At 49.9% G+C, this 141,842-nt stretch overlaps 6 protein-coding genes across 15 annotated transcripts in view; 4 read left to right on the top strand and 2 right to left on the bottom strand.

The window, feature by feature from the left end:
- The window catches only part of dnaaf5 (dynein axonemal assembly factor 5), a 29,536-nt gene extending 25,789 nt beyond the window's left edge, over window positions 1–3,747 (top strand). The window contains exons 11-13 of the mRNA XM_086175719.1: window positions 333–489; window positions 574–765; window positions 3,317–3,747. Of these exons, the coding sequence (XP_086031845.1) occupies window positions 333–489; window positions 574–765; window positions 3,317–3,453 (486 nt within the window). The 3' untranslated portion in view covers window positions 3,454–3,747. The remainder of the gene's footprint in view (window positions 1–332; window positions 490–573; window positions 766–3,316) is intronic.
- Window positions 3,748–11,633: 7,886 nt separating this feature from the next.
- LOC147217094 (MAPK regulated corepressor interacting protein 2-like) lies at window positions 11,634–15,401 on the top strand. The gene is made up of 5 exons (XM_086175663.1): window positions 11,634–11,982; window positions 12,057–12,126; window positions 13,133–13,272; window positions 14,516–14,641; window positions 15,030–15,401. Exons 1-5 carry the CDS (start codon window positions 11,931–11,933, stop codon window positions 15,098–15,100), a joined length of 459 nt encoding a protein of 152 aa, XP_086031789.1. The 5' UTR covers window positions 11,634–11,930; the 3' UTR covers window positions 15,101–15,401.
- Window positions 15,402–33,919: 18,518 nt separating this feature from the next.
- Window positions 33,920–60,399, top strand: LOC147217093 (sterile alpha motif domain-containing protein 9-like). 8 transcript variants are annotated; one of them, XR_015108991.1, is made up of 3 exons: window positions 33,920–34,238; window positions 47,581–48,037; window positions 57,989–60,399. XR_015108991.1 is itself a non-coding variant. In XM_086176348.1 (2 exons), the coding sequence occupies exons 1-2, from the start codon at window positions 36,047–36,049 to the stop codon at window positions 58,474–58,476; spliced, it is 759 nt and encodes a 252-aa protein (XP_086032474.1). In that variant the 5' UTR covers window positions 35,986–36,046; the 3' UTR covers window positions 58,477–60,399. The 8 variants fall into 8 exon arrangements, 1 of the variants encoding a protein (XP_086032474.1); XR_015108990.1 differs by lacking the exons at window positions 33,920–34,238; window positions 47,581–48,037 and adding an exon at window positions 35,986–36,317 and having other exon boundaries at window positions 57,989–59,233; window positions 59,544–60,399; XR_015108989.1 differs by lacking the exons at window positions 33,920–34,238; window positions 47,581–48,037 and adding an exon at window positions 35,986–36,317 and having other exon boundaries at window positions 57,989–59,233; window positions 59,509–60,399.
- Window positions 60,400–64,924: 4,525 nt separating this feature from the next.
- Window positions 64,925–70,424, top strand: bri3 (brain protein I3). The gene is made up of 3 exons (XM_086175605.1): window positions 64,925–65,319; window positions 66,718–66,826; window positions 69,021–70,424. The coding sequence occupies exons 1-3, from the start codon at window positions 65,175–65,177 to the stop codon at window positions 69,151–69,153; spliced, it is 387 nt and encodes a 128-aa protein (XP_086031731.1). The 5' UTR covers window positions 64,925–65,174; the 3' UTR covers window positions 69,154–70,424.
- On the bottom strand, window positions 70,424–95,356 carry baiap2l1b (BAR/IMD domain containing adaptor protein 2 like 1b). Of its 2 annotated transcripts, none has more exons than XM_086175602.1 (14): window positions 95,170–95,356; window positions 92,227–92,302; window positions 91,910–91,996; window positions 83,928–83,989; window positions 81,816–81,887; window positions 80,733–80,867; window positions 78,318–78,470; window positions 78,007–78,162; window positions 77,419–77,557; window positions 77,131–77,350; window positions 74,395–74,457; window positions 73,383–73,596; window positions 71,263–71,309; window positions 70,424–71,184 (listed from the first exon to the last, which is right to left on the bottom strand). In XM_086175602.1, the coding sequence occupies exons 1-14, from the start codon at window positions 95,218–95,220 to the stop codon at window positions 71,112–71,114; spliced, it is 1,548 nt and encodes a 515-aa protein (XP_086031728.1). In that variant the 5' UTR covers window positions 95,221–95,356; the 3' UTR covers window positions 70,424–71,111. The 2 variants fall into 2 exon arrangements, with proteins under 2 accessions (XP_086031728.1, XP_086031730.1); XM_086175604.1 differs by having other exon boundaries at window positions 77,131–77,347.
- Window positions 95,357–108,716: 13,360 nt separating this feature from the next.
- On the bottom strand, window positions 108,717–118,627 carry nptx2a (neuronal pentraxin 2a). 2 transcript variants are annotated; one of them, XM_086176278.1, is made up of 5 exons: window positions 117,977–118,627; window positions 116,645–116,888; window positions 113,642–113,886; window positions 111,412–111,591; window positions 108,717–111,099 (listed from the first exon to the last, which is right to left on the bottom strand). In XM_086176278.1, exons 1-5 carry the CDS (start codon window positions 118,424–118,426, stop codon window positions 110,872–110,874), a joined length of 1,347 nt encoding a protein of 448 aa, XP_086032404.1. In that variant the 5' UTR covers window positions 118,427–118,627; the 3' UTR covers window positions 108,717–110,871. The 2 variants fall into 2 exon arrangements, with proteins under 2 accessions (XP_086032404.1, XP_086032403.1); XM_086176277.1 differs by having other exon boundaries at window positions 116,645–116,891; window positions 117,977–118,625.
- Between the last annotated feature and the right edge of the window lie 23,215 nt (window positions 118,628–141,842).

The following is a 141,842-nucleotide window of genomic DNA, read 5'->3' as shown; positions in this document are numbered from 1 at the left end:
GTCCGCGGGCCGGCGGCGGAACAGTTAGCGCAGCTTTGTTTCCTCTCCCTGTGAAAACAGTTTGCAGCTCCGGTTACGTTTGGCTCCCTCCGGTTGACGCTGACGTAATGCCGGATCGCCTCGCCGTCAAACTTTCCTCCTCTTCCTCCCCCCCACGCATGAGTTCTTTTTTTTTTTCCTTCGATGTTTTGTCTTTCGCTTTACAATTCCAAAGACAGAGGTTTTATCCATTTCTACAAAAAGGCGTGGGCTGCGTCCTCCATCGGCCTTTTCAGATTTAAAAGACCGTAACAAGCCCGTCGTCTCGCTGAACACGTACCTTCCGGTCGCAGCTGCTGAACATGGAGGAGAAGCTGAGCCCCCAGGTTCTGTCCGCCCTGGAGGAGGACTCCAAGATGTGCAGACTGTTGGCCTGTCGCTGTCTGTCCGCCATGTTGAGACTCGTCGGGCCTCTTCTGCAGCCCGACGCCCTCAACAAGCTCTACCCCGGTGAGGAAAAACGCACTTTCGAAGGTGTCGACGATTAACCGCGATTCGAGTAAAAAGACTCTCCTTCCGCCGGTTTGTCGACAGAGCTGCTGAAGCGTCTGGACGACAGCAGCGAGGAGGTGCGCGGCGTAGCCCTGCGGGCTCTGGGCTTCTGGTTGTCTTCCCTGAAGGACGGCTACGAGCCGGAGCTCTTCGCCCCCCACCTGCGCCTCCTCTTCCAGCAGCTCCTCCTGTACCTGGACGACCCCGACGGCTCGGTGCAGGACCAGGTGTTAGGTGAGAGGTGGCGACGCGAGGCCAGATCTGCGACACACAACCCTTTTGAATTTTAAAATGAATTAACACGGCATGTAACATTACATATTTTTTAGATATTTTTATACTGTGCATCCAAATGCACTGCGGATATCAAAGTAGGAATCTCACTGTACTGGGTAACACATTTCTACACTGTACATGTGACAATAATTGAATGTATAAACAAATGTGTTGCAATGAACGACTGCAGAGAAAACAAAATTTCTGCGTGCAACAAAATATTTTGAACTTTGAAAAAAATAATAAAAAATTGGGTTGAAGGATACTTTTAAGTAAAATATTATGCAAAATATCAAGTAAATATGAAGTAAAATATTTTGAAATTTGAAAAAAAAATTGGGTTGAAGGTTATTTTCAAGTTTTAAAGTTTTAAGTAAAATATTATGTAAAATATTAAGTAAGTATTAAGTAAAATATTTTGAACTTCAAAAAAAAAAAATTGGGGTTGAAGGTTACTTTGAAGTAAAATAGTATGTGAAGTATTAAGTAAATATGAAGCAAAATATTTTGAACTTCGAAAAAAAAAAATTGGGTTGAAGGTTATTTTTAAGTAAAATATTATGTAAGATATTAAGTAAATATCAAGTAAAATATTTTGAACTTCGAAAAAAAAAAATTGGGTTGAAGGTTACTTTTAAGAAAAATAATGTCTATTTGAGTCCTAATGTATTCATGAAGAAGCAGAACTTAGCAGAACATAGATCCCCATGATCTTCAAATTTAAAATAAAATTTTAAAAATGAATAAAGTAAAATAAAATACCCTGAGCAAGTTAAAGTTCTCACCGACAATATTTTACTTCCCATCAAAATGAATGCATCGACGCCGTCGGTTCAACAAATCCAAAACTACACGTGAACTCAATCAATGAATGAGACTGTGTGTAAGAATCAAACCTGGGATTCCCAGATGTGTTGCAAAGCGTGCACATCTAATGTTGCTCACAGTGTTGTCTGTTTGCCCAGACACATGAAAAATTAGAGGGAACATTGCTTCCTGCGTGTTTTTGTTTCCACATGCACGCTTCGTGATCCGGGTCGCTTTATCTGCGTTTGTATTTCCCCTTTGGGGCGGCGGCGGCGGCGGCGGCGGTGGCGGCGGGTCGCTCCTTTTTCTGCTGGTGTCCTCCCTGCATGTCGGCGCCGCGGCAGCTCCAACCTGCGTGTAAGACGAGGCGACGGCCTCCATCTGACAGCACCCTCAGCAGACGCTCGCGCCCGGATTTCTTTGAAGCCGCCGTCCCGCCCTTTTTGTTTCTGTCTTCTCCTTTTTTAATAGCCCGGCAGCTCCTTCGATTTCAAACGCAAACCCGCGTCGTGTCTTGATGTCTGTAACGTGTCCCGACAGCGTGACGGACGCCGCTGCCGCCCCGTCGCTCCTCCGGTTCCTCGGTTATCCCGGCAACACGCACACACACACACACACACACACACACTCGGCCTTGGCATGGGTGCAGCTCACTTCTGAGAAGCCATCATTGTTCTCATTAACGTCAAAGGCCCGTTCTGGCCCCTCTCATCTCGGCGGTTTACGCAAAAAGAAAAAGAAAATCCCCCTCCGCCTCCGGACCAGAACAAAGGGCGGTGTCGGGTGATGCGCTCGCGTGAAGTCGACGCTTCCGTGTGGCATAAAGTCGACGAATATGCGCGTGGCGGCGGGGGAGTGGAAGCTGGTGGTGGATTTCAGGAAACGAAGGACCCACCTGAATCCCGTCACCATCAGGGGTACAGGAGTGGACATTGTGGACACCTACAAATACCTGGGTGTCCACTTGGACAATAAACTGGACTGGACCTTGAACACCAACGCCATCTTCAAGAAGGGTCAGAGCCGCCTGTTCTTCCTCAGGAGGCTCAGATCTTTCAACGTCTGCAGGACCATGCTGCAGATGTTTTACCACTCAGTGGTGTCCAGCGCCATCTTCTACGCTGTTGTGTGCTGGGCAGCAGGATCAAGACAGCTGACACCAACAGACTCAACATCTCATCAGGAGAGCTGGATCCGTCCTGGGAGTGGAGCTGGAGTCTGTTGTGTAGGTTTCAGAGAGGAGGATGATGAGGAAGCTCCTCAGCATCATGGACAACATCCATCACCCCCTGCATGGACACTGACGTCCTGTCAGAGCTCTTTCAGTCGTAGACTGATACCACCGAGGAGCTCCACTGAACGCCACAGGAGGTCTTTCCTACCTGAGGCTATCAGATTTTTAATCTTCTCCCTTCAGCCGCGGGGAATCTTCAAATCTTTGTACTTAAGACCTTAAAACACTTGATAGCCTTAACCTTGACAATTTATATTTTATTGTATTTCTTATTCTCCCTCCTTCCTGCTATTATCTATGATTGTCATGTTTTTGCTTGAACAACAATTTCCCTCGGGATAAATAAAGTTGTTCTCATCATCTCTCCCGACTGCTGGACAAAAAAGCAGGACTTTAAGTGAAGCGTGTTTCAAAAGAGTCGTTTTTCTGGACGAGACGGCGCTGACGAGTCCCGCTTTGTGTTTGCAGAGATCCTGAAGGACGCCGGCTCCGTCCACCCGGAGCTCCTGCAGAAGGAGGCGGAGGCGGCGAGGGATAAACAGCGGAGCCCCGAGCGCTGCGACCTCCTGCTGCAGCACATCGGCTCGATCCCGCCGCCTCGGTAAAAACAGCAAGGCGAGGGCGATGCACTTTTTTTGATACCTTAAAAATGATCGCAAATCGATTTTAACATGAAGTGAGAAAGTGGGATTATAATGAGGCCTTTATGTCAGAATACGAAGTCTATTTTTTTCCTTTTATTTACCTTCATGAACCTGCTGTCTTTTTCTTAATGAGACCTTGATTAAATTTTATAGTTTGCAGGTTTGCAGCACACCGTGTCTTCTTTATCCCTTTGTTTTAGCCTTTACCTTGTATTGCTTTGTTATTTATGAAAATAAATGGCTTTTTGGACCCGCCTGGTTTAGAAATGATATATATCACATTCTTTATGATACATATTTGTCTGATCCTTCTGTAATTTGTGTGAAATAGCAACATAGCTTTAAACTGCAGCCCGTCGACGTCTAAAGCTGGCAGCGCGACGGGAACGTTTGCGACGTTTGCGGCGAGGAGATCCGTGTGACCGACGCGAACGTCTGCAGGAGCGTCGTGACGGCGAGTTTCCGAAAAGCGGAGTCCTCGACGGGAAACAAGATGACATTAACAGTCTGGACGGAGAAGGTCAGACCAGAACTCCGAGGAGCTCCCAATGCAAACGCCAGATGCTTCTTCTTCAGCCAAAGAGGACCAGAGGACAGCAGCTGTGGGATCTGTGCGCCCTCCAGAGGACGACGCGTGACGCACAACACCCACAAGCGACGAGGAGCTTTGGAATCCATCAGGTTTTGCACGGCGGGCATGAAATCCAGCAGAGAACCAGGGCGACTGGTGCACATCTCTGCAGCGTTGAGGGTGAGAGCGGTGGACTAGATGTCACCTGGAGCTTCACCTGTTCGGGGTGAGGGGCATCTGATCACCTGGATCACAGAGACGTGTGTGTGTGTGTGTGTGTGTGTGTGTGTGTGTGCATTCAGAATCAGGAGCATTGCTTCAGATGAAGGTGCTGAGTCACTGTTTACTACCTTTAACTATAAAGTGCTGTTTGTTTTTTTTAAATATATAATTTCCTGCTTTTTTAAAACTCAAAAATTTACTTTACAGTGAAATCAACCCTTTTAAAATTGGAAATAAATGTAAAGGATCATTAAGTTTTCATTATAAACAGACAATGGCGCCCTCTAGTGGTCGCCAAGGTGAACGACCCCGGGCAGAATTGCACCGTCATGGAATCCCTGCAGCAGCTCCTGAAGAGGAGAAGATACAAAATACTTCTTCTCGTTTTGGCTGCTCCCTTCCCAGCCAATCTTCTGCCTCAATCTTCTATCCCTCTGTCCATAAACCTCCTCTCTGGTCTTCCTCTAATCCTCCTCCAACCTCAGCATCCTTCTACCCAGGTGTTCACCATCCCTCCTCCGTCCAAACCATCTCAGATTTTATCTCCAGAACATCTGACGTGTCTCTCTGATGGACTCATTCCAGATCCTTGTCACTTCAGAGGAACCTCCACATCTTCATCGCTGATCCTCCAGCTCCAAACCGTGGATGCTCTCTCCTCTGTCTTCTCCGCTCACGCTCAAAAACCTTTGAGTTCAGTAGATTTGCTTATGATTGTAAATAATTGCGAATAAATATTTATTTTTTTAAAACAAAAACTGAAAATGTGTCAAGGCAGCAGAGTGTTAGAGCTTCTGCCTCTCAGCCAGAAGGTCGCAGGTTGGATTCCCACCGGAGGTCTTTCTGTGTGGAGCCTCCATGTTCTCCTGGTGTCTGCCTGGGGTTCCTCTGGGTTCCTCCCACCGTCCAGGAACATGCAGGAGGTTTCATTGGAGACCCCGCATTGTCCAGATGTGTCAATGAGAGGATGATCTCGACCTACTTCCGCGTTTCACTGGTTCAAGTAGGTCCAGGAACATCAGCTGATCTCTGATGGACCCTCACCTTCTCGATGAACCTTTGTCCCAACATCCATGACGTCGGTCTCCCGCTTGGTGGGCAGAGGTTCACCAGAGAAGGTCCAGACTCTGCAGGAGGTGGCGGAGGAGTCCACCAAGCAGCGGCTGAACGTCCTCTTCAGTGTCGAAAAGGTAAATAATAAACCCGTTTGTTTTCCTCTGCAGCAGACAGGCGACATCAGTGCAGGATCCCACCAACGAGAAGTGTTAGAGTTTTCTCTCTATTTCTATAACTATGTTATTTCGACTACTCACATGAAGTTAGCCAGACATGCTAGAGCACAAAAGACCTTTGTCCTCTAACAAGAATTGGGCCCTCCAAGATTCCAATGGTCGTAAACATCTTTAGATAAAAACCTACCCCCCGTAAATGTAAATCTAAACAAGGATAAACACTTCTGGACAGAAACCTGCCCACACCTGTATATCATCCTGGACAACTTAACATATGCATGAACTATACTATCCAATGAATGTTGATATGTAAATAAGACACTTTCACACAATAAAAAGCCGAGCAAGGAGGAACTCGGTGGGATTCTCTGGATCTTGGCTCCAAAGAGCGCGCTGAGTCTCCCCCTCTGCAGAGCACAAAAGAATAGTCGCTTGTCTGTGTTATTTCTTATGATAACCTCAGTCTCCTCTTTACAGGTTTTAACTCAGACCAGCATGAATTAGAATTACTCTCCAACAAGAAGATTCCAGTATTTTACAACTCCAACAGCGTCTGCTCCTTCAAACCCAAAACCATCCATCGGGTAGCGTAAAAAATAAACACATCCACATCCACAGTCGTGTTGGAAAAGGAAGGGTCCAGCTCCGAACTGTTCCCACGGAATTGTCCAAAATATCTTGCCATGCTGAAGCTTTCAGAGATCCTTTCACTGGAACTAAGTAGCAAAAAGCGCAGCTCCTGAAAACCATAATCCCCCCTCTGCCAAACTTCACACTTGGCACAATGCAGTCAGACAAGTAGCGTTGTCTTGGCGACCGCCAAACCCGGACTCGTCCATCAGATGGCCGGATGGAGAACATTGGTCACTCCAGAGAAGGTTTCTCCACCTGCTTTCCACCACTGCATCCCACACTTTGCATGGCAAGGCTCGGATGCGGCCGCTCGGCCGTGGAAACCCATTCCATGAAGCTCTCGTCGCACTCTTCTGCGGCTAATCTGAAGAAGTTTGGAGGTCTGTAGCCTCTGACTCTGCAGAAAGTTGCCGACCTCTTGTCGCTGTGCGCCTCAGCATCCGTTGATCCCGCTCCCTCAGTTTACATGAGTTGCTGTCGTTCCCAAACACTTCCGTGTTCTTCTAATCCAGCCGAACGTTGACTGTGGAATATTTGGGAGCGACTGGATTTGTCCAACCGGTGGCCTCCTATCACAGGTCCACGCTGGATACTTTTGGCCTTATAGTGTTTATATAAATATGTACAGTATGTCTATATGTGACTGCAGACGCCTGCAGCAGGTGGTAAAGACTGCAGAGGATCACCAGAACCGCACTGTCTTCTCTGCAGAGCATCTACCACGGGAGAGCTTTCCTATCCTCCGGCCAGAGGTACAGGAGTGTGAAATGTAGAAGGACATGACTGAAGAACTCGTTCTAACAGTGCCATCGCAGTCCTAAACAGCTGACATTCATTCATTTTCTGCCCTTTACATGCAGCACTGCACATGCAACTACTGCCATTTAAACTACATTCATCCTCGCACTTGCACTTTGTGAGTTGCACTCAAAGCTGCGCTCAGTGTTTTACTTGCACTGCCAACACTGATCATATTTATCATATATTATTTTGGCTGGCGGGCCACATTTCCTGTTTAATTTTTATGCACATGCCATCAAGGTGTCATGTAAATTGAACAAAATGAAATTTCAATTTAAATATTTGAATTGTTTAAATGTTTTAATTTGATTTTAATTTTAAAATCATTAATAATCCTATAAATGTACTGATGTTATATTATATGTAATCGTCCATACCAAATTAAACAAAAGGAAAAAATAAGGAGTTTCTAAATTCAATATTGATTGAAAATACTCATTAAAATATTCAAAGAAAGTAGTTATGCGGGCCGGATGTGGCCTGCAGGCTGTAAAATGCAATCATAATAATATTAATAATGAGAATCAGGTGTTCCGAAAGAAAAAATTGTGAAAGAATGGGTCGCTCTCAGGAGCTCAGTGAATTCCAGTAATGTTCAGTTAGTAGAGGCAGGGGGAGGCCGGGCCTCACCAGTCATCATGGAAAAAATGTAAAATGAAAAAAGAAATTAAATGGTTATATTTATTCAGTGATTTCTAAAGTAATTTTCCAATTAACTACACCATTTGTAGTTTTTTTTTTTTTTTTTCAAAATCGCTGAAAAAAAATTCACATTTACTGTTCAAATATGAAGAAGAGACGTGCGGTGACACAGTAACCAGCTGAGCAGACTATGGACTTCACAATGATTCTGCTAACTGTGCTAGCATGCTATGCACTGACACCGTATTGCTGTCTCTGTGGATGTCACTATAAATAAAAACACTTTAAATATATAAACTAAATTTCCATAGTTTAGCTGATGTGTATAATGTTTTTCGTCAACAACTGTAACGTGTTTCTCGTAATCATAAAACGACTGCAAAGACACATTAAGTGAGGCACGCTGTGACGGTGCCTCACGGTAGGGGGCGCCGCTGATCCCAAGGATCCTTCTTACTAGTCGGCTACGGAATAATAGAATTAGCAATAGCAAGCTACAGTAAACAGTTCGCAAGTCACAAACGGTGAGGGATGAATGTAAATCTCCTGGGCAGCTCCTCAACTTTTTGGCCCAGAGGGATCTCATTCAAACTGTTCCCGAGACGACAAAGTTGCTCCGGCCGGTGGTCACCGTTCCGGCTACGACAGCATCGGCGGAGCGCTCGTTCTCGGCACCGAAAAGACTCTAAGCATACAGTGGGAACAGATCGAGGACAACTGTCTTCACTGGCAGTGATTTCCATTGAGACACAGAGACTTTTAAAACTGAAGAAAGATAAGGAAGACTTCTACAAGCAACTTATTGATGCTTTTCCTCAAAAGGAGCGGCACATGGACTTCATTTGTAAGTAAAGGTGAGAGATAATAACGTTTTTTTCTTTTTAAATGTGCTTTTTTTTTCTTTGGAACAGTTTGTATATGTAAATAAAAATGCTGGTATGACATTTAAAAAAAAAACACCAGTAGTACTACTACATTTGTCGATCCACCCCTCAATAACTGTTTTATGTTGATAAAAAACATCTCATTATGCAGAAATGCAGTATAAAGAGCCGTTACATCGCAGAAATGATCGCGATCCAGCACTTTCATTGCATCCTCAAAATGAAAGTTCCCACTTGCCCAAAAATGTCTCAGTCTACCAGTCTTTTTACACATTTTTCTTCACCTTTTCAACATGGACCACTGTTTCCCTGCACACTTGCTCACTCAGCTGTAGATCCACTCTGATTTCCCCAAAACCGTTGCTTTTAAGTATCCAGCAGAACTCTAGTGTGTTGTTGCTGCCTCGGTCGGGCAACTCAATTGACAAACCCAGAATGGCTCCAAACACCATGTCGATCAGTGGAAATCTGCAACCACAACCAATTTTTTGTCTTCCTTCAGCCATCATGGGTTGGCTGAAGGTTGGCTATTATATCAACACAACTATATTTGTGTTCTACAGATGCAGCTTGCTAGCTCTGGCTAGTACACTCTCTGACTATCCAATCAAAAGGTGTTTGACACACTGAGGTTACCGTACCCTTCTAGAAGGCCTTGGTGTTAAAACTCAACATCTCATTGGTTTCACAGACAAAATATAATTAAAATCAGTGTGTGAGTCAGATACTTTTTAGGCCAGCAGAGAAGGCCTTGCAGGCCCCAACGGCCCGCCTCTGATTTTTGACCCTTTAAAGCCCCAACTGCATTAGCTATCAACAACACGTGCACGCTTTCTTCTCGTCCCTCCCCTTGCCACGGCAAAACTAGAACCCGGTTGAAGCTCGAGCCCTTGACAAGAAAGGCTCGCAATCGCTCACTGATAAAACGTTTCTCCTAATGTTACCTCCGAGCTCAAAGTCCAGGCGCTGACTTTCATCTGGTCCAAAAGTTTGATTTGACAAACAAAAATCCCGTGAACATTAACATGTTCAAATACAGGTGACGGCGGCGCCACCGCCACCTCAGGGGAACTCTGTCAGCTCCACTGCCTGCGTGGAGGAGACTCCGGAGGGGTTATGAGGCCAGAGTTAGATTAATTGTATCAATAAAGGTCTGGCGGGGCACCACAACTGACTTAAATCCAACCCCAGGAGGAGTCCAGATGTCTGTCTTTAACTTGTAGCATCACTCGTTGAAGTCTGGCTGCATTGTAAACACGATTGTGTGCGCGTAAGTATAATTACGTGGTACTTACCTCAGGTGTGTGTACTGTAAACACACGAACCAGCGGAGGGCAGATTCACCCGTGGAAGTGTGTTTCATTGAGGACGGACTGAAAGTTGACCCACAGGCGTGATTTCTCATTTCGCTTTTTTACATTTCAGATATGGTTTTATCTTGTGGACAGATTCTGAGAAACGCCGACCGCCAGGCCGACGGTTTGTGCATTCCTTACGTCTGTAATGTTTAATAAATGGGTGTGTTAATTATTAAATGAATGTTTCCCCTACGGGTTTTATGGATGTTTTTCTTTGATCAGTGCAACCACCTGTGTAGTTAAAGGAGGAACGTGTTCAACCGGTAGAAATGTCTTGTATCGTGAGCCAAAACAGATTTTCCAACTTCATTTGAACCCTTTGGTTGCCAACGTCTCCGCAGGCTGGAAAAATAAAAGTGTAAGGAAAACTGCTGAAACTTCCCCTCTTGTTCAAACTCAGAGGGAAATGTCGATGTGATTTCTTTGAAAGTTGATTGTGACAGAAATACCTCGTTACCCTTTAAGAAAAAAAATCTAACTGACCAGTTTTGAATGCATCATGATTTTTACTGTATCGGGGGTGATGCTACTGCACTTTTTATTGAGGGGAAGTGAAGATATTTTTCAGTTAAAGCGATAAATGTTATTATTTTTATTATCATTTCCGCTTTCATCTTTTTTGAATTGTTATTTAAATTTTATGTCAAGAAAACATTTCTGGAATTACAGTCATTCAATAAAATGTCTTATTTATTTTTAATGCTTTTTTTAATTATCATTATTACTATTATTCTATGTTGTCCGCTAGGTGCGCTAACCCACGGCAAAATACTTGTACGAAAAAACGACTTGGTGAATAAAGAATTTCTGTTCACATTCACCAACGAAAATGGATTAACAGCAAACTAAACTTGTCTTTCGATCGGAAACGTATCAATACAACATCATTATAAATGGATTTCAAAACCCCGAAGGCGATAAAAACAAACTTTTATTTAGGAAAAAATGGTCTCATATTCGTGTATATGTGTATACGTAGATAGACAGTATTTTAGTTCATACGGCTTTTTGATTGTTATGTATATATATTGTGTATATATGTGTATATATATATATATATATATATATGTATATATGTATATACAGGCACAACAATTTCCTTCGGGATGAATAAAGTTGTTCTCATCTCATCTCATATATATATATATATATATATAATAATAAGAATAAGAATAAGAATAAGGATAAGAACAACTTTATTTATCCCAAAGGAAATTGTTGTGCCAGAGTTTCAAGTAAAACATAATAATAATAAATAATAGTAGGAAATTGTATAAACAGTAAAAAAAAAGGGGGGGGGGAGAATAAGAAATACAGATAAAACTATAAAGTGTCAAAGTCAAGGCTATAAAGTGTTCTAAGGTCTTAAGTGCAAGGATTTATATATAGTGTATATATTGTGTATTTATATTGTGTTACCCCTGGCTAAAACAGATTTGTTGATTTGAAAAAAAAAAAAAGAATTTCTGATTCTGATAAAAACTACAATGTTGACTAGTTCCGCTTCCCGAAAGCAAACTGTATCACGTGACAGGGGAATCCCTGTTTTGGGCGGAAGTGACGGCAAACCCCGGAAGTAAGGAGGTCGGAATGAAACGGTTCTGCGTTCTGTTTTTAAAAACGTTTAGCATGGAGGCCACGTGGGCTGGTGGAGTGAGTGGGGGTCGACCTGCGTGGAACTGCCACGGACACGGTCGCTTTAAGGCGTGGAGGGAGGCGGGAAGGAGGAGGGGAAGAAGGCGGAGCCGCGCTCACACGGCGTGCGTCCAATGTCTTATGAATGACAGCCGCTGCTCCCGGTTGCGTGACATTGTGGAGCCGTCGACGCCGCCTCCGTGACCGTGGACGTCCACGGACGGGATTTACAGGGAGAGAGTGAGCTGCGTCCATGCTACAGCCCTGTGATCCTCGGGTAGCAGCTTGCCGGACACGTCACGTCAGGAGCGTGGATCTGCGTGGGCTTTCATAGCGCCACCATGCCGGCGTGCGTCTAAAAGGACCCGGCGTGGGGACGACGTGTTCTCCGGAAGTGCCTTCTTTCCCGTCCCCCCCCCATCTCCGATTTGCCACTCGTGAACGTTTCCACGCGGCTGCGATGTACACGATCACCCGAGGCCCCAGCAAACTGGTCACGCAGCGACGCACAGGTGAGTCCGAACATCCGGGGAACCCGCGACCCCCACCTGCCCGTGGAATAAGTGCCTCTCCTCCCCCCACGCAGGACCCACGCAGCAGCTCGAAAGCAAAATAAACGACTTCAAGCACAAGCAGACTTCTTGGAACATGCCCGAGTAAGTGCGTGTGTCTGTGGGGGGTGAGGAGTGTAAGGTGGGGTGATTTATAACACACCTCCACAACTCTTGCTTTGTGTGTGTGTGTGTGTGTGTGTGTGTGTGTGTGTGTGTGTGTGTGTGTGTGTGTGTGTATACACTAACTACTTTTGTCCATGGCCTCCAACTGTGTAAGGGTGTGTATGTTTAGTAACTACTTGTGTCCACACCTTCCAAACCTGTAAGGCTCTGTGTGTGTGTGTGTGTGTGTGTGTGTGTGTGTGTGTGTGTGTGTGTGTGTGTGTGTGTTTGTTTGTGAGTGTGTGTTTGTTTATATGTAGTAACTACTTGTTGTGTCCATAACCTCCAACAGTGTAAGTGTGTGTTTAGTAACTAAATGTGTCCATGCCCTCCAAACCTGTGTGCGTGTGTGTGTGTGTGTGTGTGTGTGAAGTAACTACTTGTTGTGTCCGTGCCCTCCAACTGTGAAAGTGTGTGTGTGTTTAGTAACTTCATGTGTCCATGCCCTCCTAACCAGTAATACTGTGTGTGTGTGTCTGTGTGTGTGTGTGTGTGTGTTTGTGTGTGTGTGTGTGTGTGTTACAACTACTTGTGTCCATGCCCTCCAACGGTGTGTGTGTGTGTGTGTGTGTGTGTGTGTGTAGTTAAGTATGTAGGTAGTAAGAGTGTGTTTGTGTGTTTAGTAGCTTCTTGTGTGCATGCCCTCCAAACCTGTTTGTGTGTGTGTGTGTGTCCGTGTTTGTAGTTATGTATGTATGTATGTAGTAAGAGTGTGTTTGTGTGTTTAGTAACTACACGTGTGTATGCCCTCCAAACCTGTGTGTGCGTGTGTGTGTGTGTGTGTGTGTGTGTGTTTGACCTTGTGGGAAGACACGGCCCTTCATTTCAGCTGCTGCCATCTCTAAGGTCTCCGCCTGGCTGAAGGCTGAAAAGGCCCCGGGGTGATTTTTCTAGTTTTTTCTCCTCTGTCCTCCTCTGTCCTCCTCTGTCCTCCTCTGTCCTCCAGCCTGCCGGCGCCCAAGATCGTCTTCAACCGGCTGAACGGCAGGAAACTCCCTCCTCCGGTGGTGCCGCCTCACAGCCAAGCACAGCAGGCGGAGAGATTCACGCCGGCGCACCAGGACAATGTCAAGTTTGTGTTTGGAGGTGAGGATCCACCAGTCGATGATGAGACTCTGATGTGAGCGTATGCTCTCACACACACATACACACACACACACGCACAACTTGCCCGTCGCCATATTTGTTTTTTTTTTTTTTTTTGAATGACATTGTTTCACAATCTTAGACCTCCCCCACCCCGGACCCCGAACCCTGGGCCCCACCCTCACAGCTGCTCAGCCACTGATAGGCAGGGCACCAGTTGTTTGGTGCTTTGAAATGACCAACAAAAGGCTCTGACAGGGTGATTGCGTGTGCGTGTGCGTGCGTGTGTGTGTGTGTGTGTGTGTGTGTGTGTGTGTGTGTGTGTGTGTGTGTGTGTGTGTGTGTGTGTGTGTGTGTGTGTGTGTGTGTGTGTGTGTGTGTCGAACAGGCCTTGAAGCCCCTGTGTTTCCTTTTGAATCTTGCTTTTATTGGCCCCCGCTGTTTGTGGAGGCTCGGCCATCGCAGGTCATAAACAACTTCAGTAACCTTGTTGTTCAGCGGGCAAGGACACACACACACACACACACACTTACACGCTCGCTGCCGACTGACTTTGTGAAGGCACACTTGGTAGGCTGCGGACAGCCATAACAGTCGCCCATAGTTGTCACATGCAGTGTGTTTTGTCGAGTCCACATGGGCGAAAAGTTTTTCTGTCTGGAGCGGCATGACTCTGCAGAAGTTTTGCCACACACACACACACACACACACACACTCAGACACACCACTGGACTTTGACACGGGAGCGCTAATTCAGCTAATTCAGGCAGTGTTGAAGCTCTGCAGGTTTGAGGAGGTGCAACTCACAGCCGTGTGTGTGTGTGTGTGTGTGTGTGTGTGTGTGTGTGTGTGTGTGTGTGTGTGTGTGTGTGTGTGTGTGTGTGTGTGTGTGTGTGTGTGTGTGTGTGTGTGTGTGTGTGTGTGTGTGTGTGTGTGTGTGTGTGTGTGTGTGTGTGTGTGTGATTTATTCAACTTTTTCTTTGGATCCCCAACTCATTTCTCAAAAAGCATGTGTTGTGAAGTCCGTGATGTTTCCTTTAGTAGCTGGAAAGTATCCCGTGTTCTAGTCAACACAGGAAGTGATATTTCCAGCAGTAGTCGGAGACATTCGTCCACTCTATAGCGTTTCACGAGCCTTTGACTAAAATAATGGATTCCTGGAATCCAAGTTAATGAGTTAATTTAATCAAATGGTGGTCGTGGAGGGTTTGAGAGGGACAAACTGACTGCTTGTTGTTCTCAGCCTGGCAGGAGGTGGTGCAGCAGCAGCAGGAACAGCAGAAGCAGGAGCAGAAGCAGGAGCAGGACCAAGGCGCCGATCGGCGAACCATCCACTACAGAGACAGCACCCCTGGCCCTCCTATGGAGGGTGAGTTCAGCTCCTCTTCCTTGCCGCTAACTGCCCGGGAATATCAGGAACATCCAACGTCAGAGATGTTTGAGAAGGCATCAGACCTGGTTTTACACCAGCTGGTGTCAAATTGGAAGGCAGCTTTTGTTTTGAGCCTTTGAAACAGGAAATTCTTGAAAAGCGGCGTTCGCATAGCGCATCTGTCACTGTAACAGAATGTAACGTAATCCTCAGACCGAAGCCACCAAAACAGATGACTTGTTTTTTTATGATGTTATCATGCAGAACTGAACCACTGCTCACCTTCTCAACAGGCTCATATTCATTAATTGACGATTTCCCAGCATATTGAATGATGATTGTAGCAAGTTCCGTGTTTTATTTTCTTCCCGTCTTCTCCTCTCAGCCTTCGTTCCCATCGACCTGGACGAGTGGTGGGCCCAGCGCTTCCTGGCCAACATTGACAAGCTCTCCTGACGTCCTTGGGTCCTGTGGAGGCCTGAGCCAGGACGTCTGCGCTGCCGAGACGACCCCTTCCCGACCCTCTGGGAGCGGCGGGAGTGCGTTAAGGCCTTTCGGGGCCTCGCCGTGGTCGATGGGACGCTCCAAACCACAGCTCGCCGTTTTACTTGAACTCCAGCCTTTTACCTCCAAACGTTCCCGTGCTGAGCCTTCACGCGCCGGTTGACGTTGCACCAGGCGACCGCGCTCACTGGAACGTCGGAGCTGAGATTTCTCCCATGTAGCTTTTGAAATGCAGTAAAAGATGTATTTTCAAGCCTTTGTTTTGTCAGCTGTGTTAATCGTCAGGAGCCAGCCGGCCGCAACGTTCACCGCCATGACATTAAGAGCAAGGGAGGTCGACTGAGTATTTACGTGAACAACAGCCGGTGCACAAATGCAACAAACATCGATAGCAACTGCTCCTCAAAGTTGGAGGATGACAATCAAGTGCAGACCCATGGATCTACCATGATCTTATTGTTGCCATAGTAACTGCTGAGTAAATTCCACCAAGTACGAATGCTAAAACACACACAATTCCGTTAAGGTCCAACAGAACAGCTATCCAAAGCAGCGCATTGTGATTGGAAGGTAGTCCTCACTTAAGTCCCATTAACATGCTAAATGTACAAATATAAACACATACATGAGTATATACACATGCAAGCATGTATATATACATACTTATTTATACATATATGTATACTTATTCATACATATATACATACATATAAAGATTATATATGTATAAATAAACATATATATGTACCAAAATATAAATAGGTACATATTTGTACATGTCTGTATATATATACATATATGTATGTAAGTTAATTGCAAATACAAACATAAACAAACATAAGTATATATATAAATATATACACACATTTAGATATGTAATGTATTTGAAAAATATACATATATGTGTGTATATACATATAAATATGTATGTATACATATTTATATGTGTATACATATAGACATATATACCAATATTTTTACACCTATATATACATATTCATATCTGTTTATATATATATATACACACACACACACACACAAAACATACATATGTACGTATATGTGTATATATGTATAAATATATTTATACATTCACATATATGTATGTATATGTATAAATATATTTATACATTCACATACATGTATGTATATGTTTATGTGTGTGTATATATATATATATGTGTGTGTGTGTGTCTGTAAATAGAAGTAAGTATATGATTTTATATGTGTATAAGGTAGATTCAACATGGGATCGTCTGAAGGTGAAAGCCGATGACAAAAGCACAAAAAAAAACAATATATATATATATATATATATATATATATATATATATACACACACATATACGTATAAATACACAAACAAATACATACATCTAAACACAAATATATATATATATATATATATATATATATACATATATAAATACATGAACATTGATACATTTATATGTAAATATATGAAAATATATACAAATACATAAATATAAACATAAACTTATAAACAAAATACACATATACTGTATTTAAAAACATACACACATATAAACATATGTAAATGTATGTATGTATATAAAAATATACATATATATTTGGATAATATACATATATTCACAGACATATATATGTATACATGCATATATATACGCATATATATTTATATATATATTTATATATTTAAATAGATATAAATAAGGATATATGTATACACATATAAGTATACATATATATGTGTGTATGTTTATATGTGTGAATATGTATATGTATGTGTTTATATGTATATATATATAAACCTATATTTATATGGATTTGTATAAATATTTACATGTAAGTATGTATAACTATTTGTTTATGTATGTAAACAGACATTTATATACATATACAAACACATATATATAATAAATACATACATACATACATATACATATTTAAAGAAATACACTTGATACCTTTCTTACTTTGGTCCCAGCTCTCTGCAGGCCATTCACTAGGTCCTCCCATGTGGTTCAGGGAGTTTTGCTCACCGTTCTTGTGAGCATTTGACCAAATACTTATTTTACAGAGGAATTTACCAATTAATTCATTCAAAATCCTATGAAGTAATTTCCTGGTTTCTGCTTGGACCCGTCTCTTCACCTCTTTTCCGCACTCTCCGTCGCTCTGGACTGTTGACCCTAAGTACCTGAAATCCTCCAGCTTCTTGATCTCCACTCCCTGTAGCCTCACCGTTCCACCCGAGTTCCTCTCGTTCACACACATATATTCTGTCTTGCTGCGACTAACTTTCATTCCTCTCCTTTCCAGAGCATACCTCCACCTCTCTAGATTTTCCTCTACCTGTTGTCTGCTCTCACTACAGATCACAATGTCATCCGCAAACATCATGGTCCATGGGGATTCCTGTCTAACCTCATCTGTCAGCCTATCCATCACCATTGCGAACAAGAAGGGGCTCAGAGCTGATCCCCGATGGAGTCCCACCTCCACCTTGAACTTCTCGGTTACCCCTACAGCACACCGTACCAGTGTCTCACAGCGAGCATACATGTCCTGCACCAGTCTAACATACTTCTCTGCCACTCCAGACTTCCTCATACAATACCAGAGCTCCTCTCTTGGCACCCTGTCATATGCTTTTTCTAGGTCTACGAAAACACAATGCAGCTCCCTCTGGCCTTCTCTGTACTTTTCTATTAGCATTCTCAACGCAAATACTGCATCTGTAGTACTCTTCCTCGGCATGAAGCCATACTGCTGTTCACAAATGCTGACTTCTGCTCTCAGTCTCGTTTCCACTACTCTTTCCCATAACTTCATTGTATGGCTCATCAACTTTATCCCTCTGTAGTTGCCACAATTCTGCACATCCCCTTTATTCTTAAAAATAGGCACCATCACACTTTGTCTCCATTCTTCAGGCATCTTCTCACTCTCTAAGATCCTGTTGAATAATCTAGTCAGAAAATCTACCGCTGCCTCTCCTAGACACTTCCACACCTCCACAGGTATATCATCAGGACCAACTGCTTTTCCACTCTTCATCCTCTTCAATGCCTTCCTCACTTCACTTTTACTAATTTTTGCAACTTTGTGGTCTACAATAGTCCCCTCTTCTACCCTTGCCTCTCTTTCATTTTCCACATTCATCAGTTCTCCAAAGTACTCTTTCCATCTTCCCATCACTCTTCTAGCATCTGTCAATACATTTCCCTCTCTGTCCTTTATCACCCGGACCTGTTGTACATCCTTTCCATCTTTATCTCTCTGTTTCGCCAACCTGTATAGATCATTCTCACCCTCCTTACTATCCAACCGAGCATACGAGTCATCATAAGCCCTTTGTTTTGCCTTTGCTACCTCTATCTTTACCTTTCGCCGCACCTCCCTGAACTCCTGTCTGTTCTCTTCAGTCCTCTCAGTATCCCACTTCTTCTTCGCTAACCGCTTTCTCTGTATACACCCCTGCACTTCCTCATTCCACCACCAAGTCTCCTTATCTACTTTCCTTCCAGATGACACACCAAGTACTCTTCTACCTGTCTCCCTGATAACACTAGCTGTACTTGTCCAATCATCTGGAAGCTCACCCTGACCACCCAGACCCTTTCTCTGCTCCTAAGCAGAATGTTAGAGTGCATCATTGCTAACATCTCATTCTACATGTTATCCCCTCTCATCTCGCTTATGATTTACTATATTCTCAAATATATCGGCTGTGTTTTTCCTTGCTTTCCTTTCTACACCCAAGGAGTAGTTTATCTAATTCCTTAGTGATCCCCAGAGGGCAAATCCTTTGGTCACAGCAGCGCAACAATGACAGTATCAATAAATATAAATAAAAGAGACAATTAAAAGATAGCAAAAGACAAATAAGTTGACGACAGAGTGAACAACAAGGATAAAAATAGACAACAGAATAACATAAGATAAACTTTATTGATCCCCATAGGGGGAATTCCTTTGTTACAGCAATGTAAAAGTTATGTCAAAAAAAGGAAATACAGTGGAGACAAATCCGGAGAAAGCCATCGCGTTACTCGAGGAAGCGTTCGAGCGTTTCAACAGAGACGCCTTCATCGCACAGCAACTTGCTCGCCTTTATTATTCCTACGAAAAGTTTGAAGAGGCCGAACGTCGGGCGCGGACAGCTGTCCAAAAGCTGCCCCACAAGTCGTACCTACTAGACACAAAGGGACGAGTGTACAAAAAATGGTTTGAAGCCAAATGCAAAGCCATCGACCAAATACCGAAGACGGTCACATCACTCTGAACTGCTTGTCGCCCCAGAAAGGAGCGCCTTCTCTTAACAACCTACAGGCACTCTGTCGCCAGTTCCCCGGCGACAAAAGGAAATGCTTCCCGAGCATGCTGTTCTTGCTCGCCTTCTTGTTTTGGCCAGATGATCAAGACACAGCCCAGGACAAAGAAAACAAGTATGAAGTTGTGCAATCGGCTGTCGAACACATGGGGAAAACCTACTGGGACAAGATGAAAGACATTCCCCCACGAAAGAGAAGGATTTATACCCATTTTCTTCTGGGCACTGGACAGGGTTTGAGTAAGTTTGTGCACAAGAGGAAGTTTGAAAGCATCACAAAGGATTTCTCCGTCTCTTAGAAACGTTTGGTATTTTTACTTTACTTTGATCACATTAGAAATCGTCAATATGGGTTAGAGATGTCGGGCTGTTCTTAAACTATGTGATAAGAATAAGAATAAGAATAAGAACAACTTTATTAATCCCGAAAGAAATTGCAGTGCCAGAGTTACAGAAAATATAACAGTAATAAATAATAAAAGAAAGGCAGAATTAGAAATAAAAATAAACTATAAACTATAAAGTGTTTCAGTGAAACTATAAAGTGTCTTAGTAAGCAGTGATAAAACTATAAGTGTCTTAGTAACAAGTGAGGTAAGGAGTGCACAATAGTACGATAGAAGGGAACATTATAGTGTAGCTGTTATGAGATGAGATGAAATATTGCACAGTGTAGCTGTTATGAGATGAAATATTGCACAGTTTCTGAATATTGCACAGAAATGAGATATTGCACATTTTTGTTTGTTTTTAAGTTAAAGATAGGTTGTTATGGTTGCCGGCGGCTGAATGGAGAGGAATTAAAAAGTCTGATCGCCTCGGGGAGGAAAGACCTCCTGTGGCGTTCAGTGGAGCTCCTCGGTGGTATCAGTCTACGGCTGAAAGAGCTCTGACAGGACGTCAGTGTGGCATGCAGGGGGTGATGGATATTGTCCATGATGCTGAGGAGCTTCTTCAGCATCCTCCTCTCTGACACCTGCACCACAGACTCCAGCTCCACGCCCAGGACAGATCCAGCTCTCCTGATGAGCTTGTTGAGTCTGTTCGCATCAGCTGTCTTGAGCCTGCTGCCTCAGCACACAACAGCGTAGAAGATGACGCCGGACACCACCGAGTGGTAGAACATCTGCAGCATGGTCCTGCAGACGTTGAAAGATCTGAGCCTCCTGAGGAAGAACAGGCGGCTCTGACCCTTCTTGAAGCTGGCGTTGGTGTTAATAGTCCAGTCCAGTTTATTGTCCAAGTGGACACCCAGGTACTTGTAACTGTCCACAATGTCCACCTCTGTACCCCTGATGGTGACTGGGGTCGGATGGGTCCTCTGTTTCCTGAAATCCACCACCAGCTCCTTTGTCTTTGTGACATTGAGCTGGAGGTGGTTCAGTCCACACCACTCCACAAACCTGTCCACCACGCTCCTGTACTCCTCCTCCTGGCCTCTGTTGATGCAGCCCACGATGGCAGAGTCATCTGAGAATTTCTGCAGGTGGCAGGACTGCGAGGAGAACCTGAAGTCTGAGGTGTAGAGCGTGAACAGGAAGGGAGACAGGACCGTCCCCTGTGGCGCCCCCGTGCTGCTCACAATGGTGTCCGACGGGATGTTCCCCAGCCTCACGTACTGCGGCCGGCCTGTGAGGTAGTTGTTGATCCAGGCCGCGAGTGGAGCATCCACCTGCATGTCCAGAAGCTTCCTGTTCAGCAGGGCAGGTCGAATGGTGTTAAAAGCACTGGAGAAGTCAAAGAACATGACTCTCACAGTGCTTCCTGCCTCCTCCAGGTGTGTGTGGATTCTGTGCAGCAGATAGATGATGGCGTCTTCCACTCCTATCCGGGGCTGGTATGCGAACCGCAGGGGGTCCAGCGAAGGTCCGACGACTGTGCGAAGGTGCCTCAGGACGAGCCTCTCCAGCGACTTCATGACGTGTGATGTCAGGGCCACCGGTCTGTAGTCGCTGTGTGTGCTGGGATGCTTCACCTCGGGCACTGGAACCAGGCATGAGGTTTTCCACCGGTCGGGGACAACCATCTGGGTCAGGCTCAGGTTGAAGAGATGTGAGAAGATCCCACACAGCTGAGAGGCACGTCCTTTCAGCACTCTGGGGCTAAGGCCGTCAGGGCCGGCGGCTTTCCTGGGCCGGAGGCGGCTGAACTCTCTTCTCACCTCCTCAGCGGTGAAGGCGACAGGAGGGGGTGGAGAGAGTCCTATCGGGGGGCAGGAGGGCTGAGGTGTTAACGAGACGTCGTCCAGGGAAGCAGAAGAGGTGCGTGGGGGAGGGGGAAAGCTCCTCAAAGTGAGGGGTGAGGGCACAGGGGAAGGAAAGTCCTGAGAGGAGCGGGGGGGAGGGTGGGCAGAGGCACCTTCATCAAATCTGTTAAAAAACAGGTTTAGTTTGTTTGCCTCATGCAGGTCTCCTTCCATCACGATGGTGATGGTATTCACCATCGTGATGGTATTGGAATTAGCAGGAACTCCACCCGATACTTATGAATACATTATGGTTTTGTTGTTTAACGCCGATGCCTCGTCCAGTTTTCGCCGAAGGAAAACCAAGCGCGCGCCAGTTCCACAACCTATGAAAGAACCTGCTAAGATGTTACTATTCTGTATACAGTCAGTTAACTGTAAGAATAAAGGTGTGTGAGAAAGAATGTATCATTTGATAAACAAAAAAAAGTGGCAAGAGGATTTACAATATGTATTTAGCTCAATGGATCGAAGGGAATTTTTAAAGTTTTAAAGATTTTTTCTATATAATTCAAAATCGTTTTTAAAGAAGGAAAAAATGGGGGAGCGTTTTTGCATTCTGTTTCTGTGTATAATGATTGGATCATTTGAACTGTTTCTTTCAGCAAAGGAGAAAAAGGTAACCGTTTTCATCAGTTTTGTACAATCTAAATGACTCATCTCTTATTCTTATTGGTCCCAGTGCTTTGGGACTGCAGTCCTTCTCCACGCCTGTGAACAAGTGGTTTTATTGAGTGATTTTATTTTCTATTTATTTATTTATTGATTGATTGATTTATTAATTTGTATTGAGCGGGTGTTGACGATACAGACTACTTTGACCCCCCTCCACACACGCACAAATATCAAACTATTACATTTAAAGACAAATGGCATGACAAATATTATTCATTGAACAACTTCAATTAGCAAAATAATCCACTTCTGGACAGAAAATGAACAAACTCTTTTCTCAAAATGTGTTTTACAGAGAATTTATTACCTGGACGATATAACATTTGGTTTACTTTTAGGAAATGAAAGAGACTTAATGTCAATGTTATTTTAGGTTTGGCCAAGTTCTTCATGCCTGTTAAATGTCACTGATGGACGATTAAATTTAGTCATGTTTGTTTGATTGTTTCTATGTTTTGGTTGTTTATGCTTCAATTCAATCAACGGTTATAAAAAACGTCACTTCTGGTCATGTGACAGGGATGGAATAGTTTGATTTTATTCTCGGGGGTCGGGGTTGGCACAAAACCCTGGATTTAGTTATTCGAAAAGGTTCGAAAGTGACACATGTGCCTTTATTTCACATTTGTGAATTAGATACTTTATTCGAGAAATCGATACTCTCATGAGTAGCGTTTAAGTGTCGATACTTCCATCACAACAGGGGAGCGAACTGGAAACTCGAGCCGCCGGAAAGCAGGTGCTAGCGAATCGCTAGTCGGAGCTATTGCTACTTATTAAGTAGCAAAACTTAAGTAGTACTACAAGATTTGAGTAGTACTTAAGTTATCGTCACAACCCGAGAGGAGCCGAACGGTGAGTATGAAAGAAAGTGAGCCGTCTCCCCATCACTCTCCCCTGGAATAGCCAACGAAACGGTTTCGGTCCGGGGGGGAGAAAATGTGACGCAGATATAAATTTCACCCGAAACGTACTGACGGCTAACTTCCGAAGCTAGCAATGCGACCGCCACCTAGCCAAGCTATATGTGGCACCCAGGACTATTTTGATAATTGGATTGGTATTGTTGGATGTGGAGACAACCCCCGACATTTTTGTTTAGTGTGTATATTGTTTTGATTTCAGATGGCGCTCACCCACACTATGAAGGAAATGTTTGAATTGACGCTGTTGTAGTTCTTACTTTGACCGGGGGTGGCGGTAGTGACACGACAGCGGATGATTGAGCAGTCGATCGCTACTCTTGACTAAAACGTATTGACTTGTGTATTCCAGGTGGGTTGAGCGTCCAGGCAGTTGTATATGTAGCATCAGTGTGGGAGTTTATGGGTTTAAGGAGACGTTTTGGGTGTCGGAACCAATTTTGTTGTGTGTTTTACGTTACTAGAGTAATCGCTAACCGGCGCTAGCTAAAGCTACCGTTAGCTCCAGTTGACGTTGACTGCTCAAGCCTCGCGCTCAAACAGCGGTTGGCGGCGTCAGGCTTCCAGCAGTCGATCGCTACTCTGACTAAAACCTATTGACTTGTGTATTCCAGGTGGGTTGAGCGTCCAGGTAGTTGTATATGTAGCATCAGTGTGGGAGTTTAAGGAGACGTTTTGGGTGTTGGAACCAATTTTGTCGTTTGTTTGACGTTACTCGAGTCATCGCTAACCGGCGCTAGCAAAAGCTACCGTTAGCTCCAGTTGACTTTGACTGCTCAAGCCTCGCGCTCAAACGGCGGTTGACGGCGCAGCAGTCGATGCTACTTTGACTAAAACCCATTGACTTGTGTATTCCAGGAATAAATCCCATGTGACACACTATTTCCTGCCTCCCGTTGTAACATATAGCCGCTACCCTCCTCATCCTCATCCTGTGTACACTGCACACCTGCCGCCATGAGACCGGGCTGCTCCGGCAGGCACCCGGCGCCCTCGATAACACCTCCGCCCGGCTTGTTGGAAGTTTGCCTCCAAGACGGAACGAGTCGGCGGACCGCCAGGGGATCCGCGGGGAAGGGGGAGACGTGTCCGACAGATGCGCCCCGTTCGCGGAGAGCCGCTTCGACTCAGCCGGGGGGGAGTGTGAGGACAGGGGCTGCTGCTACGCTCCTTTCCCCGCCTCCGCTGGACCTCCTTGGTGCTTCTACCCGCAGCGGTACCCCGATTACACCATGGGGCCCCTCACTCCCTCCCCCCGGGGCCACACGGCAACCCTGAGCCGCTCCACAGCGTCCTTCCTCCCCGGGGACGTTTCGCTCCTCGCCCTGGCGGTCAGAGAGGAAACCGCAGGCCGCCTCCGCCTCACCGTGAGTGCATCATTGCTAACATCTCATTCTACACGTTATCCCCTCTCATCTCGCTTATTATTTCTTACATTCTCTAACACATTGGCTGTGCTTTTCCTTGCTTTGCTTTTCTACACCCAAAAAGTAGTTTATCTAATCCTTAGTGATCCCCAGAGGGCAAATCCTTTAGTCACAGCAGCGCAGCAATGACAGTATCAATAAATATAAATATAAGAGACAATTAAAAGATAGCAAAAGACAAATAAGTCGACGACAGAGTGAACAACAACAAGAATAAAAATAGACAACAGAATAAAATAAGATAAACTTTATTGATCCCCATAGGGGAAATTCCTTTGTTACAGCAATGTAAAAGTTATGTCAAAAAAAGGAAATAAATATGAACAGAAATAGAAAGCCAGAAGACAGGAGATGGCAAGACAAAAGAAAAAAATCCACGAATAAATAGAGAGCAGATGAAGAAACCAATTAAAAAAAAAGACGGCAAGGGTGAGAATAGAAAACCAAAACCCACAAGGATGAGAACAGAAACAGAGTGACAATGACAAGGACAAAAATAAACCAGATGTGAGTGGAGTGACACCAACAAGGATAAAAAAACAAATCTCCACAACATCTAACCTTTGCTGTCCCTCCGATGGACTCGTTCCTGATTTTTCTTTATTTGTTATACTTTATTAATCCCTTGCGGGAAATTGGTATTTAATCCATCGTGGATGAACCCCGAGCAGTTGGCATGCAGTCTAGTAGCGCCGGAGGAGACGGGTACCGATCACCATCGTGGGTGAAGAGGAGGAGATAGTGGACTCCTACAAGTCCCTTGGAGCCCACATTAAGAATAAACTGGACTGGTCACTAGGGGTGTAAATCAGAGCCATCATGACGATTCGATCCGATTCGATTTCTCAAGGCAACGATTCGATCGATTCGATTTTTTTTTCGATACTTAAAAATGCCCCACGATTCGATTCGATACGATTTTTTTAAACTATGATACGATTTTTTAATACGATTTTTTTTTAACTATTTCAAATTTTGAATAAATCAACGGAAGCTGTAATATCATATATTTTATTTCAGAAAGATATATTGAAGAGCCTTTCTTTAGCCTTACATGAAGAAGAACTTAACAATATCAGTGCAATGGCCACAAAAGTGCAAACAAAATAAATATAAAAAATAAAACATTGGCCTATGCTTCCTTTACTATAGAATATAAATAAAATACTCCACAGTCAGTGCAATGAGCCAGAACGTGCACTAGCAGTAAAAAGGAGGCCAATACTTCCTTCAATATAAAATAAAAATGCATAGGTTTCTTAGATATGCTCAAGGGGTGTAACAAAAAAAATACTGCTCCACCTAGAACTATTGTACACCTCATTCAACAAAAAACGCACATGTCGTTACTGAAGGGCCTTTCTTTAGCCTTACATGGAAAAGTATGTCACAAAATCCCTTTTCGAACTGCTCGGTAACTTTTGTGGGAAAAATGTACTCAGCTGGGCAGGGCGCTGTGCTTTTTCTGAACATTCGCCTTCAACAACACCATGCCGTCTTTTCAGGTGAGCCGACAAATAAGAAGTGTTGCCACGGTAGCTAACTTCAATTCGACATTCTTTACATATCGCCACATCCTTTACCAATTCTTTCTCGTTTTTGCGCAAGCCGAAATACTTCCACACGAACGATTTTAAACCTACAGGAGTGTGTAAGTCCGCGTCCTTCTCAGCCATATCAATGTCCGCCTCCCAAATGTTTAAATGCGAGTGCTATGCCAAAGAGGGTGTGTCTGCTGAAAGACTGTGCTGAAAGAGGGTAAGGGAAGCGAAGTAGGTGGAGACAAAGTAGGTTACCGCCACCCGCAGCACGGAGTGAGAATTACGCCTCAGAGCAGACGAAAAATAGACAGGGAAAATGCATACATGGATCGATACTCTTGCGGACGTGTCGATGCATCGGATCGTCAGCTGTCGGATCGATATATTGATTTTTTTTACACCGCTAGTCAGAGCAGGATGTTCTTCCTGACGTAGTTTGGTGCCTGTAGCTCCTCAAGTCCTTCTACCAGTCCACGGTAGCCGGCGCACTCTTCTTAGGTATAGTGTGCTGGTGGGGCGCTGCCAGGACCGCTGAGGTCAGCAGGATCAACAAGATAGTGAGGAAAACCCGCTATATATTTTTCACCCCTACTGTTCCTTTATGTCGTCCATTATTATCCCTGACGTTGTTATTGTTGCTGCTGTCTGTTTGTTCGTGGATGTCTCGGTATCTTCTGTATTCTGTCTCTCTCTTTATATTCATATTTATTTTGCTTTTTTTATTTTTAGACATTATAAGTGTTACACTGCTGTGACAAAGGAATTTCCCCAATTGGGATCAATGAAGTTTCTCATAATTTTCTGCATCCCGACCGGTCCGGTTCATTTGTCATCGTCCCAACAGTCCCAGGCCCTACTCTCAGTGCCAGACTCTTGCCTTCCCTCTTCCCTCTCTGCTTCCGAACACGCCTTCCTCATCTCCTTCTTCGACCCTCAGTAGCCCGATTTCCTCTGGTCCCCTGTAGGTTATAGGCACCAACGGCCATCGTTGTTTACCCGGGCCTCGACCGATCCTGTATGAGTCTAAGATTGGATTGGCAAATATAGTTTGGGCACAGGTTGTACCATGGATGGTACAATACCAGGATCATCTCAAAAAGCTTGTGCCCTTCCCGTCTTGGCTGCTGCCAGGTTAGCATTCTATGTAGTGTCACTGCCGCTTTGGTGACCACACTGCAGGATTCCCCTCCTGGAAGGAGTGACGAGGACAGAAAGTCTCGTTTTCGTTGAAAAATGGTAATAATACACTTGTACTCTCCCTTTCCAGGTGATTTCAGGGCACGGCCCCTAAAAACATGGACTGAATCTCAAGTAAGGGATTGGCTGAAGTCTATTGACGTAAAGGACTGTTATATAAACAAACTCAGTGAGGAAGAAGTTGATGGAAATATCCTATTGTCTCTGGATGAGGAGTTTCTGACATCCAAGTTTGGTATAAAGCCCGCACCCGCCCATTACATTATTCAGAAGAGAGATGAGCTCATAGGATGCAGTGAAAAGTGGGAAGGGGCTAAAACCCTGAGTGACAGTAAAGCTCAGTCCCAGAAGAAATCCAAAAAAAAGAGCTCCGCCTCCAGTCCGCCGACGTCGAGTGAACATCCGGATGTCGCAGAGAAGACTCACACAGCTCCAGTAGTTCGTGCCGTTCGATCCAAGGAGGATTGCAAACCGCGACCGTTTGACAAAGACGCCATCGACTTCATCTCTGTGAAGCACAGGGTTCTGGAGCCTGAATCGGGCGCTTTCAATCCGATATTCCCGTGCCGAGAATACAAGTCGTTCGCCACGGCCGTGACCTTGGATCGCCAGAGGCTCCAGGCCAAGTTTGATCTGCAAACAGATCTTGCCCAAAGGGACATTCCAGGTCATTTTCCTTCTCACGTCGCCGGCCGAGAAACCACTGCTGCACACGTTCGATGTATTTTTCACCAACAAGGAGGGCCACGAGGACATCGTCTGCATCTGTGAATCGGAAAACGACTTCTCCAGGTTCCTAAGCTTTGCCGAGTGGACGTGCACGAAGGAAACCATCGACAACTCCAGTGTTGTCGGGTTGAAAATGAGTCACGTCGATGCCACCGTGCAGTAAATCCAAACCATGAAAGGACTTGCTAAGAAGCAGCGGCCCGTGTTTGTGAAAGGAACGCGTCTTCTGGAGAAACGGGAAGAGGAGCAAATGTCTTCTCTGGAGATTCTCTCAACCAACCATAGCAATGAGACAAACGAAGACTTCATTGCCGAGGAAAAGGACAACATTGAACGCCAGTTCTACCGCAGGGGGAGAGTGTCATGGCTGAATTTCGGGCTTGCTGAGACAAAATATGTCGGTGAGGTCATTGAAAGGGATGCATACAATGAAGTTATCGCTGTTCTCAAGAGTGCCAAAGCTGATCCAAGTCCAGTAAACGTTGTAAACATCTACCATCACCCAGGAAGCGGCGGAAGCACCGTGGCAAGACAAGTGCTGTGGAACAAAAGGAGTGAACTGCGGTGCGCTGTCGCGAACCCTTCGTACCAAGCCACCGTTGTTGCACAGCATGCTGTCCAGCTGAGGGAATATCAAGAACAAAACGCAGAAACGTGTCTCCCCGTGCTTCTCCTCCTTGAGGACGTAGACCACGAGTATCTGGACATTCTCAAGAATGAACTAGAGGTGGCCAGTAACGTCAAAAAAATCCAAAGTGGAACATTGGGTTTCATTTTACTGACCTGCAGGCGATCCCACGACCCGGAGAAAAGGTGCAGAGAATCCCCGAACTTTGCCGCGAAAAAAGAGCGACTGCAGGAGCAGTATGAGCCACAGTTCATCCTGACCTTTGTTTTGATGAGTGTGGAATTCTCCGAGGACTACGTTCACAACTTTGTGGCACACTTGCTCCAAGGCATCGACCGCCAGTCCGTCACCACGCGGCTCATCCTCTACGTGGCACTGCTGAACACGTATGTGCAAAACTCCTTCATATCTCAGTCGCACTGCGAAGCTTTGCTGGCTCTAAAGATTCGCTTTGAAAGGTTTCGCCCGCACACGTTTGAAAATTCACTCGGCGATCAGGGGAAACTGGTCTTCATGCATCTTAAAGACGACAAGACCCACATTGAATCCATCAGAATCATCCATCCGGTCTTCGCAAAGGAAATTCTCAAACAGCTTCTGGAGAACCAGCAGACCCAGAGTGAGTTAGCCATGAAACTGCTCCGTGAGAGGGTGCTGTTTGAGCACAGATTTGGACGGGATGATTACCTCACCTTTTTGAGAGCGCTTTTCATCCGGCGATACAGAATAAGCAAAGGGGATGAATACGACAGCCTTTTCTCCCCTCTCATTGACCACGTGCGTGAAAAGGAGACAAATCCGGAGAAAGCCATCGCGTTACTCCAGGAAGCGTTCGAGCGTTTCAACAGAGACCCCCTCATCGCACATGAACTTGCTCGCCTTTATTATTCCTACGAAAAGTTGGAAGAGGCCGAACGTCGGGCGCAGACAGCTGTCCAAAAGCTGCCCAACAACTCGTACCTACTAGACACAAAGGGGCGAGTGTACAAAAAATGGTTTGAGGCCAAATGCAAAGCCATCGACCAAATACCGAAGACGGTCACATCACTCTGAACTGCTTGTCGCCCCAGAAAGGAGCGCCTTCTCTTAACAACCTACAGGCACTCTGTCGCCAGTTCCCCGGCGACAAAAGGAAATGCTTCCCGAGCATGCTGTTCTTGCTCACCTTATTGTTTTGGCCAGATGATCAAGACACAGCCCAGGACAAAGAAAACAAGTATGAAGTTGTGCAATCGGCTGTCGAACACATGGGGAAAACCTACTGGGACAAGATGAAAGACATTCCCCCACGAAAGAGAAGGATCTATACCCATTTTCTTCTGGGCACTGGAGGAGGTTTGAGTAAGTTTGTGCACAAGAGGAAGTTTGAAAGCATCACAAAGGATTTCTCCGTCTCTCAGAAACGCTTGGTACTGTATTTTCCAGACTATAAGTCGTGTTTTTTTCCATAGTTTGGTGGGGGGTGCGACTTATACTCTGGAGCGACTTATGTGTGAAATTTTTAACACATTATTACCGGTACCGGTAAATAATTTCACATGTTATTTTCACATTGAACCACAAGAGGGTGCTATAGGCCTGTGACAATAATTTCAACATTAATGAAGAACTTAACAAAAACGGCACCGAAAAGGAAATCGTATTCTGCTGCTTACAAGCTGCAAGTAGTAAAATATTCAGCCGAAAACAGTAATCGAGCTGCAGAGAGAAAGTTTGGAGTTAGCGAGAAGCTTGTGAGAGACGAGCGAAAAGCGGCGGTAACTCTAACTGAAATGAAGACAACAAAAAAAGCCAATCGCGGGCTAAAAGCTAGGTGGCCACAGCTAGAGGAACGAATGCGCCGTGCAACTTTGGTGGAAGTTATGGAATGGATGGAAAAAGCATGGGCTTCGGTGACGACCGAAACCGTTCTGGCAGGATTCAGAAAGGCTGGAATAGTTGGAACTGGAAGTGACGATGAGTCTGACGGAAGTGACGTAGAAGAGGAAGCGCTGCATCTTGGAGTTGATGAGAAGTGACACCGAGGATGAAGATTTCGTGGGATTTTAGTTAACGGGTATTTGGAGTGACACGGATGGTTTTGGTAAACTTCTTATCATGTTATTTATGCTATAGTTATCGGAATAACTGTTAGTATGTTATTACCAGGCACTTTCTCAGTTGTGTCATGTAATGTAAGCATATCGTTCAGCCTGTTGTTGCCTCTTCTATTTTTAAATTGTTCGTCATTAAAATTTTAAATGACATGTCTGTTCTTGTTGTATTTTATTAAATAATCCCCCCCCCCCCAAAAAAAAATGCGACTTATACTCCAGTGCGACTTATGTATGTTTTTTTTTCGTTCTTTATTATGCATTTTTTGGCTGGTGCGACGTATAATCCGGAGCGATGTACAGTCCTAAAAATACGGCATTTTTACTTTACTTTGATCACATTACAAATCGTCAATATGGGTAAGAGATGTCGGGCTGTTCTTAAACTATGTGATGGTATTGGAATTAGCAGGAAATACACCCGATACTTATGAATACATTATGGTTTTTGTTTTTTAACGCCGATGCCTCGTCCAGTTTTCGCTGAAGGAAAACCAAGCGCGCGCCAGTTCCACAACCTATGAAAGAACCTGCTAAGATGTCACTAGTTTGGAATAACTGAACAACAGAACTGAAATAATGCGCAATGAAAACTAAACATAGGAATGCCAATACCCAATCAACAGCCTATCTTTGTAATTTCTCCACCGTGGGACGATTGCAGGAATATTCTTTCAGTGTAACTTAAAGACAAATCAGTGCCCGTGTAAACGAATTAAATACCGCTTTTTAAAACGAATCAAATATGTGAACCACAAGTTATCAAATACCTGAAAAGCTTTCGCCTTTTTAATGTTTATGATGTTTGGTGAATGGAAATACACTCTCCCTTGTGTGTGTGTCTTTAATAAATGGGATTAAATATAATATATAATTTCCCTATTTTTTATTTAATTCCCCACATCTGTCAGTGGAATTTCCCCCCTGCAGGACTAATAAAGGAATCCCTTATGTCATCTAATTTTACATAAATCACACCGACCCTCGTCTGTCACATTATTATCATGCATACATTATAGTTAATTTTGTCAGTTTTTTATAAACATATAAACTAAACTTCGTAATGTTGTCGGACCTTCGCTGGACCCCCTGCAGTTCGCTTACCAGCCCCGGATCGGTGTGGAAGACGCCACATCATCTTCCTGCTGCACAGAGTCTACACCCACCTTGAGGAGGCAGGAAGCATTGTGAGAGTCATGTTCTTTGACTTCTCCAGTGCTTTCAACACCATTCGACCTGCCCTGCTGAACAGGAAGCTCCTGGACATGCAGGTGGATGCTCCACTCGCGACCTGGATCAACAACTACCTCACAGGTCGGCCGCAGTACGTGAGGCTGGGAAACATCACGTCGGACACCATGGTGAGCAGCACGAGGGCGCCGCAGGGGACGGTCCTGTCTCCCTTCCTGTTCACGCTCTACACCTCAGACTTCAGGTTCTCCTCGCAGTCCTGCCACCTGCAGAAATTCTCAGATGACTCTGCCATCGTGGGCTGCATCAACGGAGGCCAGGAGGAGGAGTACAGGAGCGTGGTGGACAGGTTTGTGGAGTGGTGTGGACTGAACCACCTCCAGCTCAATGTGTCCAAGACAAAGGAGCTGGTGGTGGATTTCAGGAAACAAAGGACCCACCTGAATCCGGTCACCATCAGGGGTACTGATGTGGACATTGTTGACACCTATAAATACCTGGGTGTCCACTTGGACAATAAACTGGACTGGACCTTGAACACCAACGGCATCATCAAGAAGGATCAGAGCCGTCTGTTCTTCCTCAGGAGGCTCGGATCTTTCAACGTCTGCAGGACCATGCTGCAGATGTTCTACCACTCGGTGGTGTCCAGCGCCATCTTCTTCGCTGTTGTGTGCTGGGGCAGCAGGCTCAAGACAGCTGACGCCAACAGACTCAACAAGCTCATCAGGAGAGCTGGATCCGATCTGGGAGTGGAGCTGGAGTCTGTTGTGCAGGTTTCAGAGAGGAGGATGATGAGGAAGCTCCACAGCATCATGGACAACATCCATCACCCCCTGCATGCCACGTTGATGTCCTGTCGGAGCTCTTTCAGTCGTAGACTGATACCACCAAGTACCTCCACTGAACGCCACAGGAGGTCTTTCCTACCTGAGGCTATCAGACTTTTTAATTCCTCTTCCCTCAGCCGCAGGGAATCTTCAATCTTTGTAGTTACTGCTAACAGTTAGACAATTCATATTTTATTATATTTCTTATTCTTCCTCCTTTCTACCATTATCTATTTACTGTTATGTTTTTGTACTTGAAACTCTGGCACAACAATTTCCTTTGGGATTAATAAAGTTGTTCTCATCTCATCTCTCATCTCAAAATAATCCACTTCTGGACAGAAAATGAACCAACTGTTTTCTCAAAATGTGTTTTTGCGGAGAATTTATTACCTGGACATCAAAACAAAAATTATATTTTAAATAAATTTGATCAGGAATCGAATGCCAACTGAGAACTGTGTATCTCACTCTACCTATACCCCCTAAGGCAAAAGAGCCACACTTGACACACACACACACACACACACACACACACACACACACACACACACACACACACACACACACACACACACACACACACACACACACACACACACACACACACACACACTTATGAATAACATCTACCCATCCAAAGAATTATTGAGGTAGGTAATATCTGCACATTTTGTTACAGTTTGGGGGCTAAAACTCAAAAATTGATTCAAAAAAAAGCTCCATCATCACCAGCTTCTCTCTCAAGAGACGATATAACATTTGGTTTACTTTTAGGAAATGAAAGAGACTTAATGTCAATGTTATTTTAGGTTTGGCTGAGTTCTTCATGCCTGTTAAATGTCACTGATGGACGATTAAATTTAGCCATGTTTGTTTGATTGTTTCTATGTTTTGGTTGTTTATGCTTCAATTAAATCAACGGTTAAAAAAAACGTCACTTCTGGTCATGTGACAGGGATGGAATAGTTCGATTTTATTCTCGGGGGTCGGGGTTGGCACAAAACCCTGGATTTAGTTATTCGAAAAGGTTCGAAAGTGAGACATGTGCCTTTATTTCACATTTGTGAATTAGATACTTTATTCGAGAAATCGATACTCTCATGAGTAGCGTTTAAGTGTCGATACTTCCATCACAACAGAGGAGCGAACTGGAAACTCGAGCCGCCGGAAAGCAGGTGCTAGCGAATCGCTAGTCGGAGCTATTGCTACTTATAAGTAGCAAAACTTAAGTAGTACTACAAGATTTGAGTAGTACTTAAGTTATCGTCACAACCCGAGAGGAGCCGAACGGTGAGTATGGAAGAAAGTGAGCCGTCTCCCCATCACTCTCCCCTGGAATCGCCAACGAAGCGGTTTCGGTCCGCGGGGGAAAAAATGTGACGCAGATATAAATTTCACCCGAAACGCACTGACGGCTAACTTCCGAAGCTAGCAATGCGACCGCCACCGAGCCAAGCTATATGTGGCACCCAGGACTATTTTGATAATTGGATTGGTATTGTTGGATGTGGAGACAACCCCCGACATTTTTGTTTAGTGTGTATATTGTTTTGATTTCAGATGGCGCTCACCCACACTATGAAGGAAATGTTTGAATTGACGCTGTTGTAGTTCTTACTTTGACCGGGGGTGGCGGTAGTGACACGACAGCGGATGGTTGAGCAGTCGATCGCTACTCTTGACTAAAACGTATTGACTTGTGTATTCCAGGTGGGTTGAGCGTCCAGGTAGTTGTATATGTAGAATCAGTGTGAGAGTTTATGGGTTTAATGAGACGTGTTGGGTGTCGGAACCGATTTTGTTGTGTGTTTTACGTTACTGAGTAATCGCTAACCGGCGCTAGCTGAAGCTACCGTTAGCTCCAGTTGACGTTGACTGCTCAAGCCTCGCGCTCAAACAGCGGTTGACGGCGTCAGGCGTCCAGCAGTCGATCGCTACTCTGACTAAAACGTATTGACTTGTGTATTCCAAATGGGTTGAGCGTCCAGGTAATTGTATATGCAGCATCAGTGTGGGAGTTTATGGGTTTAAGGAGACGTTTTGGGTGCTGGAACCAATTTTGTTGTGTGTTTTACGTTACTAGAGTAATGGCTAACTATATCCTCTTTTGTAAGTCGCTTTGGATAAAAGCGTCTGCCAGATGCAATGTAATATGTAGCATCAGTGTGGGAGTTTATGGGTTTAAGGAGACGCTTTGGGTGTTGGAACCAATTTTGTCGTGTGTTTGACGTTACTAGAGTCATCGCTAACCGGCGCTAGCTAAAGCTACCGTTAGCTCTAGTCGACGTTGACTGCTCAAGCCTCGCGCTCTAACAGCGGTTGACGGCGTCAGGCTTCCAGCAGTCGATCGCTACTCTGACCAAATCGTATTGACTTGTGTATTCCAGGTGGGTTGAGCGTCCAGGTAGTTGTATATGTAGCATCAGTGTGGGAGTTTATGGGTTTAAGGAGACGTTTTGGGTGTTGGAACCAATTTAGTTGTGTGTTTTACGTTACTAGAGTAATCGCTAACCGGCGCTAGCTAAAGCTACCGTTAGCTCCAGTTGACGTTGACTGCTCAAGCCTCGCGCTCAAACAGCGGTTGACGGCGTCAGGCTTCCAGCAGTCGATCGCTACTCTGACCAAAACGTATTGACTTGTGTATTCCAGGTGGGTTGAGCGTCCAGGTAGTTGTATATGTAGCATCAGTGTGGGAGTTTAAGGAGACGTTTTGGGTGTTGGAACCAATTTTGTCGTTTGTTTGACGTTACTCGAGTCATCGCTAACCGGCGCTAGCAAAAGCTACCATTAGTTCTAGTCGACGTTGACTGCTCAAGCCTCGCGCTCAAACGGCGGTTGACGGCGTCAGGCTTCCAGCAGTCGATCGCTACTCTGACTAAAACCCATTGACTTGTGTATTCCAGGAATAAATCACATGTGACACACTATTTCCTGCCTCCCGTTGTAACATATAGCCGCTATGAGACCGGGCTGCTCCGGCAGGCACCCGGCGCCCTCGATAACACCTCCGCCCGGCTTGTTGGAAGTTTGCCTCCAAGACGGAACGAGTCGGCGAACCGCCAGGGGATCCGCGGGGAAGGGGGAGACGTGTCCGACAGATGCGCCCCGTCCGCGGAGAGCCGCTTCGACTCAGCCGGGGGGAGTGTGAGGACAGGGGCTGCTGCTACGCTCCTTTCCCCGCCTCCGCTGGACCTCCTTGGTGCTTCTACCCGCAGCGGTACCGCGGTTACACCATGGGGCCCCCCCACTCCCTCCCCCTGGGGCCACACGGCAACCCTGAGCCGCTCCACAGCGTCCTTCCTCCCCGGGGACGTTTCGCTCCTCGCCCTGGCGGTCAGAGAGGACACCGCAGGCCGCCTCCGCATCACCGTGAGTGAAGCCGTCAGCCGGACTCCCAGAGGCGAGCACATCATTGCCAACATCTCATTCTACACGTTATCCCCTCTCTTCTCGCTTATTATTTCATACATTCTCTAACACATTGGCCGTGTTTTTCCTTGCTTTGCTTTTCTACACCCAAGGAGTGGTTTATCTAATTCCTTAGTGATCCCCAGAGGGCAAATCCTTTGGTCACAGCGGAGCAACAATGACAGTATCAATAAATAATAAATAAAAGAGACAATTAAAAGATAGCAAAAGACAAATAAGTCGACGACATAGTGAACAAGGATAAGAATAGACAACAGAATAACATAAGATAAACTTTATTGATCCCCATAGGGGAAATTCCTTTGTTACAGCAATGTAAAAGTTATGTCAAGAAAAGGAAATAAATATGAATAGAAATAGAAAGCCAGAAGACAGGAGATAGCTAGACAAAAAAAAAAATATCCACGAATAAATAGACAGCAGATGAAGAAACCAATAAAAAAAAAAAAAGACGGCAAGGGTGACAATAGAAAACCAAAAACCACAGCAAGGATGAGAACAGAAACAGAGTGACAATGACAAGGACAAAAATAGACCAGATGTGAGTGGAGTAACACCAACAAGGATAAAAAAACAAATCTCCAGAAAATCTAATGTTTGCTGTCCCTCCAATGGACTCGTTCCTGATTTTTCTTTATTTGTTATACTTTATTAATCCCTTGCGGGAAATTCGTATTTAATCCATTGTGGATGAACCCCGAGCAGTTGGCATGCAGTCTAGTAACACCGGAGGAGACGGGTACCGATTACCATCGCGGGTGAAGAGGTGGAGATAGTGGACTCCTACAAGTCCCTTGGAGGCTGTATGTGGCCCGCCATGAGAAATGAGTTTGACACCCCTGCTTTATGTCGTCCATTATTATCCCTGACGTTGTTATTGTTGCTGCTGTCTGTTTGTTCGTGGATGTCTCGGTATCTTCTGTATTCTGTCTCTCTATTTATATTCATATTTATTTTGCTTTTTTTATTTTTAGACGTTATAACTGATACACTGCTGTGACAAAAGAATTTCCCCAATTGGGATCAATGAAGCTTATCATAATTTTCTGCATCCCGACCGGTCCGGTTCATTTGCAGGTCAGATCCCGACGAGGACGGCTCGAGGCCCACGGGTGTGTGAGAACATAGATTGTGACTTTGAGCGTGAAAAAAGGCCTCGTCGACCTGAAGCTCGCTGCAAAGGTGAACAGCCAACAGCCAATACAGCTATTTCAGATTTTTTTTTGCATAATAATCCACGCCTTGTGTTTCGTTCCAATAGTAGAGAGACCCGATCACTGGACGAAGGAGGGAAGAGGTGGACCAACCCGCCGGACGGCACAGAATCACGTGGAATTCCAAATAAACTAATGCCACAAAGGATCTGTCCGTGTCAGTGGTCACCAACAGATTGAACACAGGTGAATGTCACATTGATTCATCTAGTTTGGATTGCAGTAGTTTTCGGTTACAGCAATGTAACAGTTATGTCAAAAAAAGGAAATAAATATGAATAGAAATAGAATGGTAGTCGACCGATCCTGTATGAGTCTAAGATTGGATTAGCACGTATAGTTTTGGCACAGGTTGTACCATGGATGGTACAATACCAGGATCGGCTCAAAAAGCTTGTGCCCTTACCGTCTAAGCTACTGCCAGGTTAGCATTCTATGTAGTGTCACTGCCACTTTGGTGACCACACCGCAGGATTCACCTGAAAGGTGTGACGAGGACGGGAAGTCTTGTTGTTGTTGAAAAATGGTAATAATACACTTGTACTCTCCCTTTCCAGGTGATTTCAGGGCACAGCACATGTGCCAGAACCTCCAGCTGCATGGCCGGAGAAGGTGTGCAGTAGTGCATCTCGTACTCTTTGGATTTTTTTGCCAACCAAGACAGCGGATGGCTAATCTTCTTTTCTGGACTTTCAGGGGCCTCCTCCTCGTCAAAACTGCTGTCTGTCTGGAAGTAACTCAGGTCCTCTGAAATCCAATCCAAAGAATCTTGTATTGTCTTGTGGAGTTTTTTCAGTCGGCTGTGAAACGGCTCCCAGGCGTCCTTCAGCTCATCGGGAAAGTATTCTGTCAGCAGGTACTTCATACATTCTGAGTGGCTGTCGGACCGTATTTTAAAGACTTGCAGTGACGTGATCAGTCGAAGCAAGCTGCATCTGACCTCGACTTCGGCAAAATATCCTGAACTGTTGATATTATCTATTTCCTCCTCAGCTGCTTTCTCACATGCTTGAAAGCACTCCAGAGCGGCCAGAGCCGTCTCCACAGCCTCTGCTGTGTTTTTGAGATGAGATGAGATGAGATGAGTTGAGATGAGAACAACTTTATTAATCCCAAAGGAAATTGTTGTGCCAGAGTTTCAAGTAAAAACATAACAGTAATAGATAATAGTGGAAAGGAGGAAGAATAAGAAATATATGAAATGTAAATTGTCTTAGCTGTTAGCAGTAACTACAAAGATTGAAGATTCCCTGTGGCTGAGGGAAGAGGAATTAAAAAGTCAGCCTCAGGTAGGAAAGACCTCCTAACCCTGGCGTTCAGTGGAGCTCTTTGGTGGTATCAGTCTACGACTGAAAGAGCTCCGACAGGACATCAACGTGGCATGCAGGGGGTGATGGATATTGTCCATGATTCTGAGGAGCTTCCTCATCATCTTCCTCTCTGAAACCTGCACAACAGACTCCAGCTCCACTCCCAGGACGGATCCAGCTCTCCTGATGAGCTTGTTGAGTCTGTTGGTGTCAGCTGTCTTGAGCCTGCTGCCCCAGCACACAACAGCGAAGAAGATGGCGCTGGACACCAGCGAGTGGTAGAACATCTGCAGCATGGTCCTGCAGAAAAGACCTGAGCCTCCTGAGGAAGAACAGACTGCTCTGACCCTTCGTGATTATAGCATTAGTGTTAAAAGTCCAGTCCAGTTTATTGTCCAAGTGGACACCCAGGTATTTATAGGTGTCCACAATGTCCACATCAGTACCCCTGATGGTGACCAGATTGTAATTCAGATTATGTGCTTGACAGTTCAACAGCCTAGCAATGCACCGAGATGAAAAGAAACAAAGCCGAGCCGTTTCGTCAGAGTAAGCAATTATCCTGCGTGCCCAAGATCAGCCCCAAGTGTTAGCTGCTTGGGCTTTGTCCTGGGCTTCCCCATTTGCATTGGCTTTAGCTCTGTTTACCCTTCGCATTGCTCCGCGTGCTCCTTCAAATGCTTCATCGAGTTTGTCAAATTGAACGGAGCTCTGCTCCAGCGAAAGACTTTTACTGCAAGCACTGCGAATGGCTTCGGAACTGTCCTGTTCTGCTGTTCAGTTATTCCAAACTAGTGACATCTTAGCAGGTTCTTTCATAGGTTGTGGAACTGGCGCGCGCTTGGTTTTCCTTCGGCGAAAACTGGACGAGGCATCGTCGTTAAAAAACAAAACAACAATGTATTCATAAGTATCGGGTGTATTTCCTGCTAATTCCGATACCATCACATACTTTTAAGAATAGCCCGACATCTCTTACCCATATTGACGATTTGTAATTTGATCACAGTAAACCAGCGTCACTGTAAGTCCCATCTAGATATCTCCTGTACATGCCCGTGTACCGTGGTTCTACGTGTTTTAAATGCATGCAGCCTTGTCTCGGTGTGGACGACTGTGGTTCTCCAAACTACTTGAGCACGCTGATGTCGTAGGCAACGGGTCCTCGAAAAGTAAAGCCCAGGTAGACGGTGATGTTTTCATTACTATGGGGCACTGAGGGCAAATGAAGAGGCAGTATGCGGAAATTGTCTTTCTTAGGGCCCTGGAGGTACACCACTCCGTCTTCTGTCCGACCGGACACACGTTTCAGCATCCGGCCAATCTCGGGCTTCTTCCAGGCCTCTCCGCTGAGAAATACCAGTCGTTTCTGAGAGACGGGGAAATCCTTTGTGATGCTTTCAAACTTCTTCTTGTGCACAAACTTACTCAAACCCTGTCCAGTGCCCAGAAAAAAATGAGTATAGATCCTTCTCCTTCGTGGGGGAATGTCTTTCATCTTGTCCCAGTAGGTTTTCCCCATGTGTTCGACAGCCGATTGCACAACTTCATACTTGTTTTCTTTGTCCTGGGCTGTGTCTTGATCATCTGGCCAAAACAATAAGGTGAGCAAGAACAGCATGCTCGGGAAGCATTTCCTTTTGTCGCCGAGGAACTGGCGACAGAGTGCCTGTAGGTTGTTAAGAGAAGGCGCTCCTTTCTGGGGCGACAAGCAGTTGAGAGTGATGTGGCTCATGATGTAATTCACAATATCTCTTTGGACCATGTTCGCCTTCAGGGGATTCTCTGGATTCCGAGAGATTATGTCCCTTAGTTGATCCGGAGGTCCCTCCGGTCGGTTAGTTTGGAGAGGATGGACGTGACGTTCCCCAATCCCATCTTGTAAATCATCATACGTTTTTGAAAAGGAGTTAAGTTTGTTGAAATTGTGGGTACATTTTGTTGCTGCATGGCCGGAGAAGGTGTGCAGTGGTACCTCCCGTACTCGTCCGATTTTTTTTTTTTGTCAACCAAGACAGCGGATGGCTAATCTTCTCTTCTGGACTTTCAGGGGCCTCCTCCTCGTCAAAACTGCTGTCTGTCTGGAAGTAACTCAGGTCCTCTGAAATCCACTCCAAAGCATCTTGGATTGTTTTGTGGAGTTTTTTCAGTCGGCCGTGAAACGGCTCCCAGGCGTCCTTCAGCTCATCGGGAAAGTAGTCTGTCAGCAGGTACTTCATACATTCTGAATGGCCGTCGGACCGTATTTTAAAGACTTGCAGTGACGTGATCAGTCGAAGCAAGCTGCATCCGACCTCGACTTCGGCAAAATATCCCGAGCTGTTGATATTATCCATGTCCTCCTCAGCTGCTTTCTCACATGCTTGAAAGCACTCCAGAGCGGCCAGAGCCGTCTCCACAGCCTCTGCTGTGTTTTGGACCGTCTTCGGTATGTGGTCGATGGCTTTGCATTTGGCTTCAAACCATTTTTTGTACACTCGCCCCTTTGTGTCTAGTAGGAACTAGTTGTGGGGCAGCTTTTGGACAGCTGTCTGCGCCCAACGTTCGGCCTCTTCCAACTTTTCGTAGGAATAATAAAGGTGAGCAAGTTGCTGTGCGATGAAGGCGTCTCTGTTGAAACGCTCGAACGCTTCCTGGAGTAACGCGATGGCTTTCTCCGGATTTGTCTCCTTTTCACGCACGTGGTCAATGAGAGGGGAGAAAAGGCGGTCGCATTCGTCCCCTTTGGACGGGATGATTACCTCGCCTTTTTGAGAGCGCTTTACATCTGGCGATACAGTGCTCAAACAGCACCCTCTCACGGAGCAGTTTCATGCTAACTCACTCTGGGTCTGCTGGTTCTCCAGAAGCTGTTTGAGAATTTCCTTGGCGACGACCGGATGGATGATTCTGATGGATTCAATGTGCGTCTTGTCTTTAAGATGCATGAAGACCAGTTTGACCTGATCCCCTTTTGCCCCTTTGTGTCTAGTAGGTACGAGTTGTTGGGCAGCTTTTGGACAGTTGTCTGCGCCCAACGCTCGGCCTCTTCAAACTTTTTGTAGGAATAATAAAGGCGAGTAAGTTCATGTGCGATGAAGGCGTCTGTTGAAACGCTCGAACGCTTCCTCGAGTAATGCGATGGCTTTCTCTGGGCTTTTCTCCTTTTCACGCACGTGGTCAATGAGAGGGGAGAAAAGGCTGTCTTATTTGTCCCCTTTGCTTATTCTGCATTGCCGGATGAAAAGCGCTCTCAAAAAGGCGAGGTAATCATCCCGTCCAAATCTGTGCTCAAACAGCACCCTCTCATGGAGCAGTTTCATGCTAAATCACTCTGGGTCTGCTGGTTCTCCAGAAGCTGTTTGAGAATTGTCTTTGCGACGACCGGATGGATGATTCTGATGGATTCAATGCGTGTCTTGTCATCTTTAAGATGCATGAAGACCAGTTTCCCCTGATCGCCGAGTGAATTTTCAAACGTGTGCTGGCGAAACCTTTCCAAGGGAATCTTTAGAGCCAGCAAAGCTTCGCAGTGCGACTGAGATATGAAGGAGTTTTGCACATACGTGTTCAGCAGTGCCACGTAGAGGATGAGCCGCGTGGTGACGGACTGGTGGTCAATGCCTTGGAGCAAGTGTGCCACAAAGTTGTGAACGTAGTCCTCGGAGAATTCCACACTCATCAAAACAAAGGTCAGGATGAACTGTGGCTCATACTGCTCCTGCAGTCGCTCTTTTTTCGCGGCAAAGTTCGGGGATTCTCTGCACCTTTTCTCTGCACCTTTTCTCCGGGTCGTGGGATCGCCTGCAGATCAGCAAAATGAAACCCAATGTTCCACTTTGGATTTTTTTGACATTACTGGCCACCTGTAGTTCATTCTTGAGAATGTCCAGATACTCGTGGTCTACGTCCTCAAGGAGGAGAAGCACGGGGAGACACGTTTCTGCGTTTTGTTCTTGATATTCCCTCAGCTGGACAGCATGCTGCGCAACAACGGTGGCTTGGTACGAAGGGTTCGCGACAGCGCGCCGCAGTTCGCTCCTTTTGTTCCACAGTACTTGTCTTGCCACGGTGCTTTCGCCGCTTCCTGGGTGATGGTAGATGTTTACAATGTTTACTGGACTTGGATCAGCTTTGGCACTCTCGAGTACAGTGATAACTTCATCGTATGCATCCCTTTCAATGACCTCACCGACATATTTTTTGTCAGCAAGCCAGAAATTCAGCCATGCCACTCTCCCCCCGCGGTAGAACTGGCGGTCAATGTTCTCCTTTTCCCCGGCAATGAAGTCTTCGTTTGTCTCATTGCTATGGTTGGTTGAGAGAATCTCCAGGGAAAACATTTGCTCCTCTTCCCGTTTCTCCAGAAGACACATTCCTTTCACAAACACGGGCAGCTACTTCTTTACAAGTCCTTTCATGGTTTGGATTTGCTGCACGGTGGCATCGACGTGACTCATTTTCAACCCGACAACACTGGAGTTGTCGATGGTTTCCTTCGTGGACGTCCACACGGCAAAGCTTTGGAACCTGGAGAAGTCGTTTTCCGATTCACAAATGCAGACGATGTCCTCGTGGCCCTCCTTGTTGGTGAAAAATACATTGAATGTGTGCAGCAGTGGTTTCTCGACCGGCGACGTGAAAAGGAAAATGACCTGGAATGTCCCTTTGGGCAAGATCTGTTTGCAGATCAAACTTGGCCTGGAGCCTCTGGCGATCCAAGGTCAAGGCCGTGGCGAACAACTTGTATTCTCGGCACGGGAATATCAGATTGAAAGCGCCGGATTCAGGCTCCAGAACCCTGTGCTTCACAGAGATGAAGTCGATGGCGTCTTTGTCAAACGGTCGCGGTTTGCAATCCTCCTTTGATCGAACGGCACGAACTACTGGAGCTGTGTGAGTCTTCTCTGCGACATCCGGATGTTCACTCAACGTCGGCGGACTGGAGGCGGAGGTCTTTTTTGGATTTCTTCTGGGACTGAGCTTTACTGTCACTCAGGGTTTTAGCCTCTTCCCGCTTTTCACTGCATCCTATGAGCTCATCTCTCTTCTGAATAATGTAATGGGCGGGTGCGGGCTTTATACCAAACTTGGATGTCAGAAGCTCCTCATCCAGAGACAAAAGGATATTTCCATCAACTTCTTCCTCACTGAGTTTGTTTATATAACAGTCCTCTACCTCAATAGACTTCAGCCAATCCCTTACTTGAGATCCAGTCCATGTTTTTAGGGGCGGTGCCCAGAAATCACCTGGAAAGGGAGAGTACAAGTGTATTATTACCATTTTTCAACGACAACGAGACTTCCTGTTCTCGTCACACCTTCCAGGAGGGGAATCCTGCAGTGTGGTCACCAAAGCGGCAGTGACACTACATAGAATGCTAACCTGGCAGCAGCCAAGACGGTAAGGGCACAAGCTTTTTGAGACGATCCTGGTATTGTACCATCCATGGTACGTTTGAAGTAAAAGTCTTTCACTGGAGCAGAGCTCCGCTCAATTTGATAAACTCGATGAAGCATTTGAAAGACCATGCAGAGCAACACGAAGGGTAAACCGAGCCAAAGCCAAAGCCAATGGGGAAGCGGCTAAACCCAAGCAGCTAACACTTGGGGCTGATCTTGGGCACGCAGACAAATTGCTTACTCCGGAGAAACGGCTGGGCTTCGTTTCTTTTCACCTCGCTGCACTGCTGAGCTGTTGGACTGTCAAGCACATAATCTGAATTAATAACTTTAATGTAGGGCTACTTGAATTGTGCTCGCTGAACTTTGAGCCACCACGCAGAATCGGATCGGTTCTGACAGAAATCAGGATCAGGACATCTTCAGAAAGGATTTCTTTATTTACTTTTATCTAAGTTGTCAGTACTCAGTGCTAGCTTACACTTGTTCCTCTGTATTCTGCGGTTGAAATAATGCGCAATGAAAACTAAACATAGGAATGCCAGTAGCCAATCAACAGCCTATCTTTGTAATTTCTCCACCGTGGGGCGATGAAAGGAATATTCTATCAGTGTAACTTAAAGACAAATCAGTGCCCGTGTAAACAAATACTGCTTATTAAAACAAATCAAATATGTGAACCGCAAGTTATCAAATACCTGCAAAGCTTTCGCCTTTTTAATGTTTATGATGTTTGGTGATTGGAAATACACTCGTCCTTGTGTGTATGTCAACTTTAATAAATGGGATTAAATATAATACATCATTTCCCTATTTTTATTTAATTCCCCACATCTCTCAGTAGATTCCCGCCTGCAGGACTAATAAAGGAATCCCATATGTCATCTAATTTTAGTCTAATTTAGTCTAATTTAGTCTAATATGTCATCTAATTTCATCAAGTTAACCTTGTCAGTTTTGTATAAATTGTTTTTTATAAACATAAACAAACCAACATAGATAAATTCAATGTACATCAATGGCATTTAACAGGCATGACGAAACATAAAAGACACTTCTTTTGTATTCAGTCAGTTAACTGTAAGAGTAAAAGTGTGAGAAAGAATGTATCATTTGAGAAACAAAAAAAGTGGCAAGAGGATTTACAATATGTATTTAGCTCAATGGATTGAAGGGAATTTTTAAAGTTTTAAATTTTTTTGATATAATTCAGAATCGTTTTCAAAGAAGGTAAAAATGGGGGGACGTTTTTGCATTCTGTTTTTGCGTATAATGATTGGATCATTTGTAATGTTTCTTTCAGCAAAGGAGAAAAAGGTAACCATTTTCATCAGTTTTGTACAATCTAAATGACTCATCTCTTATTCTTATTGGTCCCAGTGCTTTGGGACTGCGGTCCTTTTCTGTGCCTGTGAACAAGTGGTTTTATTGCCAGATTTTATTTTTGATTTGTTTTAATTTACATTGAGCGGTTGTTGACGGTACCGACTACTTTGACCCCCCCCCACACACACACAAATATCAAACTATTGCAGTTGAAGACAAATGACATGACAAATATTGTTCATTGAACAACTTCAATTAGTAAAATAATCCACTTCTGGACAGAAAATGAGGCAACTCTTAAATAAAAATGTGTTTTACAGAAAATGTATTACCTGGATGTCAAAACAAAAATTATATTTTAAATAAATTTGATCAGGAATCGATCGCCAACTGAGAACTGTGTATCTCACTCTACCTATACCCCCTAAGGCGAAAGAGCCACACTTGATATCACATTTGGTTTACTTTTAGGAAATGAAAGAGACTTAATGTCAATGTTATTTTAGGTTTGGCCAAGTTCTTCATGCCTGTTAAATGTCACTGATGGACGATTAAATTTAGCCATGTTTGTTTGATTGTTTCTATGTTTTGGTTGTTTATGCTTCAATTAAATCAACGGTTAAAAAACGTCGCTTCTAGTCATGTGACAGGGATGGAATAGTTCGATTTTATTCTCGGGGGTCGGGGTTGGCACAAAACCCTGGACTTAGTTATTAGAAAAGGTTCGAAAGTGACACATGTGCTTTTATTTCACATTTGTGAATTAGATACTTTATTCGAGAAATCGATACTCTCGTGAGTAGCGTTTAAGTATCGATACTTCCATCACAACAGAGGAGCGAACTGGAAACTCGAGCCGCCGGAAAGCAGGTGCTAGCGAATAGCAAGTCTGAGCTATTGCTACTTATTAAGTAGCAATATTTAAGTAGTAACCCACGACTTGAGTAGTACTTAAGTTATCGTCACAACCCGAGAGGAGCCGAACGGTGAGTATTGAAGAAAGTGAGCCGTCTCCGTATCACTCTCCCCTGGAATAGCCAACGAAGCGGTTTCGGTCCGCGGGGGAGAAAATGTGACGCAGATATAAATTTCACCCGAAACGCACTGACGGCTAACTTCCGAAGCTAGCAATGCGACCGCCACCTAGCCAAGCTATATGTGGCACCCAGGACTATTTTGATAATTGGATTGGTATTGTTGGATGTGGAGACAACCCCCGACATTTTTGTTTTGTGTGTATATTGTTTTGATTTCAGAAGGCACTCACCCACACTACGCAGGAAATGTTCGAATTGACGCTGTTGTAGTTCTTACTTTGACCGGGGGTGGCGGTAGTGACACAAAGCGGGTGGTTGAGCAGTCGATCGCTACTCTGACTAAAACGTATTGACTTGTGTATTCCAGGTGGGTTGAGCGTCCAGGTAGTTGTATATGTAGCATCAGTGTGGGAGTTTATGGGTTTAAGGAGACGTTTTGGGTGTCGGAACCAATTTTGTTGTGTGCTTTACGTTACTAGAGTAATCGCTAACCGGCGCTAGCTGAAGCTACCGTTAGCTCCAGTTGACGTTGACTGCTCAAGCCTCGCGCTCAAACAGCGGTTGGCGGCGTCAGGCTTCCAGCAGTCGATCGCTACTCTGACTAAAACCTATTGACTTGTGTATTCCAGGTGGGTTGAGCGTCCAGGTAGTTGTATATGTAGCATCAGTGTGGGAGTTTAAGGAGACGTTTTGGGTGTTGGAACCAATTTTGTCGTTTGTTTGACGTTACTCGAGTCATCGCTAACCGGCGCTAGCAAAAGCTACCGTTAGCTCCAGTTGACTTTGACTGCTCAAGCCTCGCGCTCAAACGGCGGTTGACGGCGTCAGGCTTCCAGCAGTCGATCGCTACTCTGACTAAAACCCATTGACTTGTGTATTCCAGGAATAAATCACATGTGACACACTATTTCCTGCCTCCCGTTGTAACATATAGCCGCTACCCTCCTCATCCTCATCCTGTCTACACTGCACACCTGCCGCCATGAGACCGGGCTGCTCCGGCAGGCACCCGGCGCCCTCGATAACACCTCCGCCCGGCTTGTTGGAAGTTTGCCTCCAAGACGGAACGAGTCGGCGAACCGCCAGGGGATCCGCGGGGAAGGGGGAGACGTGTCCGACAGATGCGCCCCGTCCGCGGAGAGCCGCTTCGACTCAGCCGGGGGGAGTGTGAGGACAGGGGCTGCTGCTACGCTCCTCTCCCCGCCTCCGCTGGACCTCCTTGGTGCTTCTACCCGCAGCGGTACCCCGATTACACCATGGGGCCCCCCACTCCCTCCCCCCGGGGCCACACGGCAACCCTGAGCCGCTCCACAGCGTCCTTCCTCCCCGGGGACGTTTCGCTCCTCGCCCTGGCGGTCAGAGAGGAAACCGCAGGCCTCCTCCGCCTCACCGTGAGTTCATCATTGCTAACATCTCATTCTACACGTTATCCCCTCTCATCTCGCTTATTATTTCTTACATTCTCTAACACATTGGCTGTGCTTTTCCTTGCTTTGCTTTTCTACACCCAAAGAGTAGTTTATCTAATTCCTTAGTGATCCCCAGAGGGCAAATCCTTTAGTCACAGCAGCGCAACAATGACAGTATCAATAAATATAAATAAAAGAGACAATTAAAAGATAGCAAAAGACAAATAAGTCGATGACAGAGTGAACAACAACAAGGATAAGAATAGACAACAGAATAACATAAGATAAACTTTATTGATCCCCATAGGGGGAAATTCCTTTGTTACAGCAATGTAACAGTTATGTCAAAAAAAGGAAATACATATGAACAGAAATAGAAAGCCAGAAGACAGGAGATAGCAAGACAAAAAAAAAATCCATGAATAAATAGACAGCAGATCTCCTTCTCCTTCAGCTGCTTGATCACTCCTCGGACCCGCGTTCTCTTCCTCTGTATTTCCGGAGAGTAATCCTGGTCAAAGTAAATCACTCCTTTTTGGAACTTCACTCGTTTTTGGGCCCATGCTTGTCGCAGTGCTGCTTCCTTTATTGTATAATGCAGAAACCTCACGATAATGGAGCGCGGAGGCGCTGAACTCGCAGGCTTTAGCCCCAGTGATCTGTGTGCCCTCTCGATTTTTACATTTAGCTCGGGCGGGAGTTGTAGCGCCGTCGCAATGAAGTTCCTCACAAAACCAATCAAGTCACCTTTCTCACTTTCCTCGGGGACTTGATAAATTCTCAGATTGTTGCGGCGCATCCGGTTCTGTAGATCGTCGCACATGTTCGTCAGGGCCGCCTCCCGTTTCAACAGGTGCCTCAGCATCCTCTCATGGCGCCGGTTTGTGTCCTCCACCTGGCCAACCCTGGTCTCCGCTTCCTCGGTTCTCCGCTCTAGCTTCTCCATCCTTTCAATCAAGTCCGAGACCGACACCTCCAGTCTAATTAATTGTTCCTTGGTTTCTGCAAATGCTTGCTTATTTTCTTTCCTCAACTCTTTCAACTCGCGAAGAATGTTCTCCATTTTCTGTTCATCCGTTTTTTCCGCTCACCTGGTTTGGGGAAGACGGTGGCCGATTTTTTCCCTTCGCTTCTTCTTGCTGTTTTTGCTGTTTTGCTGCGTTCCGTGTGTCTCTGGCCGTGCTCATCCTAATCTGCAATGCTTCAGACTCACTGTTCCACCATTAAACTGTCAAGTATTTTTTCATAAACTGCCGAATACTACCAATTTTCGGGAGAGCTCAACTCCGTGCGTATGTCTCAGTACATTGCGTCACCGGAAGTCCGTCGGACCGTATTTTAAAGACTTGCAGTGAGTGAGAGAGGATATGAAGGTAGCTGGTGTGAGAGAGGAAGATACAGAGAATAGGGTTAGATGGAGAAAGTTGACTCGCTGTGGCGACCCCTAACGGGAAAAGCCGAAAGAAGAAGAAGAAGAAGAAGCAGTGACGTGATCAGTCGAAGCAAGCTGCATCCGACCTCGACTTTAGCAAAGTATCCTTAGTTGCTGATATTATCTCCATCCTCCTGGGCTGCTTTCTCACATGCTTGAAAGCACTCCAGAGCATCCAGAGCCGTCTCCACAGCCTCCGCTGTGTTTTGGACCGTCTTCGGTATTCAGACAGCTGTCTCCGCCCAACGTTTGGCCTCTTCCAACTTTTTGTCAGAATAACAAAGGTGAGCAAGTTGCTGTGCGATGAAGGCGTCTCTGTTGAAACGCTCGAACGCTTCCTGGAGTAACGCGATGGCTTTCTCTGGGCTTTTCTCCTTTTCACGCACGTGGTCAATGAGAGGGGAGAAAAGGCTGTCGTATTTGTCCCCTTTGCTTATTCTGTATCGCTGTGTGAAAAGCGCTCTCAAAAAGGCGAGGTGATCATTCCGTCCAAGTATGTGCTCAAACAGCACCCTCTCAGAGAGCAGTTTCATGGCTAACTCACTCTGGGTCTGTCGGTTCTCCAGAAGCTGTTTGAGAATTTCCTTTGCGACGACCGGATGGATGATTCTGATGGATTCAATGTGTTCCTTTTCATTTTTAAGATGCTTGAAGATGAGTTTGCCCTGATCGCCGAGTGAATTTTCAAACGTGTGCTGGCGAAACCTTTCCAAGGGAATCTTTAGAGCCAGCAAAGCTTCGCAGTGCGACTGAGAAATGAAGGAGTTTTGCACATACGTGTTCAGCAGTGCCACGTAGAGGATGAGCCGCGTGGTGACGGACTGGTGGTCGATGCCTTGGAGCAAGTGTGCCACAAAGTTGTGAACGTAGTTCTCGGAGAATTCCTGACTCATCAAAACAAAGGTCAGGATGAACTGTGGCTCATACTGCTCCTGCAGTCGCTCTTTTTTCGCGGCAAAGTTCCGTTTCTCAGCAGGGGAGAGCTTGTGGGTGACCGACACATTCTGCAACGGTGATTCTCTGCACCTTTTCTCCGGGTCGTGGGATCGCCTGCAGGTCAGCAAAATGAAACACAATGTTCCTCGTTGGATTTTTTTGACATTACTGTCCACCTCTAGTTCATTCTTTAGAATGTCCAGATACTCTTGGTCTTTGTCTTCAACAAGGAGAAGCACGGGGAGACACGTTTCCACGTCTTGTTCTTGATATTCCCTCAGCTGGACAGCATGCTGCGCAACAGCGGTGGCTTGGTACGAAGGGTTCGCGACAGCGCACCGCAGTTCGCTCCTTTTGTTCCACAGCACTTGCCTTGCCACGGTGCTTCCGCCGCTTCCTGGGTGATGGTAGATGTTTACAATGTTTACTGGACTTGCATCACCCTTGGCACTCTTGAGAACAGCGATAACTTCATTGTATGCATCCCTTTCAATGACCTCACCGACATATTTTTTGTCAGCAAGCCAGAAATTCAGCCATGACACTCTCCCCCCGGGGTAGAACTGGCGGTCAATGTTCTCCTGTTCCTTGGCAATGAAGTCTTCGTTTGTCTCATTGCAGTGGTTGGTTGCCAGAATCTCCAGGGAAAACATTTGCTCCTCTTCCTGTTTCTCCAGAAGACAAGTTCCTTTCACAAACACGGGCAGCTGCTTCTTAGCAAGTCCTTTCATGGTTTGGATTTGCTGCACGGTGGCATCGACGTGACTCATTTTCATCCCGACAACACTGGAGTTGTCGATGGTTTCCTTAGTGCACAACCCCTCGGCAAAGCCTTGGAACCTGGAGAAGTCGTTTTCCGATTCACAGATGCAGACTATGTCCTCGTGGCCCTCCATGTTGGTGAAAAATACATCGAACGTGTGCAGCAGTGGTTTCTGGAACGGCGACATGAAAAGGAAAATGACCTGGAATGTCCCTTTGGGCAAGATCTGTTTGCAGATCAAACCTACAGAATCCCTCAGGAGAGTCATTTTGGTTCGAATCCAAGTCCTTTCATCGCACGGCTTTTCATGTCCTTTGTAATCAGACCGGCCGTTGCAGAAGATCCAGCTGGTTTGGTCGAACAGGTGCAGCTTGCTTGTGAATTCTTTCACCGTCATGTCGCTGGGCTTCCCATAACTCTGCAAAAAGTGCAAGCTTACAGCATGGTGCTCGAGGAATTTACCGCAAAGGCCCGACACCTTGGACTCGGGATCGAAGTCAAAGACACAGAATACTTTCATGTTCAGCAGCCAGTCGATGTGGGAAAGGTCCTGGGCTCGGAATCTGTTGGTGACGAGTATGAACCACTTGTCATCTTCGATGAATTTCTTTCCGCTCGTCAAGAGGACCTTGAGCTTCCTGCCGAGGTCGGGGCGGATGCCCAGGCTACGGACGTATTGATTCCTCTCTGCTTCTTCTCTTTTGGCGTCCCGGTCTTTCACTCCCAGGTAAAACTCGTTGAGGTCTTTGTCGCTCACCGGCTCTGTTTTTGAGCCGGTCCTCCTGTAAATGACTTCCTTCTCGAATTCTACCTTGTTGCTGGTCTCGCTGAAGTAGGGCAAGCGCACCTGATACACCTTGCCTTTCACGACACTGATTGAAGGAACGACGTCCACCTCGACGACGTACCTCTTTTCTGCGCCGTCTCGAGCCATCACCTCGATGAAGCGCGGAGGACGCACGCACTGTTGTACGTGGTCACTGTCCGAGGAGAAGCTCTCGGCAACGAGAGCACCAAAGGCATCCATGTACACATCCCTCTCGATGACAGGGATACCAATTATTTCCCTGTGCACGTATCCTTTATCCTCCTTGCTGTCTATCACACCAAAGTGTATGGTGCCATTGGATCTGATATTCATGCAGCCCGTTGAAAATTTGAAAACCTCCCAGGCAAACTTGGCCCGGAGCCTCTGGCGATCCAAGGTGGCGGCCATGTATTCTCGGCACGGGATTATCAGATTGAAAGGGCCGGATTCAGGCTTTAGAACCCTGTGCTTCACAGAGATGAAGTCGATGGCGTCTTTGTCAAACGGTCGCAGTTTGCAATCCTCCTTGGATCGAACGGCACGAACTACTGGAGCTGTGTGAGTCTTCTCTGCGACATCCGGATGTTCACTCAACGTCGGCGGACTGGAGGCAGAGCTCTTTTTTTTGGATTTCTTCTGGGACTGAGCTTTACTGTCACTCAGGGTTTTAGCCCCTTCCCGCTTTTCACTGCATCCTATGAGCTCATCTCTCTTCTGAATAATGTAATGGGCGGGTGCGGGCTTTATACCAAACTTGGATGTCAGAAGCTCCTCATCCAGAGACAAAAGGATATTTCCATCAACTTCTTTCTCACTGAGTTTGTTTATATAACAGTCCTTTACCTCAATAGACTTCAGCCAATCCCTTACTTGAGATTCAGTCCATGTTTTTAGGGGTTTTGCCCTGAAATCACCTGGAAAGGGAGAGTACAAGTGTATTATTAGCATCTTTCAACGACAACAAGACTTCCTGTCCTCGTCACACCTTTCAAAACAAACAGTGATATTTGAGAAGTGAAATGAAGTTTATGGGATTTACAGAAAGTGAGCAATAATTATTTAAACAAAAGTAGGCAGGTGCATAAATTTGGGCACCCCAACAGAAAAATGACATCAATATCTAGTAGATCCTCCTTTTGCAAAGTAACAGCCTCTAAACGCTTCCTATAGCTTCCAATAACTCAATTTTAGTTTCATCAGTCCACAGCACCTTATTCCAAAATGAAGCTGGCTTGTCCAAATGTGCTTCAGCATACCTCAAGCGACTGTGGCGCGTGCGCAGAAAAGGCTTCTGCCGCATTACTCTCCCACACAGCATGTCCTTGTGCAAAGTGCGCTGAATAGTTGAAGGATGCACAGTGACACCGTCTGCAGCAAGATCATGTTGTAGGTCTTTGGAGCTGGTCTGTGGGTTGAGTTTGACCATTCTCACCATCCTTCGCCTCTGCTTATCTGAGATTTGTCTTGTCCTGCCACGCCGGGCCTTAGCTAGAACTGTGCCCGTGGTATTCCATTTCCTCACTATGTTTCTCACAGTGGAAACTGGCGGCTGAAATCTCTGAGCGAGCTTTTTGGATCCTTCCCCTAAACCATGCTGTCGAACAATCTTTGTTTTCAGGTCATTTGACAGTTGTTTTGAGGCTCCCATGTTGCCACTCTTCAGAGAAGATGCAAAGAGGAGAACGACTTGCAACTGGCCACCTTAAATACCCTTTCTCATGACTGGCTTCACCCTTGTATGTAGGTCAAGGGTCAATGAGCTTACCAAACAAATTTTGTGTTCCAATAATTAGTGCTTTAGTAAGGTGTGCCGTATGGTCGTGAAAATACGGTAATAAGAAATAGCTGTTGTTGGCCACAGCCACGCCAATTCCAGGTAAAAAAAAAAAAATAGAATTCCTTGCACCCCAAAACACACCCGCAAAATTCCCAGCAACCCCCAAATCACACAGAAAACAAACAAGCATCAACATAAACCCCAACATTCATGATTCGCTACAGTACATTCACATTAGAGATCCAAAGCAGATGGTCACTCACCCATCTCTGCTGTCACAGGAAGCGCCTTCCCTCTGCAAAACACACACCGCTGAATTTCAGCGCAGAACCAACTTGACTTCCAACCGTCCCCGGCCGTCTGTACAGCTCCGGTGAGTTCGTGCAGGCCAGAAGTGACGTCCGTACAATAACGGTCAGTGGGACGTTAGAATGGGTGGTTGCTTTAATGGCAGATCATATTCCAGAGTCAGGAGTAAGAAGAAGTAGTGAAGAAGCGGTTGGATGATACAGCTTATATAGTATACGTAGCATTGACATGAAGTCAACATCAAGGCATCAACATGAAGGCATCAACATGAAGGCATCAACATGAAGTCATCAACATGAAGTCATCAACATGAAGGCATCAACATGAAGGCATCAACATTAAGGCATCAACATTAAGGCAATAACATATTCCGACGGAATAACAATAAGAATTACTTTATTTATCCCGAAGGAAATTGTAATGCCAGAGTTTCAAGTAAAACATATCACTAATAATAATAACAGTAGGAAAACGAAAATTTGGGCAGAGAAGATGACAGGGTGGCGTGGTTGAAATCCCCAGAGATGGCAATGAAGGCACTGGGGTGCTGAGTCTGAGAACTTGCGACTGTTGAGCTGATGACGTCATTAGCCCGCGGTGCAACGGCAGACGGTGGGATGTAAACCGTTATGATGATGATCTTCTTCTTCTTTCGGCTTTTCCCTTCAGGTGTCGCCACAGCGAGTCAACCTTCTCCATCTAACCCTATTCTCTGGATCCTCCTCTCTCACACCATCTCCCTTCATATCCTCTCTCACGACGTCCATAAATCTTCTCTTTGGTCTTCCTCCAGACCTCTTGCCTGACAGCTCCAATTCCAGCATCCGTCTACCAATATATTCTCTATCCCTTCTCTGTCCATGACCCAACCATCTCAGTCTGGCTTCTCTGACCTTCTCTCCAAAACATTGAACATGTGCCATCCCTCTGATAGACTCATTCCTGATCCTCTCCATCCTGGTCACTCCCAAAGAGAACCTCAACATCTTCATCTCTGCAACCTCTAGTTCTGCCTGCTGTCTTTTGGTCATTGTAACAGTTTCTAGTCCATACATCATCGCTGGTCTCACCACTGTCTTGTACACCTTTCCTTTTATTCTGGCTGAAAGTCTTCTATCACATACTACCCCTGACACTTTTCTCCACCTGTTCCAACCTGCTTGGACCCGTCTCTTCACCTCTTTTCAGCACTCTCTGTTGACCCCAAGTACCTGAAATCCTCCAGCTTCTTGATCTCCACTCCCTGTAGCCTCACCGTTCCACCTGAGTTTCCCTCATTCACACACATATATTCTGTCTTGCTGCGACTAACTTTCATTCCTCTCCTTTCCAGAGCATACCTCCACCTCTCTAGATGTTCCTCAACCTGTTGTCTGCTCTCACTACAGATCACAACGTCATCCGCAAACATCATGGTCCATGGGGATTCCTTTCTAACCTCATCTGTCAGCCTGTCCATCACCATTGCGAACAAGTGGGGCTCAGAGCTGATCCCTGATGGATTCCCACCTCCACCTTGAACTTCTCTGTTACCCCTGCAGCACACCGTACCAGTGTCTCACAGCAAGCACACATGTCCTGCACCAGTCTAACATACTTCTCTGCCACTCCAGACTTCCTCATACAATACCAGAGCTCCTCTCTTGGCACCCTGTCATATGCCTTTTCTAGGTCTACAAAAACACAATGCAGCTCCCTCTGGCCTTCTCTGTACTTTTCTATTAGCATTCTCAACGCAAATACTGCATCTGTAGTACTCTTCCTAGGCATGAAGCCATACTGCTGTTCACAGATGCTGACTTCTGCTCTCAGTCTAGTTTCCACTACTCTTTCCCATAACTTCATTGTATGGCTCATCAACTTTATCCCTCTGTAGTTGCCACAATTCTGCACATCCCCTTAGTTCTTAAAAATAGGCACCATCACACTTTGTCTCCATTCTTCAGGCATCTTCTCACTCTCTAAGATCCTGTTGAATAATCTAGTCAGAAAATCTACCGCTGCCTCTCCTAGACACTTCCACACCTCCACAGGTACATCATCAGGACCAACTGCTTTTCCACTCTTCATCCTCTTCAATGCCTTCCTCACTTCACTTTTACTAATTTTTGCTACTTTGTGGTCTACGATAATCACCTCTTCTACCCTTGCCTCTTTCATTTTCCACATTCATCAGTTCTCCAAAGTACTCTTTCCATCTTCCCATCACTCTTCTAGCATCTGTCAATACATTTCCCTCTCTGTCCTTTATCACCCGGACCTGTTGTACATCCTTTCCATCTTTATCTCTCTGTTTCGCCAACCTGTATAGATCATTCTCACCCTCCTTACTATCCAACCGAGCATACAAGTCATCATAAGCCCTTTGTTTTGCTTTTGCTACCTCTATCTTTACCTTTCGCCGCACCTCCCTGAACTCCTGTCTGTTCTCTTCAGTCCTCTCAGTATCCCACTTCTTTTTCGCTAACCGCTTTCTCTGTATACACTCCTGCACTTCCTCATTCCACCACCAAGTCTCCTTATCTACTTTCCTTCCAGATGACACACCAAGTACTCTTCTACCTGTCTCCCTGATAACACTAGCTGTTGTTGTCCAATCATCTGGAAGCTCACCCTGACCACCCAGACCCTTTCTCAATTCCTCCCTGAAAACCATGCAACACTCCTCCCTTTTCAGCTTCCACCATTTTGTCCTCTGCTCTGCCTTTGTCCTCTTCATCTTCCTTATCACCAGAGTCATCCTACAAACCACCATCCTATGCTGTCTGGCTACACTCTCACCTACAACTACTTTGCAGTCACTGATCTCTTCCAGGTTACCCCGTTTATACAAGATGTAGTCTACCTGCGTGCTCCTACCGCCGCTCTTATAAGTTACCCAATGTTCCTGTTTTTTCTGGAAAAAGGTGTTCACTACAGCCATTTCCATCCTTTTTGCAAAATCTACCACCATCTGTCCCTCTGCATTCCTATCCTGGATACCAAATCTGCTCATCACTTCTTCATCCCCTCTATTGCCTTCACCGACATGTCCATTGAAGTCTGCACCAATGACCACTCTCTCATTTCTGGGAATATTCTGCATCACTTCATCTAACTCATTCCAGAACTTCTCCTTCTCTTCAGATTCACATCCCACCTGCGGGGCATAGCCACTAACAACATTGAGCATCACACCTTCGATTTCCAATTTCAGACTCATAAGTCTATCTGACATTCTTTTCACCTCTAGGACGTTCCTAACAAACTCCTCCTTCAAGATAACTCCTACTCCATTTCTCTTCTTGTCAGTACCATAATAGTACAACTTAAAGCCTGCTCCTAAGCTTCTAGCCTTACTACCTTTCCACCTGGTCTCCTGGACACACAGTATATCCACCTTCCTTCTCTGTATCATGTCGACCAACTCTCTACCTTTTCCTGTCATAGTCCCAACATTCAAAGTCCCTCCTCTCAGTCCCAGACTCTTTCCTTTCCTCCTCTCTCTCTGCTTCCGGACACGCACTCCTCCTCTTCTTCTTGTTCTTGTTCTTCGACCCACAGTAGCCCAATTTCCATTAGTACCCTGTAGGTCATCAGTACCAATGGCGGTCGTTGTTAACCCGGTCCGCGACCCATCCGGTATGGTATAGTTTTGGTTGTCTCGCATATTTGGTTTTGGCAAAAGTTTTACGCCGGATGCCCTTCCTGACGCAACCCTCTGCATTTATCCGGGCTTGGGACCGGCACAGGGAGACACTGCTCCGTGCCCCCCCAAGGCAGGCTTGGAGAGACACGGGCCAGTGCCGCCCTGAGGCTGCATTCACTTCTCAAATATCACTATGTTTGTTTTGAAAGGTGTGACGAGGACAGGAAGTCTTGTTGTCGTTGACAAATGGTAATAATACACTTGTACTCTCCGTTTCCAGGTGATTTCAGGGTTCTGGAGCCTGAATCCGGCGCTTTCAATCTGATAATCCCGTGCCGAGAATACAAGTCGTTCGCCACGGCCATGACCTGGAATCACCAGAGGCTCCAGGCCAAGTTTGCCTGGGAGGTTTTCAAATTTGCGACGGGCTGCATGAATATCAGATCCAATGGCACCATACACTTTGGTGTGATGGACAGCAAGGAGGATAAAGGATACGTGCACGGGGAAATAATTGGTATCCCTGTCATCGAGAGGGACGTGTACATGGATGCTTTGGATGCTCTCGTTGCCTGGAGCTTCTCCTCGGACAGTGACCACGTACAACAGTGCGTGCGTCCTCCGCGCTTCATCAAGGTGATGGATCGAGACGGCGCAGAAAAGAGGTACGTCGTCGAGGTGGACGTCGTTCCTTCAATCAGTATCGTGAAAGGCAAGGTGTATCGGGTGCGCTTGCCCTACTTCAGCGAGACCAGCAACAAGGTATAATTCGAGAAGGAAGTCATTTACAGGAGGACCGGCTCAAAAACAGAGCCGGTGAGCGACAAAGACCTCAACGAGTTTTACCTGGGAGTGAAAGACCGGGACGCCAAAAGAGAAGAAGCAGAGAGGAATCAATACGTCCGTAGCCTGGGCATCCGCCCCGACCTCGGCAGGAAGCTCAAGGTCCTCTTGACGAGCGGAAAGAAATTCATTGAAGATGACAAGTGGTTCACACAGCGATACAGAATAAGCAAAGGGGACGAATACGACGGCCTTTTCTCCCCTCTCATTGACCACGTGCGTGAAAAGGAGAAACGCCCGGAGAAAGCCATCGCGTTACTCCAGGAAGCGTTCGAGCGTTTCAACAGAGAGCCCCTCATCGCACAGCAACTTGCTCACCTTCATTTATGAAAAGTTTGAAGAGGCCGAACGTTGGGCGGAGACAGTTGTCTGAATACCGAAGACGGTCCAAAACACAGCGGAGGCTGTGGAGACGGCTCTGGACGCTCTGGAGTGCTTTCAAGCATGTGAGAAAGCAGCCCAGGAGGATGTGGATAATATCAACAACTAAGGATACTTTGCCAAAGTCGAGGTCGGATGCAGCTTGCTTCGACTGATCACGTCACTGCAAGTCTTTAAAATACGATCCGACGGCCACTCAGAATGTATGAAGTACCTGCTGACAGCGTCCTTCCTCCCCGGGGACGTTTCGCTCCTCGCCCTGGCGGTCAGAGAGGAAACCGCAGGCCGCCTCCGCCTCACCGTGAGTGAAGCCGTCAGCCGGACTCCCAGAGGCGAGCACATCATTTCCAACATCTACTTCTACACGTTATCCCCTCTCTTCTCGCTTATTATTTACTACATTCTCTAACACATTGGCTGTGTTTTTTCTTGCTTTGCTTCTCTACACCCAAGGAGTTGTTTATCTAAGAAAAGTTATTCCTCAGTGATCCACAGAGGGCAAATCCTTTGGTCACAGCAGTGCAACAATGACAGTATCAATAAATACTGTCATTGTATTTATTGATTTAATGACAGCTCCTGCCCGTCGAACTGGCTTTTCGTCCCTCCAGCCTTGAGATCGGAGGTGCTACAATGGGCCCACTCCTGCAAGCTCTCCTGCCACCCTGGTGTGCTACGGACACGGCATGCCCTCCTTCAACGTTTCTGGTGACCCACCTTGCAGGAGGATGTCCAAGAATTCATCAAGGCCTGTCCTACTTGCAGTCAACACAAAACCTCCCGCCTGCCGCTGTTAGAATATTCCGTTAAAGTACCTTGTGTTTGCATACATTCATTGTATTTACTTATTTTGATTGTAGTCCTTATGTGACGTGGGGACGCTCACGTCAAGAGAGGGACTTGCAAAATCTCCTACGTCAAATTATAGAATCTCCAACCTCACATCATTATTTCACTATCAATTGCAAAGACTCTTAAAATGTAACTGCGAGACCCCATCATGTAAGGTGAAGGAATGCGCTACCCTGCTGTTCAAATGACACCCCCCGAGGATAATTGACTGGAGCCAGGGGTCGGAGGAAGTCATTATCAGAACTTCTTCCGAACCATGACTTCGATCAAAGCACGGTTTTACACAACCCAGGTGCTCATATTCCAAGAGAGCGTAAACCAGGGGTCGGAGGAAGTTTATCAAAACTTCCTCCGACCAACAGCTTTGATCAAAGCGCAGTTTACGAGGCCCGAGAGAGCGTAAAACTGGGGGGGTCGGGATTGTCAGGACTCCCTCCGACCCTTTTGGCCAAATGTATAAAATGAACCTGATCCTTTGGATCGGGGCCAGAACTTCTTCATCTACACATTCGACTGGACGCGTCTCAGCGGGTGTCTAGAGGAGCCGAACGATCCTCGTGGGGTGACATCCATTCTGGCCCGGGATATCTCATAAGTGTATTTTCCTGACTTTGAATAAACCATTCTTGCTAGTTCCTGGCCGTTGTCACGTTTTTCCCTGAATGATAATCTGAACACACCGGGACAACAAAGTCCGGTCCCGTGGCAGGAGCCACAGAAACGGACACCGCCTGCTTGGCTACTTCAACCTGTTCCTGTTCCTCGCCGCCCATGGTCTCCCATATCCTTAGACTTTGTCACTGGTCTTCCCGCCTCTGACGGCCACTCAGTCACCCTGACGATCGTGGACCGCTTTAGTAAGATGGCCCACTTTGTGCCTCTGCCCAAGCTCCCTACCACAAAAGAGACTGCTCAGTTGGTCCTGCTCCATGTTTTCCGCCTGCACGGCCTCCCTGTTGATGTCATATCGGACCGCGGGCCCCAGTTATCTTCTGTGTTCTGCTGGGTGCCACCGCCAGTCTGTCCTCTGGATTCCACCCCCAGACCAATGGACAAACTGAGTGCATGAATCAAGAACTGGAAACAGCCCTGCGGTGCATGGCCTCCCAAAACCCCTCCTCCTGGTCGTCAAACTAGTGTGGGTTGAGTATGCTCATAACTCCCTTGTCTGCTCTGCCACTGGCCTCTCTCCATTCCAGTGCGCACACGGCCATCAACCCCCACTGTTCCCCGCCCAAGAGAAGGAGATTTCCTGCCCATCTGTCCAAACCTTCATCCGTCGCTGCCGCAGCACATGGCTCCAAGCTCGCTCCACCCTCCTTCGTTCTGCGGGTCGCTATGCTGCCACTGCCAACCGCCGCCGTACTGCTGCACCTACCTACCGAGCTGGTCAGTAAGTGTGGCTCTCCACCCGAGACTTACCCCTCCGAGTGGAGTCCAACAAGATGGCACCCAAGTTCATCGGGCATTTCGCCATCCAGGAGGTCCATCAATCCAGTGGCTGTCCGGTTGGAGCTCCCGCGTTCCATGAGAGTTCACCCTACCTTCCATGTGTCCAAGCCGGTCCACAACAGTCCCTTGGTTCCTTCGGCACCACCACCTCCCCCTCCACAAATGGTCGATGGTGGGCCAGTGTATAGAGTGCGTCCTCTGATTCGCTCCCGTCGGCGGGGTAGAGGTCTCCAGTACCTTGTGGACTGGGAGGGGTACGGTCCTGGTTTCCTACTCGCCATATTTTGGACCCCAGTCTCGTGACCGAATTTCATCGGCGACACCCCGACCAGCCGGCCAATGGGTCCTGCTCGTCGGGGACCCCGCATCTTGCCCCCGCCTGTCCAGGATGATGAGGCCCATTCCGCGGGATGTCGGACGTCGGGGAAATTAGTCCTATGTCATCTTCACCGCGGGACAGGTAAACCAGGGACCTGACAGTCTGACGTCGTGTTGCATTTTGGAGCATCGTAAAGTCCGATGAGACAGGCTTTACAATTGTCACAGCAGCATTTCTGGGTAGCAAAGTGTGCAAATAGTGGCGCTGGAAGAATATGCAGCTACAGATATTGATACAAAATAAAGCAAGACTATGTACAATATATACATTAGAACACAGAAACATAACAATATAAAATGCTTAGTACAAGGAATGGTTATAAACATAAGTGAAGAGTGGCTCGTAAAAACGAAAGAAATGAGAAGGTTTGAATGTACCCCAATTTACGGGCTATTTTGCGCGCCTGAATATAAGCCGTAGCGGCTAAAAACAACTTAATAAATCTATGTGTACGTATATAGGTCGCACTTGTCTATAAGCCGCAGGTGTCCACGTTGTAACATGAGATATTTACACATTCATGCAGAGGAACAAGTACAACGTTCTGGAATGGCCATCTCAGTCCCCAGACCAGAGTATTATTGAAAATCTGTGGTGTGATTTAAAGCGGGCTGTCCATGCTCGGAAACCATCAAACCTGACTGAACTGGAGATGTTTTGTAATGGTCCAAAATACCTTCAACCAGAATCCAGACCCTCATTGGAAGCTATATGAAGCGTTTAGAGGCTGTTATTTTTGCAAAAGGAGGATCTACTAAATATTGATGTAATTTTTCTGTTGGGATGCCCAAATTTATGCACCAGCCTACTTTTGTTTAAATAATTATTGCTCACTTTCTGTAAATCCTATAAACTTCATTTCACTTCTCAAATATCACTATGTTTGTCTGCTATATGATATATTAAACTGAAATTGCTGAGACGAACAACCAATGACTTATAAAGGAAAATCTTGAAAATGATCGGGGGTGCCCAAACTTTTTCATACCACTGTATACCCCCTAAGGCAAAAGAGTCACACTTGACACACACACGCACTTATGAATAACATCTACCCATCCAAAGAATTATTGAGGTAGATAGTATCTGCACATTTTGTGAAGATGATATTGAAACCACAGACCATCTGTTGTGCTCATGTGAAAAAGTACAGTTTGGGGGCTAAAACTCAAAAATTGATTCAAGAAAAATCTCCATCATCACCAACTTCTCTCTCAAGAGACGCTATAACATTTGGTTTACTTTTAGGAAATGAAAGAGACTTAATGTCAATGTTATTTTAGGTTTGGCTGAGTTCTTCGTGCCTGTTAAATGTCACTGATGGACGATTAAATTTAGCCACACATTCAGTATCCTACGACATACTGTGAGGCAGTAAAGTAATCATATCATGTCTGGCTCAACATTCACTCATTCATTCGTTCACTCAGTATCTTTTCCTGTCCTATCTGTGGGGGGGGGTTCGGGGTTCACCCCGGACCTGTCCGTCACCGGGACACACATGGAGGCATCCAGGCTTTCGGGGTCTCCAGTGAAGCTCCTCTGGACCCCGGGAGCCGCCGAGCCTCTGCTGGACCAGAAACCCTCCGTGGGTCTGAGACGCCGCAGCAGCGTCACGCAGGCGTGGGAAGTGTCCCGTTGTGGAATTCAACCCCTCCGTGAAAAACAGGCGGATTAAAAGGATTGAAGTGATGGTTTTTAAGGGGGGGGCGTCTCTGCACACCGTCACCACTAGGTGGCGCTAGAGTTCCATCTACGAGGACACTCACACTCAGTACTGGATTTGTGAACTCTTAGGGGTTCATCGGCGGGTGTGATGACATCACACACCGTGCCCCCCCCTTCCCGCTCCCCCTTTGTGACATCACCGGAAACCCACGCAGACACGGGACAGCATTGAGAACTGGAAGCCACCCGTGGAAATCCAACCCGGGAGCTTCTGGCCCTTGTTGTCTTTAGTTTTAGTTTGTTAGGTTTTCCACGGAGTGAAGGCAGCTCATCACATGTTACTAACTACATGATATTAAGATTGTAGTTTGTGAGGACTTTATTCCTTAAACACCAACAAGAGATAACTTGTTGATAACTTGAACTTCGGGATGTGAATATGTCCCCAACCCCAAGTCCTGTGGGGTGAAAGATAAGATAAGATAAGATAAGATAAGACAAGATAAGATAAGATAAGATAAGATAAGATAAGATAAGATAAGATAAACTTTAGTGATCCCCGTAGGGGATATTCCTTGGTCACAGCAGTGTAACAGTTATAATGTCCAAAAAAGGAAATAAATATGAATATTGTGGTGAGTCACAAATGTTAGGGTTTATGTTGATGCTTGTTTTCGGTGTGATTTTGAGGTTGTGGGTGTTCTTTGGGGTGCAATAAATTGTTTTTTGTTTTTTTTTTTTGTTTTTTTACCTGGAATTGAGTCATTAGACGTTTTATCATCACCCAAAACGCCCCATTGATTGTAAAACGTCTGTTTAATAAGCAACAGCTGTAGTTGGCCACAACCACACCACACTAGACCTCATACAACTATCTGTTCCAGCTCAATTCCAGGTAACAAACCCCAGAATTCCTTGAACCCCAAACCACATCCACAAAACTCCCGGCAACTGCAAAATCACACAGAAAACAACATATCAATCAACAATCAATCAACAATCAACATAAACCGCAGCATTCGTGACTCGCTACACTACAAATACAGATGTATATGAAAGGCAGAAGACAGCGAGACTCAAAAATCTACAAATAAATAGACAGCAGACAACAACGACAACCATGGAGAAGCTCTAGGAACACTCAGTGTCCACCACCATTTTGCCCCCAGATGACCAAAGTAACAATATCACAACAATATCACAACAATAGCACTTTCAACTTGCAAAAGACATATTTTATTGCCTGTTTATAGATTGCATAATTATTTTATTGCCTATCTGTATATTTTATATATATTGTCTATTTTATACAGCTTTATATTTGTATTGTCCAGGACTACAGATGGAAATGAGCTGTGAGCTATAATCTGGTACAAACATCTCTGCCTCTGTGCTTCATGTATTTGTACACTGTCCCAATAAACTTCTAAACAAACAAAAAAACTATATATGTATATCTACATTAAAAGACACGTTTATTATTCATTGTAGCATAAATACAAATGGATTCGATCAACTGTTAAAATTGCGTGTAACGCCTCAGCTGACGTCACCGGGCGGCAGTGCGCGTGTCCCTTTAAGAAGCCCTTCCGCGCTCGGAGGCGATCACGTGACTCCTCCCCCTCCGCCCCCGTGACACCCGGACCGACGGACCGACGGACACTTCCAGCCGCGTCCCGACCCGCCGCCGCCGCCGAGCCGCCGCCGACCGCCGGACCCCCGGCCATGGAACTCAGCTAAGCGCCGCTGAGTCCCGCGGACGGAGCCGGTTGATGGAGGAGCGCAGTGAACTTTGGGCTCGTCTTTGTTCCGCCGACGTCACGCCGCTTTCCGGCCAGCGAAGGAGCCGCAGCCCGCCGCCCCCGCGACCCCCCGCCGCTGCCCGGCCGAGATGGTGGACAGCAAGCCGCTCATCCAGGAGCGGCCCCCCGCCTACAACGCCGTCCCCGGGGCGTACGAGTACGGCCCGCAGCCGCACGGCTACGGGGCCATCCCGCCGGCCGCCCCGCCGCCCTACCCCTACCCCGACGGCCCAGGCGAGTATCCCCGGCCGACCCGCGAACCGCGGCCACGGAAGCGGAAGACCCGGGGGCCCTCCCGCGGTACGCCGGGGCCCTTCCCCGCGGGGCTCCGGGGCCCTTCCCCGCGGGGCTCCGGGGGCCTTCCCGCGGGGCTCCGGGACCCTCGGCGGGGCTCCGGGACCCTCGGCGGGGCTCCGGGGCGCTCAGAGGCGGCGACGGGAAACGGCGAGATCGCGGCCGCGCAGGCGCACTGGCGCCGCTGACACCCAGCGTACAAGACGGAGTTCATACGTGTAACGTTTTGAAAATACACACTTTACATCATGTCTGGTCTAAGACTGTGTAACGTTATTCCACTCAAAGTTCCCCTCCGTGGGACGGTTAAAATCACCTTCTATTCATTTTATTACATTCTTAAAAAAAACATGAAAATGACACTATAGAATAGTTGTTTACAGAAGGAGCCACGTTGCTTTGAAAATGACATAAAACTGTTCTACTTTATGTCCTTTTTGTCTGTTGCTGTTTTAGCTGAATGTTGTTTGTATCCATTGATCTCTCTTTATAAAGTAACTTGTGCTTTAAGAAAAGGGATTCATTTTAAATGTGACATTAGTACAATAAAAACGCATAATATCACTCAATGACATTGTAAAGCCGATACATTGAAGAGAAACCCGTTCCAAAATGACATTCATAAAATAGGCACAGGTAATATTACAAAATACTCTTTTGTGGAGGCCAGATAAGCAGTGAACTTTCCTGTGGAGTCTGAATACATGTATGATGCGGGTTTAACAAAGGTTTATTTGTGATTCATACTGGGGATGTTTTCAGAACGCGTTGGGGAAGTACCATGCTTTCAAGATGAAGCTGATTTGCCGGGGTGTGGGCATACTTTCTGCAGCGATGCTACAAAAAGAGAGGGAAGATAGCGGTGAGCGCCGTTTCCCGCACAAGGACACACACCGGCGTGTGCCAAGGCGAATGTGCGCGATGGTACGAGGCCGCGGTCGAAGGCCGCCTCAGACGGTCGCGGGATTTCGCTCAAAGGTAGTTTGGCTCTGTGCGTGGGAGAGTCTGACCTGCGCGTCCACCAAAGTTTATTCCACGAATTCCACCAATGAGTTCAGCATGTCGTGCAAATAATGAGCTTTCTGTCAGTGTCTGCTACGGTATACGTTTCTGAAAGTTTTAAAAGTGACTCTGAAAAGGAAAACAGTCAGCGCCATGATTGCCTCCTTCATTGTAATTACTTTTGGTGTGCAGCGCTGAGCAGATAGAAAGGATTGTGACGGTCACATGGTCGCGCCGCAGACTTCCTCCTCCCTGAGGTGATCCATCGGTTCCGTTTTATGGCTCCCTGCGTGTTGTTGTTTATGACATTACTGACATATTTCTTCTGCCCTGCAGGGTACCCTCCGGCCCAGATGGGTCCCGCCATATCTCAGCAGCCCTACACCGGGACCTACACCATCATCCAGCCGTCTGTAGTGGTGGTGGGCGGCTGTCCCGCCTGCAGGTGAGGCCCAAACACCCCTCTTAGCCTGCCAGACTGTAAAACTGAAGCGCCTCCTTCTGCTCGTGACCACCGACACCTGCACGAAAGGGGACGTTTAGTCTCCCACTTTGAGCGGCTTTGCACGTTTGCACGTGGGCTGCGCAGGCCAGGCTATCTGTTGGTCGCAGGTGACCTCCAAGGTCGCCAGATGGCGGTCTGGTTCTCTGGCTGATCATTGGACCGGCACCGGTGTCAACATCTTTGTCAGATGAAAAGGTCACTACAACCCTCAGAAGGGGAATTTTAACTGAAAGTGCGCTGCTGTATTTCCTGTGTTTGGCTCCGAGCTGCAGGTACCTCCAGCTTCTGCAGAGCTCCGCTGTCAGGAAGCAGGGGCTCCTGTTCCTTCCGGGGCCGAAAGCAGCCTCGAGCTCCCGCGCGTGTTTTCTTTTTCTGAAAGCCAGGCATATGTGCTTTAGCTGACAGCTAGCGAGTGGGCCCGTGGTGGAGCCGAGCGTCCCGTGTTCTCTGGGACTCAGCGGCTGCCCAAGCAGAGAAACAGTAAGACCGCTGTCTCACTGAACCTCTGCGGTCTGCGCTTGGTGAACGATTCGATCCAAACGTCCCCGGCGTTCCCGAGTCAACGCTGTCAGCAAACGCGGGTTTCCTGTCGGCCGCGGAAAGAAGACGGTCATTGGTTTCACTGCATTAGTCAACATCCTGTTAGTCAGATGCTGTCGGGCATGTGACGGCTCTCCGGGGAGGCCGGGGTGACCGGGAGGCAGCGTTCCAGGAGGCGCAGGGGGGTTGGGATATCCAGCGCGCTGCACCGATGAAAATGTCTGTTGAGCTAGTTTAGCTGTGATGTTGTCATTGTCGTTACACACAAAAAAATATACAAATCCGTAAATATACACGATACGTATTTAACACGGCCGGATCTTAACAAAGAATAAGAAGCCCCGGTGATCCACTGAACCAAAGTCCTGTCCTCTCTGCCGCATCGGGATCACAGGGCTCAGGTCAAACTGCAGCAGAAATATCTGTGAAATAAATCTCTCCTTATCGTTCAGGAGAGAAATGTTAAATTTAGCCTCGATCAGTCAGTCAGGCTTGGATGAGAATGTGTTGCACCGATGCGGCTGATGAGCCTCTCTGACGTGAAGGGCTTTGAGAAGCGAGCGTTACCATGGTCCCGGCTCGGCTGAGAGGATGCTATTATGATTATGATTATTGTTATTGTTATTATCATGGCAAAGCATACCAGCAGGGACTGTCCACCCAGCCCACCGTCTGCTTCGCTGTTTCTGGCCTCAGCTCAGTTCCTCCGCCTCCTGAAAGCCGTCCCGTCCCTTCCACATCCAAAGGGGTCGTCGCCAAAGGCGGCCCCAGATTCTTGTGACTCTGAACAAACAGTTTGTGCAAACATCGGGTAGAAAGTGCACGAGCGCAGAGGGTTATGTCAAACACGCTTTGCGCAGAGTGGCCTCGGACCACGGTTAGCAGGTGCTAACAAGACTGTCCGACAACCGCCGGCATTTGGATAAACATGCCAACGACTTGCCAGTACGGTACTCCGTGACCTTACCGGGATCGATAATGTATAACGGAAGCCAATCGATGAAAGCGAAGGCGGTAAAAGGCCGTGGACGGTCGGCGGCTCTGCGGCGCCATTTCAGTCTCCCGCTGAACTCCGGGCCCATTAATTCTCCCGCGGGGCCTCCGGCTGATTTGCAGGCCACGCTGGTCTTTACGGCTCAGTCATGGGACCACAGTCGGGACTTTGTTTACCGTGACGGCGGATTAAAGCCTCTCTGAGGCGCGGCCTTGATGACTCTACCTCAAAAACAAATTGCTTAACGCTCTGATGGTTATTTTTAATCATCACATATTTCTAACAAAAAAGCCCACGAGGCTCTCCCGGGTCGCCAAAGCTGATCCCAGAAAGCAGAGAACTTGTTCGGTCAAAGGGGTAAAGGCACGTCCAGGGTGGGACAGCGTTGGTCGGACGCCTGAGAAGAACGGCTTTCCGTCAAACCGACTTTGTCTCGGACCCTTTGAGCTGAAAAGTCATGTTCAGATGTGAGAGGAACGTCAGTTCTTCTTCTTGCTCCATCAAATCCATGCACACATTTAAGTTGGATTTCTATATATTCTCACCAGCTTCTCTGTCGGCCTGTGTGTGTGTGTGTGTGTGTGTGTGTGTGTCTTGCAGGGTGGGTGTCCTGGAGGATGACTTCACCTGCCTGGGGATCCTGTGTGCCATCTTCTTCTTCCCCCTGGGGATCCTCTTCTGCTTTGCGCTGCGACAGAGGCGCTGCCCCAACTGTGGCGCCACCTTTGGCTAGAGTGACCAAAAACTGCAGCTCATGCACGTACACGCATGCACACACACACGCACACACACACACACACACACACACACACACACACACACACACACACACACACACACACATTTGTAATCCAGCAATTTTGTCCTTTTCCTTTGTTTCTCTTCTTAATATTGCACATTGCTGTCACCATTATGTCCTGTACAACTGGTGAGCAAGATATTACCATTAGGTGAGTTTTAATTAGAGGTGTGTATGTATATTTGCCTACATATATATATATACACGTACATACATACGTGTGTATTTTGTCATGTTAGTTGAGGATGTACTCTGGCCAACGTGTCCAGCTGTCGTCAGTGCCTTCACTTCATGCTGTGAGGTCGTGGGGTTCTCGTCTGGGGCGCCCCGGGATCCGAGCGGAAGCCGGACGCTTTTATTTTCACGCTGAAGGCTTCACCTTTTTCTCTTTTGGTTTTTGTTTTGTTTCGCTGGAGCGCCTCCTCTTCCCCGGATTGACGAGCCAACCGGGGGAATCACGCACGTCTCTGATATGGTAGAATCTATTCACGGGACTGTTTTTTTTTTCCTTTTTGTTTTTTTTTTTTTCCCCGCGCAGAATAACAAGAACTATGTGAAAGCGCGCAGAGACATTTGGATATGAACGGTCCCCTCTGGGACGGTGGACTCCTTCACGACAAAGAGACAGTGATGTTTTTGTCTCTTTTTGTTGATACTATTCCGGGGGCCATATTTGCACTGACCGTTAGCGGACGCGACGGCGTGCTTCTCGGGGGCCGAAGGCAGACCTCAGGTAGAGACAATCTGAAACGCCCTCCACCTAAATCACTGTCACATCGGACGCCGCCTCCGGCAGAAGGTCTCATAATCACGGATTCCTTCAGCGTGCAGGTCAAGGAGGTGTGTGTGTGTGTGTGTGTGTGTGTGGGGTTGGGGGTGGGACCTCCCGGTGCGCGCCATCTCTGGATTTCCATCTTTGTATGACAAGTCACCAAGCCTGACAATCAACTGAATGTCTGCATGTCTTTGTCTTCCATCACAGCGCAGTGTGAGCGTTCTGTAGCAGAGGGACGAACACTTTAGGAACATTTGCTTCAGAAAACACTAGGCACGCTGGAATGATCGAGGTTCATACTTTTATATGGGTTCCTGGTATTAAAAATGAATGCTACCGAAGGCGATCTCCTCTGATGCTTCCTCCGCATGTGATCCAAAGAGACTCTCAGGAGCACCCGCTGCAGGAGAGCCATTCACAACAAACTGCAAACTGAATCACCTTTTATTTTTCCCTTTACAGCAGATTCTACCAACGGTGCGACGTGCGCTGACGAAGGAAGGCGGACGGTTTAGCAGCTGCTGTGTGTGTGTGTGTGTGTGTGTGTGTGTGTGTGTGTGTGAGTGTGAGTGTGTGTGAGAAGATGAGCCGATTGTCGTCTTCTCATCGGGTGCTTCCGCAGCTGTGGACGCGACATTAAGGCAAAGGTCTCCGGTCCTCATCCGTTCAGTTCAACAATGGCAAAACTATTGACGGCTTCCCGGGCGTCTTCCAAAGGTGATTTCCTTACATTCGATAGCGGGCGGTGGAAAGACGGTTTTCGACGGGACCTCCGGGTGAAATGCAAAGCGTCCAAAGGTCCGATCTTCTCCTGTCTCGCTGCCTCTGCGGCCCAATGAGCACTCAGGAGTAGAAATATATCACGTTATTGGGTCTGAACATTCGTTTATTGGTCTATTCCCAAGCGCGGGTGAGATCGCGGCGGCTTGGAAACGTCACCTCTGACGGGCGTGCGATCGTAGAAAATAGATTTGAAATATATCCGCATCTACTCTGGAAATAAAATGGTCCAAAAATACTTGGGCGTGAGGGTTCGCAGCAGAGGAGGGGGTTCTCCGGGCCTCCGGACGGGGAGAAGCGGCGGGTCCCGGCCCGACGCCGCGGGGGGTCGTCGGGGTCAGATGGCCGGCGCGGAGCGGTCGTTGGTGACGGTGGGACGGAGGCGCACCGTGGAGAAGGGGTTCCCTCCGCTGCGGGACAGCAGACAGGAAGTGAGCGTCAGAGGAAGGGAAGCGGGGCGTCTGGGCGGCGGCTTCGGGGAAACTTACGCCAGATACGCCGGCGTGGGTCTGCCGACGCCGTTGGACCGGACGGCCTGCGGAGGAAACACAGGTTCACTCGCGCGTCAGAGTCACGCGGCGAGCGGTCGCACGAGCCCAAACCCGATCTGCTCCATTCCTGCCGAGCCGGACGAAGCGCCGAGGCCTTCGCCGGAAGAGCGCCGGGAGCTCGTCAAACCCGGCAGGCACGTGTCAGGACGCTGCAGGCAGAGCCCCTGGAAACAGGATCTTCTGGAAATACGAGTCTCCTTCATACACAACCGACACAACCGACAACGGTTCCTCAGAACGAAGAGGCCATGCGCTTTGAAAAGGTGGGCGGAGGAGGTGGAATGTGTCTTCACACACACACACACACACACACACACACACACACACACCAGGTGACGCTCCTTATCAGACATTCATCTCCACATCACGTCTTTTGTCGACCTGCAGGATGGAAAACAGAAAGCCTGGGGAATGTCTCTCCTCCCGTCTGGGAATCAGAACCGAGGACGGCAGAGGATCTGAACTCCTCTGTTCCACAGCTCCATCCAGCGTCCTGCTCACATTCCACCCAGAACTACAACTCTGCCGTGATGAAGAGCAAAGGCTGTCTGAAGACTTTTGTTTCGGAGGCACGCCGAGGTGATGGAGACGCTGCCCTGCAGACTCTGCAGTCTCTGCAGACCTTGCAGACCTTGCAGTCTCTGCAGACCTTGCAGACTCTGCAGTCTCTGCAGACTCTGCAGTCTCTGCAGACCTTGCAGACTCTGCAGTCTCTGCAGACTCTGAGCAACAGGTGCTTCTGAAGCCTCTCAACCCGCAGTACTCTGTGTGTCCACAAGATGGCGGGCTTGGCTAAAAATATAATCCACGCGTGTTTGGCCGTGGCAGGAAAGCTGAGAGGTTCCAGAGGAGGCCCTGATTACAGATGGGCCGCGGGTGAGACACGCACATATTAACTCTCTGCCATGGAGTGGCTGTTCACGTCGAGAGTGTGTTCATCTTCATCGCTGACTTCTTCTATATCTATTCATGCATGGATGTCTTGCTGTCCTCTGTCTGTCTATTTCTATCTATTTTCCTTTTTCATTTTTGACATTATAACTGTTATACTGTGGTGACAAATGAAGTTCCACTATGGAGATGGACAAAGTTCATCTTATCTTCTCTCCTCCTTGACCAACGTTCAACCTGCAGGCCAGACATGGCCTGGTCCTCCTGGTCCTCCTGGTCCTCTGGGGTTGGACTCACTCGTCCTCCTCTCTTAGCCACATTTGTTTGTTTTGCTCAAAGTCCACCAAACCAGTGAGGGTGCATTCCTGGGTAACCCCACACACACACACACACACACACTCACTCTCTCATACACACACACACACCCCGTCCACATCCAAGGGGCCGAGAGGAGAAACCTTTGCTGGAATGGATTCCAGTCATTCCTCCGTCTGCGAGGCCGCAGAGCGTTGGTTGGTGACGGTGGGACTGAGACTCTGAGACTCTGAGACTCTGTGACTCTGTGACTCTGTGACTGTGGACGCCTGAATCTCAGCGGCAGGAAGGCTCATCTGTGATCGGCCTCTGACCAAAGTCAAAATAAACTTTGACCAAATATTAAAAATACTGTGCCAGGTTGCAGCCGCACTGCTGCGCCGCTCCACGCACAACTCTTCCCACCAGCAAGGCTATTTCAGGCTGTGTGTGTGTGTGTGTGTGTGTGTGTGTGTGTGAGATAGAGATAGTTGATGCAGCGACTTGAGAGTTGAATGGAAGGAAAATATCTCTGCAGGTGAGATGAGTGTCTGCAGGAGAGGAGAAGAAAGAAGATGGAGAGACGGAGAAAAAGATGGATGTCTGGTTCTTCAGGAGAGGAGGTGGAGGATGGAAGCCTGAAGAGCACGTACACACACACACACACACACACACACACACACACACATGCACACAGACAGTAAGATAAAGCCTGGTCTCCTCTGGTCCAGACCTCCAGGACCTGAGGACTTCACTGCTCTGTGAGAAGCAGGGAGGGGTGTGATAGTATGGGATATTATGGGATAGCTTCCCGAGGAAGCCCCCGATCTTCTCTCCGCCTCCAACAATGAGACCTCCGGCGCAGCGCTCACCGTCCGGCAGTCGGCCGAGGAGGAGGAGGCTGCAGACGGGGTGGGCGAGTGCCGGCGGACGGGGTTTGTGACGCCGCCGCCGCCGCCGCCGTCGTTCCGCCGCGGGGAGTCGCAGTAGTCCGGCGGGGGGAGGATCATGGTGGCCTCGTCCGTCTCGGTGTCCTGGTGGTGCAGGTCGACCACGCTCCGGCTGCGGTACGGGGCGGCGGGGACGCTGGGGGGAGGAGGGGACACCGGTGAGGGATGGATTCATCGGAGACCGGGAGGTCTGCCGGAGTGAAATCAAATATTTCATACATAAAGTTTCATTTTCCCCTCTGTGGTGGATCTCGTGTTTCTTCTCGGACAGGACGAGATGTTTCGGGAGAAAAGAACAAACATGGAACTCAAAGGGAAAAGGAAGAGATTCCAGGTGACGTCCTAAACCATCCATTCATATCTTGCAGGTCTTCTTCATCTTCTTCGTTAGTATTAAAGTATTATTTTATCTCCTCCTCCTTTAGGTTCCTCCCTTCAGGGTCTCCACAGCCAATCGCCCCCCCGCCCTCCTGCCCTCCATCCCTGAAGCTCCTGGTCGCTCTTCCTCCAAGAGGAGGTCTTGGGATGGAGGACAGGAGGCGAGTTGGTGTGAGGAGAGGATCAGATGGAGACGCCGAAGGGACGAAGCCGGAGGAGAAGAAGAATAAAAGTGTTCGCTTATGATCGCGGCGAGACGAGCGGGAGGTTCTCCACCTACACACTCTTCTGGGAGACACCGCGACAACGCGGGTGCTCCTGTGAAGGAGCTGCTCCGGCACACCTGGGAAAATCACCCCTTCACCCCGAGGCCGGAAGAGAAGGGGTCAAAGGTCGAGGAGATTCCTCTGCAGGATCAGAGAAGGTCCTCAGTCCCACACCGTCACTGGAGGAAGCAGCCGCAACAATACCGCTGCTGTAACCTGACACCTGTGTGTGTGTGTGTCTATGTGTGTGTGTGTGTGTGTGTGTGTGTGTGTGTGTGGAGTCCCCTTACCTGTTGCTGTTCACGAGCGGCTCGGAGAATGCATGGCAGTACGACGAAGGGAACCAGCCCCTCCTGAAAGGCACGGACAGAAGGACAAGATGATTTGACTGGTGCCGTCACACACTGTGAGGACGTCACACTCCAGAGGACGGAGGGGTGCGGACGCCATGGACGCCATGGACGCCATGGACGCCATGGACGCCATGGACGCCATGGACGCCGCGGAGGCTGAGGAGGACGCGGGTGAGCTGCCCGTCTCTGCGTTTAACAGTCTTTCTACATGTATTTACATGAACCATGTGTGTTGTGAATCATCACACAGACACTCCCGCTCAGACACCAGCCGGGCGGCGTCTGGGAGGGAAGAACGGCGGCGGCGGAGACGCAAACGTCGGGCAGGAGCGGGAAGGATCCGTGGATGAATCGAAACTACAATGACTGAAATCGCCACAGCGCCGCGGTCGCTCTGCGGCGTCTGGGTTCTCCTCGCCGCTCCGTGAGTCACATGACTCTCCAGTCTCACAGGACGGGCCCCTGTGGGCTGGAGGTCCTGCGAGATGCTTATCCAACCAACTGCAGCAGAATGGATGCAAACTTCTTCTTCTTCTTCTTCTCCTTCTTCTTCTTCTTCTTCTTCTTTGGGCTGTTCTATCAGGGTCGCCACAGCGAGTCAACCTTCTCCATCTAACCCTATTCTCTGGATCCTCCTCTCTCACACCAACTACCTTCATATCTTCTCTCACGACGTCCATAAATCTTCTCTTTGGTCTTCCTCCAGACCTCCTGCCTGGCAGCTCCGATTCCAGCATCCGTCTACCAATATATTCTCTATCCCTCCTCTGTCCATGACCCAACCATCTCCGTCTGGCTTCTCTGACCTTCTCTCCAAAACATCTAACATGTCCTGTTCCTTTGATGGACTCATTCCTGATCCTCTCCATCCTGGTCACTCCCAAAGAGAACCTCAACATCTTCATCTCTGCAACCTCTAGTTCTGCCTGCTGTCTTTTGGTCATTGGAACAGTTTCTAGTCCAAACATCATCGCTGGTCTCACCTTCACCTTTCCTTTCTTTCTGACTGATGTTCTTCTATCTCTTCATACCCCTGACACTTTTCTCCACCCATTCCAACCTGCTTAGACCGTCTCTTCACGTCTTCTCCACACTCTCCTACGCTCCGGACTGTTGACCCCAAGTACCTGAGATCCTCCAGCTTCTTGGGGATTTCAGGTACAAACTCTGGAGCAGAATAACCTGCTGCTTTCTTCCAAAAATGAAAACCTGCTTTGGCAGCTGACGGTTGGTGCAGAGAAGTTCTACCTAACTGGAATAAGGAGACGTCTTTCTCCCACAGGGTGAGGTCTCAGCGAAGGTCCAGCCGTCCTGGACCGAGGCTGACCGAGGCCTGCTTATCAGGACAAACCCCTCGGCGGGTGGAAAACACACACTTACGCTGAGAACGCTGGTAGAAACCCGAGGACGACATCCATCCGTTCAGCCTCGGTGAAACCGACCGGCGAGCCGACCGTCAAACCCCGTTTGTCACGGGAAACCTCTCCCATCACTTATTCTCTCTGTGTAAGTGTGTGTGTTGCTGACATTCCCTCCCCTGCCCTATGAGTGTGTGTGTATGTGTGTGTGTGTGTGTGTGTCCCCGCTTCAGGCCGGGTGCTGCCATGCGGGTTGCCGGGATACACGTTCAAAGCTAATTTAAGACAAAGGGAGTAAAAAAGCAAGCGATGGAACAAAGTGTGTGTGTGCGAGGCGTCCCGCGGGACACAAAGAAGGCCTGCCAGAAGGTTCCTCCTGATAAGATGGACGCCTCGGCCTCCAGAAGGTCCGCGTCCCCCCACCTTTCCAGGCGTGACTCTGGAAAGAGGCCCGAAATTCATTCCTTTTTCTGGCCGTCACGTTTTGATCCCTAATTCCGTCCGCGGGTCCGAGTCCAGACACCCCGTCTGAGAGGGGGGGGAGAGGGGTCCAGAAGACCAGCTTCAGAGGAGGACCTCAGAGACCTCAATCACACACCCCCACTCTGGAGACACATTCTGCTTGCATCTCGTGTGTGTGTGTGTGTGTGTGTGTGTGTGTGTGTGTGTGTGTGTGTGTGTGTGTGTGTGTGTGTGTGTGTGTGTGTGTGTGTGTGTGTGTGATGCTGCACGTGCTCTGTGTATCAACAAGACCAGGTCTTATTAGGTCCAGCAGTGGCAGGGACGCCAACAGGAAGGGATCGGGGGGTTCCAGTATATTAGAATGAAACAGATTGATTGATTGATTGATTGATTGATTGATTGATTGATTGATTGATCCTCTAGATGGCCTGACCTGCACTCTCTAACTCATCTGAGGCCACATGTAGAGACATCTGGCCATTCACACTCTCTTCCACAGGTCTGGACCAAGAAGGGTCTCCATGAAGGGTCACCCAGAGAACCCTGAGAAACCCTGAGGAGCCCTCAGTAGCCCTGAGGAACCCTGGGGAACCCTGAGGAACCCTGAGTAGCCCTGAGGAACCCTGGGGAACCCTGAGGAACCCTGGGGAACCCTGAGGAGCCCTGGGGAACTCTGAGGAACCCTGAGGAACCCCGCACAGACACGGGGAGAACACGGACGGAGGCTCCAGGCAGGAAGGAAGCCTGTGAGAATCCAAGCAGGGACCTTCTGGCCGTGAGGCAGAAGCTCTGAGCCGAATAACAGAATTGTTTTTTCCGACTGACCTGTTAAACACCGGCGGCCTTCACTTACTTCCCGTTCTTCTCCAGCTCTCCGTACATCCAGCCGTCCCTCTCCTCGGGGATCAGCAGGACGATGACGTCCCCCTCGTCGAAGCTGAGCAGCGTGTTGTTGCCGCCGGCCGTGTGGGGGAAGATGGTTCGCACGCGGGGCTTCTTGGCTATGTTGTTGAGTCCCGTGGCCACGGACACGGAGCGGGCCAGGCCGCCGTCCTCACCGTTCCCCAGATCTGCTGGAGACCAGACGGATGAAGAAGAACGAGGGTCCACACAGGAGACGCCGCTTCGGAGCCAAACACACCTTTACTGCTGTTGTTGTTGACGGCGGCGGCGGCGGCGGCGCTGCTGCTGCTGCTGCTGCTGCTGCTCTCCTGGGCGAAGATGCTGACCAGCGGGCTGGTCTGAGCCTTCTTGGCCGGCGCCGAGGGAGCGGAGATGTTCTGTGTCGGAGGAAAACATTACAACCCTGGCAGATGTGAGTCCTCGCCGCTCCTCCCATCAGATGTTCATGTATCTATAAAAGCGGCGGTGGCCTCCGAGCTAACGCACACATCCATTTATAACCCGGCGCAGTAAAGCTCAGTGAACGTCCTACACAATCGGCTTTTATCGGAGGTTACATTACCGGGGATATAAAGTTTTATCCCGGATAATAAATAATTTGCACGTTCTAACAGTTCTCTGCTCTCCGTGCGCTCGGAGCCCCGACGGGCCGCTAAAAAAGGCCCATAAATCCAGGCGGAGCCGCGAGTCTGCGGCGATTCTTCATCGGGCCGTCGCTGTGAGTGATGCACGCTCGCTACGCCACGGGAGGGAATAAAATTTGTATTATAGCTCCTTCAGCTTCCTGCGATGCGCGACCTTGACTCGTGGACCGGACGTGACGTACCAGGCTGTGGCGCGAGGGCGACGGCGAGGGCAGCGGCGTGATGGACACGGGCGCCCGCAGCCCCTCGATCATGGACAGGATGCTGTCCGGCATGTCGGTGGCGTCGTTGCAGCGGTCCTGCCAGCCGCCCAGCTTCGCCGTCAGCAGGTCTCGGGCCTGTGGAAGGTCGGGGAAAAAAAAACCCCAAAAGAAATGAGTGTGTGTGTTTTCCATCGCTATGGTAACCAGATGGGTTCTGAAAAGCCAGATTGGACCGTCGGGCCTTCGCGTCGTCAGTGAAAGCGGACGGCCGGCAGGTTCGGCTCTCCTACCTTGTCGTGGAAGGAGGCGATCTGGTAGGAGAACGTGCAGTGTTTGTCCACCAGGAAGCAGAAGCGTCTCTTCTCCTCCAGCAGAGCTTCTTTGCAGCCGTCGGCCACGAACAGCTGCACGTCCATCTGACGGCTCGTCAGGGTCTCCAGAACCTGCCGGCGGACACGAGGCCGTCAGCGACGCCGCCTTATCGTCCGTGCACACGCTTCCAGGTCCTTTCACTCCTCAAGCCGCCGGCTGGGGTGTGTGTGTGTGTGTGTGTGTATGTGTGTGTGTGTGTTAGGTAGACGTCCTTATCGCTCTGGTGCAGGGGGCCACGTTTCCAAAGGTCAGAGCCGCGTTATCTCCGCCCGCAGCGGCCGTGGATTAGAAACAATCGTGAGGCCGTCAAAGGAGCGTTAACTTTCAGTCCGGCGCCCTCACCTGCATGTGTGTTTCGGCCCCGCGAAATGACGACGGTGGTCTCCATGGCAACCCGAGAGCGTTTTATCGGCGTGTCATTTCATGGGACGGAGAGCTCTTCCCTCACCGTAGTCCTATTTCAAGCATCTCCAAGAGGAGATGAATGAAGAGGATTGCAGATGTTCCAGGTGACCAACCTGGAACATCTGCCCGCCCGCAGCCTCCCTGAAGCTCACGCTTCCGATCCTCCTTCTGGTTCATCTGAGCTCGATAACATCTGGGAGACCTGGCGGTAAACTGCTAATCCACATATTCCACTTATCTGAAGGGAATTAATCAGGAATTGAATTGTTGATCATAATATCTACGGATGTGAAGCTCACGCTGAGAAAACACATTTCACAACAGCAAAGCGGATGCCGATGATGTGAATATCTTTGGGAAAAGTGAAGCGTATGGGGAGGGAGGGCTGGCGAGGGCCGGCGAGGGCCGGCGAGGGCGAGAGCGCCAGCACCTTTCCGGAAAGACGCTGGGAGGCTTCCGTTCCACAGCTGGACGATGGGAAGGAGGAAAAAATAAAACCCGGAGCCTCGCGGGCTCTTTCGGTCTAGAAAACACAACAAAAAAATCATGCCTCCCTCTCAACGTTTTAATCACTTTACATCCGTCAACACCGCGGCCAGCCTGTTGCCAAGGGCAACCTGTGTTTACCAGCAAAGCCGTAGGGCTCTGAGCTGAGAGCAGGAAACCCGATGCCTTCCCTCCTCTTTAATTCCAGATTTGGGAGCTCAGTTGAAACTTTATGTCCACAAAGTGGCAGTTCAGCTTTGTGAAATAATCTCCTCTGGAAGCTCTGACGTGGAGCGTCTCCATCCAGCCAATCATCTGCGCTGTTAAGCTCCTGTCTGTCTGCCTGCTTTTGCAGCCGTGACGCTCAGGTGTCTGGAATCCAAACACCTGGCCTTCTGTGAGATGCGGAACGTCAGAACGCCAGAGCGCAAGAACGTCAGAGCGTCAGAACCGAAGCTGCCGGTTCGAGTCCGGCGGTGAAAAGTTCACCGCCCTGTTCAAAGCTGGGCTCGCTGCTCACCTTGAAAGAACGCTCAAAGCCCAGGCTCAAGATTCAAGATTAGGAAAGTATTTTATCATTTTCACGCCTACGTTTTACCCGGCGAGGAGCGACGATTCAAAGTGTGCGGGGGAGGAGGGGGTTACTGAGATAAACCTCCAGAAACAATGGCATTGTCTCCTGGTTTCGGTGTGTTTGCGTCAGCTGCCCTGACAGACAGACAGTTGTTAGAGTGCATAAACCCTGAAACACACACACACACACACACACACACAGGAAAATGGGCAGGCTGGATGTCAGGCAGGTTAAGTCAGACATCAGAAGTCCCTGCTGGGCCGCAGAGCCAGCTGGTTTCACACAGATGTGACTCGTAAAGACGCCGCCAGGGCTTTTACGTGAACAAGAACCCAGATTTTATTGAATTTGATTCACTGAGACTGAATTCTCTGTGTCGCGCAGCCGCGTTATTCCATCCAGGAATGACCTGCATGCGGATGTCAGCCATGATGGCCTCCGTACTTCACGCTCCTCCCCGTTCGCCGCAAACCTTTCCTCCAAACGTTTCCCCCGCCGACATCCCACAATGCACCGGGGTCGAGGCCCTTTGCCATCACGCCTATGACGCTTCTCTTTCAGCGTCATTTTTCCATTCACATTCTCATTCCACCGCAAATGCATGCACACAGTTGGTGTAACCATGGTTACGCTCTCGCGCGCCCTCCACGACACGTTGATATTTTCACACTCAGAACCAGTTGTGTGTCGCTCTCGGAGACGCGGGTTGTTCGCAGCACGACGTTTCACAGGCTGACGTCAAATGAAATATAAACTACGGATGTAAAAGTCTCCCTCGCCGGTCCGTCCCGGACCGGCCCGAGTCTCGGGTTTCAGCGGCGAAGAACCATAATGAGTGTGTTTAGTTATGAAAGTGCTTCCGTCTCACCTCGCTCTCCTTGTTCTCGTACTTGTTGGCGTTCTTGCCCTGGCTCTTTCTCCTCAGCTTCTTCAGGTCTGCCTGGGATCTCTCCAAGGAGTCCTGCTTCATCTTGTGCTCCATCTGGTAGCGCTTGAACGTGGCCTGGGGAGACGGAGATCCGTTTGAGTGCTCGGATAATTCATTCATTCATTCATTCATTCATTCATTCATTCACAAATGGGTTTTCGCTGCAAAGACAGATCTTTAAAACAAATCGGGGCTTCACTGCTTTTAAATGATCGCCCAAGTCAGTTTTTCAGAACACACTGAGCCACGTGTTCATCCATCCATCCATTCATCCGTCCATCTATCTGTCCATCCTTCCATCCATCCATCCATCCATCCTTCCATCCATCCATTCATCCGTCCATCCATCTGTCCATCCTTCCATCCATCCATCCATTCATCCATCCATCCATCCATCCGTCCGTCCGTCCATCCATCCGTCTGTCCATCTGTCCGTCCATCCATCCATCCCTCCATCCCTCCATCCATCCGTCCGTCCGTCCATCCATCCATCCATCCATCCATCCATCCATCCATCCATCCATCCATCCCTCCATCTTCTGCTGCTTATCCTGCCCTCAGGATGGTGGAGGACACAGGAGCCTTTCCCCGCCTCCATGGGGTGAGAGTTGGGGTTCCCCTGTACTGGTGGCCAGTCCATCTCAGGGCGCCGTGTGTTCAAGAAGGAGTTGATTCAGGCAAATAAGGACATTTTCAAGAAGGTGATGGTTTTACTTTATGAAAAAGTTGGACATTTCCATCAAAACAAGTCTTTCACTTCATTCATCTGCGCCGCTGTGCAGACGACGTACACGCGAGTATTTTGCACTCCTGATCGTGCCGCACGTCAGCGTGCACGAATCGGCGAGCTCGGCGCTGGCCCGCTGTGCACGGCTGTGCACGGCCGCTCACCGCTGAGGGATCTGAAGATAAACCGCTGTTTCACCGAGTGAAGAAGAGGTGTGTGGAGTGTTACTACCACAGAGGTAATTGAACTACTACAGTACACACACACACACACACACACACACACGGATGACTCACCGTCATGTATTTGACATCCATTTCAGTCTTCTTCTCCAGCTCCGTGATGATCTCCCTGTGGAACCTCTTGAACTTCAGGTGAGGAGGAGGAGGAGGGAGGAAGGATACATATTGATCATCTGAAAACTGGAGGGGAGGTTTGCTCACAGGAAACACAGTCTCAGTATCTGTGTGTGTGTGTGTGTGTGTGTGTGTGTGTGTGTGTGTGTGTGTGTGTGTGTGAGTGTGTGTGAGTGTGTGTGTGTGTGTGTGTGTGTGCGGGGGGAGGGTGAGCATGGAGTCCAAGGTTGTGCTCGTGGATGAGTCAGAGCCAGAGCGTGGGAATGCCCACAGACTCTCCTGGCTTCAGCTTCTTCTCATTAGCATGACGCCGTCTAAGCTCCCGCCTGAACCAGCGAGGTGTGTGTTTGTGTGTGTGTGTGTGTGTGGCTCACTTAACACACACTCAGGCACTTTGTTGCAGCCAGTGACTGTCAGGAGGACGGTCCTGTGTGACTCAGCGCCTGGAGTCCATTAGCGTCCTCCCACCCGCGACCCCTCGGAGGATCTCGGCTCCGGCGCCATGTTTTCAGCAGCGCGTCATGATGGGTTTTAATTTTGTGCGCACGAACCGGCACCGGAGAGACGCGTGGGCTCTCGGGCCGCGGGTTTGAAGTCCCCATGAATACCAAGCAAACCCTCCTGGGAGATGGACCCCTGTCCTGAAGATGCCCTGCGGTTTATTTTGGAGCGCGAGGAGCAGAGGTCGGCGCCGTTTCCCGCGGCCGCCGCCTTTCCTTGGACGTCTCTCCGCCGTGGAAGCTCCTCCCTGTGGAGCCCCGAGCTCCACGGGGGACCGGAGACCTCGCCGGGGCCGAAGCCCGGCTTCTGAGGAGCCAGATGTGGAAGCGCTGCAGGCTGGAGGTGTCAGCATCAACTCATGCTTTCATGGATCTGAGAGAAGTGTGACTTGATGGGCAGCTTAGATGTTTCTCCTGGAGGTGGAGGTTGGTGTCTGAACTCGCACCTTTACAAACAGCGTATTTAGATGGAGATACTGGATGGTCATGATATGGATGAATTTCATCTTTTATTCATTATATGGATGAATTCAAGGAATGGATGAATTTAAAGTTTTAGTCACTGTTTGGATGAATTCATGTTTGAGTCAATTTGGCGTTTTAGTCAAAACACGAGAGCAGTGGATGTTTTGGTCGACATCAGGATGAGTTCATATTTTAGTCAATTTATGGATGGATGACATGTTTTACTTTGTGTGGGTGAATTCATGTTTTGTTCAGTGAATGGATGAATTTCACATATTTATCTTTGAATGGATGAATTCATGTTTGAGTAATTATATGGACAAATTCATGTTTTGTCAATGTACGGATGAATCGACCTTTTAGTCCTTGCATGGATGAACTTGGTGTTTCGGTCAATTCATGGAGGAACTCCAGGATCTGATTCTGGTTTAGATGTTTCTTGTCGTGCGCGGTTGAATACCTGAGATGTCCCTCACTGTGATGTGCACATAAACCTGTGATGGCTTACACTGCCAGGTCTGTGTGTGTGTGTGTGTGTGTGTGTGTGTGTGTGTGTGTGTGTGTGTGTGTGTGTGTGTGTGTGTGTGTGTGTGTGTGGTTTCCATGGGACCGCAGATTAAAAATCATCTCTCAGCCTCGAATGTGAAAGTTCCGTCTCTGCTCTGTTTCAGCGCCATGTGTTTGCACACTTTGCCCTGATTGTAAATGGATGACATGAAAACAACTCCAAGATGAATATAAAAACAATCGGAGTAATTAGTGTGACGTCCTCGTTCCCTGCCGGGCCAGAGCGCTGTGTATTTCCTGATTCTTTGTATTTGAAAGAGCTCCAGGTGCCAAGTTCTGGGGACGCGTCGAGGCCTGCCCCCCCCGTCCCCAGCCAGGAAACACAGCGGCATGCCTGTCAGCATGTGTGTGTGTGTGTGTGTGTGTTGTAAACAGTTGAGCAATTTTAGGCTTTTGAACATTTAACCGTTCAAAGTGCGTCAGTAAACCCGTGGCTGGGCGAGGTGATATAATTATGGAGTCATTACGCCGCGCGGGTATTTGCGTTTCCGAGCGTAGGATTAGCCAGGAGGAAACTCACACTTTCCTCCAGCTCCAGGTGGACCTTCCTGTGGACCTCTGAGATTCCCATCAGCACCACACCTGGCAAGCAGAGCGAGAAACACATTCACTCGTTGGTCTCCAGACGAAGGGCGGCGAACGTCGTACTCGGGTGTGTTCGGTGCGTCCGAGCTCCGAGCGCTCGTATCTCCCGACCCCGTGGAGCGCCGAGCGTCGGGCGGGAGCTCGACGCACTCGTGTCGCCGTGAAGGCCGGTAAACCCGCCGGCTGCAGGACCTGCGGCGAAAGCCGTCCTCTTATCGAGGTGAAAGGAAAATGAATAAATGCGGCCGAACCGGAAAAACCGGAGCTCGGCGTCCTCGGCCGATCCGACCCCCCGCCGCTGCGCCGCCATCGCTTTGGGATTATTGAGCGGAATCTTTAACTGGGAAATTACAATCTTGTTTCCGGCTCTCGGTGCTACCGCGCGGCGTCGGAGCGCGTCCGTTTTATGACGGCAATAATGTGATTATACAAATCATCAGGTATCAGTCGTTACACGAGTGGTGCTTCTGTAGGACCCGGGCAACCGCGAGGGGGAAGGAAGACGTGTTTAGAGTTTTGGACTCGTTCTAATGAAAAAGAAATGCTCTTTTTTCAGGAGAGGCAGGATTTAAGAGCGGCAGCGAAGCACAAAGAAAAAGCTACGACTGGAAGGACTTGAAGCTGAAGAATGTTTGACAAAACGGCGTCTCGCTGACTGAAAACCAGAATCTGTGAAGGCGGACGGTAAGAGACTCGGCAACTGGAACCGGGACTCCAGCTTGAGGCGGCGGCGGAATTTAAAATTGTGAGGCGTTAAATTACAGGTCGTCTTGTCGGCCATCTTAAACGTGACGCGTCCGCCAGCGTTCCCACGAAGACGAGTGGAAACACGTTAAGCCACGGTCAGCCAAGGACTTAACGGAGGCCCCAAGAAGGCTTTCATTCGGAGGCCGCAACACAACACCACCGGTGCTATTAAGTATTCATTCATTCATTCATTATCCATCCCGATGCTCCCCGGGAGCCCGGACCTGCTCAGCTCCGCTCAGGAGGCTACATATGGAAACGTGCGTCCGAGCGACACCTTTGGCTTTATTAACCGCGCTCTTGGAAAGCAAGGAAAGTGTAAGTCGGGCCGATGGACGGCGGCAGCACGGCGGAGGAGGACGAGCCATGACGGGCGTCCACGGGCCGAGAGGCACGAGGCGAGCGTCGGCATCACATCTGGAGGAGTTGGAGGCTCTGAGACAAAGGCTAGGACTCTTCTCGCCGCAAACTCCTCTGAAAGACCATGAGAACCTTGCGGAGCAGGAGCCCGAGGAGGATCTCGCAGGGTTCCTCCAAAGGATGAGCATACATGTGGGGAGGAGTCTCGCCAGAGCGATTGCTGCGTGAGCCACGGTTCTTCTGGTGGAACATGGACGCAAGCGGGACCAAGGGGGGGAGGATTTCCAGGTGCGGACCAGAAGCGCTGGTGGACCGCTCGGCCCGGTTATCGACACCATCGTCATCACAAACCGAGGGAACCTCTCAACGGACTCCGGTGAAGATGGCAACGGCCAGAAGGTGACTACGCTGACAAATGAATCCCATCAAGATGACGAGTTTGGAAATGACCGCATCTGCAGGATCCACTGAGGATCAGATTGAGCTTTTCTTCTTCCTTTTTCGTGACCAATGATCTTCATCCTTTCAAAAGGGGTTTCAATCCTCGTATGAACCAATTCTCTGAGAAGGAAGCACTCAGAATATTTCAAGTTAGAATAAAGCAAAGTTTGGCCATCGAAAGGATCGGTTATATCGCCCTGGGATTCGTTTTGTGTGTCTGGAAAGAGAGGAACTTCATAATCCACACCGTTGATAGGCAGCAGGGTCGCAGATGAAAGCTGGACCTCCACCTCAGGTTCTACATTAGAGCTGAAGGCCGGCGTGTATCTTAGCTGGGACTAGAGAGGAGACGGGTCTCCACACAGAGACCCGGCGGTCGCCATCGACAACACCGTGGTAAGGCCGACCCCCACGTTGAGAAACCTGGGTGCGGTCCTGGACAACCAACGGTCGTTCTCAGTGAACGTCCCAGCGTCGCACGTTCCTGCAGATTCCTCCTGTACAACATCAGGAGGATTCACAGATTCCTCATCCAGATACTCATCCAGGCTCTAGTCGTCTCTGGCTGGACGACTGCATCTCCCCCCTTGCCGGAGCTCTGACGGTGACCGTCGGGGCTCTGGAGCTTCTACAGAAAGCGGCAGCTCGCCTGGTGTTCCACCGTCCCACATTCTCCCACACACTCCCCTTCTTATGTCCCTTCACCGGCTCCCGGTAGCCGCCGGCGTCAAGTCCAAGACCCTGGTGCTCGTCTACCGGTCGGTGAATGGGACGCCCCGTCTTATCTCCAGGATATGGTGGAGCCACATGTTCCCACCCGTCCCCTCCGATCTGCCACCTCCAGGCGACCGTCCACCCGTCACTCAGAACCCCGGCCGCCGATCCAACCGGTCTCGGCTCTTCTCGGTCTCGGCTCTTCTCGGTCTCGGCTCTTCTCGGTCTCGGCTCCCCGGCGGTGGAACGAACTCCCGAAAAAGGTCAGAACGGCGGGGTCGCCGCCCGTCTTTCGCCGTGAGCTGAAAACATACCTGTTCACCGAGCACTACCACACTAATCACACTTAGACCCCAAACCCCCCGCAAAAAGGATGAAGATAGGAAGGACAAAAAAAGGATGAAATGTACGTACATGGTTCTGAGACGGCCATTTGGTCGTCAAGTGACTGAGCGGTCACTTCTGACTTCCGACTACTGGTACTTTGGATCTTCGGTGACTGAATTGCACTTCTTGTAAGTCGCTTTGGATAAAAGCGTCTGCCAAATGACTGCGATGTAATGTAATGTAATGTAATATAATGTAATGTAATGGGAAAGCGGTAGGACGGCAGTTCTGCCACTAGTCAACAAAAAGGCAGTCGTCCTGCTGGTGCTGAGGAATGTGTGCATGTCATGTTGTGGCCAATATCTGTCTTTGACCCGTACATTCATCAGCAAGCGAGCGTCCCTTCCCCTGTCAGCGCCCGGCCCGGACGCAAACCGGCTCCTGCAACGCAAACAGACGATGGAAGATGGACAGTGTTGAAAACAGAGAGTCACGGAGCTTCTGTGTTCGGACGCTCCTGACAAGACGCACTGGGTTCTGCTTGGGTTCAGGGGCCGAGAAGCCGGCGGCCCGTCCGACAGCGGAGCCACCTCGGTCTCGGCTCCAGAGCCAGATACCCCTTTCATTTCCTCTTTATCTGGGAACACATTGGAAAGAGGGAGTGGCGCTGAATCAGCCTCAGGACTGACGGGTTTGTCCGCGATGACGGTTGGTCGGGGACGTGACGCGAGCCGAGCGCCGCGTCATCCGCTTTATAAACGGGCGGATCGGCGGTTTCTTGTGACCCGCGCTCGTTATTCATGGTGTTATGGGCCGTGTTAGAAGGTTGCCGGGCGACAGTTGCGTTCACCTGGGGGCGAAAGTGTGTCACCATGTTGCGACTGCCGCCGAGACGATCCGACCGCCATGAGCTAACAAACCCGGCCCAGACGAGTCAACAAGGCCCGGCCGTGCCCTTTGTGCCCGGACACAAAGAGAGCACCTGGCGGCGTCTGCAGGCGCCCTGACGCAAATCCGATGCCGCGGGTCGGGTTTGGAAACGGGAGGGAAAGACCTCGTCTCGGCTCTGAGGAGCTCGGTCGCGGCCCCGCCGTGGCTTTAGGTTTCCGCTCGGAGCTAAAGGCGGATCCCGACGGCTTCCGAGGACACGGAGGAGGCGCCGCCGGCTCCAAACACAGCAGATAACAAAGGACTCCTGGTAGAATGCAAAGCGTCCCCGGCAACGCCGCGCTTTTTGACCGCGGGCTTGATAATCCCGCGCCACCTGACACAGGCGGGATTATCTAAAGTGGGACAGTCGGTACCAGCGCAGGACAGGGCGAGGGTGTTTCATCTGAACCTCCGCGGAGCTCCTCCTGCTCCGGAAAGGCCGGACAGGCGCAAACCAAACCCGAACGCCCGGCGGGCCCGATGTTTTCACGTCTTGATTTGTGCCCCCGAGTCAAACTCTGCCGTGCACGGCGGCAGACACCCGAGCCCTTGAATGAAAGACCCGCTGACATCTGAACTCCGGCAAACACAAGCGGCGGGGGGGCGGGGGGGCGGGGTACAAAGGAACAAGAGGGAAGCCGGTCAGAGGACGAGCTCTCTCAAGAATATCTGGTTCCTGGTTGGATCAGGTTTCCCACGAGGCCCAATCATGACATCCGCAGGCAACGCTGAAGGCACATAGCGTTTTCCCTCCCCTCAGGACGCTTCGTGACTGCTTTGCTCACCTCCCGCTCCGCATAATCCCACATAATGATTAAACTCATCTGTCCGGAGACCACAGTGTGTGTGTGTGTGTGTGTGTGTGTGTGTGTGTCCTCCCCCTCCCGCTCTGTGTGTGTCCTGCAGGGATTAGCAGCCGCTGGAGTGTGTCCAGAGGTCAAGGGTCGCCGTGACTCCACCGGGAACGCGGAACTTCGGCCCGATGGCAAAGGGTTCCGGTGTTGTGTTTGTCCGTGAGACCCGAAGCGCCGCCGCAAAATCTGACGTAAATAAGTTTCAATTTCCGCGGCAGCGTTTATCTAATTGTTTTCATTAATGACTTCCCCGCACGCTGATAACAAACAGCAATTTGTCTGCATCCCTCCCCTCATTTCCCCACGCTTCCCGTTACCGGAAGGATATCCGAGCCTTGCCAGAAAAGAACCGGACCGACCATAAATAACCCGGGCTGTTCTCCTGTGCTTCCACCCAAGCGCGTCACACACACACACACACACACACATACACACACTGTGTTTCTAAGCCGGGGAGACTGGCCTAGATTAAACATCTACTTTTGCACGTTACAAACATGAAGGTGACTCAAAATGAGCCGATAACACGAGTGCACAGAGCGTTCAGCGCCGCCGTTCAAAGGAAGCGAGACATTCGGGAAAACTGATACCGAGAGCGGGCGGGTAAATAAAGAGGAGGCGAAGGGGGGGCGCCGCCGCGCACAGGCCGCAATTAGAGGTGATATACAAAGGACAATAAAGTGTGAGAGCTTTACAGCTGCGCACAAACATCCTGGAAACGCGAAGCAGAGCTCTCAAATGCCCTCAGAGCTCAGCTCTGCAAACACAGATCCCCAAACACAGAGGCCACGGCCTCCGCCTGGATCCAAACACGGCTCTTTGCAGGGAGAGAAGCCCAGAAGCCCAGAAGCCCAGAAGCCCAGAAGCCCAGAAGCCCAGGTGTAGCTTCCACTCCATCCTGTCCTCAGAGAACCAGAGAAGCTCACGGGAACCACAGGGCTGACAGAGGACTCACAGCCACAGCTCACCCAACACTCATTTGCTCAGCATGTAAATGGTCTCCACACACACACACGGACACACACACACACACACACACACACACAGAGCTGCCTTGCAAAGGCACTAAACAGACCATTGGAGCCCCAGGGGCTTCAGTGCTTTGCCTGAGGGCACTTTAGCATGCGGGCAGGAGGAGCCGGCCTCGAACCGCCGACCCTTCAGCGGAATAAATCCAAATATACTGCACACACGCACACACACGCACACATTTTTCCAAAGCCTATTCCATGGACCTTCCGTGGAACCCGCCACGGTTGACCTCTGAGGATCCACGTCCAGCAGGACGATCCAGAGTTCTTCAATGGCGGCTGTTGTGGAGGCAAAGAGGCAACGTGCATCTGCACAGATTCTAGACTGTCAATGAAAGGTTGGAGGCGAAGCAGACGGATCTTCAGTGATTTGAATCTCCTCCGATCCCGATAAGGATCCGTGCTGAATGTCTGAATGGACGGCGGATGGAATGGTCTGGGGCTAAACGTCAGCGCAGATGTATCGCTACATTTTCTCAGCGCCATTTAGCAACCACAGAAGTGTGAGATGGAACTGTATCCTATTTATCAGATTAGATTCATTATTACATTATCTATCTATATATATGTACATATATATGAAATAGAGGCTTCAGAGTCCCGTCCTGCGTCTCGGTGTTGAGGAACGAGCGTTTCCACGCCGGTCTTTCCTGCGTTCCAGTTTCGCAACATTCAAAGAGAAAGCAAAAACAGAAACCTGCCGGGTGTCTCTGCGTGCCACTTCCAAAAACGACCAGACTTGGCCGAGTTCAGGATGACTTGTTGTTACGCAACCCGAGATCCAGAGTGTCTGTGGGCTCGGCCGGCCCGCGGTCGGCCTGAATCATCCGCCCGCAGGAAGCCAGGACGCCCGCAATCTTCTTCTCCTTTGGGCCACCGACCGTCTGCCTCCGTCAGAGCCTCTCCTCTCACAGCGCCTCGCTTCCTTTCCTCTTTCCCTCCGTCCAGAAACCTCCTCTGCTCTTCCTCTGGACCTCCAACCTCAGCCTCCTCCGTCCATGTCTAAACCATCTCGGTGAGACTTTCCGTCCAGAACATCTGACGTGTGGCGTCCATGTTCCTCCGCTGCTTCCAGCTCACGTCCGATCGAACCGGCCGGCGTTCCAGAGGAAGGTGATAAGTTCGCTTAGGTTTCCGTTATCGGTCTGAACAAACATCTGGCTTTACGTGAAGACTTTTTTCACTCATTTTTCGGTGGAAAACTCCTGCCTGAAATGCCAGATTTGACGACGTTTCCTATCGAAGGGTACAGAAGGCAGACCACGTTTGAGGACACGGCCTTCATCCCCAATCTCTTCTTGGCCGCGTGCTTCAGAAGAGGTTCATTATGCATTAAGCGGCCACTTCCTGCCGGGACACCGACATCGGCGTGACGCCCAACGGCTGAATTTGATAAGCAGTTGTTGTGGGAGTCATCAGGGAGCTCGCCGCCGCCGAGAGCAACGGAGCGGCGCCCGGAGGGACCTGAACCATCACCTGACTCACGGGGAGTCTAAGATTAGCAGGGAGGGAGAGGCGCTAAGCAGGGAGGAAGCAGAGGTGAGCAGAGAAGGTGTAGCTGTTAGCAGGGAAGGTGTAGATGTTAGCAGGAGGGTGTAGATGTTAGCAGGAGGGTGTAGATGTTAGCAGGGAGGGTGCAGCCGTTTCCGACCTGCGCCTCTCGTCGAGAACTTAATTATAGTGGTCAAAATCTCATTGTTTTTACAAAGTGAATTTAACTTGAAATACCATTTGGGGTGTAAAATCTGGCAAGTGGTATTTCCATCTGTAGCAAGCGGATGTTCCTTCATTCCTTCATTCCTTCTCCGGACCGCCTGTCCTGTCTTCAGGGCCTCGGCCTCACCTTGGACCGATCACAGGCCTCACATGGAGACTCATTCAGCCTCTCGTTCACACCTCGCACAGAGACAAACGGTAAAACCCTTCGGCCTCAGGAAGAGTCGCGACCGACGGCAACACGATTGTCGCTTCCCGTTTGCCTTCAGCCGGTGTTTGCTCTTCAACCCGGTGGTCTGAAGCGTTCCTCCTCTGACACAACACAATCCTATTTGAAATGATCATTTCTTTGCCTTTCTAATTTTGTGTGAGAATCTTGATGCCGATAGATTTCACCACCGCAAGGCAGAGGTAGAAAATTAAAAGTATTGCAAAAATCATTTTGGATTTTTTTTTTTTGCTGGAGGCAATTTACACCATCCTTTTTTTTCAAAGCCTTAATGAAGAACAGATATTTACATTCATCTGCAGTTTTATTTGCACTGCGAAGCACCGTTCATTAGCAGAGCACACTTGTCCCGCATTTCAAAACAGCAGAAGATTAAATGAGGGCTGATGGGAAAGTAATAAAGTCTGATCCGCAGCCAGTCATACCGAACCCGGGGAGAGGAAGGCCTCGGCTCTCGTGGGGAAAAAGGGGGGTGATGAGAAGAAGCCGGCGGATGTTTTACGGATTGTCCCAGCGGAGGGACGGGAGGTCAGAAGGTCAGAAGGTCGGGAGGTCGGAGAGGACTTACCCAGCTCCCTGGAGACAGGAGACACTGCGGCGTTCTCCCCGATCTTAGACATGGCATCAAAATACAACTTCCCCGCCAGGGTCATTGCTGGAAAAACAATTGGAGAGGATCATCGGCCGGGTCGTCTCTCCAAAGCCGCAGAACTTAATGTTCGCTACAATGTCGTGATCTTTGGTAGCTGATCCACCAATGAAAATGACGCTGAAAATCACAAACATGGAACTCCTGCGGGATTTAAAGCCTCGTCCCAGGATGAATGACATTATAAATATCTTGGTTTGGGGGTTCGGGCCCCGGACGACGGTCCAAATGCTCACCGGCCACCGATTTCTCGTAGCTCTTTCCCAGGTTGACCAGGTTCCTCAGGCCCGGGTTGAACTGCTCCATCACATTCTGGACCATTTGGAGGAGAAAACAACATCAGAGTTCAAGCTTGCAAAAGCTCTGCAGCTCAGGCCAAGTGAAACCCACAGCAACACAGCAGCCAGCGCGCACACACACACACACACACACACACACACACACACACACACACACACACACACACACACACACACACACACACACGCATCTTCTACCAGCACATAGTGGTCTGTGCTGTGGTTTAAAACAGTTAGTCTGAGACTTCCAGGTACATGCAGGAACAGGTAAACACGTTCTGGAAGGCTCTGAACCTGAACCCGGTTCTCAGAAAGCCCGGCAGGAACGCCGGCCGACCCGTGATCCCAGCGGAGCCCAGATCTTCGTCCGCCGTGATCAGGGAACGTAGTTCTCCTCGTGACCGTTGAGCAGTGAGGACGAAGCATCCAGCAGAAGAAGAGAAGCGGAGAAACTGGATTTTTGTTGCCGAGTCCAGGGTTTGGAGGTTCCAGACGACAGGAGAGGAGAGACGTCTCCTGTGAGGACGTTCCTTTCCTTCATCCATCCGTTCCTTGTCTCGTGATCGTCTGGCCGAGAGCTGAGGTTCGCCCTCTCATTCGGACGCTGGAGACACAACATTCACCCTCTCATCCACACGTCCCTCCATGAACCTCCTGCTGGTGGTCGGACCGTGGGAGGAACCCCGCGCAGACACGGGGAGGACATGGAGACTCCACACGGGAAGGAACCCTGAGAGAATCCAACCAGGGGACCTTCTGGCTGCGAGGAGGAAGTTCTAACCACTGCGCCACCGTTCCATCCCTCTAAATACAACGTCCGAGTATAAACTCGGGAGAAGAACCTCAGGATGTCTGCCCTCCTCTCTGTCCCAGAGGGAGCAGATATCAGAGATGAGACTCTTCAAAGATTCCTCAAAGGTACATCAGTCCACCACCCCTCTATTCCCTCCATCCAGCAACATCACACCAGCAGACTGAGCTCTCCTCCATTGTAGGCTCTCCTGCGCAGTAGACTCCCCTCCATGGTAGGATCTCCTCCACGGTGGGCTCTCCTCCGTGGGCCTCCATCAGGCCGAGAGCAGTTGTGTGGTTGTTTTGCTTCCTTTAGAGAAGAAGCTGGAAGCCGGCGTCTCTGTGCTGGCCCCTGGAATGCTCTCTTGACTCCCGTCGCTGTCGACGGCGTGGGCGAGCCGCTGTTTGTAATTGTTTTCGCTCGGCTGTGACGCGTCCTTTCCTTTCCAACGGATGATTGCGGACGCGCTTTCTCCTCGCCGACAAAAAAGAGACACGTCGGGCTAAACATGGCCGCCTGCTTACATAAAGACCGAAGCGTGAACTCGACTCAGAATGCGGATGAGGCGGCTTCTCTTTTCTCCGGTGTGCAGCCGAGTTGTTGTGGGTTGGCGCCCGGGTCCAGGACCACCCTCGGCCTCCGACGAGGACGACGGCTTCATCTCTGAGGGCCGTGAACGTGTCGGAAACCAAAGCTTCGCCCGTATTTGCGTTGGCGCGGGTGTAAACACGCAGCCGCGGGCCGGCGGAGGTGGAGGTGGAGGTGGAGGTGGAGGTGGAGGTGGAGGTGGAGGTGGAGGCTGCCAAGGAGCCCGCTGGATAATCTTACAGCACAACACACACGGACAGATAAATTATTAAACCCGGAGTCTTTTTTCCTGGGTTTGATGGCGGCGGGGAGCAAAGCGGGCGCCCCGAAAAAACCCTCTTCTAGGGGAGGAAATCATGGATCTTATTCACAGGGAGGTGAAGACCGAAGGTGGGGAGAAAAGACCCCGCAGGAACAAGAGCTTTGAAAACAGACGGACAGACGGACGCGGAGCGACTGGACTTTTTAGATCTGAAGTTGAAAAGATAGATTCGGATCTTTTCCACGTCGCTCGGGAACATTTTTCCTGTTGCCATGGTTTCATTGTAGGCACAGAAAACATGTGGAGCGTCTGAGAAACAACAGGAAAGTGTGGATTTTTTGGAGGAAAAGGGAACTTGATAAGATACGAGGAGAGAGACAGTTTCACTGAAGTGAACATAAACCACAAGTTCACCGGTCATCACTGCCGATGATGCACGCCGACGTGCACATCCTTGCGTCGTCTAATTTAGGCTCAAAAATATGATGAATGGACATTTAACATCTCCTATCAGGTGTGGCTGTGGGATTCATACATAATATGTAAATGATATATAAATATGTAATTAATATGTAAATTCTAGCCCCAATAATTATAACAATACTACTACTAACCTTTGGGCTAGTAGTAGTATTATAATAATAATAATAATAATAATAGTGCTAATAATGATAATAATGATACCACTACTAATACTACTGCTACTACTGCTACTAATACTAATAATAATGATAATAATTACAATAATAATAATAATAATAATGATACTACTACTACTACTGCTACTAATACTAATAATAATGATAATAATAATAATGATAATAATCTACACGGTCTGTTTCGATCAGACGGAGGTTCTGGGCGTCTGAGGAGTTGATGTGATGCTGGAAAAGGGAGCACTTTTGAAAAAGCAACAGGGTTCAGTCCCAGGGTGGGGTCTGTTTTTTTTGTTTTGTTTTGTTCCAGCAAACAATCCGACTTGGAGGACATTAAAGATCCGCGTAAAAGCTGAGATACAGAAAAATTGCCAATTCAAATATTCTCCCCCTATTTGAGAGAAGTGTAAACCCATCGGCGCGGCTCCTCAATGTTCTAATCCGGATTCTGAGCCAGAAAAACCGACAAGAACTCCGTCCGCGAACGCGCAGGAAGCGTTTCTGTGCGCGTCTGCTTCGCCGCCGGATCGCGGGCGCACCTGTGGCGTCGGTCGGTCGGTCGGTCGGTCGCCGGTACTCACCTTGTACGTGCTCTCCGTCAGCTTGTTCACCTCGTCCGCGCTCCGCGACATGGTTCCCCGGGATCCACGCGACGGAGAAGAAAAATAAAACACGAAACAACAAAAAACAGCGCCAAACAAACCCAAAGAGAGAAAAACTAGTCCGCCAGCCGGGAACTAGCAGCAGGTGGAAGTCCTCATGGCAGCGGGGCGCTCATCTGGGAGGAGCTGCAGAGCAGGGTGTGTGTGAGTGTGTGTGTGTGCGTGTGTGTGTGTGTGTGTGTGTGTGAAAAGATCAGCTGTCAAACTTGGAGGTGGTTAGTTTGGCAGGAGGGAGGAGAAGATGGACCTCGTCAAGTAGCAGAGCTGACGCGCTGGATGAGCTTCCGGTGTGGATTTTCAAAGTAAAAGTCCGCAGTGAAGAGACGGACGAGAGTTTGCAGGTCGGTGGATTCGCTTCACCTTCACGGCTGAAAAGAAAAAAAAAAAACGAGTCATAAATAAATAAAGAGCCGATGTGAGGCGTTTATTTCAGAAAATGGAGCAACCAAGGGGTCCGTTTGTGACACCAAACAAACAAAAAGCCAAAGTCATCATGCAACATGCATTATTCACATATATGACATGTCATAGATGAGATTTTTTGTCTTGCTCCTCCTTATTTGTTATTATTATTATCATAATTATTATTGTTGTTATTATCATTATCATTATCATTGTTAGTAATAATAATAATGCTATTATTACTTGAGTGTAAAGAAATTCAAATACGGTCTCAAGAAAGGCATCTTCAAATAAAATGCGCTAAAGAAATCATAAATCTAACCATTCACTTCAATATTTTCTTTGGTCTTCTCCCTTCAGGGTCTCCACAGTGAATCCACCTTCTCCATCTCACCTTGTTCTCTGGATGCTCCTCTCTCACTCCAACTACCTTCATATCCTCTCTCATCACGTCCATCCATCTTCTCCTTGTTCTTCCTCTAGACCTCCCATTCCAGCATCCGTCTACCAATATCTTCACTCCCCCTCCTCTGTCCATGACCCAACCATCTCTGACCTTCTCTCCAAAACATCTAGCTCTGATGGACTCATTCCTGATCCTCTCCATCCTGGTCGCTCCCAAAGAGAACCTCAGCATCTTCATCTCTGACACCTCCAGCTCTGCCTGCTGTCTTTTGGTCGTTGTAGATGTTTGTAGATCATCTCACCAGTGTCTCCTCCACCTTTCCTTTCATTCTGGCTGATGTTCTTCTATGACAGAAGATACATGAACATAGACAGACTGGACTTCAGGGCAGCCTCCCCAGCGGTGTGTGTGTGTGTGTGTGTGTGTGTATGTGTGTGTGTGTGTGTATGTGTTTCTGAGCTGACCTCAGCCTCTACGTGTTTTATTTTGAAGTTTCGTCCGGATGCGGAGGCTTCGTGCACGGGTGCCTCGGACCGTGCACGCACTGCTGGCGCTCCCTGGAGGCAGAAGGTCGGCTCTACATGAGCGCGTCGGTCTGCGGAGAGGAGGCGGTGAGAAGGTCCAGGAAGGTCCAGGAAGGTTCCTGCCAGCTAACTTTGTGTCCTCATTCTATCTCCTGACTTTCCCCTCCTCTCTCTGAAACCCTCTCCCACTGAAGCTCCAGCTCCCATTCCTCAGCTCCAGGTCCTGCATGGACTTGGAGATGGGTAAGGTCTTCCGCCCACCTTGAGGACGGGCACCGCTCCGCATGCCATCCTTATCTGCTCCGGACTTGTCGGCACATGTGATGTTCACTCCTTGTAGAAAAGGGACTCACGCTAACCATTAAATGGAAGACAAGCAGACACGGCTTCTGTTTTCTCCTCGTAGCCTCGATCTAACCTCAGATACAACAAGCCTCCTCCGCCGTGGGCCAGGAGATCCGACCCCTGGCCTGCATCTCAGTCCGTACGGACCGGATCGAGGTGCGACCCGGGCCGCTGATCTCCACGCTACATTCAGAAAACTCTGGCCTCCAGTAAGAAACTCCCAAGAGTTCCTCCGAAGGCTTTGCATTTAGGGATCGTTGCCTCTGAACAATTTTCGGAGGCGGTAGAGAGTGGCCTCCCGCTAAGAAGGAGAAGATACTCCTGGGAGAGGCGGTGGACGAGTGCTGAGGATCTTTCTAAACCCGGTAGAGTGACAACCATGAGGCAGGGACAGAACAAAACCACCAACAGAAATGACAAACCCAACGACTGGGATGAATGTGAGGGAGTCGCCGTTTCACCCGCGCATCTTCACCGGAAACTCCAAAGCAAGATGTCGGACGGTGATGTACCGACCCGTTCTGTAGATCAACAAACTGAGGAGTGAAGGAGAATGGATCAAGATGTTCCCACTCCAGGGATCCCTCACAGATCTCTGCACGGATCTGCTGAAAACCATCCCAAACAAAAAGAAGAAGGGATGGAAAAGAATTACGGATAAAAGAAGGACTTGGAGGAAATGCGCACGAGCGTACGAGCAGAATGAACGTTCCGCACTCGTCCCGGATATCAGGAAGGATGTTCTCGTGCAAGGAGACGACCGTCTCAGTTTGTAGGCTTCATCCAAAAATCAACACGCTCCATGCGGCGGGAAGGACCAGATTTCTGAGGGATTTAGACAAAACTCCTTCCACACATTCCTGAATAGCAGGAATTCAAACGCTTGACCTGCGTAACGATGACGCCGCCGCCGCAGCAGATGATGATGATGATGATGATGATGATGATGTGTGGAACAGACCCCGTGATCCTAAGAGTTTCTCTGATCATCTGATGAAAGTGCACAGACCCACAGGATGTTTCATCTCCACGGAAAGCGAACGAGGCAGCGGAAGTGAAAGGTCTGCCGTCATGCGTCCAGTCCACCTGCGCGGCCAGTGTGATGCCAGAAGGCAGCTTTTTATTGGCCCGCGACGTCCATGGAGAGCTTCTGTAGATGGCTCAGAAATAAAGCCTCGGCAGGAACTTTCCCCAAAAAATCCAAAGTCAAACATATTTCGAGGGAGAAGATGATCTGGATCGGGCCGTGGCGGATCCTCCGCGGCCGTCCGTTCTGCCGACGCGCAGCATCAGCGCAGCGGACGCTCGGTGCCATATCTGCAGCAGATATGGTCGCCGGAGGCCAGAGTGAAGATCAGGAGAGGGAGATGAGCAGAGACCTCCACCGCTCTCCCAGATCATCAGGAGATCCAGACCGACGCAGACTCGGACGACATACTGGAGTCCTAGAAAGGAGCTACCGGGCCCACGGTGTGAAAACGGTGACGTCGCGTCACATCTCAAATTAGCATCGAAAAGCAAAGAGCTTCTGCTTCTGGACCTGATGGTGGACTTTGGAATTCTGAGTGGATTCGGGAGCTACTCAATCATCCGTGTCAGCTACAATCTGGACAAGCAGAGTTTGATCAGCTTATGTTCACACATAAATGGGAAACCAGTTGTTCCACTCCACCGTCGGACATGATGTGGCCCGGCGAGGGAAAGGACCAACATGAATTCATAGCGTTGCCCAGCGCTCCGGTGTACTTGCTAGGAAGAGCGATTACGTCGTGCCCAAAGCAGCACACAGGGAAAGGAACGATGCCTTTCCAGGGTCAACTACTGCCGCCGATGGACAGCGAACCGCTCGTATAATGACGGCTTCTTCGACCCGCTTGCAAAGAACACACCGTCAACTGGACCGACAGCGTGATGAAGGCTGTCCGAGCTCCGAACCGAACCCTCAACAAAGTCTGCCAGAAGATGAACTGCCGTTCCAGCCGAAAATGGTCTCACAACAGCAGCGGCCTGCACTCAAGAACGTGGAGGAAACTTCTACCATGTTGCATTTTACTCCAAGACCAGCGGTGGTTCGAGCCGCGCCTTTATGCAATTATGACAGAAGACGAGCAGAAAATATTCTTATCACATGATTTGAGCCCAAACACCTCACTTCAGTCCATTACCAGACTGAATAATCTAACTACACAACACATGCCTGCTCAGAGACAAAGCAGCTGTGAAGCCTTCCTAACATCTTCATCTATGGAACCTCCGTGCGCCACATCCTCCTCCCGCCCGCTCACTCGCTACACCCGATGATCTCATCAAACCCGACGCCGTTGATGACGAACACGACCGCGAGACCGCGACACGCGACGGATCCTTAAACAGACTCATCCCTGAATCGGTGGAGAAGTTTATGGACGGATCAAAGCTCTAGATCCTCTGAATGTCTATGCTGTTGTGTAATTACCTGAGGGAATTCATAAAAACAATTCAGCTCAACAATGTCAAATATACGCCCTCAAACGTGTGCATGATCTATATGAGAACCAGGAAGTGATACAGGAAGCGAACCGACAGCCGCCATGCTTTCGGCGTAGCACTTGATTTTGGTCAAATATGGCAGCATCAAGGTTTTATCTCTGCAGATGGCAAAACAATAGATAATAAACATCGAATCCGGCGACTTCTGGGCTGTGTAACGGAACCTGTCGTATGAGCTCGAGTCAAAATTCAGTGGCACTCGCCGGGGAAATCCAAGGAAGCTTTGGGAAATCGCTTCGCTGGCTCGGTAGCCGAGCACGCAGCTGCGAACCTCCCTAATCCATCGGACCTAAACCTCTGCCCGTCTAAGTATGCTGCGCATCCGGCATATTTACAACATAACATCGCCTTCATCTGCATGCAGAGGCAGGCGACAGACGAGCAACGCTGGCAAAATAATGCAGCTAATTCTAGACGGCGGGGCTTTAGCTAAAGACGATCGGGATCAACCGTGTCTTCCATCTTCTATGCTTCATATTGTCGTCCGCCATTTTCATGGCACTTCCTGTATCGGACGCAGGGGTGTATTAGGGGCCGTTCATGATCCGTTTTGCATTCGAGGAGTCACAGCATTTGTGCAGAACTACACATGGAGACGACTGGCTTAGTGGACTTTACGGCCATCGGGGCCAGACGATCTCGACCGTCGGTGGTGTTTTATGAACATTTGTCCTCATAGGAAGGAAATGAATAACAGTGAGGGTAAATGAATCCGTAGGTTTAGCTTAGCGTGCTCATCATGCACGGTGAGACCAAACAGGCCTTTCTACACCGTGACCATCATATAACAGAAAACTGGGATCTGTCGTCAAAAGGGGGGTCAGGAAGGCTTCTGTCTGGTAACTTTGTGTTCCCATTCTGTTGTCTGACCCTGTACTTTGGCTCTTCTATCTCTAGAGGTCCCGCATGGACTCGGAGATCGGTACTGTCTTATGTTGGTCCACATTCCATCTTTATCTGTTCCACCACCCGCTTTGTGTGCAGCTCCAGACTTGTCGGTGCATGTGCTGTTCACTCCTTGTGGAAAAGGGACTCACGATAACCAATAAACGGAGTCCTGCTGGAAGACAAGCAGACAAAGCCTCCGTTGAACCTCTGATGCACCACGGGAAGGTGGATCCAGACCCTGGCCTCGGACCGGGAGGCTGTGGTTCCCGGGGGTCGGGATGAGCGTTAGGGCAGAGGTGGGCAAACTCCGGCCCGTTGGTCCTTTCAATCCGGCCTGCAGAAGGTCGGTACAGAATTCATACTTGATGATTGAATGACTGGATCAATGAATGTTGGCGCTCAAACAGGCGATTATTCCATTTTTGGAGCTACTTGAGAATTTTCATGAGCTGAATGACACCGATTGGTTTTGTGATATTGTATATATCAGACTCGTCTGACATGTACTATTGACAAGTGTTTTTTTTAATATGTATCGTATCTTTCGAGGACGTTCGGGTCAGGGTTAGGGCAGGGGCGGGCAAACTTTTTGGGTCAAACTTTTTGACTTTTAAACTTTGACAGACGGGCCGGGTCAGCACACGATACGATATATATAAAAAAACAAACAAAGGCATTCGTTAGCTGTACATATCGGACTCGTCTGACGTTTGTCTGAACGTCGTCTGACATTTGCTTTGAAAATAAAACCAGCTTGGTTTGAAGGCTCTGGCGTTTGCTCGCATTTCACGCACAAAGTGTTTTTCCCTTGTAGCTTCACATCCGGCTCATTAATGTGTGTCCGTTCGTCCACAGTAAAGGATAAATCACAAAGTCAGTCGGTGTCATTCAGCTCAGGAAAATTCTCAAGTAGCTCCAAAAATGAAACAATCTCCTGTTTGAGCTCCTACATTCATTGATCCAGTCACTCAATCATTCGCATCTAGAATGAATTCTGTACCAATCTTTGGCGGGCCGGATTAAAAGGGCCGACGGGCCGGATGTGGCCCGCGGACCGTAGTTTTCCCACCCCTGGGTGAGGGCAACCACGACCTCAGGACCGTCCTCAGCAGCCTCCAGGGGAGGACACCTGTGGAGGTACCTTCCCTCCTCCACTCAATCCTCCCTCCATCATAGAAGACCTGCTGGACGGACTCCGCCGTTTCTATTTCTGGCAAATAACCAAAATAATCACAATTCCAGCCGAGTGAAGTCCTTGCTGTCAGATTTTATGTCTTACCATCAGATGTCTCTCAAGATTTCCTGCCGTCTGAGAAAGTAACAACAGGATGGCTGCAAAGTGCAGGAAACATGGTTTGAACATCTATGGCATGCCTGTGAGTGTGTGTGTGTGAGTGTGTGTGTGTGTGTCTGTGTGTGTGTGTGTGTGTGTGTGTGTGAGAGAGAGACATCCACCCTGTTTCTCCCTCTGTCTTCACACAAACGTGGTGACCTTCCACCGTCAACTTCTGCACCTGACATTTGATGCTGCGGCTTTGGAGAGATGCTCGCTTCCAGGGGGGGGGAATACACACACACACACACACTCGCACACACGCACACACACACACACACACACACGCACGCAGCCATAGAGTGAGGAAGTATAATGCAGTGTTTTATTCTGAAAGGTAGCATATTTAGCCCGTGGCGTCGCAGAGCTCAATTATTTGTGAATTTATTTATTTACCGCTGAAGCGACGCTCAGAAAAGATCCATAAAACTTTTCTCGGTGGGATATTTAATGTCGGCTGTTTGTTCGCCACACATTTTGAATTCATTGTTTTCCAGAAAAAGACAAAAGGCGGCGGCGGCGGCGGGGGTGTGAGCGGGTGGAGCCTGCAGCAGAAGGTTGGCTGATCAGACGTTCCCAGAGAAGCCCAGATACACACACCTTCATACTTGATGGTTTAATGACTCCTTCTGCCGGAGCACCTCCGTCCCAGATGAACCAGCTGAACAATGGAGACGCAGCATCGTGGTTCGGGTCGGATGAAGACAGAAGGCTTGGCGTCGCGCTGACGTCGGATCAAGCGTTGCGCGAGGTGTCGGCGGGAGCCGGCGGCGCCGCAGGATCTTCTGTTTCCCGGCTCCTGTTTTGCCGAGGCCTCGTCGTTCTTCTCAAGGACGTCCTCCTTCCTATTGTGACGGAATAACCGAGTAATTACTGGAGAAAACAAAAGCAGCCTCTCGCGGCGTGCAGGCAAGGCCGTCGCTTTTCAGACACCTCACGTTTCCCGGCAGCCGACAGATGGCGGCGCGGCCCTCGGAGCCTCCCGCGGTCCTCGGGCGAGGCGGACGAAGCTTCTCCTGACGCTGGAAAACAGTGGCTTTGCAAATGCGTTTCACTTGAAGCTCCGGTTTTTACTCATTCACAGCCGCAGAAGAACTCTCAGCAGGCTCCAGGGCCGGACAGGAAGATCTGAGACTGACCAAGAGTGCACGTGAGGGCCGGAGACCGGCGAGACGACGAGGCCGAGCCTCCGGCCCGCAGCGCCTGACCTCTCAGCACCAGCCTGAAGCGTCTGGTGTCCAAACGCCAGCCTCTGACCTTTGACCTCCAACCTCTTGAATGTGAAACAGAAGAAACGTGGAGCTCCAACACGCCCACGACGCTGATCATGCAAACCCCAGAGGCAGTCATGGACAGAAACCTGGACTGGAAGGGTGTTTGAGCTGCTCTGCATCCTTCCCACACACACACACACACACACACACACACACACACACACAGTGTTTTAAAGAAAGGTCTGGTCAGCGGTGGGAGTCATTCTTCATGTAAGGCGAGTGGATGAAGAGTCTTCTGGCAGCGTGGCCCCTGCTGCCTCCTCCCCGGTGACCCTCCAAAGGCTCCGCCCACATCTGCTCGCTCTGAGGTCAGATGTTCAAGACGAAGGAGGAGCCAGATGAGGAGGCACCTGGTCAGGACGCCTCCCTCGGGAGGTGTTTTGTTCTCGTCCCACCAGGAGGAGGAGGCCCCGAGGAAGACCCGGGTCCTGCTGGAGGGGCCGCGGCTCAGGGTCGCCATGGGAACGCCTTGGGATTCCAGCCAGAAGCTCTAGATCATGAGGCTGAGGAGAAGAGGCAGAAGAAGGATGGATTGTAGTTTGTTCAAATGCCCTGCTGAAGGTTGAAGAAGGGGTGAGTTCTCCGGAAGCGTCTCTGAGGAGCTTCTGCCCGCTCAGCTCCGACGGGTTAATGAGGAGACCTTTGAAAAGGCCGCGGATCACAAACGGACCTCCTCCCCGGAGAGACGGACGCAGGAGAAGGTAACCCCTCGTCTGACACGGAGCTCCTGCTGGAACCCAGACGCCTGCGTGACGACAACAAACATCTGAGAAGCCCAAGAAGCGCCAAGACGTCTCGCCCGCCGGCGAGTCTGAGCCAGACAAGAGCTGCCATTTTTAGCCACGGGGCTTGGAGTGCCGCGAGCGCCAGTTGGGGGCTTTTAGCAGCTCCTCACACACACACACACACACACACACACACACACTAATTGCTTCCTCTGTCAGCATGTCTTCTCCAAATACTCCAGGTCTGGATGTGGGTTAATTACACCTTCCTAATCCCCTGGATCTCTGTGGCTCTTTAAATCTTCTCCATGACAGGCAGCAGCAGCAGCAGCTTTGCAGTGTTTAGTTTCCCGCCTGACTCCACGTTGGCCCTCGTTCCTCTCCCTCTTCTGCACCTGGTGCATCTCAGCTTCCTCCTGCAGGGGGCGTCTCCTCCCTGCATCTGCTCACCTTCAGCTGAGCGTCAGCAAGAACCCGGCTTTCACCTTCATCACAGATTTACTCCCGTCGCTCGTACCTGCTGAGCATCACGGTGGATCAGAGCTCAGAGCCTCCACCTCACAGCCGGCAGAGTCAGCGTGGGTTCTTCAGGGTTCCTCCCACTATCCAAACATGCAGGAGGTTCACTGGAGCCCCTACATTGTCCAGATGTGTGGATGAGAGGGTGAATTGTCGGGGTCTCCATATGTGGCCCTGTGATGGTCCAGGGTGAACCCCGGGACCGACACCAGCACCGGACAGATGAAGATCGGCCTGCTGTCCTGTGGAGGTGAACAGTGGACCTGATGGAAGGAGATCATTAGATGGATCGAAGTCTTCAGACCATCCGGTGGGTAAGGAAGTGAGGTCACGTGTTATCAGTCAGCAGGTCTGGACCTTGACCAGGATCATCAACGTCCTGCTGGGGCTGCAGGGAGCAGCGGTGGGGGTGGGGGGGTGGGGGGTCATGTGGGGTCATGTGGGGGTCATGTGGGGTCATGTGGGGGTCATGTGGTGGTCATGTGGGGTCATATGGGGTCATGTGGTGGTCATGTGGTGGTCATGTGGGGTCATGTGGGGGTCATGTGGGGGTCATGTGGGGGTCATGTGGGATCATGTGGGGTCATGTGGGGGTCATGTGGGGTCATGTGGGGGTCATGTGGGGGTCATGTCCAGAAAATGATTCATAAAAGAGCAGGAGAGGAGCAAGGTTACGTGAAGAAAACTGAGAAAAGTAAATCCTGGTGAGACGTCCGGCAGCAGGCTGAAGACCCTCAGGTGGTCATGGAACGTTCTGGAGGAACGTGAATGAAACGCCAGGAACCCGGAGGAGGCGTGAGAAGGTGAGACAGCAGACGATCAGGAAGGCAGCGCTGAGCCGCCAGTCATTCAGGGGTTTACATAACATCTCTGCATCCAGTCTGTCATTCATCCATTGTTTCCCTCACTCTTCCCGCAGTCGGGGTCGCCTGAGGGCGAGGGGGCGGAGCCTATCCCGGCCCGCTCACCGAACCTCACCTGTCGACCGCTGATACGCAGGACAAGATGTTACTGTCCCTCCTGCCAAAACACATCGAGAAGCTCTTCTCAGATTGTAAAGAAGCTAACATGCTAACAGCAGCCTGCAGCAGGTCACCACGGCGACTTCCCTCCACCTTCTTCTTCTTCTTCTTCTTCTTTCGGCTTTTCCCTTCAGGTGTCGCCACAGCGAGTCAACTTTCTCCATCCAACCCTATTCTCTGGATCCTCCTCTCTCACACCAACTACCTTCATATCTTCTCTCACTGCATCCACAGATCTTCTCTTTGGTCTTCCTCCAGACCTCCTGCCTGGCAGCTCCAATTCCAGCATCCGTCTACCAATATATTCTCTATCCCTCCTCTGTCCATGACCCAACCATCTCCGTCTGGCTTCTCTGACCTTCTCTCCAAAACATCTAACATGTGCTGTTCCTCTGATGGACTCATTCCTGATCCTCTCCATCCTGGTCACTCCCAAAGAGAACCTCAACATCTTCATCTCCGGCACCTTCCCCCCACCATGTTTGGTTAAGTTACATCTACTAGCAGACAATCAGCTGCCTCAGACTCCCGCCATGGACCAGGTGCTCAATGACAAACTCCACTTGACATGAAACCGACTAAAAGCCTCGCTTCTGAACGTCCGCATCTCCCGGCCGGGAGCGAACCTCGGCTGGCCGCTGTCGTCCGATGGCGCCGGGAAACTCCGCCGCTCCCGGCGAGAACCTTCCCTGGCTTCCCCGCCAAGCACCTGCGGCCGAGCCTCCGGCTGCTCCTCGGAGGAACTGGCGCTCCTTCACACAGAAACATCACGGCTGCTCCCTGATTGGCTTCATCCAAGATGCCGTCCTGTTTCGTGGCGTTTGATTGGACGCCCGGCCTCGTGGGCGTCGCTCTCATTTGGAAGAAGATCCTGAAGTGGCCGACTTCCTTCAGGGCGAGGCTTATCTCAACCGTCTGGTGAGTCTGAATTACACTCACACACACACACACACACACACACACACACACACACATGCGTGTTAGGTAAGCTGGCCTGTTGTACATGTATGTAGATCTTCCACATGGCTCCTGCAGAAGCAGCACATGGGCTGACCTTGGATGCAACGCTGCAGACGTGGCCCGCCGCAGCTGCGCTTATTGTATCACAACAATTCCCCTCACACACACACACACACACACACACACACACACGCATATATATATATATATTTGCCCCCCCCCATTGATGGAGCTCAAACATCTGTCAAACACCGCGACCTCCTGTCAGGTGCAAACCAGAGATGTTGGGTTTTGGATCTGGATGGATTTGGGAGGCAGGAAGTCAACCTTCAGAAATAGTAAGCGGACGCTAAAAATAGGGACAGCTTGGATTTATAAAAAAGAAAAAAGATTTTCCATCCCTCCATCCTTCCATCGCTGTCCCCATGAGAATCACATGATCTGCTAATGTCAGTCAAGAGCAGAGCTTAATCACACCGGAAAGGGATGTGTGTGTGTGTGTGTGTGTGTGTGTGTGTATAAAAACCAGGGTAGCATCATCTCTGGGGTGGGGTAAAACGTGGACCGGTGCTGATGCTGTCAGCAGCTGTGGAATGATCTAGATAATGCACTTATCCACAGAGCCCCCCCGGGCGGTGGTGGTGGGGGGGGTTGATTAGATTCCACCAAGATAAAGGGATCACGGAGCGTCACATGTCTGCTTGATTACCGGGGGAGTCCAGGAGATCCGGTCCGGCGGATCGGCCCGGATAATAACCAGACTTGTGATTGCTTTGAAACACAGCTCTGTGAGTCGGTTCTTCCCTCCGGCGCCGCTTTGGTTTCACCCGCGGCTCCGGGACGGCGGCCCCGGGAGGAGGTCGTGCCGGGGTCGGGTCGGGACAAAGGTTCCCGCGCTTTACCTGTGGAGACTTGATGTTCTCCGCGCAGAGTTCCTCAGGGTTCTCCGGGTTCCTCCCACGGTCCAGATGTGTGAAGGACCAGGTGTCCTGAGCAGGGCCATCGCCGGCGCCCACCGACATTCTACATATTCCAACGGACGAACAGGGCCGGCGGTTCAACGGAGGCTCCGGCCGTCCGAAGGCCAAACACCTCCTGGACTGAGTGCGGCACGTTTGCATGAAGATATCTGCTCTGATGGCTTGTGAAGGCTTCAAGACCGTGATGAGGAGCTGCGGAGAAGGTTGTGTCACAGAGCCATCGGGGAACAGACTGTGTTTGGAGTATTTGTAAAATAAACCCGTAGGGGGATGTTTATGTGTGTGTGTGTGTGTGTGTGTGTGTGTGTGTGTGTGTGTGTGTGTTGCAGATGAATGGATCTCCATGCAGGCTCTTTGATCTTCAGAGAGGTGGCTTTACAAACCGTCTGGCAGCAGCTGCTTCCTCTCCTGCGCTGATGAATTTGTTCATCCCTCCTCAGCTCCTCGCCGCCCCCTCGGTCCTGGTTCATCCCCGGGCATCCGTGTGCGGGGGATCCACCATCACAGAGCGTCCAGGGTAGGAGGCCCCGATCCGAGAAGGTCCTCTTTGGTCCTCGCTCATAGTCGGTCGCATCCAAGAAAACATCTCCTTGAGATCCCTCTGTCAGGTGTCCTCCTCCATCGGGCTTCATTGACGAGCCCGATGACGTTCCTGCTCGGGTTCTGAGACCCGTCCGTCCCTCGTTGACGGCACCTTCCCTCTGCAGCCGCCGAAGGTAAAACGAAGCGTGTGTGTGTGTGTTTGGTTTGAACACACACACTTTTCAAACACAACCCTGAGTGGTGGCGAGGAAGAGGAAGATGGTCTTCATCGTGACGTGGAGTCGCTTGAAGACACCGACGCTCTTTGCTCCTGCAGAGCCCTGCGCCGCGTCACATGGACCAATCCCCGGCCTGCGATTGGACGAGAGGCGGGGTCACACACAGACCCGTGAAGGTTCTCCCTCTCGGACCCCGTCGGCCGGGAATCGAACCCCAGACCTCCTCGGGAACACACACCCGCCGCCCGCGTCCATGAGTAAACGCAGGGGTCGGTTCTTTGTCACAACAAGGACGTGGGCGACGTGGGCGGCGGCGGCCCATGCATTTATTCAACAAGTCCTTAAAGCGCTGCACGGCGGGAGGACTGGAAACACACACACACACATTTACACCGCATCCAGCCGAGGCCTTCATCATCGCCTGGATTCCAAACATGGGCGTCAAAGAGGCGGCGAGACGGCGGTCGATCCCACTTCCACTTTAGAAGTTACAATGAGCGGATGATTCATCTGATCCCAAGACGCTGGATGTTTGTTAGGCTGTGTTGTGATGCAGACACACACACACGCAGACACACACCCTCCTCCTCCTCCGTGGAAACACAAGCCTCAACTTGAATAATGCGGCGCAGGGAAATCGCTTTGGGACTGAATGGCGGGCCCGTAATGCGCGGCGGCGCCTGCCGCAGACTCGGCGGAGACGGACGGACGTCCGGGTCCTCGCGGGCGCCGGCCAGAAAAATACAGATATTTAAAAATGTGAGACTCTCAGCTCGGAAAACAAACCCACCACGCGTGTCGCTCGCAGACTCACCTCCTTTTATTTTCATTTTTTTGTGCTGGTCGGAATGTTTCATCTGGATGCGCCCTGAACGCGCCACGGTCAAAATAGATACACGGCGATGATGGAATTAAGAAAGAAAACATTGCGGACACAGATTCAATATTGTTGTGTATCAGAGGCCACAGCTGTTGAATTAAGAAAAGAAATAAACCGCGGGAGCCTGCCGGTGCTTCGCCGAGGAGAATGAAGGCTCGCCGTGTCCCGGCAGCTCCCATAATCCGCATGCATGTTATTTGATTTATCTATTTACTTATTTATTTAGCTGGAAATCCGCCGCCGACAGGATTTCTTCCACATTAAACCGCCCGGATGAGTGGACGCATCCTCTCACGAGTATTATGTCGGGCCCGGCAGATGATACGTGGCGTCTCCGCTCGTGTTCGGAGCTTCCTGCCCACGAGTGACGGGCCGCTGAGCTTTGAGCTGTCATTTAACCATCCGGACGGGCACTGCTTCCGCAGCCGCAGCCGCAGCCGCAGCCGCAGCCGCAGCCGCAGCCGCAGCCGCAGCCGCAGCCGCAGCCGCAGCCGCAGCCGCAGGAGCTTTCAGCCCTTCCTCATGTTCTCCTCAAATGAATAAATGGCTTCCGGCGGCGAGGTGGACGCCGTGCGCCTCTGACACGAGGATCCCGAAGCCTCCGAAGACCGGAGGATCAAAAATACGTTCTTGAAAAACAAAAGGCCTTTTCACAACCCAAAAAGGATCACGCCACGCTATGCTATGCTATGCTATGCTATGCTATGCTATGCTATGCTGCGCTGCTAATGAACACAAATCAAGAGCAGACAAAACACACTTCAAACAGGGAAGAGCAACCCTTTGCCTTCAAGGATTATCAACAAACACATTCAAAGAGGGACAATCTGACAAATCTCATGGTGGCAACTTGACGGTGAGGACGTTCCACCACCCGCACGACCTCCGACCCCGGCGGCTCTGGACCAGGATCGGGACCAGGGGAGTCAGAACCGGGACCAGGATCGGGACCAGGAGAGTCAGAACCGACAGGCCTCTGGGACGAGGAGTAGGAGGAACGTCTTCAAGGAGTGAAACCAGTCATCACGGTAAGAGCTGTGGGTTTGGGTTCGGTAAGACACCGCTTCCTTCTCGACGGCTGCGAGCTGCGACCACGGAGGGAGAAGGTCTGGTGTGATAAGGTTCCACTGGGCTGGAGGTCCAGACACCGACTGGAGACCTCTGAGGGTCCCGGAACAGAGAGCACGGACACGAAACACCGACGGGGAAGAAGACGCGACAAACCCCTCCGTCGACCACCTTCACTTTTTCCTTTCATTTTTCCGCACAAAATAACGGAACCTGCATCATCACCGACGGCGACGTCGCTCGTATCCATCTTGAAATGCAAAATAATCGCAACCCGAGGGGAATTACAGACCGTCCTCGGCCGTCGAGCCCGATCCCCGTTCCCGCCGTCCGCGGCCGAGCATCTGTCCCAGACGGCCGTTAACCTGAGCACGGAAAGCTGGCGGGACGTGGCAGCTGCTCGAGGGGCGGAGAGGTATTAGGCTTCGATTTACAAGAATGAAAATGTCCTCCCTCCTTCCTAATCTCTGGTCTTTTGACACGCAAGACGGGCTGACATACGCACACACACACACACACACACACACACACACACACACTCATGCTTATGTAATAGCGTGCCTGTTTGCCTCACTGGGACGCACACACACTTTGGTTGTTGATAGAAGGCATGCACTTTCGCTCTCCGGACCGGCTCCTGTCCCTCGCCGGGACGCATGCAGAACACGGGGACGGTCCTGCGGCCGCTCGGCCACCCGAAGACAAAACATTCACAGCAGAAGCAGCGCAGCGTTGTCGGTGCGAGGGAAACCCAAAAGAACGCGGGCGGGACGACGGGTTGTACGTTGACCGAGTGTCTGGTTTAAACCCGCAGAGGTTTCCTGCGGCGAGTCGAGGTTCAGAATGGAAACACCAACATGTGAATGTGAAATCCAAAAAAAAAAAACCAAAACAGCTGTTTTGCAAAACCGGACAATATCGATATCTTCGGTGTCCTTCACGTTGAGGTCGGAAGGACGCCAGCGCGCGAGCCCTCCGCCCCGCCGTCCTTCCGGATCCCTCGCTTTAAGAGTCAAAAGCACGATCTTCACAAATCTCCAGAGCGGCTTTACTGGCGCCTCCGAAAACCTCCACGTTCGCGTCAATCCAGGGCACCACGTTGCCGGGCATGTAGGCGGAGCAGTTGGCCAGGCCCACGATGTCCACGGGCCGCAGCACTCGGTCCCACATGTTGAACTGGCTGAGCTCGCCCACGAACGCCTGGGTGGCGTCGAAACGCCCGCCGACGATGTCCTGCGCGGAAGCGAAGAGGCGGACGATGAGTTTGGGAGATAAAAAACCCAGTAAATAAGCAGAATTAAAATGAATTTTTCTCTTTGATTTCCATCGAGCTGCCAAACTCTTCTGCGTGGAAACACCGAGAAGGGCGTCGTGAAGCCTCCGCCGTCTGAAACCTGCGCCTCGACTCGTCTTTTAGATCAAGGGCCGCCGGCCGGCCCACCGAGGCCTCCGACGGAACCCCGAAGCCACGGAGGCGCGACGAGATCCCCCTCGCCTCGGAGGAGGACACGCCCGGGAACCCCACCACATCGGCAAACATCTCACCTGCTCCTGGCCCAGGATGATCACCCCTCCGGGCTTGATGGGGTGCCAGGGGGCCAGGTTATCCCCGGTGCCCAGACGCTCGCCGTCCTGGTAGGCCTCCCAGAACCCGTCCCTTGTGGTCCAGGTGACGCAGATGTGATGCCAGCGCCCGTCGCTCACCGACAGCGGGAGCTGGGCCACCTGGGCGGGGAGAAAAAAGGGGGAATGCGAAAAGACAGATTCATGGCGGCGAGTCGGGAACAAAGACAGTAATTAGAAGGGCGACGCCCGTAAACGAGAGGAGCCCCCGTGGAGACGTTCTCCAGACGAGACGCGTAAAACTCAGATTACCCAGGTGACACCGAGGGAGCGAGCGGCCTTCAAAGCGGACGGTAGCCGGCGGCGAAACCAGCCCTCGTCTGCATCGCGCTTTGTCGGAAGATCAAACGAAAAACAAGGGGTTGTTTTACCGAAACCGACGCGGTGACATCACGGTCCGCAGAGGATAGCGCAACAGCGCACCGCCGACATGAAAGTCATTAGCCGACCGCTCGCTGCACAATTAGTTTGCACGCGTGTGCGGGCGCCGCTGCCGGTTTGCTGTTTGCCGTTCGCGGCGTCAGATTAAAAATAAACCCGCAAACACGGAGGCGATGAGGAGAAGGAAAAATAATAAGAACATCGCGTCAATTATAGATGGCGGCGTCCTGGTTACACAACATGGCGGCACCATGAGCAGAACATCCGCCGCGGCCGCCGGTCGGCCGTCTCTCGGATCGGCCCGGTGACGGATCCGGGGCGAACCCCGCCTCTCGCCCCGTCACCCCGACTGAGGAATAAGCTTTGCAGGCGATGAACGAATGAATGAATAACCGCAAATATTTGCGTCCAACACCTGCTTTACAAATCTCCCAGCTCCAGACCACAGACGCTCATCTGAGACCCGGGGCGTAGAGGTTCTACCGCACCGGAATCCAAACTCCCGCTCGCACGGTGAAGTCCAAGGCGGGCGTTGACATATTTTGCTCGGGCGGAATATCATTCACTTGTGGGAGTATTCCTGATGATTCCTTGTGCGAACGTTCCCGCCCCCGACACGTCTGACTGTTCTACATTGCTGTTAGTTAATGGTGCCGCCGCGTTCCTGCGTGCGGCTGCGGTGAAACGAACAGCATAAACAATGTTCCCCGGTGGAGCCGTTACCACTTTGAACAAGTCCGTACATGCTTGTAGAGCCGCGCGAGCACTAATCACATTCACCACGCTCTTCTTTTCCGGGAAAAAGCAAAAAAGAAGCGTCCCTCCTCCCTCCGAAGCCGCGTTCAACTTCTCTTTTCTGGCCGGGTCGGTTCCCTCGCTCCTGGCGGCGCTCCGTCATGACGCTCCGCTGTTCGCGGCTCCTTTCGATCTCCCCTTCTTTTCTTTTTCCCGTCATATTGTCAAGCCTTTCTGCCGGCGCCTCGCTCCCACCCGCCTGACTGGGAGCACATGTATAATGCATGGTGAAGGAAAGCTGTGAGGAGACCCGCCTGTGCCAATCACCCCCCGACGTAAACAAGGCACAGAGTGGCGTGAAAGGGAATAAAACTCTGCGACTCCCCGAAAAAAAAACAAACTCCAAACCATCTTTGCATTTGAACGGAGACGACTGAGCCCCGGGGATGTAAAACATCTGCCACCGTGATTTACATAACATCTATAATTCCTCCACTTGTTAAGATTAAATGTTTGTGAAATGTTAATGTATCAATTGTGTTCCCGTTCCCCCGCTAGCTGACGGAAGGCTCGCAGGATGTGACCGTGCGGAAAGCAGAAGTTGTCTAATGAATTACTGGCGTTCTGCATAACCAGTGGAATGTAGGTCAGCGATATTAAATGTTTATAAGGTGCCGACGATTCGGAGCCGAAGGTCGAAGAAACTCCTCTCGGCCGCGTTATCAGCCGCGCTCGGAGGAACACAACGCGGCGTGGGATGCCGTCGATTGGTTCCAGGGTTCACCTCGGACCCGTCGCCGGTCCATCAAGCAGACAATGGAAACATCCAACCCTTCGCCTCTCATCCACACCTCCAGACTTTGTCGGCTCCTCAGGGAACCTCACGCATGTGTTTGGACTTTGGGAGGAACATGGGGACCTTCTTGCGGCAAAGCGAGGCGTTCATTCAGGAGTGCATCCACAGCCAGCGGGGCTGGCGCCGCAAGGTAAGCCTACAAGCAGAGAAGCACGGTGGCTTTCGTCACGGCGGTCCTACCTTGTCGTTCACCAGCAGCTCAATGGGGTTGTTCCCCCACTCGATGAGGACGATCTCGTTGGCCTGGCCCGGCACGCCGTAGGAGAAGGGGGTTCCTATCCCGGGGCTGGCGCTGGACTTGAGCCACATGCAGACGGTGAAGGCGTACATTTCCGGGAGGCTCTTCTTGATGCGTCCGTACAGATAGTTGGTACGCAGTGGGAGCGCCACCTTGAAGTCCTCCGGCGACTTGAAGGCGTTGTTACCTGTCGATCGATAACATTTGCATGACGGAATGGAGGAGATCCTGTTGAAAATGGTAACTGTGAGAACAAGAAGTGACCGTAGGGACCGCAAACGGAGGAAACAGCAGTGTCCTTTGACCGATGGACTCGTTCCACCAAACCTCAGTCCACCGTTTGCTTACGGTGGGATTAAACTGTTGTCAAAGTGTTTTCCGGGCCGCCTCCGAGTCGGGAAGATAACGGTCATTATCTCGATCGTTATTATTTAGCTTGGAGACAAGTAACGATACAGCTCCCACAGCGAGCATCTGCTCGCCAAAAGAAGTTCACTTTGTTTGTACTGTTACCTCCTAGGAGGGGTTTGGGGCTGAATGCGTGAGGCTGCTCTTATTGTGAGGGAAGATATTGGAGATGGTTCCTGATGGCCCTGCTTCACCACTGCAGAGGAAGCTTTGCATGAAGAGCCTGGAGGTCCATGTAGTCCATACAATCATCGCTTAGACGTTTCACCTCTACCTTTGGACACATTTGCCGCTCGTGTTTTAATCTTTTGAATGGCCCGGACGTCCCCCGTGCCCCGATTCGGACTATCTAACTCCGTCCTCCGATCCCCCGCCCGCCTCGCCTGTTTTCTGCGCTCGCCATCCTCGGCAAAATTAGATCTGACCAAACCAGGTAGTTCCGGAGGCCTAATAGGAGGAAGTGAGCGTCGGGGAAGGGGAAGCGCCGCGGAGCGCTTTTCTGCCGACAGCCTTTAAACTTCAGACCCTATTAAAGAACGATGCGGCGGCGGCAGCATTCAGGCAGACATAAGGCTGCAGATTTTAGAAATTATGCCATTTCTGCTCTTTCATCTGAGTTTCTCTTCCGCGGGAGAGGATATTCAACCCGACTCTTCCCGCGCTCTAATCTGCCACTGTAGCATCTCAGCCTGGGGTTCGACTCCATCCTCTGCTCACACCTCACTTGTCAAGGATGTTCGGTCGGGACTCACCGGGCCTTATCAGCCAAAGCCCCGACACGGTGGCTTTGGGAGACGGCCGAACTCCGTCGGCTCACGGCGACCTGACGGAGCCCGGACGCCAAACTCCAGTTCGCCTCCGTTCTCCAGCTACATGCCGCTCTTTGCTTATAGCGAATCTGTTCCTTGGTTGCACTTCATCTTGAGGGACTTCAAGGATGTTGCTTTTTCTGCACCTTGAGACTCTCCGCGGTCCTACTTTGTCATTTGCAGCCGAACGCGGCGAGCCTGTGCTCAGCTGCCAGCCGAGACTCTTTGTTACCGCGGTACTTCACGTCTCCGTTTGACTCTGACGCGCGTCTGTTCGATCCTTTGGTCCACCGCCGGCCTCCGTCTTATATAAGCCAATAGGTCTTGAACACAATGTTGGCAAACAAACAACTTGTGCATACAAGTCTGGAGGTCATCCCGAGGCAGACGCCACTTTGCTTCATTGAGAGGGTTACTGGGTTCACTTTCGTACCGATGAAACGTCACGCACGGGGAGAGGCGGAGCTCCGCTGCCATTGGCTCCGCCTCCTATCCGCGTGACTGCGCCGCAACCCGGCAGGTGAGCGGCGAGCTGGACGACCGCCAGTCGAGCCCCTCGTTGCCGAGCTGGATGACTCTGCTTCGAGTCCACGTACCCCGTGCATCTCCACCCTCGCCTGATCCAGCTCAAGTTCAATCCGCGTTATTGAAAGCCATCATGGCATCGGAACCAGAATAGGAAATTCAGCGAATGTGGAAGGACAGACCGAAGCAGGGCAGGGAGTTCACGCTGGAACCCTTTCACACAAACCTTGCAGTTCAGTCCTCGCCGAGGAACAGACTGTGCACCCAAAGCAAATCGCCTTCCTAAATATTCTCAAAGCGGCATCACGACGTTGTTTATACTCGAAGCCGCGGCCGAGAGCCGGGGAGAAGGCCAACGCTGACATCTTGCATCACTGGAGCAAACTTGTGTCCCAAAACATCAGCAAAGGAGGAAATTCCTACTTTGCTGTCCGAGGTGCATTCGGGATATTTACTGATAGCAAATATATGAGTATTATAGAAGTGCTTCTACGTGCACATATGGACCGTGCAATGGAACAGTGGCGCCGCAGTAAGACGTTTGAGTGCAGCCTGGCGTGCAACTCTACACGTGCAGGTGCAAGGACGAGGGCCGCTTCAATATAATCCTTTAACACACTTTCCCCTCTGACCCAGACCCAGACCCTGACCCAGAACCAGACCCAGACCCAGACCCAGAACCAGACCCAGACCCAGACCCAGACCCAGACCCAGACCCAGACCCAGACTCTGACCCAGACCCAGACCCAGAACCAGACCCAGACCCAGACCCAGACCCAGACCCAGACCCTGACCCAGACCCAGACCCAGACCCAGACCCAGAACCTGACCCTGACCCTGACCCTGACCCTGACCCTGACCCAGACCCAGACCCAGACCCTGACCTAGACCCTAACCCTGACCCTGACCCTGACCCAGAGGCGGCAGAAGTTATTGGGTGGCCTTCTGTCCTTCCGACCAAACCCCATTCGTCCTGAAACTCATCAGGCATTCCGAGTGCAGCCTTGCGGATCTCGGGAGCCGTGGGAGCGGCTCTGCCGGCTTTGTTCAGGGACCGGACTCAGAAACGGACTCAGAAACGGACTCAGAAACGGACTCAGAAACGGACTCAGAAACAGACTGAGAAACGGACTCAGAAACGGACTCAGAAACGCTAAATCCGAACGAAAAAGAAAAAGGAAAAGTCCGTCGGGCGTCACTTACTTTTCTCCAGCTCCGTGATCCTCTCCAGCAGCGAGTTGAGGACGCTCTCGGTACGTTGGCGGTGAGCCGCCGTTTCGTTGTAGAGCTGGCTCTTCTCCTCCTCCAGCTCGGCCACCTTCCGGAGGAGCTGGGTCTCCAACGAGCCCAGGCGCTGCCGCAGCAGCTCCCTCAGTTCCGGGGGCAGCGGCGCCGGCGCCGGAGCGCTCCCCGCCGACGCGTTGGCGTCGGGGGGCCGCAGACTCTGCTGCTGAGGGGCGGGAACAACAAACCGGGAGGTCGTGAGCGGCGGATTCACGGGCCAGAGAAGACGGATCACACGAAGCGCTAGATGTTCGCTGGTGACCCGCCAAACTGCGGGTATTAAAGGTAGAGGCTCTGACGTGACGTCAGGCCGGTTCATCACAGATGCCGCGGGAAACCAGGACAACGACCGCACGGCACGTCCCGGCCCACCGACAAACATTTCTAAATGTGATCGCTGCTGCCACCGAGGTCCACACACACACACACACACACACACACACACACACACACAAAGACACACCTCAAACACGCCTGCATAGCAGGAACTATGAGGTTCCTGGAAGAAAAAAGCACCACAGCTGGAGTACTGGAGTACAGGTCACACTCCGATCAGCGAGTCGCGGCAATTATCATTACACCAGGAAATCAATTGATTTGTGATTAAATGCCTGTCCTTCCGTCGGCAGCACGACCTGATTCTGATCGGGTATTAAAGCATCCAATCAACCAGAGAGGGAGGAAAGGGAGGCTGATGGATCAGCAATGCAGCACGCCGTGGATGGAGATAACCAAACAAACTGTGTGTGTGTGTGTGTGTGTGTGTGTGTGTGATGTCAGATGGGAGGGAGTAAAACAAAGGCATGAGGCCACTGGGCATGAGGCTGAGGTTTCTAATCTCAGGTGAGCTGAGCATCATCTGGAGGTCCTCTTGGAGTCACAGGCCTCGACTGAACATCGACCTCATCATCTGGAGCTCTCTGGGGGCTCCAGAGGAAACGCACGCCTGCGCGCACGCCCGCTATGGATTGCATCGTAAAAAAAACCGCAAGACACGCACGCTGCCGACATGTACGCCCTAACTTTTGACAGGCGGTCCGGAGGAGGAGGGGGGGGGGGGGGGGGGCGACCCGCTGGATGGAGGCGCAGCTCCGGTGCTCATACATACATACATACATACATGCATACATGCATACACGCATACATACATACATGCATACACACATAGGTAGATTGTATATTCTATATAAATATGTGTGTCCGTATATAGCGGTCAGAACGTCAGCGAGGCGCCTGTGCGCGCCGCCTCACCTCCAGGCTCTCCAGGCGGCCCTTGAGGCTCTGCATGGTCCTGCCCAGCTGGTCGATGGTCTCCCCGGGGTCCCTCGGCAGGTCCCCCATGGTGTTCTTGCCGTAGTCCTTCCTGCGGGCGCCCTGGCCGCGGCTCTTGCCCTGCGCGGACTCGTCGGCCGCCGCCTCGCAGCGCGCCAGCTTGGAGTTGAGCTCCTTGATGGTTCCCTGCTGGCTGACGATGGTCTCCTTCTGCTGCAGGACGGTCTCCCGCAGCCGGATGATGGTGTCGCGCAGCTCCTCCTCCGCGGGGCCGCCGATCCGGACGCGGTTCCCCGCCGGGTCGAGCCCGCAGCCGGGCTCCGCGCCCGGGGGGATGGCGTTGCAGACGAAGCGGCTCCCCGCGGCGCCCTGGCCGCGCACCGTGCGCGCCGCCAGCAGGCACAGCAGCCCCGGCAGCAGGCTCAGCATCCTGCCGCGGCTCCGGCGGAGACTCGGACCGTCGACCCGGCAGGCGCCGCCGCTCCCCCGTCCGCGGGCGCGGCGGGAGCGCGCATGAAAAAGAGACGAACGCGGAGACACGCGTGGACGGGCGGCTCCGGCCGTGGGTTCCCGTGGCGCGCCCGGCCGGGTCAGTGCGCGCCGCCGCGCCGCGCCGCCGGATTACCTACAGAGCTGCGCGCCGACGCTCCCGGAGCGCGTCACACGCACGCACGCACGCGTGTCGTCGTCCCGTCGCGCAGCTGTGGCCGCCCCCCGGGCGCGGGCGTGTGCGCGGGCGTGGGCGTCACCGCTCCTCCCGTCATCGAAAGCGCCGCGCTGACTGCTGCGCGGGGAGTGCGTGTGCGTGTGCGGCGGTGTGCGTGCGCGCCGAGGATCAGCGGATCCGAAATGAAATCCGCGTCCCGCGTTGAGCCCCCTTCACGCACGGTGCAGCCACGAGCACGGTCACATACTTTCCCTATAGTCGGCGCTTCAAACAGCCGCTAGTTTTAAACAACTAGTCTTTTACACAACCTACTATCTAATTCAGAACTCTGTTAATACTGCAGATTTTATACAACCACTAGTTAACACGACCTGACATTTTATACAACCTACCATTTTATTCAGCATAATGTTTATACAACGCACTGTTTATACAAGCTATTTTTGATGCAGCCTGCTGTTTTAAATTACCTACTTTTTCATACAGCCCCGTATTTTATATAATCTACTTTTTTACACTGTCTGCCGTTTTATATAACCAATCGTTTAATAAATGCTACCAGTTTTACATATTCTACTGTTTTACATAACCTGCTTGTTAATTCATACAGCCTACTAGTTTCTGCTCTTCCTAACAGTATCTATACGTATGTATCTATATAATCGTATATATATAGACTGCTGTTTTATACAGTCTACTGCTCTATAGTATGACATCTGCTGGTTTATACAGTCTACTTTTTTATATAACCTACTTTTTTTACAACCAAGTGATTTATATAACCTACTTTTTTATACGGCCTCTGTTTTATATAAGTTAGTGTTTAATAAATCCTGGCAGGTTTTCCATACATACACACTGTACATACGTTCTGCTGCTTTATATAACCTTCTGCTCTAAACAGCCTGCTGTTTTTATAATAACAGCTTTATATAACCTACTAACTTATGGTATCCAGTCTGCTCTTTTCTACAGCCAAAGGTTTTTGTGAAACCCCAGGCGTGTCATACGTGCCGCTGCGTGACGGGAAGCTGAAGGAGGGTTAGCTTGCGTTCCCCCGACCCTGCGGCGAGCCGACCACCCTCACGGGCTCCTGAACTTTCCCCCTCGTCCGTCGGTGAGGGTCGGGCGTGAGAGGAGCCCCGCCTGCCACTGGATCCTCGCTAATAATCAACAACGGCCTCTAGTTTGCAATTCGAATGAAACGGGAGTAAATAATGAAAATAAAGCGTTGCATTGCGGAGGCTCCGTTCCCGACACTTGTTTGACACTCGGCGATCTCCTTCTCATGAGGACGGATCATCACCAGAACCAAGATCTCGTTTTTCCACCGCTTCGTTTATACTTATCGCCGCTGCTCCTGGCGTTTCCCTCAGCTCTCCGAGTGTGTTTCTGTTTCGAATGAAATACCGGTTTCATTTAATCTGACTCGATCCAAGAAGTCGTCAGCGTCTGAAGACGAGTCACGGGAGCTTCTCAGGCACGAACGTCTCCCGTGTTTCTCTCCTTATTCTGGTTGATGCCATTTCATAGCGACGGCAACAATATGGCTGCATCTCCGTCCAGCAGGGACGCACGGCTGGGAGCGTTCGTCTCCACAACTCATTGCACCTTTCATCGCTCGAACCTTTCAACATTCATTCATTTATTATCTTGCCGGGGTCGGGGGGATCCTTCCCCGGCCGTCGGGTGAGAGGCGGGGTCACCCCCGGAGTCAGGCGACCGTTCACCCCACGATCAGCCGGCCCAACTCCGAACGGACAGATTCAAGACTCAAGACGTTTATTGTCACTGCAAAGAACGCGACGAAAATGGTTGGCGGCGGCTCTCGGGGTCAGTGGGTTCAAAACAGAGACAAAGCAGGAAAACACAACCCTAAAAAGCAGGTCTTTGGATTGTGATCCCAGCGAGAGAACAGCACCCGGGTCCCAGGAGGTAAAGGACGTTGATTGTCTGAAACCCACCGAGGAGCTTCGGGAACTTCCATCGGCGTGTTAGTCCTTCTGATAAGTGATCAGGGAACGTCAACGTGGCCCTCGAAGACCACTTGGAGGTCAGGAGATTAGATGATTCAAAGAGGACCAACGTCTCCCGCGAACGACAGCGATTCCAGCGAAGCTCCTTTCAAAGCGTCACCGGAGCGCCGGCGTTTCATCAGAGCTCCAGAGGATTTTTTTGTTCTTCTACAGTGAATCACAGAATGTTCCCATCTTCTTGATATGGATCTATAAACCCATAAAACAGATTGTAATACAGATATACGTCCATATAATGGCGATGCGAAGCGAGCGAATGTTCCAGGGAGGCCGGAGGGTGAGGACCAGAACTCACTTGATGCATGAGGTGGATTTTAGACCTCGGATGGCGAATTATATGGAAACCGGACCTCAGATGATGGATTATGCGGTTATCGTCGCTTTAGCGTCCAAGGAATGAATGCATCCGCTCACAGATGTGTTTATAGACTCCAGACAACGAGGTGACTCTTGCATTGACATCCGATCCCTCCCGATAAGAATCCCGCATCACATGAAAACACGTCAAGACTTTGAAGAAACCTGTCTGGAAGCTGCTTCTCCTGGAATAAATCAAAGCCGGGGTGACGTTTGAAGGAAAAGACGGGGCTGAATCCCCCGGCGGCGGCGGCGGCGGCGGCGGCGGCGGCGTGCCGCGCCGGATGTGATGCTGCTGTTGCTTAAACAGGCGTTTTGAAACGAGGCGTCTGCTCGTCGGGGCCCGACGACAGACGCCGAGCGGTATCTCGGCAGGCTTTTCTTTTCCTTGTTCCGCCTAAAACCAGACGGATCGCAGACGACGGCGGAGTTGAAAGACAGAATTTGGGAATCGAGGTTTTTCGTGAACGGAGAACGCGAGATAGCGCTTCTCTAAAGCCGCTGCTCCGCCCAAAGAATCCCCGGAGAGCCGGAGGTCCCGCGTCCTCTCAGGATTCCACGCCCGTCCGGAGATTCTTCTCCTCGTGCCGCCTGCTTTCTGGAGCCCGGGAGCTAAACGTCAGGCAGCATTAGCGCCCGACCGGAACGCGGGGAAAGGTCGCCGCCGAAGAAGGCTGGTCGTGGCACGACAGGCCCTCGGAGGGGTCCATCGCCATGGAAACCTGATCTCCTACCACGTCCCGCCCTCCTCGCCGCGACCCCGGCGAGCGGGGAAGCAGGCGGAGGTGAAGTGGGAGTTCTGACGGAGCGGAGATGACAACCTCCACTTCAAAGTTGACGGGATAAAGTTATTTCCCTTTCATGTTTTCATCCGGCGAGCAGGACGGGGATGAAGTAACTCGGCGTCTGAGGCGCCCGCCGTCTTTCAGGGAGGATTACCGACCCGGCGGGGAGGGAACGCTCACCGGGAAACCGGTTTCTCATCTCATTTCCCGCAACCCGGGCTGTCTTCCCGCGTGTCCCGGGGGATCATGGGACATTTCATCGCCGACGACCGACACCAAATAACACACCCGCTTCCTCAGTGTACTTCCTGTTGTGGCGACGTTTGGCCGGGAGCTCCTTTCAGTCCAACACAGCCTGGAGGACATTCCTGCATTCATCCATGTATCTGGATCCCTTCCTCCAGCCGGGCCGGCGAGGGTTCTGGAGCCTCTCCGCGCTGCCGTTGGACGAGAGCGGGGCGTTCACCCCGGATCCGTCACGGGGCCACGGACAGACGACACCCTCACGCACAATATAGGGAACGCAGGGCCTCCACTGGACCTCCTGCACGGAGGAACCTGCAGAACCCTGAGGAACCCCACGCAGACACGGAGAGAACATGGAGTCTGATGGCAGGAAGGACCTCCTGTGGGAATCCGACCGTGGACCTTCTGGCTGTGAGGGAAACCATCGCGCCGGCGTGCCGAATAACCCGACGCGACAAGCACAGCGGGTCAAACAAGTCCAGATGGACGTGTCCTCCAGGACTCCAATGCCCTGGCCTCACCGCGGATCTTCTCACCCCGATCCCTCCTTCGGTGCCGCCGGGCGAACGTCCTCTCTGGCGTTTGGAGATTTCGAAGATAGTCTGGTCGGCTCAAACCGACAAAAAGAAACAAGCAAACCCAGTTGCCTTCCGGCTTTCTGTGTTCTCCAAAATGACTCTACGAGCTGTCGCGAGGACTGATGGACGCCGCCAGCGGCGAGCGCAAAACCAGGGGAGAAAGGGAGGTAATAGGCCGATTTACCTCGGGCCTCGTTCAGCGGAGCCATCCGTCTGAGGTCCCGCTTTGCCGCTCCGACACGGTCGATAAATCCAAAAAGGAGACGTTTTAAAGCTCCGCCCCGCTGAGATGATTACTTTGGTATCTCGATGAGACGTCACGCGACCTTCCTTGGTATCTCCGGAACACACCTGAAGACCTTCCATCGGCGGCAACATCTTTTTATTTCTTTGTTCTTTGTTGTCACCTCCTCGGGTGGACGGGAAGAGACGCTCCTTCCTCTCAGACCTTAATGAAGCCATTCATTGCTTCCTCCTGCTTCTGTCAATAGCAGGATGGGATGCGAAGCGCGGCAGGAGGACCTGCATCTCCTGGACGTTTCACACGCGCAGAGGCTCGGACAGAACAATGCCAGTGCACGCGCTGCTACGCTGTGACAGTGCACGTGAACCCCTCCTCACGCTGGAAACCAGTGACTTTTGGGTTCGCGATTCCTCCGGACCGTCTGCGAGCTGCTTCTCGGAAAGGATTTTCATTTCATACCGAATACAGAAAAAGTCGCATTGTTTCCTGGCCTTGAATTCAGTGTCGTTTGATTTCCACGATGGCGGCGAGAGTTTCTCCTTTTCACTTCGTCGGCCACCGTGCGGTTGCTTGGCTGCTCGTCGTGCCTTTGGTTTCTCACTCTTGACATTTTTCTCAGTTTCGTTTGGATCCTTGTACATTTGTAACTCTTCAATGAGGTTTTTTTTTTTCCTAAATCACTTTATCAGCTTGAAACAGGTGTTTATCACAGAGGCGGCGAAGAATTCATGAATCAGAGAGAACAAAATGTTCCCATTGAGAAAGTATTCAGCCATATAATGTGAGATGTTCTCACACAACGCATGGCCTCCATATCGCTCACTCCTGTAATGATGTGCGGCTCAAACTCTGCCGCACGGCAAACACCGGCACCGGATTCAGGGCGATAAATGTCTGCCGGCCCGCAACGCCTCCGCTCGGAGCCGGAGGGACCGGGTTTAATTGATCTGCCGCCGATGCGACCGCGGCTCCGCTCTTTTTCTGCTGGAACCACCCCTGATTGCTTTGGCGTTGCAGGTAAATCTATTTCTCAACTCTACTTTCTGGATTTCTCAGTCGCCACAACAAAATTGTTGGCCGGAGAAATCCGGTATCTTCTGCGCCAACACTCCGGTCATCGGCTTCTTCGGGGAAGCAGAGTGTGAAACCCGAGACGACCGGGTTCCCAAAAGTGCCTCCAACGTAATTTGTTACGTAATTTGTTCGCTTGCGGTCGGCGTGTCGAGCGGCCGAGGCGGCTTGAAGGTTTGATCGCCCAGATTCACGGCCCGGCACGTCGTGGAGCTCGACACCTTCTCCCGTCCGAGTCGAGGAGAGCGCAAGATGTGGGAAATGTCTCACTTGAGGACTCCCGCGGAGAAACATCCACTCATTGGTGATCCAAACCTCTCATCCTGCAGCGAAGGTCGCAGGGATACTGGGCAGATGCCGGCCGTCATGGTGTGAGAAGCAGGTTCACCCTGAGGACACACAACCTTCACAAGTCACACAGATGCTAGCAATCATTCTCACCTCTGGACCATGAAGGGGCTCCAGGGAACCTCCTGCATGACTGCACTGTGTGAGGGAACCGGAGGAACCCCATGCAGAGACGCCACACAGCAGGAATCCAACCAGAGACCTCCTGGTGAGAGGAGGAGGTGGAGGAGGAGGTGGAGGAGAAGGTGGAGGAGAAGGTGGAGGAGAAGGTGGAGGTGCCAACCATCCTTCCTGGTCTCCTACGTGCAGGTTTAACCCGTTCATGTGAAGCACAGAAAGCCGTGGCGTGAGCCAGAAGATCCAGGTCTGTCTGAATAACAATAAGAACAACTTGAATTATCCCGAAGATAATTGTTGTGCCAGAGTTACAAGAAACATAGAACAATCATAATTAATAGTAGGAAAATTTTACAAACAGTAAAACTAAGAGAAAAAGGGACGATAAGAAATAGAAATAAACGATAAAGTGTCTTAAGTAACAAGTGAAAGAAAAGGAGTGCACAGGAGGATGAAAAAATATTGTACATGTCGCTGTTTTGAACTATTGCACAGTTATGAACATTTATACAGATAAATTATTACAATTTACAGTAAGTGGGTGAGTTTTTTTTCTTTTTTTAAGGTTTTAAGATTTGAAGATTCCCTGCGGCTGAAGGAGGAAGAATTAAAAAGTCTGATAGCCTCAGGTAGGAAAGACCTCCTGTGGCGTTCAGTGGAGGTACTTGGTGGTATCAGTCTACGACTGAAGGAGCTCTGACAGGACGTCGGTGTCCATGCAGGAGGTGATGGACGTTGTCCATGATGCTGAGGAGCTTCTCTGACACCTGCACCACAGACTCCAGCTCCACTCCCAGGACAGATCCAGCGCTCCTGATGAGATGTTGAGTCTGTTGGTGTCAGCTGTCTCCAGCCTGCTGCCCAGCACACAACAGCGTAGAAGATGACGCTTGACACCAGCGAGTGGTAGAACATCTGCAGCATGGTCCTGCAGACGTTGAAAGATCTGAGCCTCCTGAGGAACAACAGGCGGCTCTGACCCTTCTTGAAGATGGCGTTGGTGTTTATAGTCCAGTTTATTGTCCAAGTGGACACCCAGGTACTTGTAGGTGTCCACAATGTCCACTCTGCACCCCTGATGGTGACCAGGTTCAGGTGGTTCCTCTGTTTCCTTGAAGCACCAACCCCGAGCCTGAGCCTCCTCCCCGCCAGCCTCTGCTCGAGCTTCTCCTCCACTCCTGGCCGACGGGAGAAGTTTCCCCAACGAGTGTCCTGAATCACGGCGCTCTCTTTCCCGGGTCTGCTGAGAGCTGGGAGGATCTCCTACGGAGGATCTAATGTGAGGCGTCTGAATTGCTTTGTGCTTTGAGGGGGCAATAAATTAGAAAAATAAAAAAAATGAATCGCTGTGTGACCGGGGAGACGCCGGCGCTGACTGGCGCAGAAATGTGGTCGGAAAGGCCGAGGTCTTCCTCTGAAGAGGCTGCGGAGCGAGTGCGGGGAGAAGAAGGCGTGACCTGATAGGTCCGGAGATGGACGAGGAGAGCCGAGGGACCTTCTGGCTGTGAGGAGGAAGCGCTAACCGCTGCGCCGCCGTGCCGCGTTAGCTCGGATGTTCTCGGATCCTCTGGCGGTCAGGCGCCCTCCCGGCCTCCCGGGTCCTCCGGCCGACCCTCCCACCGGGCGTTTGACGATCTTGCGTCCGTGTCCGACCGATCCCGACGCTCCGAGCGGCTACGTTCTCGCTGCGAGCCGTTTAGCGCGTTGCTCTGAGGGCTGCGGATGTTGCATCATCCGTGGGAGCAAAACGAGATCTGGTTCTCAGCCTGTGGTCTGACAGCCGGCTCGTAATGACTCCTCCATAAATGAAAACAAACATGTTTGCGTGCCGCCAGGGGGAACGTTTGCCCACAAACAGCGGCCGGGACGCCTCGTGCACGTGGGCGGCCGAACGCGACAACCCCCCCCACCCCCACCCCGCCGCCAGAACGCTCCCGGCATCTGAAAAAGGCAGAACTAGCGGGAACCGGCGAAGGTCGGGCGGCTCTGAGCTGGACGAACGCCTCGGGCCGCTCGGCGCATCGATTAAGGGGCTTCTCAAAGCCGACGGGAGATGGGATCTGTTTTTAAATTTGAATACCTGCCTGCTTTCCCACCTGGTCTGTCGCCTCCTGTGATCAGAATGAGGATTCTGAATTTAACAGCTGACAGTCAATTAACCTTTGCCCCCAGAGAGCGGCTCTGCAGGCGTCTGGCTTCGCTTCCAAATCATTCACGCTGCGTCTTCAAGCGCAGCCGCTGCACGAGGTCCTCGCCGGTGCTTCATTTAAACGCTCTGAAAACAAATCTTCTTCTCCGTTGGTCTGCTCCCCCGAGGGCTTCCCTCAGGAAACCACCTGCCTCTTCTCTCGCACCCACTTCCTTCCTGTTCCACCCATCCATAAACCTCCTCGCCGGTCTTTCTTTCGACCTCACAGGGCGACGTGGTGCAGGAGGCAGATACATCCTCTCTGGAACCGAACGTTCCCGCTTGGATTCCCGGCTCCTCCAAGTGTTGTGGAGCAACACGCTGGGCTGGTGGAGCGACCTTCTGCTCATGGTCCATCCAGGATGGGCTCATTGCAGACGGGGATTAATGAAGGATAAATGATTATGACCTCCTGCCTGGACACTCCCAGCTCAGCATCCTTCTACCCAGCTCCTCTCCGTCCACGTCCAAACGTTCCTGATCTTCTCCATCCTCACTCCAAAAGAGGAACCTCCACGTCTTCATCTCCTGCTCGGTGTCTGCAGCCCGGACACCTGGGCCGCTCTCACCTCCACCTTTCCTTCATAGATGTAGGAGATGTTTGCTGGGCACCTTCTCCTGCGTGAAGGTCCAGAGGAGCTTCTGCTGTCGTCTCTCCACCGGGCCGTCAGAGGGTGGTGACCTCTGCCTGTCCATGCCCTGCACAGCAACCACTGCCGATATTTGGGCGAGATGCTTCCGGGGTGCATCCTTCAAGCGGAACCTTGGCATTTCCCCGGCCGTCGGAAGCAGAAGGTCCGGCTGAGGAGGACCAGATCAGTTCTTCACCGGGTTTTCACGGCTCCGTCTCCCGGCCCGGCCCGGCTCGCTCCGCTCCGTCGGCCGCTCGGGCTCCAGCTACCGTCCGCTGGCTTCGTCTTCATGGAGAGTTGAAACAGAATAAATCCCAGCCGGTTCATTAGGAAGGATCTAATTTTAGAATCGCAGCGTTCGACCTCACGCGCTCCTCGGCGCCGCTCACCGGACCTCATCTCTGCAGAAAGCGCGCCGGGCCGCGGCGCCAAGGACGGTAGTGCGTTTCTGTGTTTGTTTTTGTCCTCGTGAGCGCAAGCGGCATGAAGGAAGAATAAAAAACACGACCGACAAACAAAGGCGGCGGGTCCGAGGTGGTCGAGTCAACCCGGCACGGTCGCGGCGAGCGGCGGCGGAGAGGTCGGTTCATTCAGACCAGACTAGGAGCAGCGGCAGAATGTCGTCTTTCCTCCGCTTTGCCCGTCGGCTCATTGAGAAATAAATTACAAAGTGCGTCAAAAGCGTTTCGTCTGAAAAGTCCTTGATGATTCAGCCGAGGTGTTATTTTGATAGAAGCGGCGAGTCGGTGCAGGGGAACGCCGGCCGGACCCGAGGCGGGTCAGAACCTTCTCCGGCCCTCCGCAGGTGGCTGTCACATGTCCTGGGAATGAAGGGGCGAAACCTCGGATCGTGGATGATAATTAGATCATGATGTTGAATATGTAAACTGAAGAAGATCCATATAGTGTATTTTACGGACTATAAGTCGCCGTTTTTTTCATAGTTTTGCTCGGGGTACGACTTGTACTCTGGAGCGACTTATGTGTGAAATAATTGAGCTCTCTTGCCCTGATGTGTGTGTGTCTGTGTCTGTGTCTGCGTGTGTGTTTAATATAACAGCGATCGTCACACACACACACGCCAACCAATCAAAATCCAGCGGGGGCGGGTCATGGCTTAAGTGCGTTGTGAAAAAAGAAGCTACCAGCGACTTCTGTACCCATGAAAATGGATCATTTCAACATTCGCGCTAACTTATAAAAACGACTGAGAAGGGCTGGACAAAAATGGCACTGAGAAGAAAATGATATTCTGCAGGTTACAAGCAGGGTTGAGTGAAATATGCCGCCGGAAACGGCGATCGAGCAGCAGAAAGAAAGTTTGAAGTTAGTGAGAAACTTGTAAGGGACTGGAGAAAAGCGGATGTTACTCTTACTGAAGTGAAGAAAACTCAAAAAGCTAATCGCGAGCTAAAAGCTAATGGCGGGCTAAAAGCTAGCTGGCCACGGCGAGAGGAAGGAGTTCACACTTGGTGTTTGAACAATGTGCTGCCAGGAGAGGCTTGTCAACAGGACGGTTGGGTCTACACAACCAGGTAGTTGCCATGGAGATGAATATAAGTGACTTTGCGGGAGGAGCTTCCTGGTGTTACCGCTTCATGCAACGCCATCGCCTCTCTATCAGAACAAGGACGCCGTCCTGTCGGGATCCAGAAAGGCTGGAATAATTGGAACTGCAAGTGACGATGACTCTGACGTAGCGACGTACCGGTAGGAGAGGAAGCGGCGCACTGTCTACCTTCGGAGTTGTTCAGAAGTGACACCGAAGAAGAAGATTTCGTTGGATTTAGTGATTAAGACACAGATTGTTTGGTTGTAGCATGTGCATAGCCTAGCAGGCACGTTCTCAGTTGCTTGTTTATGCGTCATATAGGCTATACTTGTTCAGCGTGTTGTTCTCTATTTTCATTTTAAATTGCCTTTCAAGATGAAATGTCTATTCTTGGCGTTGGATTTTATCAAATAAATTTTCCCCCCAAAAATGCGACTTATACTCCAGTGCGACTTATATATGTTTTTTTCGTTCTTTATTATGCATCTTTGGCCGGTGCGACTTATAGTCCGGAGCGGCGTATAGTCTGAAATATACGGTACATAGTGAGAGAGGATAGGAGGGTCGCTGGTGTGAAAGAGGAGGATCCGGAAAATAGGGTTAGACGGAGAAGGTGGATTCACTGTGGCGAAAGGAGAAGATTGGATATGTAAACTATGAAAACCATCTATAGAATGTGGACGTACGGGCCAGACGGGGTGGAGCTTTTTACGGAAAGAAAGTATTTCTGCGTGTACTGGGATGACCGGAGAACTCTGTGGACGTCTGGCCTTTGTGCCGGAGACGCCGCCTGCAGCTTTCAGACCGTGTTTTTCTCCCCTCGGATCGGTCCACCTAATTGCATTTCCAGGCCCTTTTGGTAAAAGTGCTAAATATTCATGGAGCTTCTACATCTCCTCCTTGTTATCTCCGCTGTGAAACCCCCAGCTGCCCGACTGTTCTTCACAACCAACATGGTGGAAGGCGGATAAAGAAGAAAAGAAAAAAAAATTCAGCCCCGCTTCCCCGATGAAATTGGTCGAGAGCGGGGTCGGCTCGGAGTTCCGGGGTCTCCGCCGAGATGCCATTTTCAGGTCTGCTGAGGCCTGGACCTCGAAGCCTGGACCTCGAAGCCCGGACCCTGAAGATGGGCCCCTGAAGACCGGCCCCTGAAGACCGGCTGCTCCTGCAACACGGCCTCACAGTTTGCACAGACTCCCGGCTCCTCCCCGTTATACTCGCCGATAACAAGGACACGGCGCTCTGGTTTGGGGCGCAGGGGATCGGGGTCCCCCCTGCGTTGGTGGGCCGACACAAAGGAAAGGGGATCCGGAGCGGGGCCCTTCGCCAGCTCATGAGCAGAGACCTCCGGGAACATTTATGGGATGTTAAAGACTTCTATCGTTATGCAAAGTCGGTCGCAAATCTCATTTTCCGCGCGTCACTTCCTAAACGTGTTCTACAAGCCGCTGAGTGGGTTCTGGAAGGAGGCTGAAAGCGAGCGCCGGCAGCCGATCCGCCGCCGCTCTTGTGTTTCTGCAGGCGTTCAGCCGGAGGAGGATCTCAAGCGGGACCGGGAGCCTCGTCCCGCCAGGCTCGCCGGGCCGCGACACTCCTGCATCTCAATGGCTAAAAGAGCGCCGTCGTCTCGCGACTCATTACGGACATTTTGCGACGCCGCTGGGACGCACAAATTGTTCACAAAACCAGAACCATCTTTGGTGTTTCCACTTCCATCAGATCAGATGAAGCCATCAGATGTTTCCCTTCTGGGTCACATCTGATGGCCCCCAGATCACCAAAGTAACAATATCACAACAATAGCACTTTCAACTTGCAAAATACATATTTTATTACAATAGTTATTTATATATATAGTATAGTTATTTTATTGCCTATCTGTATATTTTATATATATTGTCTATTTTAAACAGTTTTACATTTGTATTGTCCAGGACTACAGATGGAAATGAGCTGTGAGCTACAATCTGGTACAAACATCTCTGCCTCGGTGCTTCATGTATTTGTACTGATAAACTTCTAAACAAACAAACTCCGTAGAAGAGGAGCTCCACAGACCTGCATCACGGAGATCCCGGCTCGGGCTCTGACTCCTCCAGTGTTTAGAACAACGCTTTATTCTGGATGCTTCTCCAGGCCTCGGACAGGTTCCTGCGCCGATCGACATCATGTGAGACGCTTGGACGTGAGCGGTACAAGATGCCGTACGTCTTTTACCGGTACAAGAACCGGTAAAAGATGTCCAGGCGCCTCTGATGGCGGTTCATCCGTTCCATGATGATCGGAGGAAGATAATTCAATGTGCAAAACCCCATTTAAGGATTTGTGACGCCACGTCTAACGTCACGCCCGCCGCTCCAAATATATCTGTAATTCCATCGATACGACCTCGTTCGGACAATGTTTCGTAACACAGGAAAATCAGCTTAAGAAGATTGTCAAGTAATCCTTGCCGTTTGTGCGTCTGGCTCCGCGGGCGGGCTTCGGGTCGGGTTCGGGCTTCAGCGCAGAAAAGGCCGGCACTTGGAGGGGAAACGGCCCGGGAACCGGGGCTTGGTTCTCCAGGCAGAAGCTGGAAAGTGAGATCATCTCTGCCTGACATCCAGGAGCCCAGTTAGCTCCCGGGATGTTTTCTATTCTGGCATTTGAGCCTCGATTCATGAGGAAACCGGCCGTCCTGCTTAGAATTCAGGCCCGAGTCCCGGGATCCGGCCCAAATCTGGTGCGGCTGGATCGCAAAAGGTCCTCGGCCGCCTGACGGCATCATAACGGCGTGATCAGAAGACGGCGGCGGTCCAGCTGCTCGGGGGCGGAGCCGGAGGCCGGCTGGACTCCCGGGACTCCAACCCAGACCGGGACCAACCTTCTGGAGGGTTCAGGATGCCAAGTGTGGCCTGGACCGGATGCAAAGCTGCAGACGGCGGCCAGGAGAGGAGAAGCAGCAGCTGTGCTCTGGGTGGGTGGACTCGTCTTATGGATCAATACTTTTGTTGATGGATTCCTGATATCATCTCATTTCACTCAAGCTGGATCAATAAAAGGTTAAATCCACAAGATCGGCCTTTGGTTGGAACAGATGTTTTGTTACACATGAAATCTACCATAACTGGGTTTCTTCTTCTTCTTCTTCTTCTTCTCCTTCTTCTTCTCCTTCTTCTTCTTCTCCTTCTTCTTCGTCTTCTTCTTCTTCTTCTCCTTCTTCCTCTTCTTCCTCTTCTTCTTCTTCTTCTCTTCTTCTCCTCCTTCTTCGTCTTCATCTCCTCTTCTTCTTCATTTTCTTCTTTTGTCTCCTCCTTTATCTCCATTTTCTTCTCCTTCTCTTTCCTCTTCTCCTTCTCTTCTTCCTCTCCTTCTTCTTCTTCTTCGTCTCCTTCCCTTCTTCTTCTTCTCCTCCTCCTTCTTCTCGCTCCCTTCAGGGTTCACTAGAGCCAATCATCTGCCTCCATCTAACCCTCGCCCTTCACACCAGCTAACTTCCTGTCCTCCTTCCCTCCATCCATGGACCTCCTCTCTGGTCTTCCTCCAGACCTCCTCAGCATCCTCCCACTCAGATCCTCACCATCCACCTTCTGTCCGTGTCCAAACCATCTCAGTGTGACTTCATCTCCTTCCTGGTCCTCTCCGTCCTCCTCGCTCCCACGGAGAACCTGGGCTTCTCCACCTGGTCCTGACGTCTGACTGTTGTATGGAAATAAACCATGAATTCTTCTCCAGCGGCTGCGTGGCCTCCTGAGGCGACGAGAGCCACGTCATGCCGAACAGGCTGCAAGCTGCCGCCTTGACTCAGAGTTCTCTCGCTCCAGATTGAAGGTCAAGCTCCATCATCATATCGCCGTGATCACGCTGTCAGAGAAGAGCTTCTGCGAGGAGATGATATTCTAGCGCTGGTGTCCTCACAGTTGTATATTTTGCTTGTGTGTGCCGGCGATGTCAGAAGAAAACCAGCAGATCTCAAGACAAACAAATCTCATCGGCGTGGACGAGACACAAACTTTCTGAACGCTTGATGGTAGAACTTCCTCCTCTGAAAGGATTGTCTGAATCGGAGGATTGTTCTGTAAACCGCTTCAAGGTCATCGACTCAGGAAGCATGAGTGCCTTTATCGCAGAGACGTTTCTAATGAAGTAGATAAAGGAAACATGAAAGAGTGGCTGGAAGTCTGAGGACGAACCGATGTAATGCGGCTGTTATGGAAACACCACGCAGTCGACGGAAGGACGGAAGGACGGAAGGACGGAAGGACGGAAGGACGCCGTGCTGGATCACGGAAGCTTTATTTTTATCAACTTTACCATGAATAAGAGGAGGCGGCGCGGTGGCTCGGCCATTAGGACCTCCTCCTCCTCCTCATAGCAAGAAGGTTGGATTCCCAGCGGGGTCTTTCTGTTTGGAGTCTTGACGAAATCTTCTTGTCTCGGAAACTGGACTTGTATTTCCTCATTTGAAGATGTTTCACCCCTCATCCGAGAGGCTTCTTCGGTTCCGGAAACTGAAGTAGCCTTCGGTTCCTGAAAGCCCTCGTCGAGAGGAAAACTGAAGAAGCCTCTCGGATGAAGGTTGAAACGTCCTCATGAGAAATTCGAGTACAGTTGCCGAGAGAAAAAGATTTCAACAAGAATTCACCGTGACCTGGATGACTGAGAACCTCCACAGACATGTTTCTGTGTGGAGGCTCCGTGTTCTCCTATGTCTGCTTAGGTTTCCTCCGGGTTCTCCACGTTCCTCCCAAAGAAGGAACACATGCAGGAGGTTCCTTGGAGAACCTGAATTAGATGGTTGTATGCTTCTACATGTGGGCCTGTGACGGACCGGTCCAGGGTGAACCCTGCCTCCCTCGAGGCCACTGCTCACCAACATTTGGGCTATAGCTCACCAATATTTGAGATACAGCTAGCCAATATTTGGTCAGTAGGCAATCAATATTTAGGCTATAGCTAACCCACGTTTAGGGTACAGCTAACCAATATTAGGCATACAGCTGACCAATATTTGGGCTATAGCTAACTAACAATTGGGCTACTTTGAACCAACATTTGGGCCATAGTTAACCAACGTTTAGGGCACAGCTAACCAGTATTAGGCATACAGCTAGCCAATATTTGGGCTATAGCTAACCAACAATTGGGCCATAGGTAACCAGCATTTAGGATACAGCTAACCAACAATTGGGCTATAGCAAACCAATATTTGGGCTCCAACTAGCTAACAGTTGGGCCATAGCTAGCCAACAGTTAGGCTAAAGCTAAACTTTCAGGCTACAGCTCACCGACAACAATTTATTTCTAGTATTCTGCAAATTCATCCAACTTGTGCTTGTAATCTGAAGGCTCCTGCAGGTTTGTTCTGGACCTTCAGCTCCAAACTCTGGATCATCGACCACACATGAATATTCCACGAGAGAAATTTGCAACACTCACACACACACACACACACACACACACACACACACCCATTATCATCAATGCTGTTGGTGGTACCTGTGGATTCCCTGCAAGTCACCAAGGTTTAATAAATGTATTTTTTAGCTAATTGAAGATGTCCTCACATTAAGTATGCATGTTCTACGTTTACATGCATAAGATCTCAGTAGAACTGAATAATGCATTGAGCACAAATTCAAGGCTTCAAGGGATCAAGGCCTGGTATTGTCATTCCATGCTGAGAGAATGGAAGTAAATTTGTTTCCTGTCCCGTGGACAGCCGGTAGCAGGAATACCAGATATAATGTGACCAGTAAATATAATTATATAGCATTATGCTTGTACACGTATATTATCTTAATTGGACTCAATTCTGCATATGCGCACAAATAAGTAGTCTGTGTGTGTATGTGCACTTTCTGAATTGGACGCAGTGCTGCATATGTGCACAAAAACACCACTCTATTCCATCTCCTTTTGTTTATTTTCTCTAGAGAGCATTGTTTTGTTGGAATCTGCTCACGTAGAAGCTTTTTTTCACCTGCAGTGTGTTCGTAGCGCCGAGTTCTGGAAGTCACCGGCAAACTAGGGGAACTGTATTTTTTTTGTCTCTCTGCCGTATCTGGAGACGTCGTACCGCCACAGCGCTTTCGTATTTTAACTTTTTCACCCAAGTCGTGTTCATTGACGTCTTTAAGGGATGAGGTTGCTAGGCAACCACCAGCTGAAAACTCTCAAAACAGCCGCGATCGTCAGTCGTCGAAGCTCCAACTTTATATTTGTCGGTCGGCAAGTCACACATAATGCGACACAGAGGCGTGTTGAGGGTGGAACGGTCGGACGATGTTTGGGGTTTGGAAAGCGCAAATCATCCCCGGCCAAGGAGCTTTATGTAACGGGAGATCGTAGAAAGTTACATTCAAACCGCAACTTACGCTTCCCTCTACTCGACTCTGACTTGCTATTCTGGAACAGAGATCTCTCTGTGCCTGCCAGCGGCAGCAAATGCAAATAAAGCCAACGAGAACGAAAACAACGGAGACAGACGACAGCAGATGAGGTTGCAGACATGGACAGGAGACCAAAAAAAACACAAACTGCGCTGAAAACCCGAGCCGGTCGGGAGCAAACGTCAGACGGTGCAGATATCCGTTGTCCCACGCCGTCACATCCACGCTGGCCGGCCGCCAGAGAGACGGATTAATGTCACGCCGCATTAAACCGGCGACTGAAATGTCTGAACTGAAGCCGCGGACCCAGATCTGTCGCCGCCGTCCATCAATTGGAAACCGCCGTCATATTCGACGAGCGAGATCCTGCCAAACGAGGGCTCGTGTCAGGCGCTGGTCTGGTGTCATAAAGCAGCGTGACGATGTGAGATTAGGGAAACATTGACAATCCTCGCCGCCTAACACGTACTTCAGCAGCAATCGAGAGCAAAGCGGGACGAACGGAAAGATCATTTTCCACAGTCTAGATTTTCTACTGTACTTGAACGCGGCGACAGAAACCCGATAGTACCGTCCAGGGATGATACGCAAGGACGTCTGCGTATCTGGAGATACAGACGTTCACTTCCGTGAAGGAGGAGAAGGAACGATCTATTTACCCGTGTTTTGTTTTGCCGTTTTCACCGCAATCGAGCGAGACGAGGGAATTTTCCCCTCCGGTGGCCGCGGTGACGCGGACGAGCGATAAACCGGTCAAACGCTGCGCCGGAAGGACGCAGGGAACTTACAGAAGTGAAACGCTGACGATCAAATCTCTCGCCGAGCTCCCGTCGACCCGACGGCCCGCCTTGGTTGAACCTCCTGCTCAAATTGCCGGTGTGTCGGGTTTTGCGAAGGAGCCTATTTGATATGAAACGGGAGTTCGGGCCCAAACTCGGCATCACCTCTTTCCCCCGTTGAAGGATAGAACTGTCTTTTTTTGTGACTGCAGGGAACAAGCTGTGCGGAGCAACCGGCGCTGTGAGACGCCCGGCGGGAAGGGAAAAACAGTATATCGTCACCTTCTTAAAATATATGCCTCGGTCGTTTTTTTTTTTTTTTTTTTTTGCCTAAATAAACTTCTTATTCAACATGTAGCTCATATTTTTGTGTTTTCTGAAAAACTAGAAAAAGCGATTACTTTAAGGAGGTGACGATATATAAGAAAAAAACGGGAGGAGAATATATTGTGAATCTTACAAAAATCGTTGAAATGTAGCTTAGGCAGGCTGGATGTGCAGAATGTAAAAATGGATATAAATCTGACAGACTGTGGAGGCTGTACAGATGCACAGATGCACAGATGCACAGATGCACAGATGCACAGATGTCCTGCGCAGTCTGGATTGAGAGGCCGATCTAATTTCCAAGCCTCACCTCCGTTGGTGTTGAGCCAAAGAAGGAGCTGGTTTCATCTGGAGGAGCAAGACCTTTTGGCCCCGGCGTCTGCTCACAATACGGTTGGTATTCGCTCAACCCAAAAGGGCTCATGTTACACCTCTGTTCATCCAGTAGCTGCCAGGATCAAGCACAAGGCCCGGACCTGGCCTTCAAAACCACCTCAGGAACAGGTCCAGCATATCTGAACCAAATGATAAGACCTTATGTTTCCGGCAGAGAGCTGCGTTCCTCTGATACAAACCTACTAGCAGTACCTTCTGCTCGCTCTAAGCGATCTCAGGCAAAACTGTTCTCAGTTCTACTACCTCAGTGGTGGAACAAACTTCCGGAAGCAACAAGACCAGCATCATCTCTCTCAACCTTCAAGAAACAGGTCAAAACTGTTCTCTTTCAGGACTTTTTACTGCGCTGATGCCCCAGATCAGGTTAGGCACCATGTTAGGCTATGCAGTGTGTGTGTGTGTGTGTGTGTGTGTATGTTTGTGTGTCTCTGTCCAAAAAAAAAAAACAAAAAAAAAACTCACTAACCCCAGCTTACTGTTCTGTATATTTCCTGTGCATCTTGTATTTGCAAGTGTATTTGCAGTGCTTATGTCCTCTATTGTAAGTCGCTTTGGATAAAAGCGTCTGCCAAATGCAATGTAATGTAATGTAATGTAATGTAATGTAATGTAATGGTCAGGAGGCTTCCCTGCTGAGACGTTCCAGCCGTGTCTCCAAGCGTCGCCTCGGGTGGCCCGGAGAAGCCGGACCACCTAGAGGAGGGAGTCTGAAGATGGATGTGCACAGTGCGGTGAGACATGTTAAAAGCGTGGCTCAGAGAGTCCCGGATACTTGTTGTCTAGCTTGTCTTCACTGTCGCCTTTGGAGCTTTGCTTTTGTGGTCCTTCAAAAACAGCCAGCCAAGATTTGTCCTCTAAAACCAAATACAGGAGTGATATTCTTTGCCTTTGCACCAATGCGGGGGAAATGATGATTTCACCGCGCTCAGCGAGCCGCTGTGCTTGTTTTCAAGCGTACATATTTTTTTCTCCCGGTAAAATTCTCCATCCGAGCGTCCGGATTTGGTACGTCGATGTTTTTCATTGGATTTGGTCGCCCACCATCTTTATGGGCTTGACAACAACACGGATGTTTTGGAATAATCTCTTCACGCTGGCATCCGTGCAGAAACAAGGCTGCCGGAAGGACGGCCGTTTGTAACTTCCCCTGGTTTCACGCTGTTGGGCGACATAAAGCAGAGAGCGGAGGCAGACCTCGCACATGTTTACCTTGCTAAACAACGACAAATTTGCATTCAAGGTTGACACAGATGAGCAGGAAGAGTCGGTTGAAACAGTCGCGCTCCATCGTTTTCAGGCTTGAAGCCACACGACGCTCGCATAACTTTAATTCTCCCTTTCCGTGAGCTTTGTGTTCGCCACAAGGCCACGGAGTCTCCTTGAAATGTTTGCGCTGCCAACAACTAAACGGTTTTGAGCCGTAACCGCTCGCCTGCTTCTCTGAAACCTATAGAATATGGAAAATCCTGCGCTGTCACCTGATGAACAAACCACGGAGACCCCAAAAAGTCCAGCCGTCGTCTCATCGGACCAAAGTCCAAGGAATGCTCTTTGGTCTCGGGGCGCGGCGGTGGAATAGCTTCGCCACAGGACCACTCCGACCCCCGGCTCAAGATACAATGAATGAATGAATGACGTTGGCAGACCAGGATGTAAAGGCTGTTCGGTTTCCCTCTCAACCTGCAGTTGTTTTTTGGATCACAGAAAGCTGGCGTGCAGATGATAACCTGGTTATTTGGGATTTTTGCTCTTTTTGATTCTTCAGACGTGGCCTCGCGGAGTCAGACGGCACGTAGCAGCGCCGGGCAGAAGTAGATGGAGGGACGAGGCGCTCGGCATGTTGATACATCTTGTTTATGTTTCTCCACTTAGTCCTGCTCTTGCCGAGACATTTCCCGTCCGCTCCCCGCTCTGCGGCTCCGCCCGACGGACCGGCAACGCCGGACATCTTCATCACGTACGAGCGAAAGGAGCTGAACCCTGGAAGTGGCTGCGATGGAGAGAGCAAGCGGAACCAGGGATGCTGGAATCGCAAGCTTGTTCTGTCCGATGTGTCTTTCTGCAAATCTGGACGTTTAGCAGAACAGGAAGAGAGCAAACTGGGAAATCTCGCGCTGACGTCGCACCTCGTTCTCGCCGCTCGAAGGGGATTCATGATAGATTTATTTCTCCAATGGCGGCCCGGCGGTGACTCAGCGCCGCCGCCGCCGCCAAGAAACACCATGTAAATATTGAGGCTTGTTTACGGCAGGAGGAAACACTTCCCCGCCGAGGACGGGGGGTTCTCCGCGTGGAAACGCAAAGGAGCAAATCCAGATTGTAGCAGCGGCGTGAACTCGCCGCCGCGCTCAAGAATCCGAGCTCTGAATAATTCATTCCTGCTGCCGTTCTTTGTTGATCCTGTGCGGCGTCAGAAAGCAGCCCGAGTGGAAGAAACCGACACGAAACATTTGTTCATTAAAACCTTGTGTTTTAGGAGGGGTCGACCTCGCCGAGGGCGCCGGCGGTTATCGGTGGGTGAATCCGGGTTAAAACCCGACCCGTGCGAAGGATGGCGCCCTCCGCCCCGAGCCCGGACCGCCAACGCCTCGCTCTCAGATGGAGGTTATTAGCTTCTTCCCGGCCGTCTCCACTTTCCAGGAGATAAATGAACCCCCAGGCCTGTATAACTTGCAAAGCGCTCGGCTAAACAGTGTGTGTTTTCAGCTTTGCAGAACCTGGCCGTAACACGGGAACAGCGTCACACCGTGGGCCGGGTTCTGCCGGTTCTGCGGTCCTTCTCTGGGAAGCCTTTACCGGCAGCAGATGTGCAGCTGCAGCAGCTTCCCCGAGAGCCTCACTCTGTCTTCACCTTGAATTTATGATGAGAGTCTTTTTGACGGCACGTCACGTCGCACCGAGCGACTCCATGATGGCGGCGCGGCGGGAATATTGAAAAAATAACATGATTTTAATTTGATGATCAAATGCGGTGTTTATCGAAGAAAACGACAGATTGGTCAGTCTAACATTCCAACATCCAGCGTCTCCGGCATGAATAGATAAGCGAATCAAAAAAGGGGAACTGTCTGACATCTGGAGGATTTGAGGTGTTTCCATCAACAGGAGCTCCTTCGATGAGAATAGAAGAAGAGCCGGAGAAGAGTGAGGCAGACGGAAGGAGAGCAGAAGTGTGTTCAAGTATAGAAGAAGAGCCAAGAAACGGCGGCGCTCACCGAGATGATCAAAATAAACCTCCACCGGAACAGCAAGGAGGGAGCGTCTTCACGCCACGATACCAGTTTGTGATTCCGGCGGCGGGAAAAGCGGCGCATGCTGTTGCTTTTGGGCAAATCCAACGATGGCGAGGCCGGGGCTCAGGGGCGGACGGACGATGCCGTCTCTCGAGCCCCGGGACCGACAGCCGACAGCTGGATGCCGCGCTGCTCCTGGAGACCTTGATCATGTTCTTGCCATCTCTTGGCGATGGTGAATTTGATTCAAACCCTCCAGGTCGTCGTCGTCGTCACTGCCCTGCTGCTCATCACAGACTGACTGGTCAACCCAGATTACATTACATTACTTTCGGCAGACGCTTTTATCCAAAGCGACTTACAATAGAGGACATAAGGACTGCAAATAACACTTGCAAATACAAGATGCACAGGAAATATACAGAACAGTAAGCTGGGGTTAGTGACGTACACACACACACACACACACACACACACACACACTGCATAGCCTAACTTGCTGCCTAACCTGATCTGGGGCATCAGCGCAGTAAAAAGTCCTGAAAGAGAAACGCTTTTACCTGTTTCTTGAAGGTTGAGAGAGATGATACTAGTCTTGTTGCTTCTGGAAGTTTGTTCCACCACTGAGGTAGTAGAACTGAGAACAGTTTTGCCTGGATGGCTTCGAGCGAGCAGAAGGTCCTGCTAGTAGGTTTGTATTAGAGGAAGATGTATTAGAGATGCTCCACCCACCCCGGGGGCGCCTCCTTACCAGAAGCTCCTGAAGTGACTCCTTTGGATGGCGGTGCGAGGAGCTCTCTGTTCCACGTCCTCGCCCCGGACGTCCGTGCTCCTCGCACCGCCTCCAGGGCCTCCCGCTGGAGAAACTCATTTCAGACCTTTGTATCCTTTGGTCAGGACCTGAAGTTCACCGCCGTCTGCGTCAGCCGGAACCAATGAACCCGTGAACGGCGAGCTTTGCTCCTCCACGGGCGACCGCGGACGCAGCATCGATCGACGCCGCCTTTCCTCCACTCCGGTGACAACAGAAGAATCCCATTCAAACAGTAATATTTTTAACAAAGGCTTGCGAAGGACGGCTCCGCTCAGCAGCTGCAAGCCTGCTGAGGAAGAGATGGGACAACCAGACCTTCTGTGATCTGACAAGTTGGTTTGCGCATCAAGTGGGTCTTCTTAAAATGAGGTGAGTCAGAGGGCGGATCAAAAACAACGGTAAACAAGTGCGGACCCTCGCAAAGATGAAGAAGGGATCCGTGAAACCGTTCATGTAGGTCATTAACACTCGAGTGCAACGCCAGCTTTAAATAATTCACACGCCTCCGTGCCGGTTTGAAGTCACTCTGCCCCGATAACACGCTTCCTGCGTGTTCCTGTTCAGGCTCCACGCCAGGACAAGGATTTGCACAGGAAGGATGGCGACCGTCGTCGGCGAGAGTCTGAGGAGGGTCGGGAGAGTCCGGCGGTTCGGTCACGACCCAAGTCGACGGCCAAAACCGTCCCGACATTTTAATGAGGTGAGTTTTCTCCCCGCTCTGCCATCATTAGCGTGTTCTCCGCCGTGAAAGTTGCCACAAACTCCGTCCCGTGACGTCAACACGTGGCTCCTCCGCCAGCATCCGATCCACCTGCTCGCTCCTTCTGAGAGCCGTGGAGGACGGCTCGGAGGCGCCTGGGATTTAAGACGATCGGGGCGTAATTCATTCCCGCAAAGCTCCGCCAGGAGGACGGATGCGTCCCCACCGGCTCATTTGTCCAGACAGATACATTGCTGGAGCTGCGCAGAGATCGTTAAATGTGCTAAAGTATTCAATATTAAGGCGCATTAGTTATAAAAATATCACCTAAGCGAGAGTGAAATTCCAGAATTCATGCATTCCTGATGACGTTCAGGAGACACATCTGAAATAAAGCAGAGCAG

This window comes from Fistularia commersonii, chromosome 28 (genome assembly GCF_037954325.1).
Source record: "Fistularia commersonii isolate RoL2024-O1a breed Wild chromosome 28, RoL_Fcom_v1.0, whole genome shotgun sequence".
Lineage (NCBI taxonomy): Eukaryota > Metazoa > Chordata > Actinopteri > Syngnathiformes > Fistulariidae > Fistularia > Fistularia commersonii.
This window is presented reverse-complemented; position numbering and strand designations above follow the sequence as displayed.

What these genes read in the sequence shown, in the direction of transcription:
- LOC147217094 (XM_086175663.1), top strand. Translation starts at nt 11,931, where the DNA reads ATGTACACGATCACCCGAGGCCCCAGCAAACTGGTCACGCAGCGACGC. An exon ending in GGTCACGCAGCGACGCACAG is followed by an intron (nt 11,983 to 12,056) that starts GTGAGTCCGAAC and finishes CCCCCCACGCAG; the next exon opens with GACCCACGCAGCAGCTCGAA. An exon ending in CCCTGGCCCTCCTATGGAGG is followed by an intron (nt 14,642 to 15,029) that starts GTGAGTTCAGCT and finishes TTCTCCTCTCAG; the next exon opens with CCTTCGTTCCCATCGACCTG.
- LOC147217093 (XM_086176348.1), top strand. Translation starts at nt 36,047, where the DNA reads ATGCGCCCCGTCCGCGGAGAGCCGCTTCGACTCAGCCGGGGGGAGTGT. An exon ending in CAGGCCGCCTCCGCATCACC is followed by an intron (nt 36,318 to 57,988) that starts GTGAGTGAAGCC and finishes CTCCGTTTCCAG; the next exon opens with GTGATTTCAGGGTTCTGGAG.
- bri3 (XM_086175605.1), top strand. Translation starts at nt 65,175, where the DNA reads ATGGTGGACAGCAAGCCGCTCATCCAGGAGCGGCCCCCCGCCTACAAC. An exon ending in CCCCTACCCCGACGGCCCAG is followed by an intron (nt 65,320 to 66,717) that starts GCGAGTATCCCC and finishes TCTGCCCTGCAG; the next exon opens with GGTACCCTCCGGCCCAGATG. An exon ending in GGCGGCTGTCCCGCCTGCAG is followed by an intron (nt 66,827 to 69,020) that starts GTGAGGCCCAAA and finishes TGTGTCTTGCAG; the next exon opens with GGTGGGTGTCCTGGAGGATG.
- baiap2l1b (XM_086175602.1), bottom strand. Translation starts at nt 95,220, where the DNA reads ATGTCGCGGAGCGCGGACGAGGTGAACAAGCTGACGGAGAGCACGTAC. An exon ending in ACGAGAACAAGGAGAGCGAG is followed by an intron (nt 78,471 to 80,732) that starts GTGAGACGGAAG and finishes GTCCGCCGGCAG; the next exon opens with GTTCTGGAGACCCTGACGAG. An exon ending in CCGCTCGTGAACAGCAACAG is followed by an intron (nt 73,597 to 74,394) that starts GTAAGGGGACTC and finishes TCCTCCCCCCAG; the next exon opens with CGTCCCCGCCGCCCCGTACC.
- nptx2a (XM_086176277.1), bottom strand. Translation starts at nt 118,426, where the DNA reads ATGCTGAGCCTGCTGCCGGGGCTGCTGTGCCTGCTGGCGGCGCGCACG. An exon ending in AGCTGCTGGTGAACGACAAG is followed by an intron (nt 111,592 to 113,641) that starts GTAGGACCGCCG and finishes CTCCCCGCCCAG; the next exon opens with GTGGCCCAGCTCCCGCTGTC. An exon ending in TCATCCTGGGCCAGGAGCAG is followed by an intron (nt 111,100 to 111,411) that starts GTGAGATGTTTG and finishes GCTTCCGCGCAG; the next exon opens with GACATCGTCGGCGGGCGTTT.